At 39.1% G+C, this 138021-nt stretch overlaps 4 long non-coding RNA genes across 7 annotated transcripts in view; 3 read left to right on the plus strand and 1 right to left on the minus strand.

Moving 5' to 3' along the window:
* The window catches only part of LOC147602154 (uncharacterized), an 18047-nt gene extending 2474 nt beyond the window's left edge, over positions 1–15573 (plus strand). The window contains exons 2-4 of the long non-coding RNA XR_015260003.1: positions 32–66; positions 1732–1879; positions 13647–15573. This is a non-coding gene — a long non-coding RNA (uncharacterized LOC147602154). The remainder of the gene's footprint in view (positions 1–31; positions 67–1731; positions 1880–13646) is intronic.
* Positions 15574–19378: 3805 nt separating this feature from the next.
* LOC147602155 (uncharacterized) lies at positions 19379–23090 on the minus strand. Of its 2 annotated transcripts, XR_015260006.1 has the most exons (3): positions 23017–23090; positions 19937–21472; positions 19379–19520 (listed from the first exon to the last, which is right to left on the minus strand). It is a non-coding gene; the product is annotated as an uncharacterized LOC147602155 (long non-coding RNA). The 2 variants fall into 2 exon arrangements; XR_015260005.1 differs by having other exon boundaries at positions 19379–21472.
* On the plus strand, positions 22761–76034 carry LOC147602156 (uncharacterized). Of its 2 annotated transcripts, XR_015260002.1 has the most exons (7): positions 22761–22922; positions 23039–23117; positions 43030–43203; positions 55380–55410; positions 56682–57005; positions 67933–68018; positions 75864–76034. It is a non-coding gene; the product is annotated as an uncharacterized LOC147602156 (long non-coding RNA). The 2 variants fall into 2 exon arrangements; XR_015260001.1 differs by lacking the exons at positions 55380–55410; positions 56682–57005 and having other exon boundaries at positions 75864–76022.
* Positions 76035–104075: 28041 nt separating this feature from the next.
* On the plus strand, positions 104076–121363 carry LOC147602157 (uncharacterized). 2 transcript variants are annotated; one of them, XR_015259985.1, is made up of 4 exons: positions 104076–104150; positions 115692–115812; positions 116267–116473; positions 121253–121363. It is a non-coding gene; the product is annotated as an uncharacterized LOC147602157 (long non-coding RNA). The 2 variants fall into 2 exon arrangements; XR_015259986.1 differs by lacking the exon at positions 121253–121363 and adding an exon at positions 118707–119974.
* The last annotated feature ends 16658 nt before the right edge of the window (positions 121364–138021 follow it).

Consider the following 138021-nt stretch of genomic DNA (forward strand, 5'->3'; position numbering starts at 1 on the left):
GTTGGATTTCTCTTTGCTCCCCTTCTTGCAGAGCACCGTTGTAAATACGAGTGCAAGCAGTCTGGAGTAAGTGTGCTTTTCTGACATAGAATATGTGGATGGGAGGGCTTTGCGGGGTGACTGTTACAGATCACTAAAATACTAATGTGCTAACATTTCCCCCCACTACGTATTTGGATTTAAAAGTCAGTGCAGTCTATCGGAGCACTCCAGTATGGTGAAAGGTACACCTATCACCTAATATTGTGCAGTTTAGAGAAAAAATATTTCTGCATGAATAAACATATCTATTTGCAAATACTATAGGGTTGATATTATTCTGCAAGTTAGTTGTATTTTATTGTATGTGCAAAATACAGCACGTGTACTTTATCTAACCCTGCATTACGCAGGCTTTGAGATTTCAAAATTGTATATTGGAAACCTATTAGGATGTAGAACAATATGAAACTGTGAACACTTCTGCTAATAGTGAAAGTGTATAACTGGTTTGTAAGACTGTTTTTCTGTCGGTATGGAATTGTACATGAATAAATACATAGTAGGTGCTAGGATTACAAAATTATTTTGGATTTGGCATTATTTAACATAATACCTGTAATATATGTTGTAATCCCCTAACACACATGTCTATATAACCTTAACATTTTTATTTTATTATAAATTTGCTCTTTCAGCAAACATATGAGCACGAAGCTGTGGATTCAGGTTACATATTTAGTTCCAAATTTAAATAAACAAGCAGCTTATTTTAATATTAATTTCACAGTCCTAATAGTAGCTGAACAATAATATCTTTCTTTGTACAGTTTGCAAAAAAATGAGCTTAAGTTGCTGAACCTTAAATACTGTATTTTTGCTTTGTTGTTGAATGTTGGAGCTGGTTATTTGAAAATAAGTGAGTGTTTTTTGAGATACTGGAAAAAGTTGGGTTTATTACTTTGTATTCATATCCAATATTCTCTTGTTAAATAGAATATGAAATGTAGTATAATTACAATGTCATTTAAATAATGAATTAAAGCCAGCAGGTGATACAATATGCAAACCAGTGTATCGCAACAAGCAATTTCCATATAGTTCTATGTACTGCCAAATTATGGATAAAATAAATTGTATTAAATCAATAAGAATAAAGACATGTTGGGTGATACTCCCTATGCAGTATCATTATTAACTGTGCTAAAGACACTGTGATCCAAATCATCTGATAGCCTGGGTGAGGTTATGAGTGATACTTCAGCAGGGAGATTTTACTAAAATACTTTTTAAAATTGTTTCTTTATTTTAAATAAAGTCAGAGTTAAACAGATCTGACTGAGTTTCAAATCCATAGCACTCCACGGACTTAAGAGAGAACCTCTGGCACGTCTTTGTAAGGTTGAGTTGTGTTGGCATCTGTTACTGTTACAAAATACATAGGCTTGTCCGAAGATACTCTGAAAAGCCTCCGATTTGTGAATTATTCCAGTACCAGTAGAAAACGTGTTATATTAAATTCTAAAAAGAGATAGAGGGCTTGATTCTGCAGCCAATATAGAACACTTTTTAATAATGTTTCCCGTGATTTGAATAGAGAGCTAAATCAGGCCTACCAAATCTGTTTGAAATGAAACAGAAAATACAAATATATGTGTGCAAATATATTTCTAATCTGCCTAATTAAATCAGCAATGTGGTATCTGGCGTCCATTAAAAATGTGTTTGGTTTTTTTGTTTTTTTTTTCTCAGGGCCTAGCTTAGAAAGTATTTCACGATCAGTGGAAAAATATGAGGAAGAGGAGGGTGTGGCTGCTGCTTAGGGGATCTGCCCTTGCAAATGGGCACTAGATTGTGGAGATGTGGTCCTTCATCATGACAGAATGAAGACTTCTTTTAGGTAAACCAAAAATATTTACTTTTTAATCAGCAATCAAGTAAGCATGTAATCCTATTATTTCTTAATGCATATTTCTGCAGGATGGTCAGTTCTCTTCTCTTGAGTTCTGTGGCTTTACCCACATCTTGTTTTACCCTGGATTTCTCAACTCTTTCACTAATCATGACAAAAACCACAAAAACTAGTTCCAACTTTATAGAGTAATGAGGAAAGTGATTTGATGTTTTGTTTATTCTGAATATCCAACAAGGGACTGCTCCTGTAGACTCTAGAATGTATCTGTACCCACTTCTTAATTTTTATTTCCATGCCATATGCTGCAGCATTAGCCCCTGATCTGGCACATACATACACAGATATTTCTTTATATTATGACAGCAATTACAGGACCACAAAAGGTTGGAAAGAAACTTTAATAATATATTCAGGTAAAAATTCTTGTGGGGTGATATTTTGACAGTATTTCTAGTAAAGCTATATATTATATATAAGTTTAAGACATAGTCCACACTTGTTACAAGGGCTATTTGCTAATATGCTTATTTACAATCTTAATTCTGAATAATTGATGTTAAAGCTGCTTTTTCCTCTGCTGCTGCAAATGTTGCTGCTGCAACTGTGTTTTGAAAATGTGGGACACTTACTGACACCATGAGTGAAGATGGAGCTGAAGAAACTTCTTCAGTAGTATAATCACTCACAGGTGTGGTTACAGAATCTGCTTGCTCATCTCCTGTCTTATATTTGAGCTCATCATCTCTTAATTGCGTATCCTTGTTTTCCTTTGAAGAGCTGCAGTGTGTGGGTTGTGGTGAGGTATTATCACAGTCTGGGTGAATTGTTAGCCACAAGACTGAAGGCTAAGTGTAGCAAACCACCGTACGAGTGGCAATATCCCAGCATCTGACACACGTCTTGGAATCTCTTATAATTATTAAATGGTTTTTGCAAATAATGATGTGTGGATGGGGAAAAAGATAAAAAAATAAACACATTTGTATAGTAAAACAATATCTTGTAATTTAGGTTCTCACTAATTCTTTGCAGGGAGGGGAAGAGCAGGTGGCAAAGTAAGCATACATGTTTTTAAGTATTTTTTTGTGAAGTTTGAGCGATCAGGCACACTCACTAGCCTAGAGAATGAATGATTTTGCTATAGTTAAAGTGAACTTGTCTATTTTTTTGCCATTGCTTTTGGCCGTAGGAAACATTTAAAAGTAGAAATTACTGCATTGGATCAGATCCACAGTCTAATTAAGGCTAAGCCTACCCTGACAGTTCTTACAAAGGGTTGACTGGTAAGAGAACGGAGGGTGAAGACGACCAACATTTGATCCTTTTGGAATACTCTGTCCTTGTCAGAAAGTGGGCCAGCTAGATCCCTTGGCCAATGCCTTTATCATGGCTTTGCGCAAAGGTCTTTATGGTCTTTCCAGCAAACGATCCCATTGAACACTCTATTTTTGTAGGCTGTGAATAGAACCGTATTCTTTCAGAATCCCACTGATGTCCCTTAATGATGGACTGTGGCGCTGATTTTCACATGCTCAGCCTGCACTTTGTAAAATAACGTATTCCCATAGTTTGAATTTACTGCTTATTTAATTTAACTGAATAATCTCCTGTTCAAGACTGGAAGTCAGACTACAATTCCTGTCTTTCAAAGTATCTATCTCTGTTGTGTTCCCTGTTACTCATGTGCTCACTAACATAAATCGTTTAATCACTTTGTCTTTGTATATGGCGGTCTTTTTGTAAGTCAAATCATTTTGGTCACCTGCCCTTGCACTCCTGTTACTTCTCTAGTTTTAATGAGGTAAAGTAAAAAGAACTGTAGATAGCATTCTCCATTGAGGTATTTGCCTGGCAGGTGTGTATTAGAAGGGTAATGTTTTCATTACAGTATTCCGTGCTTTTTTTTGTGCGTATTCTAGAACTTGGCTTATTTGACATTGCTGCATATACGTGAAAGCTTTCGTCATTTTATTATGATGGCGCCCAGGTCTTTTCCCTTTACTGAAAATGTTGCAATATAATTTCCTTAGCAATTATAAAAAAAATACTTACCGTGTTTCACGTTCACTCAACTTTGTTAAACACTTTAGCAACCCAAATACGGTTCCCTCATCAGTTTTGCCACTGTTTTACAGCTGGTCTTTTCTGACCACTAACTGAAGTTAAAAGCTGATGCCAGCATGGCATCTGCATGCAACAACTATTAACTTTTTTCTTTTTAAAATGTGTTTTTATTCCTACGTTTTACTTTTGGCTACTTAGCTCATTTTTAATCATGACTCCAACTTTCAGTCATGATTACTCTGTTTTCTTTATGGTCTTTGAGTCACGTTGTCAAAGCCCTTTTGAAAGGCCAAATAAATAATAATTTCTTCTGCGGATGCACTCCAAATTAAAAAAGACATATTTTTCATTATGTTAGCAGTGTTGTTTTTCCCTCCATTATGTAACCTCTGCTTAGGCATTAAAATTATAATCTTTTAAAGTAGCCTTCCAGACGGCTTACTAAATGCTAGAATTTGTTGGAATGTAATCTGGATCATCATTTGTGGCTATTTTTAAAGAGCGCTACCCTTTCATTCTTGATAGGAGACTGCATATTTTGTTGGAAACCCAGCCTCCAACCTTGAGCTGCTTCAGAATTCCTGCATGTGTATCTAGTCCTCAGAATGGCTTGCCTTTTAATTTATCCAGTTATTTCAGCACTTTCTGGTTTGGTATCTGCTGCTCTTTCACCCTTTACTTACAGAATAACTGATTGATGAGATTTGCTGTCTAGAGGGACCAGAGGAGACAATTTGATCACTTCAGTATCATAGATTCTTCTACCTGCATTAAGCCTGATAACTTCTTTTTAAGCTAAAATGGACCTTTGGGTCTGTCTGTGTTTCTGCGCATCAGGAGATAAAGAGGTGTATCCAGGAGTATGACGTAGGGTCAATATTGCTGCACTCTACAAAAAAAAAAAAAAGACTGTGCAAGAATTTTGTGTCACAAAGTCATGCTTCCTCTGCTTTCCTGTTCAAGAGAAGGGACATCTTATTCTATAACTTTCTTTTTACTTCCCGTTGTGGAGGGAGAGTGCTGTTGGCTTGTGTGAAGGTGAAAGAGAACTGGAAACTGAAAGACTAGGAAGTATAATCTTGATTTTTCTGCTGGAAGAAGTAGTGGGTATACAGCTTTTTTTTTTTTTTTTCTATACCCCAGATCAGGAGTCAAGCTAACAAGAAATGCTAATATGGTCATACAGGGTGAGAAAGGATGAGTTTACTTTTGCATTACTAAATACTTCAAGGTCATAATCAGCCGTTGTTTTTTCTGCAGTGCTTTTCTTCCTCTTTATTCACTCCCTTTGTTTCCCAGTACTATTTTAGACTTGCCAGACAATTGTTTTGCCGTCTTCCTGCTTCTAATGTATGTCAATAAATTGTCCTTATGTCTTTGATTCAGTCCTTATGCTCCTAATCTCCATTTAAACATATTACTTTCTAAGTATATTCTTTGTTCTGTGTTTTTGGAAAAGGAACCTCTTTGCCGCAACCTATTACAAAGCTTTTCTTAGTACTCAGATTGCCCTTGTCCACCTACTTCTGTGTCTAGAGATTTTGTTACCCCCTTTTTTTTTTTTTTCTGATGGATAGGCTATGCTTGCATAATCTTTCATGCATAAAAGCAGAGTGTACCCATTGAAGTCAATGGGAAGATTTGATACACAACATGACGATATGGTACTGTGTTTCCAGGTAGCTTATTTTAAATAGCTACTGTACATTTTTGGTTTTTCCCTAAGTGCTTGTTTTGCTCTGGACAAGTTTTTCTAAACTTGTTGTCTGTGAAGGCTTTCTGACTCCACTGTTCTTTCTTTGACTTCTGGTATACAATAAAAAGCCCAATACTTTTTTTTTTTTTAATATTAGATTTTGGGGAACGGCAATCACTGGAAACAGTATTATTAGATTTGATCCAGGCACAGAAGTGGACAGGTGAGAAAGCATAGAAGAGAGTTTGTACCAGGTGCCAATCTTTCACTCACCTGAGCAGGAATACTGCCCATCATGATGCAAACACATGGTTTGGAAATTTCTTCTTTATGCTTGGCCATGTTGGAATCTGTTGTGAGCCATCTGGGCTTAAACCCTGTGCTCCCCAGTGGGACGTGTATGCCAAGAAGGCTTCCTCCTTTTGGTTTTCCTGATGACACTAAGTTTCCATCTCTTCCCGCTGGGGTGAGGAAAGCTCAGAAACCATAGGAGCAAGGAACAGCAGTGGTGGGTGAAGAAGGAAGTGACTCTTTTTGCAAACAGAACATAATAAGGCAAAGGTAATGTTATTTTTATTGGATTCTTTATTTCTTTCATCTGTTTAGATCCTTTTAAAAACACTTGAAATGCATGGGTTCCTACTATGAAGAAGCCCACAAACAAGGAAAGTGACTTCTCGAATGTCCTGAAGAGAAGTTCAAAGAATCTTCCTTCCTGGTCCTGCCTGATGCTTGGGGATGCAGGGCTAGCAGAAGAGATGGGAAGGGGCAGAGTGTACCAGTGTGCGTGCACGCTGGGTATAATGAGACCTCAGTTTGCCACACTTTATGCATTAATTCATGTTGCTAGAGTCTGGAAAGCTGCATATATTGTTGTGGATTCAAAACCAGCTATTTTGGACAAAGTATCTGAGAATTGAAGGACACCCTCTCATCCTTCATGCCATATAATCCATGCAGCTAACTCCTGTACTGTGCTGCTCTGGGACCTTGGTTTTTGGAGTCTGGCACTCCTAGTCCTCCTGTCAAAGTTGATGGCATGACAGGTGATACAGTGCTGATTTCAACTGCATTTAGCCCCTGTGGGGTTTGTCTGTGGTGCTGAGCTCCCTGTGCCAAAGACTTCGATCAACTTGGACCCCCTGCCTCGCCTTATTCCTATTATTTCCTTCTGGAACCTCTAGCAATGTTCAGCTTCATCAGAAGTGCTTCTGCCTGAGGGTAGAGAGGGGAAAATACTTTAGTCTAGACCACTCCCTTCCACATGCTCTTTTTCTCCCATCCTGGCGAAGTAACTGATGGTAACATCTGCATGCCAGTGAGCCGTCTCCTCACCACAGACAAGGAAACCAAGGCACAAAGCAAAAGTTGGGATCATCCGTCAGGGCAGTGGATTAGAGGCGAGAGTGGAAAGGAGACAATCCAGCATGCTGTCTAATTGGCCATGTTGCCTCCCGTATGTTACCAATGCAGCATTAATTTAGACATTTCAAGAGATGCTTCTGTTAATATATTTCATATTAATAATGGTGTCCTAGGATATAATTAAAAAGTAGATAACAGAAAGCTTAACAGCCAAAATAAGTGCTTATTTAGCCTGACTATGCCTAGCTATCAGCATACGTGAATTCCCCCAGGCAGCATATTCTCACTTATTTCCCTTGGTTTGCAAGTGAACCATCCTGGAGTTAGCCGTTGTCTACGGCAACAGGCAACTTTTCTGCCTATCCACATACTACAGGATATTTTAAGATTCACATTTACAATAGCTACAAAAGATTACACTTTTTAAGAACCATTTTAAGACCCAAGCACTTTTACAAATCAACTCTGAACTCTTCAAAAGGAGATATATAAAAAAAAAAAATGTATTGAGGTGGTAGTTTTCACTTAAAATATTTTTATAACTTTAAAAATAAGTTCGAAACAGCTGGGTAGCTGTGGAGAAATTAACCTGGTTTTGCAAGGAAGACCACATGAAGTTTATACGTACTTTTGCTCTGGAATTAATGCGCCATTGAGCCTTGGCAGCTTAAGGTGTCTCTGTTTTGAAGGGGGGGCAAGGGGGAAGTCAAATGATTTAGTGACTGAAGAGAGTTGCCACTTGCTGAGCTCCATCCCTAGGGATATGACCTTTTTAATCCTCTTTAGTTAATGTATTGGTGATCTTTACTTAGGCAGAGTAAACAGTGCTGTTCGGAACAAAGGGGAGGTCATGCTTCCTGCATTACACTCTGACCCCGGGGTCGCGGCCTTTGTTCACTTCTCAATGGGAATTGCTCTCAGAGGGCCACCACAAAATGGAGAACTAATTTAGGCACGTGCTGGCAGAGAATGGCAGAGTATCAGGTTTGCCTCACCCGAACCTCCGAGCGTGCAGCAGTCATGGCGAGAGGAAAAGTCAAACTATTTCAAAGAGGACGTATTAGCTCTTTACTTACCAGTGGCTGTGGTGCTTAATCCCTTGTTGAACTAAATATATTGCTTGGGTCTTCCCCCCAGTCCTGCCAGTAATTCAGTTTCTCTGTTTCCAGCCTTTAAGCTCTTTTTTTTTTTTTTTTTCCCCTCCCACTAGACTGTTCCAAGTGAAGAAGAAGCATTAGACTAGTGAAAATTAGAGAATTTTTCTCTTAAAAGAAGAGGGAAACCACATGGCAGTTGCGCCATTAAACTTGGGCCTCTGAGGTGTCAAAATAAGCATTGTTTCTCAGCCTGTAAGGAAATGTGGTGCTGTGTCTCAGCAGATTGTATTCATCACCTTTCTCATAACATTTTCTTTGCGTTGCACCAAGTAATACACACCCACACTCGCACATAGAGCCCTGTGAAGCCCAGAATGGTAAGCCTTGGGGTACTAAGCCAAAGTGAACTAGGACTTCCTCGTGTTTATCGCTAATTTATGCAAAAATGCAGATTTTTTTTTTTTTTTTTTTTTTTGCCTCAAAAGTAACTGGTGGCAGAATGTGATGCATCTCATTTTTAGATGCTGTGACCAGGGAGCATATATAAACATGGTAGCTGAGATAAATTGTCTGGGAGACTCGCTTATAGAAAACCATCACCTTTCACTGAAAGATGTTTATTATTTTTCATCTCTATTCATACAATTCTTCTTTGTTCAGTAGTAAAGTCTGAAATGCAACAATAGATTGTAAATTGAACCGTAAACACATATCTTCAGTTAAAATACTGCTTTTCCACATTTCTTCCTTCTATCAAAAAAAAAAAAAGCAAAAAAAAAAAGCCCTTAATTGCTGATGACAGCCAAGTTGTATAAAACACAGCAGGGTTAAAACGGAGCACAAGGGATGTGTGTGTATTCGGGGGAGCTTATGATGTTGCCATCACAAAAATAAGTAATACAAGATAGTAAGCTTCAAGGCTTCGGTGGCTGTCGACATGAATAGGATCAAGGTAAAAATGTGTATGACAGTAAATTTTAGCTCTCGGACTTGGGCAGTTCTGGGTTTACTGTTTTGGTGGTTTTTTTTTTTTTTTTTTTTTTTTTGGCCCCACGTTTTATTCCACTGTAAATCCCTGGAAGGCTCTACCATACTGGCATAATAGAGTGCAGGGTGGGTTCACCTGATGTTGTCGCTGGCTTAGGATAGAATCCTGCAAACACTAGCTGCCGTGCTCTTTACAGTTGTGTTTCGCTTGACGCCTTTTAGGTTGCTCTAGTAATAAGCAGCAAGCCATCCAAGAGATGCTTCTTGGTCTATGTCTTCTGTACAGTTGTGGGCACCTCTTGTGTTCGGTCCACCCTTGTTGAGTGGGAGGCTTAATTGTGCTGGAAGTGGCTCCGTCCTGCTCTGGGGCTGGGAGGAGTGCTTGGGCAGGAGATCCCCAGCCCCTCCACCTTGCCCAGAGCATCCTTCTTCCGTGGCTTTTTCAAGGCGTGGGGCAGGGCTGGACAGAGAGCCTGGGGTAGTGCTGCTGCGTTTGCTACACAGATTTGCCTTCTGTACCAAATTCTTCTCTCTGCAGAAGAGAGCATGCCACTCTTTCTAACTATTGCAGATTTCCAAGCTTTTATTTTTTCCCCTCCTTCAGATTATGTGCTGTAATACAGATTTGCCCAATATAGCTGTAACTTTATTTTGCGTAAGACAGCTAAATTTTCTCTTGGTTTCTCTCTTTTTTCCCCCCTCTTTCCTCATTTTAATTTGTTTTCTTTGCATTCCAGTCATTTAAAGTAAAATGTTACATCTTTCCCTCATTTTTCTTGAAGTTGTATTTTTTAAATAAACACTTCTAATAAACTACTCTTAGATTTAAAAGTGCATTCTGTAATACAGCAAAATAAGCTCTTTAAACAAAAGTGGCCACACAACTTCATGTTTCTATCATGCCTTTTTAATGAAAAGTTGCATTCAATGCTGAGCCAAACGTGAACAGCAGAGAGTTAGTACGTGAGCAGCAAGTGACAGTGACTACAGCGATACTGAAACCAGCCCTCTGTGTCCTTTTTTCGTTATTTGAAATTCCCAAAGTCCACTAGCTTTAGATTTTAATGGAAGCCAGAGGGGAAAGGTATATTTACTATACCCATTATCCAATAAAAATAATATTGTCAGGTTAGCATATATATATATTCCTCACTTGTGTTAATTAGTTGTAATTAATATGTTTACTAATGAAAATACAAGGTCCATCCTTTCACTGTGTGTTCTTCAGTACTAGTATTGCTTTTCTGTTATCTACAGGATTTTAAAAACAACAGAGTGTCAAGCCAATGTGAGTTGCATTTTTCTGTTTGGTTTTTGCCGTAAAGCATGATAGGTTTGTGCTTTGTTTGGAGGTAATGAGCTGTAGGAGAGTTTTAAAACATGGATAGCTGCTTAGAGTTTAAAAAAAAAAAAAAAGTAAGGAAAATGTTCATTCGGTATTCAAATTTTAAAATATCTATTTTTCCTCAAAAATATACTGGAACCTTACAATAACTACAGTAAGTGCCTGCTTGAAAGGACAACTAATTTTTTTTCAATGTGTGTTAAATATTTCAACATGCAATATGATAATCTAAGATATCCTATTTGAAGTACCTCTTCTGAAGGCTTCTTACTGAGTGGAGCCTGTTGCAGATTTTTTTTCTTTGAATGTTCCTGACTTAAAACTCTCAGGATTTTTTTTTTTCTTTTGTTTTACTGTTTAAAAAAAAAAAAAAAAAAAAAAAGCTTTATCCCTGGCAAAGTTTGTATTAATAAAATGGGAGAGAATAGTCTATTTTACTGTGTGAACTTGATTCCTCACCATTACTATTCCTGGCAGTGATTTCTCCAGCCAGTGTACCTGGTAAAGCTCAGTTGTAGTTAAGACTTTTCTCATTTCCTAGACAAAGATGTTACTGAAATTAGAAATATTAACTCCTGTATTATTTTTCTAAACTTCCTTTATCAAAATTGTTTCCAAATGTGACCCCTGCAGCGAAAACTAAGTAAGAACCATTCATATTTAACAGCCTTCTCTGTTAAGCAACTGTTGTACACCTGTCTATTCTGCTTTTAATAAATAAGCCGTTTCTATTACCCTGTTGATTTCCTTGATCCTTTGGGCAATGATTTGCAATGTATCAGTTTATCTAAGGAGAGAAGAAAATTTAAAAATAGTCTTGTAGAACATGAGTTTTGTCAGGCTTCAGATGTATTATGGAAATTACTTGAGTTTATCCTTTCCTTTTTGAAGATAAATATTTTTCTGAAGACCAGACTGCTGGATGTATATTTAGGCCCAGTGTAACTCAGCAAAATTCATTTGAAGTAAATGCTTATTTGCCCTGTTTGTCTTCTAGTAAAATATCTTCTTCTGCCTCTTTCCATTGAATACTTGAATCAAAATACATATATTAAAGTTTCAAAATGCTATATGGATACAGATAGCTGCATATCATACATTTATGTGTGTGTGGGTTTTAAATTAATATTAGGGTGAGCAGAAAATACAGCACTGACTTCAGTTGCACCTGTAAAAATAAAAATGCCACTTCTCTGTGAAACTGCATTGCTATGTTTTTCTGCGGTACAAGGATACCATCCCTGTGTTTTCCACTGGCACTAACCGCTTTGGAAAGAAAAATGCACGACAGCCTCAAAATGGCGTTCTCCGTTAGGGAAAGGCAGAGAGGAAAGCTGGAATAACATAGTAGTTCCGGCACAAAATGGCCTTTTCCGATAGATGTCCAGTAAATTTCTGAGGCTGATTAAGGTTTTGGCGATTCGATGGCCAGTAAAAGCTGAGCAATAATAACAGTAAATCTGATGTTCCTATAAAAATCTTCCCCTATACGTATGGGATAGCCACTTGCTATACGAGCATGTATGCGAGTACGGTATTAAAGCAAAATTGTGTTTTGCAAGTCCCCAGAATGAATCTTCCGTATCTGTTCTACTTGCCCCTCTGTGCTGAAAACTCAGAGCACTGCTAGCTGAGTGCTGGAACATTTTGGTCGGTGAGTGCAGTGCTTTATTGGACGAAATCCCTGCAGTCTCCCTGATGTTTCAGGTCGAGTACAGCAACGAGGTCTGACATTTAGGTAGTCACAGAGCAGTTAGTTAGTTGTACGTGTGCTTTGAATGTAGTGATGAGTTGTTACGATAATGTTGAAGGGAAAAAATTACTGCTGATGTAGTACTGTTATGATCAACTTCTTTTGTGTAGTTTTTACTCTATATTTTAAATATATTAACATTTTTAAATGACGTGTTTATTTCTATAACTACAAAATTTAATCCCGAACCACGTCTTCTATGATTTTCCTGTTATAATTTAAATGTAAACCTTTGTTAGTAATCTTTAGGCTGAATTATTAAAATATTGTGATTTCTGTTGAGCTGTATTATGTAAACTGAATATTAATTTACAGTCTTATTCTAATAGCATTCATACATAACTGGGCTGTTGTAGCATGAGACCACAAATGCATACATACGCATAAATATCTAATGTATAGGTCTGCCATACTGCACACAGCACACACGTACGTGTGTGGGCACACGTATGCAGAAGAGATGAAGTCTCTGATTTTGTTAAAATGATTGTTGGGGGAAGGGGGAATTGTTTAATTTTCTTACAAATAAATGATGGAAGTAATATGGGCTTTAGATGACAACTCTGATTTTGGTATTTGGCTTCAAAAGTTTTTGAAAAGCAGATGTATTTCTAATTGAGTCAGGGAGAGTTCTCTATTTTGAACGAAGTCTCACTGTCCTGTTGCCAGGAGACAAAAAGTCTCTGTCTTTTTTTTTTTTTTTTCTCCCCACAATTTTCTTATTAAGTTACTTGTTTGCACTAGAAAAAAAACACTCTGCAGTTTTCTTGAAATTTTTGGTGGACCAAGAAAAATTAATTGCATTACATTTCTGTTGATAACATTTTCTGGGAATATAAATTTAAGAGTTGACCTTTTAATATTTCAGTGCTTTTATCATCCATCTAAAATCTCCAGGAAAACACACTTATGCCCTAGGAAAAAATGGTTAAATTTGAAACTTGAAATTTCCATGGATTAGTCACTGATATCCCCTGGGAATTTTCAGTATTCTGAAAAGGAAGTGTTTTTAAACAACTGAAAACCATAGTTCACTGAATAAGTCTGGAAGCAGCTTTCCACAATTCTCCCCTTTTTTTTTTTTTAATTTTTTTTGCGTGATGCCAGTGTTACCATTCATACTGTACTTTATTAGTGTAGATAGCATAGTAAAAACTCCATTGAATGTTGTCCTTATAAGAGTATGTGTATTGGCTTTGTCAGGTTGTAATAAACTTTATCAAAATAACCTTTATTAAATTATGGCATACGTTTAATCTGCATGGATGCTGATTCATCTTTTAAAAAGCAAAATGGGAAATGATAAAAAAAAAAAAAGATTTTTTGCCATGAACTTCTGGTTTGCTGGCAACACCGAAATGACCCTCTCTTTTTAAAAACCGTTTTACATGCCATGTAATGTAAGGGTAATATAATGTAAAGGTCTCTCCTTCCTCTATGAACAGAAACAGTTCTTTCAGAGCACGATGCTCCGAGTTGAGGCCTTGCTGCTGCGTCTGCTTTGGAGCCCCAGAGCTGTCACTCCACCACCGCAGCTGCTGGTAGTGGAGCGAGTTTGAACTTCTGCTGATGCACGCTACCTAATGCTGTGTCTCTTTGCGGTCTGTATTGGGAGTGGGGCAGTCGTCCCTTCAAAGCTGCGAACGTCCTTTCTGTGTACTGAGTCGTTTTTGTCAAACGTTGAAATGCGTGTGTGTAGATCATGAAATGCTTACGTGTATCTCTCTGGGAACACATCTTTCTGGACAAAGGAAATACAGAATCACATGCGTGTGACACTTTGTTTACTAAAAGTGAAAAGTAGCAGAATACTGTTAAAGCTGAGTATGTAAATTTAGGCATCCCTTCAGAACGTGATTTAGTAATGCAAGTGTGACAGCTTTAGCCAGAATAGCATGACAGACAGGAAGAAAAAACCCAAATGATTCCCAGGAAGGCACTTCATGGAACACAAATTCTAGGAAGTACTCAGTTGAAGATGGTGTTATTTTTTTCACAGCTATAATTTATACCTGCATCTGATATCAAGAATGTAAAGCCTGTATTATCTGTCCAGATAGATGCATGAATACTTGCAGTAAGTTCATTATTCCTTTGCCGTTACAGTGTATGATAATAACAACAGTGCGTCAATATCGTTCATGTTAGGAATTTGTTTTTTCAAGAAGAGGGACTTAAATTTACCAGTGCAAATATACTCTGTTACAGTGTGAAAATCCAGTAATATTTTAGCTAGACAGATCAATCTCCAATGCACCTTATATACCGTATATTTCAGTTTTAATGGGCTAAACAGAAATACTAACCTGAACTGTAAAACTGAAGTTGGCTATATAAAATAGATGCAATACTAATATTCAGCCCATAAACAGATCATGTCCCTATGAATTCTGTATCTGCAACCATTTTGGATTAAGTATCTCTGTGTGTACTGAATAATTGCAACTGTGCTATGAGTGTGTTGCCATAATGGACATCTCTTTTTATTTCCTTGCAATTTATGTAAATTTTTCATCCCTACTAACATTTCACTACCAAAAAAACCAGTAAGGAATTTCAGTTGTATGTCATTCTTGTTCCCATTACAATTCACTTTATTCAGGGTTGCAGCACTCTATTGTAATTTAAAAATAGAAACTCCTTAATATCACAGAACTTGCTCACTGGACAACTCTTGACGAGTTCAAAAAGCCTTTAAGTAATTTACAGTATGAAGGTGTCTTAATCCCCTTTTAGACCTAAGAAATTTTCAATTTCCATTACAGATTTTATAATGTACATTTGCTTATTGTTTGCAGCTTATTGCAGCTCTAAAAATTAACTTTTTTTTTTTTTTTTACAATGTGTTATTTGCCTTTCTTTTTCTTCTTTTTTTCCTTTTTTTTTTTTTTTTTTTAATTCTCTCACTTTTTCTTTTTATCTCCAGTAGCTATTTCTGCAGGACATCCACTTTTAAGCAGACTTGAACATTTTAAATAAACAGAGGGCCGTGTTTTAAAATCCCATAGCTTGTTTTAACTCCGTGCTCCCGGTGATCCCAGCAGGACAGTATTGCCAGGACGGAGTGTATTTACAGCAGGAGAGCTAGAAACGGCCGGTCGCTGCTGAAGGTAGAGGAACACCGGTGGCTGAAAATCTCCACGCGTGTCAGCTTCGCGTGTGAAGGGCAGCGTTTCCCCGGGCGAGGGCCGCCCCCCTGCCCCAGGCCGAGGGCGAGGTGCTGCCGAGGCGGGGAGCTGCGGCTGTCGCTGGGGTCATTGCCGAACGGCTGTGACCGTCCTGGCCCTTCAGCCAGAGCTGATGGTTGCTGCTGCTGCAGCCAGGGACTGAAAAAGGTGCCGGCTCGAGTAGGGAGGGCTGAGGCCGGCGGGGCAGCCGGTAGGAGCGGGGCCGGGGCTGGGGCCGCGGCCGGGGCGGCGACACCTGTGTCGGGTCGGGCGGCGGGCCGCGCCGGGCCGGGCCGGGCTAGGCCGGGACAGGCCAGGCCAGGAGGGGAGCGGGGTGGGGTGGGGTGGGGTGGCAGGAGAGGGCAAGGGACTGTGATCCCGAGCGTGGAGCTGCATTGCCTGCTCTCAGCACGAAAAAGAAATCCTAGTCTGTCAAGAGCTGACAGTGCCAGGGGAAGCTTGCTGTATTGCAAAGTTTAGTTCCATTTTCAGTAAAATTTTACAGCCGGGGAGCTTGCTGCTTATCTGGCCATAAAACCAAGCAGGGCGATGCCATTGCTTAGGTTCCAGCTTGCACCCCTTTCACAAAGACGTATTTGCAGTTCAGGTGGCCTCCAGGAGCTTTGTCGTGTGTGCGTAATAAATCAGCAGAAGCCAGTAAATAAAATCTTGTCTCAGGCTTTGGTTTGCTGCTGAGGATGTAAGTTTTCATCAGCAAGCATGGTATGTAAGCAAAATATTAATACCATCAGTTTCAAGCTTACAGCTCTGTACACTAATAAAAGAAAAAAAAATAGTTGCAAGATAAACAAAATTGTGTCGGTAACACCCTTAAAAAAACTGCTAATGCAATGCACTGTTTAATACCTCTTTTCTTAAAAAAAAAAAAAAAAAGGAAAACAAAACACTTGTCCTCCTGCCAGGGTTTCATTTGTGTTGATACCACTTTAATGCCAAGTTTGCTATAAAACATTACTGTTAAAATACAGTATACTGAAGGAAGTGTTTTTGCAAAGTGCTTCATTATGTTTTGAAGGGAAGAATGTGGAAAAATATCCTCGTTTAGCTTGCCTTTACAGTTCAGAATCACTTGCTTCAAAATTGTCTGTATTTTGTAGTTAAATGTTTTTCCCCCATAATTTAATACACCGCTGATCCATTGCAATTAATGCAAGTTATTCAACAGTAGAATAGAACTTTCCCAAGTAACCTGTACAATGTGTAATTACTGTCCTTTATATGAAGTGCACACCAGCTGTAATCCCACAGAGCACTTTCAGTCCCTTTAGGGAACAATGGACGAAACTGTTTTGCTTTTATGTATTTTTTTTTATTATTATTATTTTTTAATCCCTGGAGAGTGTCTTTTAAAAGAAAAGCTCTCAAAATATTAAGTAAAGCTATTCTTGGTAATGTTTTTTATAACATGTGCTGGCATTATGTTAATGATACGATTAAAAAGATATAAAAATATGAATTTACACTTTTCTGAATAGCTTAATCCTAAAAAAGGAATATGTTTGTTTGGATTATTTTCTAATTGTGTACCTGATCATTTTTTATTAAACATTTCTGGAGATTGTTAGATTAGAAATCATCTCATATTGAAAATGAGCTATATTATTTAGAAAGAAAAAAAATCACATCTCTGTTTAGAACTGACGTTAGTGGTTATGTCTATATCACATAAAACTGAGAGGACAGAACAAGAGATACCACTCTGAGTTAAAATATAATTTGAATTAGCGTATAGCTGGAGTATCTATAATGAGTTTCCAATAGACAGAACTTGTGATAAGGGGAAAGAGAGAGGTTATAAAATTATGTAATAGTATGAATTGTGGTGTGAAAATACTGGCTTATTACTATTTACACAATTTGAATTTACTCAGGCATGATGAATCTTAAAATAATTCCTCCACTTCCCTTTTGGAATTCCACTTTTAAGTGAAGCTTACAAGTTGGACTTAATTGTTTTCCTCTTTCCTGAATCCTTATTTTTTAGTATTGCGGCAACCTAAAGTTAGGTGGCTTTCAATCTTATTTTACAACTATGGTGACAGATATAATGCATTTATATATCTCCTTGAAGAAGGATAGCTTTCAGTAAATGAGTCTGAGCCATAATTGTGTAAAGGCGATGCACTTTTAACCCTCCAAATGCACCAGAATTATCCCAGTTATGAGACAGGCAGAATCAGAGATGAAACTCAGCTGTTTTCACATTTATACAAAAAGTGAGAAAGGAAGGGACAGGTATGGACAGTAAAGAACAAGGAGATCTATATTTTTATATAGAAAGTACAAAAGTAAATAAGGAGATAAAAATAGTGTCTGAGAAAAAAGGGTGAAAGTCATTCAGAAAACCTATTAAATGCAAGGAAAACACTTATCAGCTCAGCTGTTCATATACTTGAGTCTGATCCTTCCCTAAAAAACAGGTCTGTCTTTTATATTACATTGTCATTAAAAGTTGTTGAATGCACTATCGCATATAATCTCTTTTTTTCCTGTGTAGGGTTAACATTCTCATCGGTGCATGTTCTGTTAAAAGAAACACTATCATGGATGTCATGCCATTATTTTTAAACAAAAATGATAAGGGTTTTAGCTGGACATTATGGCTGGCTGCTGCTAAGTCTGTTATGCAAAAATTTTGCTTGCTTGTGCTTTTTAACCACCCAGTATTTATGCATACGCATCCTCTGCATCCACAGTCCGTATGCAATAGATACCAAAGTTATTAGAAGAGGGCAGAATTACTAGGTGTCATTTTACCGAAATAAAAATTTGTGGGAAAGTTACTGTTTAAATATCTTCTCAGCTATGTCCTGGTAATCTCTAGTATGCTTTTACTATAATTCCCTAAAATTAAATATTAAAAACATTTTGTGGTTTCACACCATTAAAAAAAAAAAACTGGTAAGAGTAAACCATAAAACATATATTTGGCTTACAAAAGAAATGTTTATTCTCCTCAGAATGCCACTGGTTGAGCATTTTCTTGAGATTTGAGGCCGGATAAAAATGCCTAACAGAGGTTCCTTAAATGTGCCAGCGCAGCAGTCGTTCAAGATGTGGCACAGCCAGCCAGTTCCGAGAAACCCACATGTGCCCCCCTATACTTCCTAGACTTGGCTAATATTGGGCATTTTAATAGAGCAAATGGTATTAAAGTCAGGCCTGAAAGCAATAAGATGGGTTTTCATATACCTGGGGATGTATAGGTAGAAAGTATTTTCCATCAGATACAGTATATGCTGTTCTCAGAGGTGCTTGCTTTTACCAGTCTTACCAGTTAGGCAGAGTACGTACAGCTCTTGGAATGGCTGCGTTACAAGCTACAATATATTGTAAATAGCATTAAGTCTTTGCCGCTGTCATTAGTGCAGCTGATCATTTAAATACTGCGTTTTTAAAAATCATGTGAGTTTATGTAAGAGGGAGATGCATGTTGGAAAAAAAAAATCTATGACTGCAAAGACCTCTGCTCTGTTTTGCAGGATAGTGCATTTTTAAGCAGAAGGTTGGAGAGGAGCCTCTTTGGATGGAATCTGAGAGTTGCAAGGGATAGAAACTTAGATCTACTGGTTTTCTTTTTCCATTGCATTTTTTTCTATCACCTCATGATCAATATTTAGAGGGATAAAATATCAATTAATATCTTTTTTTTTTCCTGAGGAATATTTTACTAAGTCTTACAAACACATGGTATTGACTTTTCTGATTAATTAAAACTGCCTAGCTGTTTTAAAAGTACGTCAGGAAAGGAATGATAGCATAAGAAAATTAAATATTAAATGAGAGGGACAACTATGACTTTCCTTAAGTAACCATGTAATCCCTTTTTTCTTGTGGCAACATATTTTCCACACAGAAGACTCTCAAGGTTGAATCCTGTACAGTCTCTTTCTTTTTTTTTTTTTTCCCCTCCTCATGTAGAGCAAATCAAATGCTTGACAACGTTTTTTGTTAGGAGAGCACGTAAAATAAAAATTTGAATATACCAATTACAGAAAAAGTATATATATTTTTATTGCAACAAGGAGATTTCATTGGTTGAGTGAAATGGCGAGATGTGACGCAAAAGGACACTTGGACGGGTAGAAATGCTGATGTATGCCAAAGCAGGCGTACCAAGAAATGCTGTTGCTATGAGAGAAACAGAGGGAGAGAGAGGGAGAGGGAGAGAGAGATCGTGAGAGAGCAAGTTGTGGAGGCCTTATTTTTTCCTTTTTGGCTTACAGCAGAGAGACTGCAACATCTCCCGTTTCTAGCAGGGAGGGTTGAGAAGCTTTGGGTGGGTATTTTCATTTGACTAGCATTTCGAGGAGGCGGGGGGGGGGGGCGGGAGAGATGCAGGTCACCTTAGAGTACAAAAGCAATTGGAAAGTAGGAGGCTGTATATACTAATCCAATGATCTGTGCTATGATAGATATACAAATTAGTACGACAGATGAAGCAGCTTAGCTCATTATCCACCTGATGGTGTTAAGACTTACAGTTCAAAATTACAAAATTAAAACACACACAGACACAGACAGACAGATATTTATAATGGCCCCACCTTTTCAGCTTATGAATTATCCAGCTGGGATAGCGACGTCTCTTGTGTAACATTCTTAAAGAGCTGCAATAAATTCACCTTGTGAGTCCATTAGCCAAAAAAGGGGGAAAATAATTTGCAGGATTTTTTTTTTTTTTTTTGTCTCTCTTCTTCGGCAAGGGGGAAAAAAGTTTGTGCTATGAACTTAGCCTAGCAGCTTCTGGAACGTGAGCCAAAAGGGGCAGGAAGTTGTTTTACAATAGCGTTACAGTGATCCGCCACAAATGGAAAAAGCCAAATGTTGGACTCGGCAAAGAGAAAAAAATATCCTTCTCCCCCTCGTTTCCCTCCTTCTGCCCCTTAAGAGAGAAAAAGAGAAAGGAACGTTGAGCTAGGAGTTCTTTTTCTTTTTTAATTACTTCTTGTAAGTAATGGAAAGATTATCTTACTTGCATATTCCATGGCAAGCACGAGGGAAAGAACTATCAAAGGGACGTTTAAAAAAATGCACTTGGTAACTAGCAACGGGACTTTTGGCACAATTCCTTGAGTTTGCTTGAGGTTATGGAGGGGGGATGGGAAGAAGAAAAGCAAGTCGACGCAGTACGTTTTCTTTTAAAAAGGGGAGGGGAAATGGAGGAGAAACTATATAAAACTTTTTTTTTTTTAAAGGAAATGTGCGTTGCTTCTCTGAAGCTGAATCCTCAGGCATTTGTGGCCCGTCTTTACAGTGCGATATGTTTTTTTGTGAGTGTGTGTAAGCGCTCTCAATCAAACAGCAATCATGGCAGCTGTTTTTCTTCCAGCACAGCAGTTGAGCTGTCTCGCCCAAATGCTTATCAGCTTTTGACTCGGTGCCAAGAGAGTTATAAGGGCCAAGCAGCCCGAGCTTGGCTGTGCAGCTGGTTGAGAAGTAAGGGCATGAGAAAACAAAAATCACCAAGTTTTTCTGTCACATGCAGTATTTACTTTTTCAAACATCCATTTTCAGCTCTTGTGGGTTTGGGGCTCTTTTTTTTCGGGCTGCAGTTTCGTGGTCCTGGCGGAGTGGCTTTGCTACCGAGGGGCGTCTGGGTGTGTGCAAATATAAAGAGCAGCCCTCTTCTCTCCGTTTGTAATCCCGGAAGACATTTCCGTAGGACCTTCCTTCCCCCCCCCAATTAAAAGCCTCATTAGCCGCACTGCACTGTCAAGCCTATTGCCATAGCGGGGGTGCATTTACATTTCAGCCATGCCCCCCCCCCCCCAGTTGCTCTTTTTCTTCCCTGGGTTCCCCCCCCCATCCGAACCCCTGGGGCCTGGCCGGAGGGCGAAGGCGGGGTGGGGTGGGGGGGGACGGGACCGGAGCGTGTTTCGCAGGGCCCGCGGTGCGGTGCGGTGCGGGTGCGGGTGCGTGTCTGTCCGTCCGTGTCTGCGGATGATGAAAACGAGCCCGCTCACGCAGGGCCGTGCCTCTCTTTCATCATCAGCCCTAGCCCTCTGCGTCTCGCTAGCTCACGTCCTCCTCCTCCTCCTCAGCCAGATTGCTCCAGTCGCTCACAAGGGGGAGGCTGGACTCTGAAAGAAAAAAAAAAAAAAAAAAAAAAAGGTTGCTGCCTCTGCTGCTCGCATTCCTGCTGCAAGGGCCTCCCCTTCAGACGGCCTTCGCCAGAGCAGAACTTTTAAAAATGCTGCAAATAGGCTCTTCTTTTTTTTTCCTGCGCTTTGCTCGACCCTCCTCTTCCACCGCTGGACAGCGGGGCTCGTTCGCCGCCTCCCCCGCGCTGCGCCGGGCTGTGCTGTATATCGCAATGTCGGGGTTACGGCTCCAAGTATTTTCCCCTCCGCTGATCCTTTTCTCTCTCCCCCCCTCCTCTCTCTCTTTTTCCTCCGTTAAAGAAATTGATTTCTTTGCCTGAGCAATGAATCGGGCTTGGCGAGTCCGTGTGCTGTGAGAATGAAGGCTTTTTATTTGTGATTTTTCTCCCTCGAGTATCAGTGCGCAGTGCTGCTTACGGAACGAGCCTCTCGCTCTCGCCGCCTTTCTCTTTCACAGAAATATATTTTTAATGGCTTTAGGTGTCTGCGCCATGTGAAATAGGGCGGATGATATCCCTCCAAACCCCTTGTAATCTGACCGTGGCTGAAATGGAAATATTGGGGTGGGGGGAGCAGGGGGGTGGGTGTAGGGTAGGGGGGTGCACAGGCTGTTTCGTCCTCGCAGACCTCCCCCCCCCCTCCCCCCATCTCTGCTGAGGAGGGAAAAGGGGATGTGCAGTAAAATGCCGTCTCTGGGACAGGTGCCAGCTCCTAGACAAAAGAAGTAAAATAGGCGGTAAAGAGGGAGGGAGGAGGGGGGGGAAATTAATAGCCAACAAAAATAGGAATCTAAAAATCTCCGAGAGGCAGCGCTGGCGAAAGTGATGGTGTCTAACTGGCCTTTTGGCCGAATATTTTCTTAGCGATGGGTGGAAAGGAGAAAGTTGCGGCATACTTTTTATTCTCCTCTTCTCTGCAGACGTTTGAAAGCGTGAAGGGAGGGTGGAGGGTGCCTCTTTTTTTTTTTCTTTCCCTTCCACCCCCCCCCCCTTTCCCTCCTTTCTACTGAATTATTCATAGTGTCAGTGGTGAAGCCAGGACTATTAGCATGCATCAGACATGCTGTTTGTCTGTTTGCTAACATTCTTCATTCAAGACTTGTTAACTACCAGACAAGCTTAACACGCTTCTCTTTTTTTTTTTTTTTCCCTCCCCTCCTTCCCCTCCCCTCCTCTCCTCTCTCCCTCCGTTTCTCTCTCTCTCTCTCTTCCCTTTCCCTCCCCTCGCTCCCTCCCTCCCCTCGCTTCTCCCTTCCCTCCTTTCCTCTCCTTTCCTTTCCCTTCCCTTCCCTTCCCTTCCCTTCCTCCCTCCCCTGCCACCCCTCGCGGCCGCCCATTGTTGCCGGCGGGCGCTGGCGGCCGGGGGCAGTTGTGGCAGGGGAGCGGGCGGCGGCGGCGGCGGCGAAGAAGAAGCCGGCGCCGGTTGCTAGGTAAGGGCCCGCCTTCCCTGCCCCTCCGCTCCGCTGCGGGGGCCTGCCTGCGCCTCGCAAAAGGGCCAGAGAAAATGCCAGCCGGCTCCCTCACCGCCTTCTGCCTGCTTTTCCAGGAGACTGCAGAGCCGCAAGGTGAACACCGCCAGCAACCGTCGGCGGCTTCCCCGAGGCCGGCTTCCCGCCCCGCGCTGGGTAAGCTGCTTTCCCACCGCTTCCCCCCCCACCCCAACACCCCCCTCCTTCGACCTGCACCCAGCCTCTCGTGGTTGGGCACCCCTGCGATGGCGAGAGGGGCCAGCCGTCACCCGAGCAGGAAAATTAAAGTTTCAGAAAGTACGTGGGTATGGGCAGATTGGCTCGCCGCTGCCTGTTAATTCATGATGAAGCAGGAGTTGCGTTATCAGCCCGGCGAGGCTGAGGCTCGTTCAGGATGATCGCTCGCTGCTGGCTCTTGGGGATGTGATATACTAATATTTGCTATTGTTGCTGGTTTTAGGTTCCCTTCTCCCTCTCTATCAAGCCTACCCCTCCCTTCGCTAGCCTGTTTAAAACCAGCAAGCTTCATTTTCTTAGCAGACAAAGGTCGATCACAGCTTTTATTTCTGAATGCAAATGTTCTAGGACTTGTGCCAGTCTTGCCTTCATTGATTACAATATAGCTTCTTTCTTGAATGGCGTTCCCCCCTTCCCCTTTTTCTTTTCTTTTTTTTTTAAATAAAAAATAGAAGGAAGCTCAAGAAAATAAACAAGGTTGGGCGGTGCAAGTTTTTATATTTATTTAATATTTCAGTATGCTTGAGACATTATTAAACATCCACGTGCAGCAAGCACAGTTCTAGCGCAGCTGCTAACAAGTACGTAAGGTTTTTATGCCATTTGTGTGCGTATACACGAGGGTACATGTTCGCATTTCTTGACTAATATTTTTTAAGATAACTATGTGATGTTCTTCAGTAATTGTATGTCGTTACAATCATGTTTCCTGATTGTCTTAGCAACGTGAATTTGGACATAAAATATTCTCAGGCGTCGTATTTAAATTTTATCATGTGTGGAATTGTTCAGGATTAGTTCGTAATTACCATTTTTATCATATACTTTTAAAATACTATTTTTCGTGGCCTTTAAAGGTCCATAAGTGCCCTAAGTGTATTTTCTTCTTTATCTTTTACGTACGCACACGGGCACATGCTCACACACGCTCCCACTCTCTTTCTCTTCGGGTGTTAATAAAGGAATTTATTTTAAGTGTAATACTAAAATATTAGAGTAATACCACCTATAGATCAAAGCAGCATGTGGATATAGACATACTGAGTTAGGCACAATTTGGCAGATGGTTTTACACTTAAGATTTATTACTACTATGAAATTGCCAGACCTATTGTAATACTTACTTTGCATTCTTTATATAGACAAGTGCATGTGCAAATTAAAGTTTCTGGAAATAAATGTATTTTAAAGAAACTTTATGAGGAAACTAGTCCTTTCATACATGTTTGTAAAAGAAAATGCTTTCCTCTATACTAAAAAAAGTGACGCTTTTGTGAAATGTTTTAATTTTTTCTCTTTAGTTTTGTTTATGTTCAGGAATTAAAGTAAATAACAAATCCAATCCAAATAAGTTTGGGTTTTTTTCCTCTGCAAAAAAACCCCCACAAAATGATTAGAAAATACCTAGTGACTTGTGCAAAAATAGTTTTAAATTCCGGCCATTGACAGCACTGTGTCAAAACCATCTCCGTATTGGCATTGCATTTGAACTGTTTTATGGCAACATAAACTGAAAAACAACTCATAACTTTAAGTAGTAAAGCAGTATTTATTGGCCAATCAAGCTCAAAGTAAGTAGAGAATGTTTTGGTGAACTGTGTGGATTAAGAAAGGAATTTAGGAACATATGGCTTGGTGATAGCTAAAATTAATTTATTCAAAGTACTTTTTAGAGGCCTGTCGTAGCTGCACAGTACAATGCAGATAAAATATCAGTTGAGGGTTTTGACTTATAGTCGTCATTATAAAATCAGAAACTGCTAAACTCCTCCTTACTGAGAAATTTCAGAGTACTCTATGATATTGCTCCTAATGATGCTGTTTATCTACAGAGGATTTATCTTTTCTTCGGTTGTAATACTTGTTGGGGTTGTTTTGTTGCTGAGGTCTAGCACTTAAAGGAATCTGAATTTGCTGCTGGTGTATTAGTTCATTATTTTGTGGTGGCTTGCTAGTAATGATCGCTGTGAAAGCAAAAGAAGCAGAATTGCCTGATTACTGGCTTATTTCACAGTGAGGATTTCTATAAGCATGCTGAAAATGAACATAGCAGAGCATAAAGATCACATGTATGTTAATTGAGGAAGGATTAAAATCTATTCATTAGATCGGTGAATTCCAGGTTTTAAATTCAAAATTATTTTTAGTCTATAACTTGAAATACAGAAATATTCAGCCCCTCAGATGAATGCCTTCAGGAATTATGCACATGAGCTACAGCATTTACATTTTGAGTGTTTTGTGTTGGACTGCCAAGATTCTCGTACAAAATGTTTAGTGCATGGAGTGAAAAATTAAAAGCATAGACAATACTTTGCATAATTAATTTTTTTTTTTTTTATAGCCGGCTAGGATGAAGTTTGGCATATTTTCAGATAATAATTGAGTGAAATATAGTGAAAATAATCTAAGATGTACTGGTTTTGCTTCAAACTCAGTCTTTCTTCCCCACCTCCATCCTTCAAGTGGGTATTTGTCCTCCAAAAGGATATTTAAGGTGTTGCTGATAAATGAACAGCCTATTCTTAAACTCCCACTTATCTTGACTAAAAATATGGCTTTTACCAAATGATACTAACGCCGAGAAAGCGGGGAACATGAGGGAAAGGTACATCTGTTCTAGGCCTGTGAGTAATACAGAGTGCTCCACAGAGAGCACTGTTACGTGCGAGGCAGGGAGCAGCTTGCAGGGAAACAAGAGGAGCGTAGTCCACAGCATTTAACACAGATAGGTGGGTTACAGTGCAGTGGTTACTTTTGCAGATAATAAATGGGACATGTGGTGTCCTTATTCGGGCTGAACTTTTTGAAATTAATTGGAATTTTGCCTGGATGAATGCTGCCAGGTTTGGATCAGGTTAGGGGAGATTTTATTGTGGGCAAAGGAGAGGGAAAAGGGAGGAGTTGGAGAGAAGAAAGGAAAAGGGAACAGAGCAGGAGTTACCACTTTCAGATGTGGGCGCAGTCCGGAGTCCTCGTCTTCATTGAATATAAAAGATAAGACTGTAAGGCTGGACTGTATTTTGTGTGGCTGTGCTGGTACGGCACTGCCTTGTTCTAGTAGGCGCCGAGTATTCATAAACATTTTGTAGCAGCTAAGGAGAAATAAAAGGAGGAGTGGAAGGAATACCTTGTTTCATACAGTTTTCTTTTGAAATTTTTTTTTTTTTCGGTGGGGGGCTGGAGGCGGGGCAGGTAATTCACATCCACTCAGTGTTTCAGCAGCGGCCTTTGCAGGCAGAATGGTTTCACTGTAGTCGGCCTTCGTCCGTGTGCCACATATCCCCGTGGCGGGGCCTTCTGCCTCATACGGCGGCATTCCAAGTGTCCTGCGCACATGGGTGCTGAGGGCACGGGCAGGCCTGTGATGGTGACACCTTCCCCTCCAGAAAATGAAAATGCGCTCTAATTAGGCATTTTGCCTACTAACTGCATCAGTCGCTCTCAGCTTGAAACAGGTGCAGGTAATCAGCCCTCCCTCCTCCTCCCCCCACAGTGGTGGTTGGCGTGGAGGCCTAATATATGTAACAAGGCAATACTGCCATACAGTTTTGATTTATGGCGCCTGTACCTGTCTGAGAAGAAAAAAAAAATAATTTAGAACCATGATTGCATGTCTTTGTTTCTCAAATAAGACCTACTGTGGGATGTGTTTCCTCATAGCTACATGCGTGTTCATATAGTGTGTGTGCTTGTGCAGTGCGTTTGATTTTTGCAAAGATGGGTATTCATTTATTCCGTATGCATGAAGCTAGCTAAACTTGTGATTGCAGCCAGAAGACAAAAAGTTGAAATCCCTGTAGCCAGCACAATAGGCATTCGTAAGTAGAGTGATGCCAGTAGATATAAAATGGCGGGGTAGATGTTTTCAAGTGCACATGCACTTTTATAAGTCCTGAGTTTATACTACTGTAAACTGTACTGGCTGCGCAAATCTATACTTGTTTATACATTTGACTCCATGCCTGATCCAGAATAGGATGAATTCCGTTGAGTTTGATGAGCTTTGGAGCAATCCCCATGTACCCAGATACTCACTAACGTAGTGTGTGTGCGTGTTTGTGGAATTGCTAGTAAGTCTGGCCTGTGACTTCTCACTAGCGAGCACACCGATCTGTGATTTTTCCGAGAGACGATGCAGAACTTTGTCCACAGCTATTCCTGCACTCACGTAGAGTATTTAAGATGTTCCAGTGTCCCGAGTACTAATAGGCTTTCATTAAAATTTGACTTACGATCTCTAAAACAGAACATAATTCTGTTTAAGATGCCTTGATTTGTAGGTGGATAAGGAGGAATGAAATGCCCAGAATCAGGCCCTTTTGCAGCCTGTCTTTTAAAAATACATACCGTCAAATATAAGAGCTCATCTTTTTGAGTTGCCCTTTGTAAAAACAGTCTTTTTTTTCACACAAGATTAGTGTTACCAGTTGTTTAGTAGTTGTACGCCCTTCCCTCTTGCATACGTTTGAAATTTGCTGTGCCGTACTTCTGGAAACAAAGGATCTGATCCAAAGGCCTCTGAAGGCGATGGGGGTTTTTCCGTCGACTTCAAATGGGATTTGGATTAAGCCTATATACATAATAGTTTGCAGTAATGATCTGACTGCTATAGTGGTTTTGAGGGTCTTCCACAAAACTTTTCAAAACTCTCATAAAAATTGTCCAGGCATGATACTCCCAAATACATGTCTAAGCATTGATCATGTTTTGTTTGAAAAGAAAGAGGATGAGGGGAGGCTCCAAAGAGCTTCATCTCAGGGATGCTCTATGTGAGAGTTTTATGAGCAAAAAAAGAGTGAATGTGGGTTCCGTATTTGGTGTGTAGTCGATGCATTACCCTCTGCATTTTTTACTTAAATTAAGCAGTCTTTTTGGAAGGAATCTGTAGATTTAAGATGGCAATGTACTACTTATTTATTTTTATACACGTAAGTTTAAATTAACCTCAACCATCATATCCTGTTATCTGCCAAGGAAAACATTTAGCTCCTGTCCAATCTCTCTGGAGTTTCAAAGTGATTTGCTCTTTTCCAACTTGCTAAAACACAAATAGAAAAGTAAATTGCTTTGGGTACTGATTGAAGATTTTGCAAAGGGGAAGGAAGAGGAGCTAAGGAAAAATGAATTTATTATTATAATAACCAATATACCTTTATTCAATATTAATGAAGTAATCATTTTCTATAGCCTTTGATTGATTATGTTTGAATTGCTGACTGATATTTTGCAACACTTTAAATCTGAGGTACACTTATCATGTTGCCCATGTATTCGGATACCTGCATACAGATATGTTTACTGTGACATTCATTCAGCTCCTGAAATTCTTTTGTCAGTGTAAGTGGACGTTTCCAGAAGGAGAAGCTTCATTTTTAGTAATAAAAGCTTCATTTTTAGTAATAAAAGAGTTAATGTGCTTTTATAACTACAGACACAAATATTTTTAGAATGACAATTTAGAAAAAAATAGCGTTATTTGAAACTGGTCTTGTTTTCTTTATTTTTCTCTATTTTATTTTTTCTTGTTTTAGGTAATTTCAAAAATAGACAAGTACACTGGAAACTGTTGATCTCGGGAACTAGAAAACAAGAAGCAACACTGTCAAGTTATTTATTTTAATGCTCGGCGGGGTGGGAAGTGGTGGCACTGAGTAGTTTAGAGAAATATGTGATAGCATTTTTGTGTTTTACAGACATGGTAGGCCAAGATAATTCACACCGAAGTTAATTCACCAGAGAAACAGGTCAGCTTGGGGTTTCTTTAAAGGTGATACACTTAATACTGATTTTTCAACACAAGTTATATTGTTCTTTCTAATACATTTCTCACAGTAACTGGTCTTACTGAATCACAATAGGATAGATGATAGAAAAGACTTTGTTCTGGCCAGAATATAGAGCTGTAGAAAAGCTGATTTACATTTTCGTCTGCAAGATGTAACAACCCTAAAGAAGTTACAAATATTTTCAGTTTTTCAGATGGACAGGTGCTTTTTTCAGTTCAGAGATACTGAGTTGGTGAACACAAAGCTTTGACATGGACTTTTAAATGCATTGGCAATCTTTTCAGAATTAGTCTTGCTTCTTACTGGGATTCATTGTGCAAAAGGGTGGGAAAGCTATTTGATTGCATCCAAGAGATTTTGATCACTGTATTTGTTTTGCTACCCATTCACAAAGAGCTCTGGTATATTTACTTCTACATTTGTCTATACAGCAAGTATTATTTTAAAAAGATTTTACTCTTTGATAAATAATTCTCCTTTTTTCCCCTCTTTTTTGATATTTATTTTTCTCTCTGGTTCTAGGTTTTTTTAATTTTTTTTTTTAAAAGAGTTCTCATGATATTTTTGTTACCTTTGGCAGATGAGATGTATTGTCTTATTTGTCTGTAGGAAATAAAATAGTATATCCAGTCCTGAGTCAGTGGAAAGTCTCCCACAGATATCAGAGAGTTTTGTATTATACTCTCAAACCAAAGTAACACTGATTTAAAAACCTGATACAGGAAGCCTGAACTCGTATGACTCTTAAAGTGCATTTAAAGAATGCTACATTCTGTATGACCTTATGGACTTGGGCAGTTAGCTTCTTTACCTTCTTACTTAGTTTAATTTGAACCAAGGAATGTCAGAGTCTTGCTTTCTTGTTTTAGGGGACACAGCATCGCTATTCTTCCTACTCCAGTATGGATTTATGAATTGCAGGGTGCATAGGAAGAAATTGATCATATTATCCCAAAATGGATGGGAACGCTGTTACAGGCCCAAAGGGCATACACATATAAATTTTGCTGCAGGGGTTCATAATGGGGTTTGCTTTTGTTTCTAATGCAGTGTGACATATAGGAGTTTTTTGTTGACTAGTTATTTTGTGAATAAGCCATTTACATCTTTACATCTATTTTTATTAGTAACCATTTTTAAAAATAGTTTTCCAACTCAGTCTGTTACGAGGATAGTTAGTTACCAGTTTTTTTAATGGAAGGTTATGCATTTCTCATTCTATAATTATTATAGAAGGATGAATTAACATGATCACATGGAAATTTTGTTTCTTAAATGGAGATTTACATTGATGGATTGAAGGTTTAAGGTGCAGATTTACATTTAAATTACATATTACATGACATTTACATTTTAAATTATACTAAAACAATTATTTCTACTGTCTCCTTGGTGCCTTCTGAAAGTCTCTATAAAATTATTTCATTTAAAGTATAACCCAATCTACAATATATACGTTTCACATATGAGATCAGAGTATTTTTTGACGGAGGCACTCCTATTTGGTGTAAATAAAAATGAAGCTGAACATGTAATGATCACGTGTACGCATTTAAGGTGCTATTTAGTACTGTATTTAGAGTGGCACTTACTTTCTTCTCTGTAATGTAAAACGCTCTCGGGGGGGTTGTGTTTAACAGGATAAAAATGGTATCCGTCAGGTGCTTGTATTTTTTTTTTTCCCAAAAATGCTTTCAGGAGTCAAAACTTAGAGTGTAGCTTAAGGCAAGTGGGTAAGGAATAGCACTTGGCTGCAGATACAGCCAGCTGGGAACAAAATGGTCTGGAGTTTGTGCAAAAAGAGGACAGATTTGCTGAAAAGCAAACTGAGAGGTGGTTGTGCCTGTTGTAAAGAGAGGGCTGGTGTGGAAGTCGGGAGCGACAGCAGCATAGTTGTAACTTTATGAAGATACTTCCGTGCTTATGGAAGGTACTGTACACGCAGGTATGTTCTTGCTGGTGAATATTTCCTCAGTCTGCAGCACTGCAATCCAGATCTTGCAATCAGTTTTAGCAAGTCGGTGGAACTTAAAAGTATGAGCATAGTTCTCTTCCCAAAATAGGTTTCTTTACACTGTCAGTTGAATATGACGGTTTTGCACCCATATAAGGTTCTTGGTTGGACACAGAAGCACTAAAATTCCATTATTGTAAAAATAATTGCTGCAAGCCTTTTAACTTACGATGCCTGCCGAGCTGAATGTGTGAAAGAGTACACACTCGCCTGGCAGTGGGTTCAAATTTAGGTGGAAAAGGGGGGGTGAGTGAGCCGGTATCAAATCCCTGAATTTTGTAACTTTTCTAGTAGTTCGTGTGTTAGTCGTGAGATACAATCTAACCTAGAATACAGATTAATTGCAGTTTCAGCAGGAGGAGCTAACAAGCTTCTCAATTTGTGAAAAACCAGGCCTACACCTTAACTGTGTATATTAAAGTTGCAAATAGTGGAAGAACAAATAGAAAAGTCTCACAATTCAATTAACATCAAGAGATCAAGCAGAAAAATTACTTTGCCAGTGCACTTGTAGGATTTGTTACAGCTCCATGAGTATTTTTGAAAAAATGAGTATAATGGAAAGGTTTATCCAGATGGTCAGTGGCTGTGTTTCACATCACTATCTAGTGGGTATTACTTCTAATGGCAATTTTTAAAAGTAAAGCCGTTCTTCACAGAATTAATTTCATCTCTTTGCATAGAATTTAAGTCCCACTCAAGCCGCTTCAGATAGCACACAGCTTTTCAATGTCTTTTTATGTACTGTGAACTACAGCTGTAGAAGCCACTGGGAGAAAGAGTGGGTACAAAGAATAATTTTTATTGTTCCATTGAAATCAATGGTGTTAACTCTTTCTGATCAATATAATCTGCAGTCCCAAGAGTTTATCTAGTTACTCTTCTGTCCTCTAATATAATATCCTCTAATTTGTAAGTTATGTATCTTAGGCATGCTATTGTCCAGAAATTAGGCCTTGATGAAGTATTCGTATGTGGGAGTCATGGTGCCCTCATCTGGAAAAATGAGTAAGAAGTTGGGAGATTTCTTTTACACTCAGCCTTGAGCATAGCAGTAGGAGCCTTTTCAAGTTTCCTCTTTCTCTTCCTTGGCACCTCCCCTTGTAAGTTGGAGATAACTCTGACTTTGCCCATGAGATTTCTTCTGTGAGAAACAGTTGATCTCTGAATAAATCACATACATGTGGAGAACACTGAGCTGAGAAGGGAGAAGTTGTGAGCAGTTATGAAATGCAGTGCCTGCAGAACTCGAGGGGTTAAATACTGCTTTGCAGAAGGCGGCATCTCATAGTTTGGATCTGTGTTGCAGCTGCATTTGTAGTCCTTGACTTCCTTTGAATGGAGACTTTCACTCATAGCTTTAGGAGGCGACTTCTCTGCCTCCCAAAATTCAGTAGTATTCTCTACCAAGGTGGAAGGTTATGTGCTCTCTTGCTTGCTTGCCAGGTTTCTTTCATCACCACCATCTTGTAAATTAGTTGCTCTGTTTTTTGCATTCATAAGGAATAGAGATCGCAACACACACAGCATCTGTGTGGATATACCCCCGATCAAAGTCTAAGTCTGATTGGAACAGCTCAATAGAGAGATGCTGTGAAAGTGCCTGGTCTGTTGCCCTTCCAGTTTAGGTTTCTACTTTACAAGTAATTAAAATCCAGTATGTTGGTAGCATCTTAAAATTGTATGGGGAAATTAATTAGATCACTGACTGGAGAAAAAAAAAAAAAAAAAAAAAAAAAAGCAAAACCCCAGACCTTTACAGAATACTAAACAATGACCATGGAAACAAAAACTTACGAATCGTAATATTTTATATGCTCCCTGCAGAATAGAAAACTGGGAGGGAACTTTTTAAAATAAAGACACTGGCATATTTTAAATCTTTTGTTTGCTGACTTTTTTTTTTCCTGATAATTCCATTCTTTTTATCCTACTGCTTGCCTGAATGTAGTTGAGTTTAGGATTTATTTCTTTTTACAGTGACCTATCCTCTGTTTTTACTAAGAATTTAGTTTCTAGAAGGCAGGGAGTTGTGCTTGGTTCGTGCAGCATTGGCATTGTGTAGCAAATTGCAGTCAGCCTAAGTGAGCAGGCTTTCTCAGTCACCCTGTCCAGAGTTTTCATTTTTGTGAAGGGTACAGCTACACTGGAGAGTGCCCCAGACACACACATGATGCACGGAGTTGGGAAGCAAAGGAGGATCTGACTGAGTGGAGGGAGCCACACTGGTTCCACCATGTGGACAGCTTCACGCCAGCTAAAGCTGCGCTGCTTCAGTTGCTGTAGAAGGCCAACTGGAGTTTTTTCCCCTATACTTTTCTAGTAAGTTTGTCTGTGACAATCAAATCCTCCACGTGCTCGTGCATAGGACTTAACTTTTGCACTCACTGGTAGTCCCAGACTGTGTTGCTTCCTTGTCCTCTCCCCCGCTTGCCACTGCTTCCCCTCTCCTCTCGTCTGCAGCTGGTAAGGGCTATGTGAAAAACAGTGTTTTGAAGCAAAGGTGAAAATACAGGAGACCTACAGCCAGAGTTTTCGGAAATGTTTCCTAGTAATCCTCTGGCTGATTGGAGAGCTATATGGCCTGATTATTAACGGTGCCGAAATCTCTGGGTGAGTGCTGCTGGGCCCCAGGTACGTTCTCCTGTGTCTCTGGCTTGCTCCTGGGTGCTTCTGCTAACCTGTCTTCTTATATTCCCATTACTTGCAGTGTGAGAGCACTTCCAGCCCAAGCTGTATGTAGGCATCCTAAGCACCAAGGAGTGTAAGCTAGCCAGGGTAGGCGATTTCCCTCTTCAGGTTACAGTATCATTGTAGTTCAAGTGGGGAGAAATTAGTGTGGTTAACCTGGGGAGGAAAAGAGAAGGGACAAATGCTCTCGTTTGTACTGTTAAGTTGGGCAGGGTTTGTAACTATCTAAAGGGAGTAAGTTCTCTATTTTTTTTCATGCTGCTTGCACAAGATTTCAAAATGTCTGTGTTTGATTTTTGTGTTTTCACCACTTTTCCTTTCTTTACTTTTCAAGTCAATTCACATCCAGCCTTTCCAAAAGTACTGGTAGGCAAGGCTGTGGTTGCAGGAATTATTTTGGCTCGTGCATCTCTTGTGTAGTTGGTACCTGCCTTTGGCTGATGCTCAGATCAGAGAGGAAGACAAAACAAGAAGTTCCCCTTTCCTTCATCTCGGTAAATGTTACGCTTAAAATGATGAACAAGTTTCAGCAAACTGAAGCAAAGACCTGGGAACTCATTGGGTCACAGACAAACTGACCTCGTTTGAAATTTTATTTTTGAGAAACAGAGGTGTTGATTGCTCCAAGAGTTCATTATCAGAGATAATGAGATCTGCAAGTACATTAGAAATCTCCATTAGGAAGGAAATCGATAGTAAACAATATTTGAATCTGTAGTCTTGTTAAGTCATTTGCTTCTAAAAATCTAATTCTTCTCACAGATGAAAATTTTTCTGTTGGTGTTTTATTGCAACATAGTACTTGAATAGTAAGTCAGAGTTGGGAAGATTTTTGTGTTTTTTTTTTTTTAAGAAGCTCTTCCAATAACTCCCAAAATTCTTCACTGCTATTTTGTGTCTGATTTTTTTTTTTAAATGGGAATTTTTACAAGATACATTCTAATTTTACCTTGCAATCAGTAAAAGGCTTCTCTTTAGCATGGAATATTCACATCACAGACTATGTTTAACTGGAAGCTGATTTTTATTTTGAGTATGTATTTTATGAATAAATGACTGTTATTGCTTATTCTTACTGTGGATGTAGTGCTGCAAATAATGCAGTGACTCGTACCTCTGTGGGAGTTTTGCAGATAGTAACACCATGAGGCATTAAACCTATCCCTAAAAATATTTGGGCACTGAAAAACAGCAATGATAGAAAAAAATATTTTTTTTTTAGAAACAGAGGAAAAAAAATCAAGACAGCTGGATGAAACATGTCTTTCTTTTGATTTAAGAGTTCATATTTTATTTTGTCTAGCAATCAAGGAAGTAAAAATGCATCATTTTGACTTCCAATTTAAAAAAACAGAAGCCCTGAGTTTACATATTCCACACGGTTTCATTTTTTGCTAGTTTTTAAATGTTATGTTTGTATGTCATGTTTTAAATTTGAATTTTGATGTTGAAATCAATTGCTCTTGTAAAGTATTATTTAAAAAGGAAAAAAAAAAAAAGATACATTTCAGTTCAGATGCATAAAGTAAATGACATGACTCCATGGCTGCTTCTGGTGAAAGAAAAAGCGCGATACCTTCTGTAATTGCGGCATCAGACCCTGAGTAGTTGTCTCTGTACTAGCATTGCAGTAGTGCAAACATTGCCGGCGCTGTACTTTTTAGCAGGCTTCCGTTGTGTCAAAAGGTGAGAGAGGCTGCTATAAATAACCGTGATTGATTGTATTGTAGCTAGGGATTTTTTTGGAGTTCCTACAGAAGTCGGTATGCTTTGGGGTTTTTTCTTCCATCTTAAATAGCATGCAATGCTATACCATTTAGTATACCTTTATTTAATTTGTCTCATCTGTGACACAGTCTCTTCTAAAGAGCTCAAGCTTTAGATTAAAATGTAGTTCTTGGGCAGAAAGAAACTGCAGTAAAAGTAGTTGTACTACTAGTTCATCCTATGATTAATAGCAAGACTTGCTTAGAAGTTAGTCTTTGATTTCCTCTGTTTAATTGTAGCCCTAAGTGAAATGGGTTTTTGATTTATAGAAAATGCAAAATTGGGTACAGAAAGTTTTAAATTACAGTAACAGTAAAAAATTTCCCACAATAATCATCCCATATTGTTTCCATTCAAAAGAGCTAAGGCTTGATTTGTGTGGGAAAGAACCCATAGCAGCCAAGTTCCACATTTGAAACTGGGGAGAGGGGAGGATCAATTACCATCTTTTGAGGGTATAAAAATACGCCTGAACTTCACTGTGTAATACTTTTATCATATATTCCCTTTCTGGAAGGGTGCATGTTAATTAATTAATTTATAATAGCTACTTTATTATATGTATACCATGTAAAAGGAGAAAAATTGTGTTAGCACATACAAGAACATTGGCAAAAAGAGCAGAAGCTTTAGGAAAAGTAATGGCTTGTAATCACAATTAAAAAGAAATCTCTATTTTTTTAATAGTATCTGCATTATATGGAATGGTTCAGTATACTGTTAAGGCTTTAATAACTGTAGTTTAATAACAGTAGCTTTAATAACAGTAGTTTAATTCCTAAACTGCTTTTTGGAAGTTCTGCATGGCTGATCTCACTTTTGCTTCACTGTGTTTATGTTGACTTTTTCTTTCATTAGACCACAATTGCTATGTATGTTTACAGCACTAATCCTAGATGTTGAAATTCTAGATAGTTAAAATATATTCAGTATCATTGAAGCTATTCTGGGGGAAACGACTTCACTTTAACAGGGCAAGACCAAAGTCTACTCTGTTTACAGAGGTGAATGCTGAAAACCACTATTCTGACCCATGGAGGTTTACATCTGTGTACCTGAGAATATGAGTTTTGGCCTTTCATATTTGCTTTATCTTTTGGTGTACCAAAATACAGTTTAAAATAATTTTGAAAATAATAATGCAGTCATTCTCTTGGTCAGCTTGCTGATTCTTAAAATCCTGCTTTGCAGTCTCTCCTCACATACAGGTTTTATTTTGAATATACTGAGTTTACACTTGAATATAAAATCCTGCTTCTATTCATTTGATTTGGCATGACCAAAATTTAAAATCTAAACATAAAGCGTAGTATTGATCCATTCAAATTTTACTGCGCTTCTTGGATAATTTATTGTAGTAGCATTTAACAGTCAGGTAAGCTCTGCTTTTGTGCTATAGTCTGACAGTTTAATCAAGATACAAATTTAGAAACAAATCAGCACTGTCTTTTATATAGTGCCTCTAAATCCATGGTAATTGGTACCAGACCTTGGTAAAAGGAAAGGATCGCCGTTTCGTGCTACCAGTACCAGTGGGTGTTGCTCCACAGCTGCATCATATAAGAAGAGAAGATGCAAGAAAAATTAAAGGATCCTCACATGCATTTTTCTGTAATATACCTTTTCCAGAGTATGAGGTTGATGGAAAATTCCCTTGAATTCAGTGTGTTAGCCTGCTGTAAATAGTGCCGTATGTTCTGCGTGCTTTAGCTCTTACCTTTTGATAGCACTGGATCATTTTTAAGCCAGCTTTCTTTCCTTTGTAGTTTTGAAACATTTAGAAAAACCTAAAAAGCCTGTACGTAAGAAAATCAGAACAGGGTGGAATAAAAGTGCTGCTGGTGCAAACTGGCTAACCTTGGACTCTCTACTAAGGCCTGTTGTGAGTAGTTTTGTCACCTCAGAAGATACCTCACAATATGAGCTGCAGCGCAGGTTGCGTTCCTGCTCTCTCCGTGTTTCGAGGATTCGCGCTCAGCGAGAGTGTATACGAGCTATAGACTGAGGCTGTACACTCTGGCAGCACAGATGGAGTATTCTGTCATTAGGACTGTTTGTTGCCTGTTGGAACACACAGCATATTTCTGCCGTGGCATCAACAGTTTCTCAGAACTGAGGTCAAAATAAACAGGTTGCAGTTGGATACAGGAACAGTCTGGGAAACAACTTAAAATTCCCTGCTTAGGCGTACGCGTATTCCTCTAGATACGTGGATAAAAAGGCATTTTTGTGGCAGGGGCTTGTCTTAATTTATGCAGGGATATACAGATCAGCATAGATGTGCAGGAGTACACTTAGTGAGTTTTCTGTGGATATTGACATATGTATGCAACATTAACCTTGTTTTACATAAATAAGGAAGTTTAAACACAGTAATTTGCACTATTTCTCACAGTATTTGTGGTACTTTAGCAAAGGGAAAGTGGTGTCATTGCGCACATATAAAAAACCCCATATTTTAATTAGCCTTCGGTCTTGTCTGCAAGTGTGGATGTCACTAATTGCGCTGGTGCACACAGTCCCTTTGAAGTCGGTAGGATTCTTTGCAGGAGTAAAGCTCAAGCGTTGACAGACAAGCTCTGGCAAACCTCCTTGAAGTGGTTTAAGTCGCTACTGCCCCAAACTCCCTGCTCCACCCTTAAACTGGGGATTAGTGCTTCCTCAGCAGAATTTGCAGAAGGGAACGTGTGCCCACACCTTAGCCGCTTCATTGCAAAACCCACAGGTTCAGCTCAAACCCTTCAAAATGCACTGCTTTCTGCTAAGCTGCTGGAGCGTGCCTTAGGTCTGTGTTTGCTGATTCAGCATGGAGAGCCGTAATCTCCAGCAGCTAGGTGGAGCAGACTGCTGGGAAAAGTGACTTAGAGGTGGGACGGCAAGATTCGCCAGAGCTCAAACGTCAGTGGCTCTTCCACCATGGGTAAGTAATTCCAGGATCAGCCCATGTACAGACAGGATTCCAGGTGAAATCCTGGCCCCAGAGAGATGAGCGGAGTTTTAGCCAGGGATATGAGTGAAACAAGGATTTCATTTGTAGTGTTTAAAAAGCTAGCAATTTTTTACATAATAGGAAGAATACTTGTGATTATTTTGGCTTGAATGGAGAGGTAAATAGATTTGCTTCCTGACAGAATCAACAGCAGTCACTTCGAAAGGTTTACTCATATTTACCTAGTCACAGTTCATTTATAGCTAATGTAACTATCTCCTGTTTATTGAACTGCAGACACATAAATGCATAGCAAGCTGCTAGAAGTTAGAAAATGTTCTCATGGGGGTTTTTTGGGTTAAATGTAACTCAAGTTTCAGTGGTTAGAATTAAAAAACAAAGTTATTTTTTTCCTTTTCAGAAATGATACATTATTGAGCTGTGTGACATGCATAATGGTAAATAGGTAATATGGATATGTATAGTGGCAGTGGTGAAAAGAGGCATCAAGAGAATTAAGAAAATTTGTAAGACTAATATGGAAAGATGTGTTTAATTCTTTAAAAGAAAGAGTAAAAAAGAAAGCCAGCCTCCCCACATTTTTCGTTGCTACTAGTTTACTGTCATTGCTATTCTTACTTCCCATGTCACGAGGAGTTCAGCGGTCCTTATTACAACAAGGCTAATAACATCATCATCCCTTCTTACCTTCTGGGTGCTCCTTCCAACACAGTGGCAGGGAGAGAGCTCTCCTAGAAGACTTTTTAATGGACTCATCTTTTTGTCTTCACCATGTTTTCTTTGTTGTTGTTGTTGATCTTCTCCATAGAACCCCTACACACACTAGATACATAACTTTTTTTCCATCCTGTACAGTGACAGGTCTTGTACATCCTTCTTCATCTTAATCCACCATCTCTTTCCTACTCACAAATAGCTTCTGAGCCTCAGGCTCTTCGCTGACTGTGAACGCAGCTGAGAACACCTCTCTCCCCCCGACATTTCTTTTAAGCTGGCTCTTGGAGCCCACCGCAAATGGTCTGTACCTCATACATAATAAAGTTTTTTGGGTTTTTTTGTTTTTTTTTTTTTTTTAATTCTCAGGCAGGTTTCTGTGAATGTAAGAGGCAGACACTCTGGCAAGCTTAGACCTGTGTTTTTGTATTTTTTTCTAAGTGAGCCTTGGGGGACTTGTTTGCCATAGTTTGGAACTCCTTAATAGCCCATGGAGTTCAGTAATATCTTGGTGCCAGAAGTAGGAACCTGCTTTGCCTGCCTGGTCTTTTCTTAGGGAAAATTATATATGTTAGCAAAATTAAGTTGGGGCACAGCTGGACAAGCAGAAGAAATTAAGCAAAAGCACTCCAGGACCTGATGAAAATTGCTTCAGGTTGCTTCAGGAAGGTGGTCTTCTAATAAAACTATAGCAGGTTTGTACTGACTGCATAAAGTACTTTGGGGTGGCCTGTTATAAATGTGTATTTCTTACTACTCCTAGTAAGTTTTTTTTTTTTCCAATGAGTTCACTCTGCACTCTTTTTAGACTTGAGTAACAAACTCTGTATACCAAAATGTACGCAGGACCTCATGTAAGAGCCGGACAAGCATTTTCATGTGTCAAGTGGTTGAAGTTCTAGGTAGCTCAACGCTTGCTTCCCACTTCCTTTGTATATTGCAGTATTTATGTTTTTACGCTCTGTGTTATAGTACTGATAAAAACAGGTAGATGTGTGGAGATCTGTTTCATGGGTTTTGCTGTGCGTGTGCTTTGATTTTCTGTTATGTGTGGAAGCTGCCTGCCTGCACAGGGCTGTTCTTGATCTCATCAGTATGCTTTGGGAGCTGAAAATTCAGAACATATGCAGGAAAAAAACAATGGAAATATATTATACCATAGTTTTAGCAGCTGATTTGGCCCCCATGAGGAAGGATATGTCAAGGTCAGATATGGGGTTGTATTGCTTGAAAAGATAAGGGAAAAGTGTCCTGAATAAGTTGTTTTTTGTTCACAATGAGGAAAATTTTTTACAGATATTTCATCCTTCTCTGTTTTGCATGTTGATACTGTAGGAGGGTTACTCATGAGATAGTAACAATTACAGTTCAGAGTCAACTCATGGATTTCAGAATATTTGCTAGAACACTTTGGGATTCAAGTGCCTGAAAGCATAGTTGTCTCTTGGAGGAAAAAAACCACTAGTGTCATAAAACACAGCCTGAAGGGTGTCAGAGTAAGGGCTCTAAGGAGTGAACAGAGCAAATAAAATCTTCTGAGACTAGCTCCAGAAAACATGCCACTTAGTCAGCCTCTTCCATTGCTTGTCTGACCTTATGGCAGAAAAGTCTTTCATTATTTCCAGCCTGGACCTCTCATATTTCAACTTAGGTCTGTTGTCTCTTGTTCTCCCGTCACAGTCCACCGTGAACAACCTGGTTGTGACTTCTCAATAACCTCCCCTCAGGTATGGAAAGGCTGTTGCCAAGGCTTTCTCTTCTCTGGGCTGAGCAAGCTCAGTTCCCTGAGCCTCTTCTCACACGGCTAATGCTGCAGCCCCCTGACCATCTTGGGGGTCTTCCTCCTTAATCTAATCTACATTGTGGTAACGCTCAGCAAGCTGATGAGTGACACAGGAGGCATTGCTTGGGTTATCACATGCAGGTTCATGTGATGGTTGTAGCCAGGCTAGAGTTGGTGGCTGCACATGAGCCATACTGGTCTCTCCAAGCTCACCTAAGGTATATGGGTAATTTTGCCGACCATCAGCTAGAGGTGCTGCCAGGAACTGATACCGTTGGCTGGCCTGGCCTTGGCCTTCACAACCTGGGTTAATGGTGTGACATTGCTATTTTCAGGCATTTGTTTAGAAAAATATTAGCCTGGATTTGAAAATTGTGACATAGTTTAAATGCTGTAAGATGTTAAAATGCTGTCGAGTTTCTTTTATTTTGCTGGGTGGTGCTGCTAAGATACATGTTTTAAGCATAAAACACGAGGGGTAGAGATATACTTAGTCTTAAAAATTGTGAGATGCCTTGTAATTGCATAACTGCAGGAGCCAAGGCTTTAAGAACAATACTGAATATCATGGAATTTGTGATTTGATTTTAAAATTAAGCAACATGGATAAGATCAAGAGTCTGTTGCTTTTGTAAAGCAGATGTTCGTCTAAGAAAGGTTTTTTCAAACAGTGACCCATGTCTGCTATTATGTGCTCGGCACAGTAATTAAAGTATACATTAATGCTGTAAGACACGCATTTAGAAGCGTGGATTGAAATTAATCACCCTGACATTATATGAATTGCTTGCTGACTACAACAGCACATGTGTTTCTATAGAAAGTTGTATGTTTGTGTATGCTATGTGGGCACAGTTAAATATAATATTTCATATATTTCATTTTATTAAATGTAACTTAAATATTAAAATTAATTCAACTTTATTAAATATATGTAGGAGTTTATTTATGTATTTAACCTGTGCAGGACAACCATTTTTAAAGGTAAATTTTGCACTGCAATAACCACTAAAGATTAAATTGTCAAGAAACTTGAATATTGCTACAAGGATTCTTTGAGTTGTCCACAAGAGTTTGTGTGAGCAGGGCAACAGGAATTCCTGTCTCTGCAAGATTTGAATCACCCAAGATGACTAATTTCCACATAGACACTGCGGATGGGGCCGAGTCTCTCACAGCACACCAGCCTTGTCCCCTCTCTCGCAAACTGCAGCACGGATTCTTGCTGAGAGACAAGCTTTGTGGAGGAGGCCCTTCTCTGATTAAAAAGGATGGTAATTCTTCAGATATCAGTTAGTTTTACCTTAGATTTAAGCTTGTGATTTTGATTCCATCTCTGGCTTCCTGAATGCTGTGCAGCATCGTTAGGAATCTCCGGAGTGAATTTACAGGCCGTACAGTTGCAGAGTGAGGTAATGCCGCTGTCGGTAGCACGGTCAGTCCATTCTAGAAAACCTTTGTAATAAATAATCCGCAAGATGTTTGAGAAATGGTTCTGTTACTCCTGCACTGGGCAATTCATCAGATCAGGTTTACTCTGTTATTTTGCAGACTACGTGACTTGTAAGTCAAAAAGCAGGTGTCTCTCCTTTTCATGGCACTGAAATGCATGCAGCATACAGTTCAAAACAATACTGCTGTCCTGCTTTACAATGCAGATAACTACTTTTCTTTTACAGTTTGTCTCACTGTATAGAGAGCGGTTGGAAATATATGTGCACGCTGCTCGATCTGTTGCTTTTTCCTCATGGTACAGTACAGTCTCCTGACAAAGAGTGTCGTTCTGTGTAGTGCAATCACGAAGCTAATGGATTAAGATAGAGAAGTACCTAGCAGCGTGTTGATAAAAAGGACACAAAAAGAACCTAGTTTTTAAAAATTTATATTTCCGTAAAACTTTGATTTTTAAACTTGCATTTCTGTACATACCTCTTTGTATGTTTGAGATCTAAATGCAGTGTTCAGATGTCCTTTCTTTTAGAACTAATATTGATGATCCTGCCCAAGAGTTACAAAAGCAGAAAAAAGAAAACCCTTACAGACATTTGCTGCTTCAGTTGATACGTATTTACATGTTTCTGCATGGTGAAAGATTTCACCTTTTTTTAAAATTCTTTTTTTAGTGTACCAGCCTGGATGTATCTGCCTGTAAGGGGTGCGAAATTTACAGCAGAAGAATTACGGTTATACACTGAAAGAGCTCTTTCTCTTCTGAACGGTTATTCAAAACGCAGCTGAAGAGAAGTTTTCTATCACATCATCTGCGGGACTCCTAGAAGATTCTTCTGAAACTTGGGGTAAGATTTAAAAAACAAAAAAAATAACTTAATTGTAAAGTGGGAGCTGATACAAAGCATAAAGGTGTAATTCTGGGGCAGAGAAGACACTCTTTGTGGATTGACCTCTATGCTGAAATGCCTGTAGGAGCAAATTTCATGTAAGAAAATTTCTATGCAATAGTTGTTCAAATGATGAAAACAGAAACAACAATAAGTGCAAGTTTATTACCAGGATTAAATATAGATATATGAATAAATTGTTTGCTGTTCAAAAATGAAAGCATGTATTATATTCTGTCTTTATTTTTTTATAATATATGCCAAAGTACAGAAATGTTTAACCATGAAAAATAAGTTTTAGTGTCAGTATGGAAAGTATGAATCGCAAAGTAGTATGATATATTTTGGAGTGCTTAGCTCCTGAGAAATAGTTGAAATATTTGCACTTGATACAGTTAATGTTGTTGCATTGTTCTTAGTATGTCTGTTTTGTATTTAGTACTGGTATCTATTATTTTACATTTGCTGAATTAAATCCTTCCAGTTTGTTTCCTTATTGCTGTAGCAATTCAGTGCAGTTGGTTGGGGTGTCATCAGGATACCTTCTCTGTGAGTGTAGTCGTAGTATCTCGTATACAGAGCATGTTCCAAGGGATAGCGGTACTTTCTTGTATACGTGAATCTTTTTTTCCTGCTTCTGTTTCAGGTGATAAATATAACTAAAATTCATGCCAAAGACCTTGTTGTCTAAATGTGTATTAGGTACAGTTCTTAATATTACAGGTGTTTACATTCATGGCAATATAAAATGCTCCTTACAACAAGTAATGTAATGCTTACTTTATAGCTTCAGGAATTTGGCCAGGGCATACAAACAATTTATTTTTCATTTGTTTATAGTCAGACAAGTTTATAATTAAGACAGTAATGGTCATAAGCATTCTTGCAGCCTTTGCATCTCATCTTTCTTGTTAACATCAAGGAGAAAATTTGTGGTAGAAAACATAGCAGTTGGTAATAAGTGTGGGAGAATCAATAGCATGTGTAATTAAAAAAAAATTTTATTTTTTTTTTAATTTTGTTATCCCTTATCCTCCTATTGTCTGTATATCTGCAATAAAGGAAAAGCATGCATACTTTGTTTTTTTGTTATCATTCCAAATGCTATACATAAAAATGCAAGCTATATGCTGATACCACATTCTGTGCACACCCCAGACCACCAGAGATACTAATGAAAAAATGCAAAGACTTACATAACCATTACATCAGTGTCTTATTTCTAGAACTATCTAGTGTAAATTACCCTTTGCTGATGAATCTGTTGCGCTGATCTGTAGCCTGCGTGGTGCAACTGGATTAAATCAAGAACATGACAAAGCTGAACAGGGATCCTGGCATAGCATGATATTACTTTGTTTTGCGTAGGAAACATAATGTGGTGAATATGTCTGTATTCATGCGTACGTGTCTGTAAGTGTATAAAGTGTTTTGGATTTACTGCGTCTGAGGACAAAGCCCTATATGTGATGGACCTTTTAACTTAAGGGGTTGTGCTTCTTGTGTCACTTCTGAGACAGCTGAGATCAGCTGAAATACCGGTTCTGGAGGGTCACTGGTGTGTAAACGAGTTGCCAGCAGCACGGTTCCTCTAAGGGCCGCTCAAGTCTATGATTTGATTCCTCCCACAGCGTGGTCCGAAATAGCGTGCATTTTTTGGCTACGAAGCCCATTTATCTCTGCAACAACTAGGGACATTTGTTTGGGCCTGTGCATATCGACTGGAAAGGTAGTGGGGAGTTGTGAGTTTCGAGACCTTAAAATAATTGTATGGAGTAATGACTTTCATCGATGAAATGCTACCTGTTTGCTGATTTTTGCTTTGGTTTATGTCTTGAATTATGTACCAGTGCTGTTAAAAAGCTGAGATTTGGGTGTCCACATATTTAACACTGAATTTAAAACTTAAATCTCTCACCTTAAGAATCTTCTTATAAAAAAATAGAGGAAAAATCAATCTCATTAAGAGGTCATTGTTCTTATTAAGAAAATAGTGAGTTATTATTGCTACCTCTGATGTACGTAAGTCTAGTAATAAATACATCTCTTTAGGACTAGACTTCGGAATAAATTGCAAGACCAGAGACTAAATTAAAATCTAAAACTTGATCCTCATGTGTTTTTAAGGAAGTGGTCTATTCCAAGAACTCTAATGCATGAAGTCTTGTTAAGGTTAAAGTCTCTGCAGGTTGAAGTTCCATTTTTTGGGGAAGAAACCCAGCAAGCAACAAAGTCAGGTAATGCCCAATGACATTGTCACAAATAGTTAATTAAAATAAATTTGTAGTTAGAACATCTTCAATGTGTACAGTAAGTACTAGCGTCTCTTTTTATTGCTACGTTTCACAATTGTCTCAGTAATATATTTTACTTCAGAAAAACTAACCTTTGTGTCTTGGCCTAACTAACATTCAATACTCTTCTTACTGTTTTCTCATTCTGTTAGTTCTCACTTATGCATTCATAGGAGGATTTTTTTGGAACATACCTTAGAAGTCTTTAAGGCCCAATAAACCTTCCCTCAAATACACTTGCTCTGGATACTCTCAGAGGGAGGAGAAACTGTTCTCCCTTGCTTCCTGTGTCCTGGGTATGTGCAGTTGACTCTGTCAGCTGATGCTACATTACTCCAGATATAAATAGAAAGAGAAATCAGTGGACCTGTGGCCTTGTCTTACCTATTGCAAAGTGAGAAGTGAGGCATTTTGAAAACATATGCAAACACAGATTCAAAGTAAGTTTGCTTATTCTGATTTCTCAGTTTCTGGCCCAGGGAACACGGTGTTCTCAAATCCTCAAACCAACAGAGGGGAAAAGCTGAGCTGGTGCTTGTTACATTTCTTGAAAGTTAATTTACGTGTGTTCAGATGAAGAAAGAGATTTGGTTGTGTGTTGTTTTCTGGTAGGTTTTGGTTGGTTTGTTTGTTTGTTTTTTGTATTTTTTTTTCTCAGCTGTAGTTTTCTTTGTAATTCCACAAGAGATTGAATAATTTGGACTTTTCCTACCAAAAGCTTTAGACCCACCTGTGAAAAGCAAATTCCCTTGTACACGAGAGATCTTAACTTGGCTGGTGAGAAATGAATACGGAAAATGGAGAGTGCAGTTGCTCCAATATTAAATTGCTGTTGCAAGCCTTTCAAGTCTGGATTTCTTTCCAGTCCACAGGAAATGACTGATAATCCTATTTTTTTTTTTTTGGAGGAGGAGGAATGTACTGGAGTAGAAATACAGTATGTAACAAAGATTAAGACATATCCTCAAGTTAGTTAATTCATTGGAAAGACACTGACTTTCTCCATCCAGCTAAAACGGTAGTAGTAAAGCAGGGAAAATTAGTTGTAGGAGAAGCTGGTTGTCTCATATCTGCATTGCTGTTAGTTCTTAGAATATTGCTAAATTTAAAATATTTGGGGTGAACTTTTAGTGCTAGGCATATTGTTCAGATTTACTGTGATAGGGCAATTTCAGTCAAAACAGCTTTTTGTGAGAAGAGGGCAGTCTTACCTTTGGTGTCTTCCAAATTTTGAGTACTTTATGCTTTAACTGCAACCTTTTTCTGTTCAGTCCTCTAAATATAAATCTTTGTTCATACACTCAGTTGGCTGATTGAATCTCCAGCTGAAAAGTGATTGTGAAATATGTTCCTTATAATTTGAACTTTTCTGATAGGTTCTAAAAAATGTCTACAGTCTTAAATAAATATGAGTCTTTGGTATGTAGGTCTTTTTCTCTATACATAATTCCTGTGCAAGAGGTCCTATAAGAAAAAGTGGCTCAGCTCTAGGTAACATTGAAAAAATAAATTTTATGTTGAAAAGTTAAGGGAGAAAAGGAGCTTCCAAGGAATAGACTAAGAAGGTAATTAGATTCCCTGAGTAACCAGGAGAAAGGTAGAAAGGCAGTAATGCTGTTTCAGAGGGTTTTGGGTAAGTCATAATCTTTCTGTTATTTCGGTGTAAGTCATGTTCTTTATTTTCCATTAATATTATATTTTTACAAACTACCTACCAAGTTACCAAATATTTTCATAGTCTCGTAATATTACTTGAGTACTTCTAATAACTTGCTTATACTTGTAATCAATGAAACTGAATTTTTAGACAAACAATGATTAGCATATATGAATTCTCATCATTGGAAGCTACACACCCAGCTAAAGCAAAATCTGAGACAGAGAGACATCAAATGAGTTGATAGCTCCTACATTTAAAGCACTGGGAGCATAATTTTTGTGTAGGTGATGAAATGAGATGGGTGATTTTTTTCCCACCTACTTAAAAACTGTTCTGGATGGAAGGGTTGTTCCTGTAAGTGCCTGTATCCTCTTCATGGGGTATGGTGAGTGTCTGTTCCTGGGCACCCAGTGTCTAGTAGATTGAAGTCACAGATGATGATCTGCACACCCATATGCATATTGTTTGGGACAGGAACCAGTGCCTGTTAAATTGAGTGGGAAGGGGTACGCTAATTTTAACAGGAGAATTTGAGACACCTCTGTCACATGATAAGTGTCTTCTGTGTTCTTGCTTTGCAAAATGCATCAGGAATTATTCTTTCTAATAAAGAGGTTTCTTCATTTCACTGTCAGAAATAAAAATGGCTTAGTTATTAAAACCTATTAAATATATACAAGCAGAAAATAAAAATTAAACCTTGTCAGTGAGGTTTTACTAAGAATGTTGACATTGAAGGAAATAAAATGAAGTCATCATATACTCCAGGTACATTACTCCGTGCTGAATTTTGAAGAGTCTTGGTGAAGAAGCTTTGTATTTTTATTTACACCAGCAGCTTAGTCGTTACAGTTCAAGAAGAGCACTAGCAACAAGTGGCTATTGCTGACACTGGAGATCAAATTACTTGAGTGACTGCTCATAATGTTTTGTACCTGTGTATGCAATTGATGGCAAAGCATTCTCGACCAGCTAGTGGAAGCAGAGCAGTACTAATCTGAAGCATAGAGCCATTCCTGTGTTTTGAGACCAAAAGCTCTTTCACCATGGACATCTATATTATTTCTAAATTAGGCACATTGATATTTCAGCTTATTCCTGTTGGAGTAGGTCTTGAAATAGCAGGTTGGCGTATTGACTCCTATGGCAATTTTTTTTTACTTTTAAAATTGTCTCTGCTAAAAAAAGATAATTAAAAACTGGAAGTCAGTTGTTTCTTTTTAGGAAGTATTGTAATTTAACATCATTATTTTTCTTTTTCGTGCCTATGTGTTTGTGTATTTATTTGTTTACAGAGAGTGGTCAAAATTGGGGTAGAAAGGGAATGTGAAAAAGGTGCCCATATTCTGATTTGAAATGTTAGTATGGCATTGCAATTCATCAGCTACAGATGAATCTGTTAATACAATTCTGTCTTTTTATTTTGTCAGACATTGTTACTCAGTCTTCGGGCTTCTTTGTGGTTTTGATACTTTCAGGGAAATGGATTTGAGAAGCATGCCTATTTTAGCAAATTAAACGCACCTCGGAGAATCAATAAATGGATCTTGGAGGCGCCTACTGTCTTCTCGCCTAAGAAAAAGCCACAATTTTCCATACAGTCATTCTGAACTTAGCTCTGTGGTGAGGAATTCCTCTGTTAGATATTTGACACACTGTGGTGTATGCTGTCTTGCAGCTCAAAGTGACTTCTACTCTGCCTCGGTGTGCTTGAGATGCAGTATTGCATTAGTGCTAAACTGTCCTCAGGTACATGCAGTCAAACGGATTTCACAACTTTCATTAACGGTTTAGTCCCTCATCTACTGATTCTTGTGGCTCCCAAGGTTTTCTTCCCCCATGCCGCAGTGGTTTGTGGACATGCTCAGTGATATGGCTGGGTGGTGGGATAAGTTGTCTTTTCTCTGAACAAGTAACAAATATGAAACCAGATCCAAACATTGGTGTTAGTGTGCAGAACACAGATCAGGTGAACTATTAAAGCTGATTTAAAACTCATCATTGAATTTTACTGCTTCCTGAAGGTCTCAAATCGTGCTCTGAGATAGTCCTGTAGCACTCAGAGCAGCCCACAGCCTGGTCGGAGTGTGGCTGTAGCATCCAGACTGCCTGTAATGTAGTCGCGGAGATGTTTGATTAGGAACCTTCTCTTTGCTCTCATTTACCAGTTGGTGCCTAGCACTGGCACTTGCTTCAGACAGTATGACCTCTAAGAACTGCTTAGAGGCCAGTCTTTTAATTTTTTCTTTACATTGGACTGTGAATGAAGAGGAGTATCTCTCTTGAGCTGGCCTGAGAGGAGAGGGACATTTTGAATATGTTTTTAAGAAACCAGGTTTAGATGTTGGGTAAAAACCCTACTGGTTTTGAGGTCATTGTCCTACTTGTCTCATGTTTTTGAAGACTTCAAACAGTTCCCAGCCTGATGTGCCTATCAGGGGACTGTAGCAATTCTTGAGATCGGTAGCAGAACAGGAGAAGGTGAGATGGGGAAGATATTGGAGCCCTTTTACAGGTGTATCTGGTGTTCTGTGATTAAATCTAAGCATGTGATATTCAGCATACGATTCTTACGTTTTGTTGGGGTTTTTTTAAATGAGTTTTTTAATGGGAGAGAACTGCTTCTGCTGTATGAAAACTCCAGAGTGCACACTGTTGTTGAAAAGTAAATTTAAGGGCATGCCATTTCTAATGTAAATGTGGAACTGCTGTGGTGTCAGGTGCACAGACTGCTTTAAATTCGTCGATTCATGCAGCACTACTGCTATGACTACAAATACTGATTATAGGATAATAGCATAAAGAAAGTGCAGTGTGTCCTTTTCCCGTTTTCAGATACCCTTTAGCAGTTACACGTGAAATTAATCAATGCCATTTGACCACTCAGCTCTCTGTGGAGGAGCTCCACAAATCACAAGTGAGTCTAGGGCTCCTAAGGTGGTTGACATAATCAGAAGATACACCTATAAAACTGGTTTTGTACAACCTGGGTTCAAGCAATTATCTGGGCTCTCTGCTCTTTTTTTTTTTTTTTTCCATTTCAGTTCTCTTTGAGTATTATTGGACAATTAAATTGTGGGTCCGCAAAATTCAGATTTAGTAAACTGGCCACAATAAACAATTGTTTATTTTTAAAAGCATGAAAGAATAAATAATTTAAAGTGTATATTAGATTTAATTGTAACAGCTGTGCCATATATTATTCTCAGACTCTGTTATAATGCGTTGGAACTGAGATAAGTTACTTTGAGAATTCCCTGGATTAAAACTTCTTGCTGTTTGGATTCTGTCATGAAATGGTTGGCATCCCAGCAGTCATGACAAGTGTTTATGTTGGCAAGGAATTAAAAATGGTGGTGCCTCTGAAGTTTTGCAGGAGGTTTACTGCCTGGGGATGGTAGACAGTTGTAGCTGTTGCTAATGCCATTCTGTTGTCTGTGTTGTAGCTAATTTGTAAAACAAAGCAAGATTGGTTGCACGTTCCACTTTGGTAATAGGAATGCTACATTTGGTTTTCTTTGAGCATTTTCTGACACGGGAGTTTTTATATGCCCTCTTCTTTTTTTGTTGTTGTTGTTTTGATAATAAATTAAATCTGACTACAAGATCTCTCTGCCTTTAAACTGCGGTAAGGGCTGCTTGAAAAAGCATGACCGTCCTAAAATTTATACCCTCAAGAGGAAATATCTGATTTTTCATTTGTCTTTGATCCAGTCTCATCAATGCAATTTTACTTCTTCAAACAATTGAGACTGCACTTCATTATAGTGCAAGACCGGAACCCTTCTATTACCTTATTTTTAGCAACAATTACATTGAGCCTTAAAATGGCATTCATAAAAAGAAAGGCCTACACCAATGCCAAATCTTAGCCCTTAAAATTTGCTGTCACTTAGGCTTCCAAGAGGGTCATCAGAAGATTGAATTCTAGCACCTTTGTTCTTCTGAGAGAAGACCGGTTGGATGTGAGGCGTTTGGTGGTATGGCTTGATGATATTTCTCTGTGGCCAAGTCAAATTAAGCATGCAGTAACCTGGCAGAAGGATTTCAACTCTCACATCTTTGTTTGCAGTATTTTCACTTACTCTCCTGAGGTACACTAAATAATGTTTTCATTTCTTTGAAGTGTAGCATTGTTTGGCTTGTGTACTTGACCTGAGGATGCTGTGTCTGTTTTACTGTGCCAGTCCCTCCGAGGGTGGCTGTGTGTGACCCATTTGGAAGTGCTGGCTGTCATGTGAATGTTAATGGCCCCCTCCACCTACGAACTGAGGGTGGGTGGTCGGAGAGTGCTTTGATGCAGCACCTCAGGCAGGAGCACCGTTGGTGGTGACTCTGGAACTTCTCAACCCCAGGCAGCGAGGTCCTCTGCACCTGTGAAGCAACTCAGCCCAACGGGAGGGACTGGGCGGGAGCTCTCTTCCTACAGGTTGTAGCATCTTCCCAGAGCAGAGCCTCTGACTATTTTTTAGAGCTTATGTGTTTGATTCAAACATAATTTCCCTTCAGCTTATGGAGCTGAAAAGCTCTTAGAGGCATGAATTAATGGGGAGACAGATTCTGTCGGCTACAAAGTCAAGGAGCTGTGCTGCAGAAGAGAAAAATCATTCTGCTAGGTAGTTTGTTAGGTTCAGCAACGTTTCCAGAAATTTTCAAGCAAGAATGTTCATCTGTAGTTGGGACTGACACCATCACTTCATCCTAGGAACATCTCCATTAGAGCTTGATGTAGTTTTCTTAAATATGGTCGTTAGAAGTCTAGGAAAAGAAACATAACACTTACATAGGAGGGAGGTGAGGGACAATACTTCAGAAGATTTGGAGATGTCTGCCAAGCTTGTCAATACAACCTCCTGTCGCAGTGGCTGTGACAACCCAATTGGAGCTTGGAAGGAGGAGCACAGTTTGCCAGTTTGAAAAACGGGATATTTTATTCTCATTGCACCTGACTGAAATATCCACATATTACATGTAGTAGAGCTCTCTGAATACCCATGTTAAAGTTGGCTGCACGGAGCCCTCATGTTATTTACCTAGCATCCTATGCATGCAAGCATGGTTAGCATCAGGCAGGCTGAGAGACCCACAGAGAGAAAAAAAAAAACTGATTAACAGCACTTAGAAATGGGCAAATTAATCCACTACAAGGAACCAGACCACTAGGAATGAAAAACTTCCAGGCCAAGAAGATTTCGTGTGTGTGTGTGTGGAAAAATTGTGTCTGTATATGAACCTGACAAAGGGAATAAAAATGATAAATTGCTAAGATATAGCTTTTTTACATTTTCACAGGACAAAATGAAAGAGTGAAATAAAATTGCCAGGAATGAATACACAGACTCTGGAACAGCTGAGCAAAATGCTTGAGGAAAATACATACAAGGTATCAGAGGGATACTTTTCTCTAAATCCCAAAAGCAAGAAGCAGGGAAGAGAATAGATGCTTGCACCATGTTGCTGAGAATTCTGGCATGCACATGTACTTCAGAGACATAAAAGATCTCCTAATTAGAGACAGGATCATTTGGGGGACATGTGATTCCAGTTTGTAGGAGGAATTGCTGAGAAAAAGGCATCTAACCCTAAAGGAATGAATCAAAGAACAGGAGCAGCTGAACTGTCCAGGGAAAGGAGCGAAACGACAGCCGCTCTTGCAATACACAGGCCACGCTTAAAATGAATCCAGGAAGCAGGGCAGAGACAGGCTCATGAAGAATGCCTCTCTGCTAGTGTGCTGGTATGCTCCTCTGAACACATACTAGAAGGAGCGTGGAGATCATCGTTACTGAGGCCTCAGTGCCGCATGCAGCCTCTCTTGGAAAAAAAGCAGCTCTACTTAAAGTTACGGAGAAATTTCCAAGGTACAGGAGGAAATCTACAGCGAGATTTAAGGAAATTCAACATCTTGTAGCACGTGTCCGCTGCAGAAGGTGGTCACCACATACGTTTTCAGCTGCTGATTGCAGCAGCTGTACTTGCACTACACTCGTGGATCAGCAGCCACTCAGATGGCGGTGGGGATGTGGAGCCAGCCAGCGGCACTGCTGCGGCGAGGGACTGCAAGGCACCGCTGGGAAGCAGACGGCAGGACGAGTGCGGCTGGTTTGTGGGGAGGCAGCCATCCAGGAGAAGTGGTGAAATGCAGACTGAGCAATGCACGAAAGCAAAGTAACATTAGGGGCTGGTAGAAACAGCGTCACAAGAGTATAATTTAGTAGTGAGCAGCGGGACTGTGCAGTGAGTGTCTGCCTGATGCCTCGTGGGCTCTCCCGTCCTTGGCCAGAGAAAGAGGAGGCAGAAGGAAACCAACAGGCAGTGTAACAGGGCTTCAGCAAGGTGAAAGCAAGTTCTGTTTCAGCAGAGCAGGAAACGAGGCTGTTCTGGAGGCCAGCGTGTGTGAAGGAGTATGAAATCCAACTGGTCCAAGTGGGCTGGCGGTGATCAACCTCTAGTTAGTCATTAAATGTTTGCATGAAAAGCACAGCAACAGCTGTCAAAAGGAAAGTTGTCGTGACCCATCTGTGGTTCAGAGAGAGGAGGACAAGTAGGAAGATAACGTTTGAAAGAGGCACCAGGATGTTAATCTGAGTATGACCTGAACATTACTCCCATTTTTTGTGCTTCTGCACACCATTCTCTAAAGAAAAGCCAATTATATTTTAGAAGAATAGGGGCCTCTCATGTTGTTATTCATCATGTGGTAGATGAAACACTAACACTAACTCAGAAATTGTGACTTAACTTTGTCCTTTCATCACATATGATCATCTCATCACTAGACTGCTGACTGCTCAAAGCTGCCTGAGAATGGTTGGGCCCCAGACAGCTAAACTTTTATACATCAGTACAAAAGCAGCAAAGAAGATGAGAAGGAAAACTGACTGTCCCGAGGGACACAGCATAGTGGTTTGGGTAGTTCTGCTTAGAAAGTCACTTGTGGCTTTTTTAATGAGGAACTTAAGGTTTGAATTTTCAGACTTATTAGCTGTGCATTTGTTTGTTTTTTATTAACTTAATATACTATGTGCCACGTTTCCTTTGGGGTATTGAGTCAAGTGATGGATTCATCCAGTTTAGCTCTAAATGCATGGGCTTTCTTTTCATAAAACTTTGAAGAGATTTGGGTCTCATATTTCCTGAATTATTTTCTTTTATGCCTGTATATTTTTGGTGCAGTAGCTAATATTTTCTGTCCGGTTTCCTTTCTAAGAATGTGTGCTTCTGGCTAAAGTAGAAATGTGATGTCGTTTTTGTTTTGTTCTCTTTCTTGACCCTTGCAAATTAGAATTGTCTTCTTAAATGAGCGGACACAATTAAACCACTTCAGTCTACAGAAGAATCACCAGAATTTTCCAATCCCCTAGCTTTCCACTCCAATCAAAAAGAAAAGCAAGTTTTAAAAAGTCTGAGAAAGATGTAGTTATTAAGCTAGTACAGTATACTTCATCTAGCTCCTGAAAATCTTGACTGTTAACAGTGATTAAGTACAATTGCATCACTAAAAGTGGTGTAAAAAACCCACCTCCAGCCTTTCATTAGAATATTTAAGAAACCCTGCTTCCTTGAGTTAAAAAGCTATGTGTAGCATTGCTGTTTTGTTTTGGGTAGTGCTTTGAAGGTTTCTTGAACCCAGGAATATGTAGAAAGAATAAATAAACCGTAGCAGAACAAATACACAGTTCTGAAGTATTCTGCTAGATTTTGTTATATATCTGCAGTACATGTGGTCTATTAAAAAATAAGATTGCACATAAAACTGAAAATGTAATGGAAAAATATTCAACCATCTTAAAGATCTAACCAAATAATAAAGATATTTGCAAGAAAAAAAAAAGAAAACCAAATTAACAAACCACCAGCTATGTGCCAGATGAAATTTTCATTGAATGGAATGGAAGGACTCCCAGTAATTTCAGTTAAAGCTATTGAATTAATTCTCTCTCTTCTCTTTCTCTTCTCTTTCTCTTCTCTTTCTCTTCTCTTTCTCTTCTCTTTCTCTTCTCTTTCTCTTCTCTTTCTCTTCTCTTTCTCTTCTCTTTCTCTTCTCTTTCTCTTCTCTTTCTCTTCTCTTTCTCTTCTCTTTCTCTTCTCTTTCTCTTCTCTTTCTCTTCTCTTTCTCTTCTCTTTCTCTTCTCTTTCTCTTTTCTTTCTCTTCTCTTTCAACTCTTCAATTTGGAAAGGAATCTGTTCATTATTTTAAGAGCTGAAAAGGTTGGTAAGCTTTTCCTCTTCTTTTCATATATTTAAAATCTGAGCTATGTAATGTCCTTAACACAGTCTTTATAGAGGTTGTAAAATGTCTCCAGGTGATATAATCTGAAAAAAGTTCTTCCTAGACAGCAAGATGTTAACAAATTAAGCAGTTTTGGTATAATGCAGAATACCACATGCTGTGCTGTATCCTTGGAGCTGAACTGGATATTTGCAGATTTGGTTTTATTCTGTAGATTATGAGAAATGATGTAAACTGAAAGAGGACTGTAAAACATCCTTCTGCAAAATACTGAAAATTACCAATTAACCTCATTCTTACAGAGCTTTGTCACTACCACTGTTAAATATTATTGTAAGTATTTATTGCAAGAGCCTCAGTTTCTACTAAGACAAAAGTATAACATTAAGCTCATGTTTGCTCAGAGAAATCATATACTCCAAATGTGTTCCACAGGAATAATCATATATTTTTGTGGGTATTCAAGAGAAGTGATAATTCTGAACAAGAGAATGCTATTGATAATGTTTCCGCTGGGAAACACAGTAAGAATGTATTTAGCCATTCCCCTAAACCAGCAGATTTTAAGTCCAGATTTTGAAGTGGCCTGTGATGAGGCAGAGGACTAAACTGAATTCTGATGTATTTTCTCCCCATATAGGCACTTTCTGCTTTTGATTTATTTAAGATATTAAACCCATGAAAATGTGTTGATATTTAGGGCATTTAATGAAATCTTCAAGGAGTGTAAGTGTGTAGATACAAGATGGATGTGCAGTATACAAAACAAAGATAGTGTGGATTATGAAAAATGAGTTCCTTATGAATTTGTTATTCCTGTTCTGCTTAACTATTTGCCTTTTATTTTGAGAATCCCAATGTGGAAAAATATTTTTATAATCTGTACTTGGCATTTTTGGCCCTCATGCACTTTTGATTCATGAGTCAAAATCCAGTTTCCATGGAAATCAGCCGAATTGTTGATCAGCTTTGAATTTCTCCCACAAATTAAGGCAACTGGGGGACATCATCTAGGCTGATTCTCTCAGTAATGTTGGCCGTAGTGTTTTCCTTTTTATCCCATATGAATGGAAGCTGTATTTCAGTCATGAATTAAGTCAAGATTCCCAAATGTAATGTGCTCAAAAAAAACCCCAGCTGCGGTCATCATAATGATGACCTTTTAAGTTTCTACTACGGATCCACCTCATTTTTAGTGAGGTTGAGTTGCAGCTGTATTGCCTTCATTCATGACCTGTTTCTCTTCCAGTTACTTCTAGGGAATTTGACAGACGTGTTTGAGTTGAAAGGAACCGAGTATCATCCACATAAATGCCCGCTGGACATAAACCCTCCCTCGTTACCTTCTGAACATGTTGAGCAGGAGAAGCAACATGTGACCAAGACTTGTTGAGGAGAACAGCAGGGTTTTTTTTCCAGATCTTTAGAAGAGAAAAAGCAAGTCAGCAACTGTAAGATTTGTAGAGGACAAGTCAGTGTCTGCAGTGTCTCGTGATGACCTGTGTTAAAAGCTCCTAGATGTGCTGCAGTCACACAATACGTGACCATCACAAGTTCTCAGGAGGATACAAGGGTAATAGCAGAGCGCTGTGATCTCTCCATGTCTGTCCTTTGATCAACTTGGGCAAAGAGAGCTACTCTATTCAGATGGCTTGAACCTGACAGCGTTCTCAGTAATTTTGTCCAAAAGTGGAATTTCAGTCAGTGGGCAGTTATTGTCCAGTTGTCGGCATCGAGTGACTTCTTGTGCGACAGCTGTCAACAACTTCCTCAGCAGGAGCCAGCAGATCTTCCCCTGCTCCTTACTGTCACCACTAATAATGGGTGTAGTTTTTTCTCTGATGACTTTGAGAACAGCTGAAATAAAAATAAATACTTTATTTTTTAGAAGGTCAAAAAAAAAAAAGAAATCAGTAAATCAGTGCTTGATACATAGCTTGGGAAGAGGGCTGTATGCCAAGCTTATTTTAATTACAATAGTAAGGAGATTTTAAACTCAAAATGCCAGCTCTGTTGTTTCCTTAGCTCTATCCCGTAACTCAAAGAAATGGAAGCGGTAGGAATTGGCTCCTGTGGGGAGGGTGGGTGATTGCTGCTTTCAGAGTGTTTCTTCATCAGGCATTCGGGTGGGAGGGTGTTAGTGAAAACAGACCCTTCCCCACACTGGAAACGCCAGGTGCTGTACTTCAGCAATAGTCAGATTCTGAGTGTATTTCTGGCTTTCCTAATCTTTGATCCTGCCATTGAATCCGCGGGGGTGCAAAAATCCACCCACACAGATCCGATTTTGAAATCCTGGCCTTAATTATTTATGGTTTGGTTTGGACAAATTACTGTTCTCTGTGCAACAACCACAGTTATTACCAGAAATACAGAACTATCTGAAACATACATATATATATATTATGTACGTACATATTTTTAAAGATGTTGCCTTTATTCATGTGTTTTGAGCCTTAACTGAAATTCTCATTACTGAGTCTTGCCCTGTGCTGCTTTTCACCTGACCATACTGGCCTGGATCCATAGCAATTAATTTTCAGAAAAAAAACCAGCTCATAATGTTTATAACCTGAAAGCAGTCCTAGAACTGAAAGAAGAACATCGAGCTTTATACAACTTGCAACAAGATCCTATTGTTTTGTTAAACTGCAAGCAGACTGTACTAGTTTTTTTTCACAAAACAGACCCCTGTTTTTTTAATGTCTCTGGGCCCTATCATGAGACTAACCCATCTCAAGTTAGATCATTTTCATCTGCATATAAATAGAAGATGAATCCCTTATGGAAAAGCCCTTTTAACCAAGGACAATAAATTTAATGAAAGAAAAATAAAATAAGAATTTTACAGCAAAATCAGACGTGCCAGTGCTGTGACAGACCCTGGAAATGCTAGCCAGGACGGTTCTTTAATTAGAGTAAGGCAGGCTTGGTGACGTTTATGTGTTTCCTGGTGTCTTTTTTTTTTTTTTTCCTTCTTTTTGCCTTACTGTTTCCTGACCTTTTAATCATAAATGAATGCTGATATGTTTGCTGTCAAAATGCTTACAAATAGACTCCCAGCCCTTGAGTGCCGCTTTGAAATTGCGTTCTTGTCTTCATTTTTGTTCACTAATAGATCCAGGTCATTGAAACATACTCTCTTCAAATATGGCAAGCTAGGGATTTTCAGTTATCACATGTTCTCAGTTAGAAGTCAACTGATCATTCCCTGGGGGTGTTCAAAGAATGTGTAGATGTGGCACTTCAGGACATGGTTTAGTAGGCATTTAGTAGGTGTTAGGTTGGCAGTTGGACTTGATGATTTTGGAGATCTTCTCCAAACTTAAAGATTCTATGATTCTATGATTATGAGAAGCTTTTGGGTAATTCCTATGCCTGCTTAGAATTGTGTAAAACTGAGTTTTATTTGAAGTTTGAAAATGTACCCCAGTTTTCAATGAGGTGCTATCCAGGTACTCTGAGACACACTCCTAATTCTCAACTGACTTGTCAAGTTTTAGAATGGCAACCAAACCTGGTAACTGCTGGATGTGTTTTTCTCTTCGTAGGATTTCAAACAGTTGTCGTCCTAAAAGGTGGAGTAGAAGACTTCTCTGTCACACCTCCTTACTTGATTCTCCAACCAGGGAAACTGACTTCATACTTAAAGGAGAGGGCTTGGGCTGGGGCAGTGAGGGCTCTGCCCTCAGCTGTGCCATAGCCTTCCTGCGTGGCCTCTGTATACCTTCTCTCTATACCTTCCTTTCCCCATCCCATTATACACTGCTACTCTTTTTTTCATTTGTTGAGCATGGAGATGTTTCAGGTGGAAGATGATAGAAATACAAAATACCATTCCTAAATGTTCTCTGCTGGATTCTGTGCTGCATTGAGAAATTGTGTGCAAGAAGGTCGTTTGCATTTATCTGATGAGATAGTAGCACTAGTTCTCATTTTCATCAAGTTAACGTATGCTTTAGGATCTGAGATTTTAGTCCAATGTGTTATGAATGTGGATTGCAATCCCAGTCTCAGTGCCCCAGAGTCATAAGCAATATTTGTTTGGCACATCTTATTATTGAGGAAAACTAAATGGCAATAAAAGTAATCTAGAATGGTAAAAAACCTTCTAGTAAAAGTCATGTTTATACAAGCGACCTATCTGAAAATTATAGAATCTCACAAAGCAATGTATATTTGTCTCATGGGAAATAGCATACCTGCCTTTCAGTAAATAGTATTTATAATTTAAAAAAATAAAATACAACATTAGCATTTTGGCAGGTTATTAAATAATGGAAAATACTTTTTTTAGTTCCGTGCACTTAGTTTGTATTTCCATGTCATGGTTGTGTTTAGTACTTCTTAAAAAAAATTCTGAAGTTTTCAGAATTGCCTGTTCCAGAGCTTTGGTACTCTTTTGCAGCCTGTGTTGGAACTAACTGTTTTCCAAGCCTGAAATAAACCTCTTGAAGCGGTCCTCAGTCTTCTCCTGATGGAAAATAACAGTAAGCTAAAACAGAGGGTCTATTTAAGGCCTTTAAAGCCACTTAGACAATGGGGAAGAATTGTACCCTTAATATATGTGTACAATATTTCTTCTCCCTGCAGAATTACCAGATTCTGTCATGGATTATATGGGTATTGCGAAACTTTTTTTTTTTTTAAAGGTTGTGGGACAAGGTTTAAAAATTACTAGTAATTCTGGAAATGTCAGTGTTGGAGAACCAAACCTGAGAGCTTGCCGATACCTCTTCCAAAGGTTTCAAAGCAGTCAACCCTGCACAGGAGATCCACCTATAACATGTCTCCAGTTGGGATTCAGAAGTCCAAACTTGTCACCTTTCAGCCTTTGGCGTACTTTATTTTTATAGGAAAATGCCGTAAGTATATACTTGCCCATTAATACAAAGTGACTTCTATGTTTAATAGTTTCCCACAGTAAAAAATTGTCTGCATATATTTCTACATGGGAAATACGGAGAATGAAACACATTTTTTGTTTGTGTAACATCTTTCAAGCTACAAGTAGATTGTGACTTTTCAAAATCTGCAGATTTTCTCTGTAAATTAATGTTCCACTATCTTTTGTTGGTGTCTTTCAAATTGTATTGGCTTCCAGCTAGAAAGCTAATGGTGCTGCATCAGAATTGCACCCTTTAAAAGAACAAAAGCAGGGTACACATCTGTATTAATAGTGTAATGACACCAAATCCGTGCATGTGTGGTTTAGTATTATTTACCTAAATGCTCATTCATTGGCATGTAGACAATTTCTTCAATACTTTGTCTTCATATTATGTTTTGCAACACCAGTCTGGCATCATTAGACATCCACCCGCGAGCGTTTTAAAGATTTTTCCACACAGCCGTAAAATTGCACCTTCCTCATTGAATGTAAAATCAAGTACACCTGTAATAACAAAGCAGTGGAATAGTCTGCATCTCTTCCTGGATGTTTGACTGCATTGCAGTAGAGCTGTGGTGGTTTGCCTTCACAGACTCAGAAAAATTAAAGGTCGTGTCCTAATGTTACGTCTTCCTGTTTAAAAGGAATAGCTTGTAAATGTTTATCTCAACTAGAAGTGAGAATGTGGTCTACGTTTGTGCTCTCCAGTTCCCATTTTGAGAAACAGTGCAGCAAAAACAGCTGCATATCCTTTCATGTCCTTCTTTTGCTGTTAAACATTTACATCTTTGATTTCAGTTCTTTGCCAGGTTTCCCCCTCCTTACGTTTGGATTTCTGGTTGAAGCTTGCCGTAGTGCCGTCTAGATTTATAGTGAGTTACATTGTTTTCTGCAGAAAAGAGCAAGAAAAAGAAATAAATCCAGCGCAGAAGTACTGAGAGAACTCATGTACAGCGTCATGCTGTATGTAGTTTCTTTGTATTCTGCCAATATGTATTTCAGTTTAAAATGTCTTGAGGCGGGTTGGGACTATTTCTATAGAGAGAGGACCAAAGTATACAGTATATTGGCTTCCATTTTGCTGTTTTTGGACAGTCAGGGCTGCTTTCCATTTCCTACAATGTTCCAATATAACTAAATCACATATACTCTGTAATGGAGGCTTCTGAGACCTCGGGCTTCTGTAAAATGTAAAAGAGCAAAGTAGTATTTATACAGTATAATATTTTGATTTGCTAATGAGCTGTGAGGTGGGTGTTATCATGAACTACTGTGCAGCAAGAAAGGTTCCTAAAACATGCATCAACTTACTCCATCTCTGAATCGTTGCAGATAACACAGTGTTTAGTTTCTAATTAGAATTGTGTTGTGCTAATTCTCATGAGCAGTGTGTGATTGACGTTCTGCATTTTAGTGGCAGGTACTAGAGCCGCTGACTTCAGGTCCGTGGTGAAGCCAGCATACAGCTGCTGAGGAAAGGAAGCCGTCTAGGCAAACTGATTTGCAAGATTAACACACACTGATTGGTATGGCCTTGTTCTGAGGGGGAAGGAAGAAATAAGGCACATAGTCTTGAACTAGACTAATGATATTCTAGTCCTGAAAGGATTAGGAGAGAAATTATATACGGGAAAAAAAAATAATCCTATGCATAACAGTTCAGAAATTAATTATTTACTTTGGATAGTCTTTTGCAGTGTTTTTTAGGAGAAGATGAACATTCTTCATCTTCCATGCTTCAGTCCCCTGTATTTAAAATACAGGCAGTTCGTCCTACGTCCTGTTTGCTGTACATGTGAGCAGTAAGTGTAACCTTCAAGGCAAAATCTTGTGAACTGTTTCTTGATGGAACGTGCCAGAGCAGCATATGCATTTTACTTTTTACAATTATTTCTGAGTAATTTTTTGCTAGCATGTTTTCTTTGTGGCCGTCTCAAGCCAGTGTTTTTGGTAGTGCGGTTCCCTTGTGGAAATAAAAATAACAGTATGGATTTGATATAGGCCGTCTCATTGAACTAGATTAGGTTATTGTAAGATACATCTGCTAACTTAAACTCTCCAGTCCAGTCCAAATCCCTTCGGTCAGATTCTAAATGTTAAGTTTTGCTTTTTCAAATCATCATCAGAATTGCATTCAGCACTAATAAAGACTCTGCCTGTGGCTCTTGGATGTTATTCATGTAGCATTTGAGTTTTTCACAGCCTTACTAATTTCAACCATTGAAAGTACCCAGTGAGGTAGAGCAGTACTGTTATTCTGTTTTATGGACTGGAGACAAATGGCCATGGTTAGGTCCCTTGTATGTGTTGTATTACCAGCCAGGGGCTGGCGAAGAAGTGGCATTTTCTCAGGATGATCAAGCTGTGACTTGCTGCAAATCCCATCTGCCCTCTCTGCGTGCAGTGTTAGAGGCCCTTCCTGGAGCAAGTTCCTCGGGTGATTTATCTGCATGAGGCTGCGGTACAGGATCACTGGAAAGGCAGATGGGACACATGATAGCAGGCTTGGACTAGTTGCATTTGGCAGAGAACAGATCTACAGAGTATGATAGTCACTTTATGGGTCAGAATTTCTGTTTAAATAGTGTTCCTTGTGGATTTCGTCACCCAGTCTAGTGTAAATATCAGTCGTATTGTGCAGCTGTTGGATTTTCAGAATTGCTAGGTGTGCACTAGAGGCTGCAAAGGGTGTGTTTGTACGAATCATGAAACAAATAGAGGTATTTGCTTTTGTCTGTGTTCTTCGGCCTGCCAGTAATATATTTTTGCAGGCAGTGTAAATAAAGGTCTAATTTTGCTTCATCAGTTGACATTAGGATGATTTAAGCTAGACTTGAAAGCCTCATCAATATCCTGGGTAACAAAAATTAATCATGAAGTAAGAATAGTAAAATTTGTCCTCTGCTTGAAAAAGGAAGATGTAGGGTAACCCAAACCTCCCATTTACTTTCCCTCTGACCCCGTTTCTTTTTTGTCTCTCTCAGCAAAAACAAAAAGAAGGCTCTGGACCCTGTGAGAGCATTAGGAAACCTGAAAAAAAAATTATATGGCATAACCACTTACTTGACCCAACTGTGGTCAATATGGTTCAACTGTATGAAATTGCAAACTGCTCATGCTTTGTTATACTGAGTGAAGATCTGCTGCTGCGTCCTTTGAAGATGAAACTTGTCTTGGACTTCACTGGCAATGGAATCAGGCTTGCTGCAGATCCATGGTGTAGATTAGGTCATTTGCTTATATTTCAGTTACGATGTTTTTTCCAGTTTCTCTCCCACCGCTGTTCTGTTAAAGTAGTGCAGCTGGCTGGAGGGCTGTAGGCATTGAAAGGGCTGGGGCATTAAAAATAGAAGCTTTGGGTCCTTTTTCATAGTCAAACAAATTTTTATATCCCAAGTGCAGTATTTTATGCTGCCCAAGGAAAAGGATATTGTTTGCTGCACTTTAAAATAACACAAAAGCCATTCCAGTTCTCCTTGACGCCGGTGGCAAAATTCCACTTGCTTTCAATGGGAGTTTGCAAAAGACCCATGACTCTCTCAGAGTAGAAGCAAGCTGCGAGTACATAGTACCGTGTAAATGTAAAATGCATACATTCACTTCTGGTTTTAGTATAACTAATTCTTTGTTTATTTTCTTCAGAGAATATGGACGTGGTTGGTCACAGAAAATAGCTGTAACAGGGATCGCTCGGAGATCCCTGTTCCTGCAGACAGTTGAAGGGATGGCCCGCAAAACAAGAATTTGCTGTTTGTAGAAAAATAGCCTTATGGCTGCATAGGACGTTGCAGTCAGGACTCACTGTTAAAGCATTTGCCCTGCTTGTTCAGCAGAACATGAATGCAAAAGGGGAGCAATCGTGAACATTAGGAAGAAGCAGTCACATAATGTCTATTCTAGTTACCACCATGTCTTAAAATAGAAGGACGATGAAACTTTACAGATAGTGATATATGATTGCTATCAACTTGATGCCATATTATTTGCATGTTTCAGAGACAAACTGCTCTGATTTTGGAGGAAGAGTCCCATAAACCTGTTACTCAAGCACTTCAGTGTCATCCCGAGAAAGACAAGTGTGTGACTGCATTCCTACCTGCTAGTGTTTTGTTTGAGTTTGTATTAGAACATAGGGAAGAAAGAATCACCTTATTTTCCTGGATATTTCCTTCAATTTGAAAGGTGAAGTGTCAGCTACTGTTTGAATGTGTGATAATCAACAATAAATCTCTAAATATTTGAATTAATAAACTGAAGTATTCTGAATAAGTCTTGTGCAAAGCAGAAACTGAAATGTAAGAACTTCAAGGAAGATGTCTCTTAAAAGTGAGTTTTCCCTTGAGCTTCCTTGCCACAAGGTAGCAGAAGTTTGGCCGCACCAGAGGCTGTTCTTTGTGCACCTACTGCTCACTGTGCCTGAGCAGTCGTGTACAGGGGAACCCAGCAGTGAACCTTCAGCATCACTGGGGCTTGTATGAAGTGAAAAGCAGGTAGATAAATGTGCCTTCTGGATACCCACATCAGCAGTGTAGCAGGAAAAAGAAATTTCTCATGTTCTCTCCATGTGAGATCGTCCTTAAAATTCCCCAGAACAATGAGGCTTCTCTGCAGCCGCGAAGAGCCCTAGGGCCTTGTCAGGCATTCTTGCGCTTCTCAGCTTATTCTGCTGCACCTTGATAGAGATAAGGCTAATTATTAGATCCTCAGCTTTAGAATCCCTGCAGTTACTCAGTGCATAGAGTCTTCTTTATCTATCCTTTTCCACTCCAGCCTTACAGTTTACTTTAGTGAGATTATGTACTTGCTGCTAATGGCAGAATTTGGCTACTGGGAAAGGACATGGTTTTGAACATCGTGGGATGTTACTGATGGCACTTCGGCCACAACAACCCCAGGCAGCGCTACAGGCTTGGGGCGGAGTGGCTGGAGGACTGTGTGGAGGAAACGGACCTGGGGGTACTGATTGATGCTCGGCTGAGCATGAGCCGACAGTGTGCCCGGGTGGCCAAGAAGGCCAACGGCATCCTGGCTTGCGTCAAAAACAGTGTTACTAGCAGGAACAGGGAGGTAATTGTCCCCCTGTACTCGGCACTGGTGAGGCCGCACCTCTAGTACTGTGTTCAGTTTTGGGCCCCTCACTGCAAGAAAGACATTGAGGCCCTGGAACGCGTTCAGAGGAGGGCTACGAAGCTGGTGAGGGGTCTGGAGCACAAGTCTTATGAGGAGCGGCTGAGGGAGCTGGGATTGTTCAGTCTGGAGAAGAGGAGGCTCAGGGGAGACCTTATAGCTCTCTATAACTTCCTGAAGGGAGGTTGTAGTGAGCTAGGGGTCGGCCTTTTCTCTCGTGTAGACAGTGACAGAACTAGAGGCAATGGTTTCAAGCTGCGCCAGGGGAGATTCAGGCTGGACATTAGGAAATATTACTTCTCGGAAAGGGTAGTCAGGCACTGGAATGCACTGCCCAGGAAGGTGGTGAAGTCACCGACCATGGGGGTGTTCAAGAAACGTTTGGATGTTGTGTTGAGGGATATGATTTAGCTGAGAAGTATTGGTGATGGTTGGACTCGATGATCTTTTAGGTCTTTTCCAATCTTGATAATAATTCTGTGATTCTGTAATTCTGTGATGTGTAAATCTTCTAATCTCTTCCAAATAGTGGCCACTCCATTACTTCCCACAATATACCTTGCCTTAAGAGTAGAAGATAATTAGTAGGTTTTGGTAGTCAGCTTCAGGAATCTTCAAAGGGACCCAAAATCTTCAGAAATTACTGTTAGGGAAGATTGTGTCTTCTAAAATCACATTGTCCCAAGTTTTGAAAATTTCAGGCTTGTATCAATATTCATGAGATATTCAAGCTCAGCGATATTTAATGAAAGAATACCTTTATGGAAAGTACTTTACATGCACAGTAGATGCATTTCAGAACTCATATGAAATGTTTGCATAGATTCTGCTGTTACAAGAGAGGCAAGGCTTTGCGAACAGCAGCATTTGAAACTGGGAACTAACGTGTCAGTCTTCTGCTACTGGAACTGGATTTGAATTAGACCTGTATGCTGCTGTGTGGCCTTTGACTGCGTAACACATCAGTCTGCTGTGTGCTGTAATCGATACCGAATGATAAGGAGAGGTAGAGACCTGAAGAGTAAGGGGGTAGCGGAGCCTGGGACTTGGGCCTATTGTGGTAGTGTCTGGTTGGTAGAGCTGCTTATCTTCAATGACCACTAACTTTCATCCAGATGTTTTTTGAAAGTAGGAGATACTCAGTATTTAGAAGTAATTACAATGCAATCACTTGCAGTAGATATGAGAGTAAGGAGTGTTAAAACTCAGATCATATGCATTGTTATTTTTTAAGATAAATGTGAACCTTAAATAGAGACAGCACATTAACAATAACAACTGATGTAGGTAAATTGACACAAGCAGGCTAGAAACAATTATCATACGCACGTGATGACGGGACTAGCCAGGTAACCTCCAGCGAGAGAGTGTTTCAGTCCTACACCAGATATGTCTGCTGTGCACTCCGTAGCACAGGCTAGCAGGATTTGGAAGAGGCAGTGAGAAGGAGAATGCATCTTATCTGATGTTTAGAATTTTATTTTGAGGAGGCGTATCCAAGTTTCTTCAGCCGGAGAAAGGCTCTCAGTGGCCCGAGGTCTAAGGGTATTAGAGGGGAAGGCATGTTTTTGTTTGGGTTTTTGAAATATAAGACGAGTCAAAGAAAATACAGAAGAAGAACTGAGGTATACTTTGGACATTCTGTAACATTTTCATTCTCATCCAGATCTATGTGAAGTTGCAATATTTGTGCATGTGTGTTGATTTATCTTAATGATAATGTCAGTGAATTGACTCTTTCACAAAAACAGAACAAACGTTTTCTTTCTTCACTGACCTGCAGTGAAAAAGCTTTTCTGGTGTTTATTCTGATGAATTTAAAAGTATTTCACAGAGATTTTTACATGTGCAACAACCAAATATTCTGCTTGTATGAACTGGCACAGCATCACTCTACTTGATGCAATTTATAAACTTATGCCAGTTTATATGGCAGATGATTTGACCTCAGTGTGCAACAAATTATTTGTTTCTCATTCGCTCGGTTCCTGAGTAACCGATAGAGGAAAAGTTTTCATTAGGTTTTGAGTGTAGTTTTGCTGTATACTCTGGGTGAGTAGTCCCAAGCCAGTGAGGTGTCAGTGTATCATAACAGAGTTGTTGCACTCAGACTAATATGCTTTTCTGATCCAACTGAAGAAGGGGAGAAGGAGAGGGATTGACAAAGAAGCCACTAAATCCAGCAAAGTGTCAAGTACTGCCAATAGTCTTGAGCGCAGCTCAGTTCAAAAAGTTCAAAACCACTGCTTAAAGGAACAGCGCAAATATTTTCCGTCCTTTTCTGTGAAATGACGTGGTTTGTTTACTGTTTCTTGTTTATCTGCTCTGCATGATATGTCACATTAATCAGTAAAACAGACTGTAGAGAGTAACAGTACTTAAATGTTTGTTTTACGATGCTTTGGCTTTTGCTGTGTTTATTCTGCATTTTCAGACTAAATTCATACTCAGATAGCTTTTTTTTTTTTTTCTTCTGTTACAGTGTATCTGTCTCAGACTGCCCCTAAAAAGATGAAGTAGTCATCTGGCAAAATGAAGACATTCAAGACTAATCTTCAAGCTGTTCAGGTATTTGTGTTTTTGTTATATATACCAGTAACTGCTGCACGGTGTGGTGGGTATTCTGCAGTTTACGTGCTTGAAGGAAGATGATCTTGTTAGCTCTTGTAAGATTGTGATAAAAAGACATAAAATAAATGCAAAAGTCACAAGAAGGATTAAAGCTGTTTAGTCAAAATGCCACCACGCAACTTAAAGATGAAGCTAGGGTTGAAGAGGTAGTGTGTCCGAATTGCAGTTCAAAGTTCAACACACATTAATGCTTCTGGATGTTCCATCCCAGCTGTTAGCTAAGTCAGATTTTACCATCTGTTACTACTCAGAGCATTGATGGCCATCTGAGGAATGGTGGAGAAAACAGATTCTCTGGAACCACTGGAGCAAAGTGAACGGCCTGTCCTCCACTAATGGGCTAAGGCACACTATGAAACGCCCACTGACCTCAGGGATTAGATCCTGGGAACTATGTAAGCCCTAGGTTATGCTTACAGTGAGGATGAAACTCATTTTGATTCCTAGAGATGACAGAAGGTCCTGTGTACTTCTTGCCAGCCCTCAAGGATTTCAGTGAGATTTAAATAGTGTATATGTCCTGTATACAGTTGAAAGGAAATAAGGCATTTGCAGTTCTTCCCAGTGCAGAAATGGGACTTTCTAGTCGGATGGCAAGGGCAATCTAGAAGGTTGTAAATTTCTAGATTACAGGAAAATACATTTTTGTTTTACGAGTACATACAGGGAAAAGTAGTACAAGTCTGGTGTAGTCCATGTTATGCATGTCTGAAGCAAGGAGAACAATTGTGTGATTACTTTTCAGAGCACTTTATGAGCAGGTGATGACAGACATGCTATAGATATGCAAACTAATAAGTTAATAGCAACAAGTAATTACATACATTTTTGTATTTGATAATAGTGTGGAGATATTGACTGTACCCAGCTAGGTCCCTTTCCAGCTGATTAATTCACTGAGGCAAATGGGATTGCTAACAGGCGTAAAGGTAAGAGTTGTGTTTGCAGAAGTCATCAATACAAAGTGTATTCAGAGAAAACATTTTACTTGTATAGTCATTACAATCTTACATTATCTCATTACAGTCACTAAATTATTATAATTAATGTTGCAAACTGTTGTTTATAATTACATATTTTAAACAAAACCACAAAAGCAGAGATACTTCCTAAGGGTATATATTTAACAGTTATGTCACTAATATGTAAAAAATCACTCTTGTTAAGTGTTATACCATATGTGACAGTCTGAAAAGCAAATATCAGTAAACAGCAAAGTCACTCAATGGTTTTTTAATTCCTGAACTACACACTGTATAATCTTCCAGGTATTTATTCAAGTTCGTGTTTTATTATGTGTGCATTCCCGTGGTTTTGGCAGTGTGTTCATAGGCAGCATTGATGCACTTTTTTTGAATTTTGCTACCAAACTGCTTCTTTGGCTTCATGCAGTTTGCTTAATCTGAGTGAGCCTCAGATAACTCATATGCAAAATTGATATTAAATCACAGAGGACCAGGTTTTGCCACACGTAATACAGATGTAACACATGGGACCAGTGGGTGATGATGTAGCATTAGTAGTACTTCTCATTTCACTGTTTTGTCTTCACTGGCTGTTTTTTTGTGACATTGATCCTCCAATGCAAGTAGTTGCTAGCAGCAGCATGGCAAAATGTAATGTCAGTGCTGAAAACTCTTGTTTTCTTAAAGGTGTTTTTGAACACTGAGTGAGAGGATTGGCTTTCAGAAACATCCTCAGTCTCTCTTTGGAGCTACAGATTTCTCTGTAGGAACAGGAAATTGCCATCAGAGCCTCCCAATGTAGATTTAGGAAGGGTTTCTCTTCAACTTTGAAGAGTGATACTATTTTCCTGTAATAAGATTAATTGTATCTAAATAATTTTAACTTCTAAACCTTTTGAAAATAAGTACACTTGAGATTTAAAAGTGTTTATCTACTCAGTTATGCAGTTCCTTCAGAAGAGTTAACACTCTAAGACAGAAAAAATGAGCCTTACACAAATTTCATGGACAATAGATAGGAAGAATAGTGCCTGAGAACATTATGTAACCTGAAATTAAGCCCTAATTCTGTACCCAAAGATGGTGGTCAAATCAAACATCTAGTAATTTAGATGTGAATTACCGACCTTACTTAATGTTTTAAAAACTCTTAGTTATGGGGAAAATAGGCTTAACTTCAAATTTTGGCCTGTGATCATCCCAGTGCTTCTAATTCCCTCAAAATAAGAAAAATCTAAAAGTCAGATTTCCCTCTCAGAAATTTGCAACTATATATGATTTGAATAACTGTAAGTAATGAGCTACTTCAGAAAGGAAGATTTTTTTTTTCCTTCTTTGGGGAAAAAAATTACACTTAATACTCGTTACAAACCTTTCATGTTTCTAAGACTACCTCGATACACTATTTTCTAAATAAATTGCAATTATAACAAAGCTACTTACAAGTGTTGCTGTATTCAAGATATGTAGATTTTAATTCATTTTGGTTTTCACAGAAAGAGTACTTCTATTTCACAAATTTTCTGTAATTTTGGGACCTGAAAAACTTAAAATCAGTATATTATCACAGTATTTCTAGAAGACGATGACATTTTAAAAGGAACTTTTCCATATTGGAAAACTTTGCAAAACTCTCAAATCCCTAGTCCTTCCCATTCCAAAACACTCTGCATTGAGGACAGGAAGAATTAGTATCAAAATACTAATGGAGAATGTGATATGGGATTATTCTAGTTAATTGTGTTAACCACTTCTTTCATTCCTGTTTGCTGCATCTTGTAACCAAGGCAGTGGTTTCAGAAAGTGCAGGAGCATTGGTTACTTTTTTTGAACATTGATTCTGTGTTGCATGGTGACAGTGATGCCTGGCTGCTGTTAAGTTGATGGTGATGTTTGGATGCCTTTGTTTCAAAATGACAGCTTTACATCTATTATACAGCCCAGGCATGAGCAGTTCCTACTGCAAAATGACTAGGTAGCAGTGGTTAGTTTAATGTCAGCTGTAAAATCTACATGCAATGGAGACACTGGGGAGGAAGAAAATAAAAAAATTAAGAAATTATGATGATTTAGTTGACAGCCTTCGTGTTGGAAGTTCCTGAACTTGTGACCTGAAAGTTTGTTTTCCTTGATAATGTTCAAAAACAGGAATTGATTTTTTTTTTTTCTTCCTTTTTCCGTTTTTTTTTTTTTTTTTTTTTTTTTTTTCCCCTGGAGGCACAGCATTCATTGGACCTAAGTAACAGATATTGAACAGTAATGTGGGGAGGGAAGAAGGTTTCAGATATGAATTAAGCCTGAGTTACAGTGACTCATAACTGACAACAAAACACCCAAGAAGAGACCTGAGACAGGATGAGATGAAATGAGACAAGCCATGAAAGAAGGGGCAGATTTATGAGTTATCGGCCTACAGATGGAATGTGAAGATACATGAGTGGAGAATGAGATCATCACGAAGAAGCATGCTAAGGGAGAAGGAAGGAGTTCATAGGAGAGATCCCAGTAGCCTCTTGCAGATAGTGGGAGGGTTCATTTAAGCCACAGGAAAGTTAGTATTGAAAATGATATACAGATGGGTTAGATCCCAAAGCTCAGAGGGGCTTGATTTTTCTCTCACTACACTTGAGAAACCAAAGAAACCATGGTTAGGATGACCCTGTGCCTCCAACAGTATGTGGGGACCATGCACCTTGATGGTAATCCCATCTAGCTAAAACTGCATAAACATGCTTTCAATTTTGATAATGCAAGGCAATTTTCAGCATTTTAAGGAAGCTGCTGCTTTGCTTAGAATAAAGACAGGAGGCAAAATTCTAGCCTTCAATCTAAACAATACAGTGGTTTTCTTAAAACGTTAAAATTTGCCTTTCATTCCTGAAACTGAAAGCATGTTTCCAAGTAACTACGTCCTTTGTGCTACACTGGAGCCAGAGCATTTCTTATGGATTATAAGTGGTGGAATTGATTGCCAAGTCTATTTGAATGAAATTTCAGTTGGCACAATTATAATCCATTTCAAGATTCAGCATCTTAAAATTTCCACCTAAAAGATGAAAATAAATACTTGGCTGCTCACGCAGTATTAAATGGCAGATACAGATCTTTGAAGTTTCTATATTACTTTAGTCCCGTCCCCCGCCCCTTATCTAATTTTGTTCTTGTATCCTGTGAGGAGTGATTAGGAGAATCTGTTCAGAGAAGTGCACAGAAGTCTGTTATTTAGCTGAAGCTACAGAATCAGTTGGCAGTCTCATGAGAAAAGCTTTTCTGATGGAATTTCTTCTTACATCTGATTCTGATAGGAATAGGTGGGAACTGGGAAGAGGCAAGAGTTTTTTTCTCACAGATTCAATCGTTTTTGCTCTGTTTCTTAGATAAGAATACTAGGGGACATCTGTGCTGCTGGTCAAATTGAATGAAAAGTCATTAAACTTAGTAACTGATGGGTAGAACTTGAGGTAATCAATAAAGCAATTTTGATTTTGTTGAATGTCATTAACTTTTTGTTTGAAATTTAGTTTTGAATGTAAAAATTAATTACATTAAAAACCATGAAACATCTATTATTCTAAAACTATATCTGGAGCTATTTAGTTTTGGATGGAACTGAAAAAAAATGGATAGGTTTTTTCCTTAAAACAGGAAAACTGAAAAATACTGAAACACTTTTGCTCAATGTGAGCCAGTAGGCTGAAACAGGATTTTGTTAAGCCTCAGTCTGTAATACTTTGCATTTTGTTTTAACTGTTGCTGATCATTCACTCGACAGCAGTGTTCAAGGGGTAGGAGTTCCCTTTAGGAAGGCCTGGAACATCTGAGCCTAAGAATGAGCATGTGAGCTGGGTCCCAGGACTCATCCAGCAGCGGGTGGATTGTCCAGCCGCTCGGACTGTCACCTGTCCTCAGCACTGGCCAAAACCAAATGCCTAAGGAAGTCTGTAAGAACAAGGAAATTGTATATCAGATTTCTACTAAGTAATCCCTTGGTGTTCAGCCATCTCAGAGATGTATGCAGCCAGACATAGTTTCTTTCTATTTCATAACCACAGTGGATTTCTGTTCTGTAAACTCGCACGATCTCCCTCTGAGCCCTGCAACCTCCGGGCATCCATGTTACTCTGTTGCAAGGAGTCCCACAGCTTAACACGTGTATTATGAAGAGCCCCTTCCTTTTTGTTTGTTTTGAAACTACCTCCTGCTAGTTCAAGATGGAAGGATGCTTTATGGAATCTGACAGCAAAGCCAGTAAAGGATTATTGAGATTATATTTTTGAAATGTGTTTTATTTTTAGGAGTTAGATAAGTGTGGTAGTTAAGTAACCCAGGACAGGGTAGCCTTGTAAATGAAATAACTACTAACCTAAAAAGTCTGTACTTCAAGACAAATTATGTCCTAGCAGCTGTATCAATTATAAGCATGGGAATATTTGGTAACAGCAAAAAAACTCATGATAGGTTCCAGTTAAAGAAAACATTTGAGCACATGTTTGACTCCACTGCCATGTTTCAGACTAAGTATATGCTCGGGTACTTTGCTGAGTCTGGAAGTTATTCCTGAGGTGCCTCTCTGTTTCTAAAATCTAATACTTCTGGAACAGGTTGGGTATTTTGAAAAATATTTGCTTGATAAATACCATGTGCTTTTGACTTTGCTATCATTTGATTTGTGTTGGATAGCCTTCATTTTGTGTAGAGCACTGATCATAATTGGGATCTCACTGAGCTAAACGTGTTCGGCCATTTTCAGCTTTCCAGTGATAATGGCAGAGAAAAGCAGGAAGAAGAGAGGAAAAGTGGTGAGCAACCCTGGCAATTAAAGAAGATAGGAAAAACAGAAATCATCAATCTGTTAAATATTGAGACACCAGATCTCCTTAGAATGGGATAATAAATGCTTAAATACTACTTAAATAGACAAATACACAGTCACCCTTTTGTAGCATCTTCTGTTAAATAAAAAGAACTCTTTCCGGCGTTTGTAAAACACATTAAGAGCTTCAAATGGAAAGCAATGGAAAGAGCAAAGTATGAAAATTACAATTTAATCACCCAATTTTGCAGACTGCTAAGATTACTCCTGCAAAACCAAACGACCAGCCGAAAAAACATACAAAATCATGATACTGAGAGACTGATTTTAACTAAATCACCATAGTGTCTTGCTGCCTGTAGGAGTTTTTCTTTACTAGATTTCATTTTGAGAAGATTTCTTAATTCAAACAGACTTTGCACATTTTAGTCCACTGAAACTCAGCTGTCTTAAATGTCAAATCTTCTTTTTCACAAATTATTGTAGTAAATATAATGTATGATATTACATAACATAACAGTGGTATTCTTAAATGAGTCTTACAGTAGAGTTCCAGGTTAAAATTCAAGACAAGCTGTGTATAGTACAGTATTTGATCATGTATATCCTGAATGCCTTTTATGCAAAGATAAAGCTTGGGAGAAGACAAATACCTTTTTTTTTTTTTTTTTTTCCCTTTTCACTTCACATATTGGGGCACCGAAAGATGAGGGCCAGAATGTCAGAAATTGTGAAGTCCTGTTTTGACAGCAGAACAAAAGGCTGGGCTTCCAAAAATGCTGACCTCTATTGGCCCTGAGCTATTCCAATATCTGACCATAAGAGCTGGAGGAGGAACTAGATGGTGCTGAGCTTGCTTGAAAATCTGACATTAGTGGTGGGCTTTTAGCACTGGAAAATAGAGAAGGAAATAAACCTGAATGCTCAAGCTTAATCCAGTGTTTTAAACAAAACAAGTTTCTGGGTTTTGGTAAGTTTTTTTTTTAAGAGGCCAACAGTAAAGGGGAAAGAAACAGAAGGTATAAAAAGCCATCATAATGTTGGAGAGGAAGAGAGACAACAGGAGAGGAGGTGTAAGAAAATGCCATGGACAGTACATTGCTGGCAGAGAAAGATGGAACCCATCAAAAGAAATGTCAAAAGTAGCTTGAGATGCCAAAAGAGGTAAAAAATGGGAATCATTATTCCCACGATGTGTTCCTGTCGTGCAGAAGCCAGAAAGAAACTGTGAGGATCAATACATTCAGGAAATGATACTGCCCATCAAGACATCGTAAAAGGACACCATAAAACCCACCATTATGAGATAGTTGTGGGCTGGCAATGACCAGCTTTGCCGCATTAGGAAGATCACCAATAGCTGTATTTTTCAGATAAGGTAGGAGATCAGTTTATTTCTACATTGAATTGGCTGAATACTGTATATTCAAAATAAATGCATCCTAAGCACAAAATCTCAAATATAAACTTCTAAAATCAGTGACTTTATGCGTCTTCCAGAGAGCATATGTCTTGTGTATGCTCAAGGTTTGTACTGATACAGTAGAAGTATCTTAATGCAGAATACTTAAGTAATTTTGTCTGTTCATTTTCTTTCTTGAAGCTGTTTGCTGCATTTCAGACAGGTTAAAATGGAGTGTTTTTCTGACTCTTGGGACCGACATTCAGCTTTCCTATTATGTCTTATTAAAGGCCCTGTCAAATTTGAAAATCAGTAATGTTAAAATAAAAACAGTGTCTAGAGAGAGAGGCACAATATGCTGTAGTTTTTCAGGCTGTTAATAAGTGGAGTGGGAGGGAAGACAGGGTTCACTACAGGACTGAAGACTACTTTAGTCCCTTCTTTAACTGAAAAAAGGGAAAAAGGTGTTTATTTTTTAGAGAACAGCCTGTATTTGTGTGTACTCAAAACACTGATTGATTTGCTGACATTATTGACAGACATGGCATGCATTTCAAGTCCTTGAACAACAATTTGCAGTAATTCTGTTTTCCTTTGTGCAGATAATTAAGCCACACAACAGCTGTCTGGCAAACATCAGTGCTCTACTACCTGGTCCCAGGAGGGCAGAGGCAAGGCGGGAGTGATTTGACCAAGCAACTGCAGTTACTGGCAGAACTGGGGTGAGAATCAAATCTTACCAACGTCTTTATGATTAAGTGATGTATGTTAGAGCTGAGGAGGATGGACTCGTAGTGGTTATACTTAAACGACTCATACAGTGTGCTGTGCAAATGCAGAAGACAAAGCAATTTTATCTGTAGAGAAAAAAGATATAGCTGTGCTAAACACTCTACAAACACAGAATAAGAGGAATTGTCATCTTGGCACTGCTCAGTCTATCTAAAAGAGATGGAAGTTTCCTGTAAATTTCTTTTAAACCACAAAACAAGGTAAGGTCTGTCCCAGCTGAGCAAGATTTAAGCACGTCTCAATTTTCTTCTTGAATCAAGACCACATACTAGTTAAAGAGGAAGCCTTTCAGTGATAGGTGTACTTTAATGCCATTTCTCAAAATATGATGTACATTGCGTTATTTCACAGAATCCTTTAAGTTGAAGTACAAGCTTCCTAAAACCTCAGATGGTTTGTACAGTATCCTCCTTCTCTATAAATAAATAATATATGACCTTTGTAGTCTAGAAGCCTAGTAAAGACCCTGGCAGGACATCACACAACCTCTTAATATAACTTCCCAGCTATTTGTGGGACTCTGCCTCCGTGTCACTGAGAAAGAGTTGGAGGCTGACAGTTCGGATTTTGCATCCTCCTTCCGGAGGCCATTTCAGTCATACAGCCACTTATGTGTCTTACTGTGCATTTATAGCTTAAGGAGTCATTTGCAGTTGTAAATGGTCCTGGGCACGGTGGAGATGGACATAGAGTGCAGGCAAAGGTACAGCTCTGTTATTGCTTTAAGGTACTGAAATGAGATGTATGTTTACTAGGTTTCTGTTTCAGTAAAAACTATTAAAGTAATAAATGTGATTATGTGCAATTCAGTAAAGGTGCAATTTAGAATGTTAAAATATTTATATGAACTCTCAAATATTATCCTACGTAGGTGTTATATTAAAATTGCATACTAAAACAAAATAGAAATTTCACTTCCCTACTTAATGTCAGTTAGTTCATTTTGATTACTGAAAATATTTATAGTTTATTTCACAGTTTTCTGATTTCTCTCTGCTTAGATAAATAAACTTAAAAGTTCAATGAGTTTAAACTTAAAACCTTCGATACTTAAACTTCTTTCTGCTTTAGTAATTGAAAAAAAATGTTCATCCATGTTGCACTGTTCTGCATTAACATATTAATATTGGAAGAAAATGTGCATCTAAGTGTAGGAAGGCTTTTTTTTTTTTTTTGTTGAGTGTCAGGGCTCAAGATAAGATGTTTAGCCTGACAGTAAGAAGTGAGCAAACCTGAGCATCTTACCACATGTGCTCATTGATTAGCTTTTGTGTAAAGGAGTGATTTTCAGGCTTTACAGGACTGCTAAACAAATTCCAAAAGAAAGGTGGATATTTAGATCCTTTTGGGTCTTTAGAAAGATCGTGTTTCTGTCCAGTGTGTATGAACGTGCTTTCTGAGCCACTCGCCGTAGAGTTCATGTTTGTGTCCTTCTTGGGCCACCCAGCACCGGTTGTGAGCTGTAGGTCTCACGCCTCCCAGCTTTTTAAGCTGAGTGCTGGTAATCTGCAGCCTCTGAGAGAGGCAGAAGCAAAGAGGATGTGGTTTTCTAGGCTCTTACATACAGACCAGCATGTAGGCCACCATAGCTGGCTTTTCTTGCTGATGGAAGTGGAAACTGGATTTGAGCGACAGGTACACTCATTGCAAGAGTGTTTGTTTTCCTCTTAACTAGGCTTCGGTGGTGTTTTGTTGACTGGTCAGCGTAGGCTTCTCTCAGATGTGGAGAACCCCTCACATGTGTGATTTTAGTCATATGCCTAACCTTCTCAGGTCATTCATGTGTTGTGTTACTGGTGAAAAGTGCAAAGAGCATTGAATTTTGTCACATGCATTCTTCTTGTTCAGGGCAGGAGTACAATTCAGAAGCAGAGATGAGAACACAAGTTCTATGTGCATTGCACTACTCCAGTGACACTTGCTGACATAATATTCGTTAGAGTTTTTGTGGTAAAGCATCCATTTAGTTCAGTGTAGGATTCTGGAAAATCCAGCAATATTTCAGGGGAAAGCAGTGTATACCACTAGCTAGTAAAAACCAAATACGGTGATCTTGTTGTAAACTGAGTTTTTCTAGATTTTAGGCAGAATTTGTGTTTTTTAAGGTTATGCTTGCGTTAGTGGTACACATCCGGTGGTGCATCATTTAGTTTACATATTTCATCTACATCCTTGGAGCTAAATACAGGTCTTTTAGTATCTATTAAGTGTCTACTTCAAGGATATTTTTATCAATGATTAAACAAAGAAAATGGAAATTAAAGTCTTCCTTTTAGACTTTGCAGTTCTTCCATTGTTTTGCTGTTGAATTAATGAATGCTCAGTGCAAAACTGCAGCTGAAAAATTAGATACCAACGAAAGGGAAACTTAAATACGTTTTATAGATAGATAGTTTTTCTTGCTTCCTTGTGATTACCCAAACACTATATTTTTGAGAGAGTGAGAGAAAGTTCTAAGGGCAAGTGTGTGAACCAGGACAGAGGCTTGGGTTAGTCACCGGTCTTCACACAAATTGACTTCTCTTGCCTTTCCTCCTTCCCCGCTGCTGGAGCTAAAAATGGTTTGCAGCATTTTAGAGTCCCAGAGCTTGTGGCCTCAGTTAGGTGGGTATATTCTGTGAGAATTAATTGTTCTGGTGGAATTCAGAGTTGATAAATGCTACTATTATTTTACAATTATATATTAAATGTTACCTGTATTACCCTCTCAGGACAACACACTGCACTTCCAGGGAAGAAACATTTAACATGACATGAAGAAAATGAGAACATATTTAAATGTAATGTCTCCAGGATAGTCTAGGGAGAGATTAAACTGGAATTCAGCTGAAGTCTTTTGTAGGCACATGCAGTAGTGAAGAATTAACAAAATGGGAGAGCTAAAGGGATATGCTTAGCTTGCCATTTTTCCTCCAGCTGGTAAAATTTGGTATATCATTTCTAATATAACATCGTTTGAGTATTGTGCCCTGTTTTGGTCTGCTTTTAGTTTCTTTGACAAAGCAATTCCAAGGCTTCTTTTATTTTCCTGCTGTTGTTGGACAAGGTTTTTTTGAGCAATGTCTAACTGGTTGACTTATGATAGGAAAAAGTGCTGTGAAATACAGTATATAACTAAACAAAACCAGAAAGTCTTTTTATGTGTTTGTTCCCTGCTAACTTCTTTCTGTGGTGATAATCTCAGTGATTATTTATAACTGTATGAAAACAGTGTCTATCTGCATGAATACCGAGAAGACACACCTGATTTTATTGTGCATATAAAGAAAGGGAACTACATGAAATATTTTTCATTCCTCTTGTTAATTCTTTATTGAAATCCATTGAGCATTGTTATGCTTTTGCTGGTAATGCACAGACAAAAGAGTAGACTGTCAGCTAAAGACAATTCCTTAATTCATATTTCAGAGGATAAAAACGTAGAGCATACTACTTTATGGATGTATATGTGCACAGATAAATGTACATTGGTTATAATGGATAGTAACACAGTAAAACTCTGGATAGAGTGAAGCAGAAAGAAATCCCTGGTGGCATTGCAATATGGAGATTGTGGTTACCGTTAGAGAAAACCTGTTTAATCTGTTAAATTAGCACTTGTTTGTAGGCAGACAAAATACGATATAAATGCTGGTGCTGCCTTTTCTCAGGGAGGCAAGAAGTTCTGGTACTTAATGTGCTGTAGGACACACATGGCATGTGAAGGAGATAACCAGAACATTGCTGGCTTTGAGAGTTTGGAGCAAAGGCCAAGCATTTTATGTGCAAAGAATCAGGCTCATATTGGATTCTCAGTACTGGCAGCATAAAACTGTAATTTCCTTACAGAAGCAGAGCAGTTTGAAGTGATCGGTTTGATGGTGAAAGCCGAGTATTGATTTTATTTTTAATTTATAATTTAGAAAGTTGTCACTATTTTTTTTATATTTTATAAATATTATTTATTATTTAAAATAATAGAATAATGTTTGCAGTACAGATTTACACAAATACATCTATGTACGTTGTAGGAAAAAATTATGAAGAAAAGAAAATATATTGTATTTTGATCTGTTCAATTTGACGCTGTATATGTAAGAAAGCAGTCTATTCTTGGGAGCCTAATTTGTACTGATGATCATAAAAATAATTTTGGGGAGGGAAAGAATGTATCCAAAGTGGTTTCTGGAAAATGTCATTAGCAAGTCTAAATACTACTCCTCCCTTGAAAATAAAATCACAGTAAAGCACCCTGCAGAGAGTTTTGCTCTTTGTAGCCAGACCGTAACTGTTCATAGGGAACTGTCAAGAGTCCAGGCGAGGAATATACTAATCTCTCTCTGCATGGGGGCAAGCCTAGTTAGACATACACACATAACTTTGTATGATTCTTTAATTCATATGTGCATTTTTAGTGCAGTGCTTTGAGGAATAACAAATGTTGTGCCTATTCACTACCTACAGCAGCAGGTGCTTAATGAAAACTGTATCATGAATTATGCCAGAGAACTCAGCTTCCTGGTTTACTCCCTTTGACTTGAAGGACACAACCAGGCTAATTGTATATGGTTTTAATACATTTTAAGCTGTAGAAGAACATTTTTTTTCCTTGTATTTTGGTGAATAATTACAGCAGCTGCTATTAAGAGTATTTATTAATACTACTTTATGTCTTTAGAAATGCAGAAATACAAGAGAAGTTCTGTTTTCTTGCTGTAGTGTTATTTAACCTTCTTCAAGATAACAAGCATCATCAAAACTTCTTAATGAGCTATAACTTGGAAAAGGTGAAAAAATATGTGAATAATACAGCAACTGCTGCTGGCTGATGATATGTTAAAAAGCTGATACTTCCTTACCAAAATGGTAGGCACATCACTACTTGAAATTAGTAAGTTGTGAAGTTTTAAAAGCAGTAAAACGTAAATCAGATTTCATCATGGGTGTGCTTTCCTTCTTAATTAAAAGATATTTTGGCAATGACATTTACAGGCTGTTTCACTGTTGGATATGCTGCTGCTTGTGTCAGCAGTAGATTATTTGTACTGCTGTCATGCAGGAAGAATGAGAAAATGTATTTCTGCATAACAGTCTGAAGAGGCATATATACAGAAGATGGTTAAAATTTCCGAGTGTAGATTTTGGTACCAGGTCTTCCTCAAAGCAAGATTTGTGGAAGACAACAGAAAAGACCGTAATTATAATGTGTCCTATTTAACAGGAGTGGTCCTAGTTTCCTGAAGTTAAAACTACCTTCTCAACAATTTTCTAACATAGGAAGATGGTGTATTTTTGGTTTTGGTACCAAGATGCTTGGAGTAATTACAAACATAGCAAACATTATTATCTCCATGATTGGATTTTGCAACTCAGTGATGTAATGATAAATGCACTGAACAGTTCTGGTAGAACCCTTGAACAGTCCTGAGGGGCAATTTGGGATTATTTCTAGATAACAAAGCATAGTGTAAAAGGTAGATGATTTTTTCCCACCCATTAGTTTCTCACATTCAGTGCAACAGGATTTCTTTGTTTCACATACTTTTATTGGATCTTAGGACAACTAAGAAAACAGTTGATGATGAAAACCAGAAGGTAAGTTACATAATTGTTGCAGAGATCATCACAATACTGTATTATCTCCATACAGGCTTGACGTTGCTGTGCAGTGGCAGAGACTCATTATTCTATTTTAAACTCATGTGGATTTTTTCTTGATTTTGGTAAAAATAATGATCAGGTTATTAATGTATAAAATTAAGGCCACAGAGCTTAATTATATTGATACTTTGGGTTGCTGCATTACATGCTCACCAGATTCAGCTGCAAAAACCTAAAGCTTTTAGCTTTTATTGAAGTATTCCAATCAATATGAAAGTGCATGAGACATGTTGTTCATAAATGCAAATGTGGCATTCTTTCATAAGGGAGAGTTTTTGAAATAGTCACAATGAAAATCTGAGAGTCAGAAATAGAAAATTTTCCAGTTTGTTTAAACAATGGTCATATTTTGAACAACATGCCACTGAAAACAGACCTAAAAAGAAAAAATTAAGTGAGCTTCATAGTTATTCCTGGATATCAGCTGAATTGTAAGTGTTATGAGGAAGAAGCTTTTGTAAATGAGACCTTATTTTAAAATCACCTTCACTTACATCCATCTTGTATGGAATCATTTGGCACTGGCTTCTGATGTGTTGGGATGTTGTCTTTGACAGCTCAGTGGGATTTTCAGATGTGTCAGTAGGGAAGTTGGACTTGTGTTCCTTGAGGCATGGAGAATAAAAGTAATTCTGAACAAAATTATTTTCTTTATTTCAGATTCACTGATAACATGCAAACCAGAGTCTGCTTACCATTGTCTATTCCAGATACGATGTCAAAGCAAACAAGGAAGACTTAGAAGTAGTCTTAACTCAAAAAAAAAGAAGTATTTTGGTAAGTCACCTAATGTGCATTAAGAAGTTGAGAAAGTGATCTTTCACTTGAACAGATTTTTTTTTTTCCTGCTCCTTTGTACTTAAAGCATACTTTTAAGAAACATTTCTAAAAACACAGTACGCTGATCACATTTTTTAAAGTGTTTATTCTTTCAGAAGGCTAGCAAATCAAAAATAGTACCTTCCTGCAAGGTATGCTTAGTTAGAATATCCTGCCACAGCCTAAATTTCTGGAAAACTTTGTAGTCCCTCAGCATTGCATTCTGGTTTTGGTCGAGTGTAACACAGTGCCCTTCCTCTCTGTGCAGCTTCCACATTCTTTCAGGGTTAATTATTTGCATGTTTCAGTTAGAACATCCTTCTTGATAAGCCTACATTCCCCCAGCACATCAGGAGGAATATTCTCATGTTCAGACTCCATTGAATAACATAATCTGATTGAGGAGTTTCTCATTGCCTTCCAAAATATGTATTGATTACAGCAGAATTTAAATAAAACAAGTCCCAAAACACACACCTAGTTCTTGTATGTTCAGTATCTAAATATACTTTACAGGCTTTTAATCTCCTTCCTGAACTCTTAAAAGCTTGGTTTTTAATGTGGTAACCATATGGCTTTAATACTATTAGCTCTTAAATTTACTGATGCTCTCATTCTAGCATGCACAGTTCTCTTATACCTCAAGGACTGCTTAGTTGTGCTAATATAGCTAACAGTATTGCTTGATTTTATTAAAGCCTACTAATGTGTTTAAATGAGATTGAGATGTCACACAGTTTTCCCTCACACCAGTAGCAGTCGGTTCTGATCTGTAGTTTTGCATACTTACATTAATGTATATTACAGAATATCTATGCAGATGATTGAAAGAAAAAGCTATGTAGCTCTTTCGTGTCACTGGAAAGTAGGGTGTGGGTATGGACCCTACTCAGGTCAGGCTGCACGGGAACACATAGATATCGTCTAAAGATAAAATGTGTGTATATCTACAAGACAATTTCTGAAGAGAAAATGATTTTGTATTGTCATGGGCTGTTGTCTCAATTTTATTAATGCCCCGAATTTGAGAATCCTGACTGAAACAAAAGATGGTTTCTTACTAGAGTGCCTGAGCATGAGATCGAGTGCACCCTTTCTGAAGCAAAATAACAGTAAGAATAGTTTGGATAAATTCTTCCATATTTTTCCACTCTGTAGAGCTTTTGTATCTACCCCCCCACCCTACACCCTCAGCTAAAAGGAGGGATTCCCAAAATCTTGGTGTATTTCTCATGGTACGCACATCAGGAAAAAGACATCTGAATCCAAATGCATTTCTCTTCTGCAAATCCAGAGCCTGGGACAGAATTGGAAACAGCTGTAACCTCTGCCTCGGTGAGGTATAATACAGCTATATTTCTGTAGGGATGCTATCCTAGCAAATAATCTGGGCAACTTCTGATCTAAGGTATTAGTATTTTATTATCATTATATTCTTCTGACGCCCACACATGAGCATTTACATTACCAGTGCATCAAAAAAGGTCATGATTGCTTAAATAAATAGCATTGGTATTTTGCAAATGAGCAATTAAGTTCTGAAAGAAGCCTCTTTTCATATAGCTACTGGCTTTGATCCTTCTTTGCATTATTTAACACCTAAGACTCTGGAGTGAATTCCTTTTGTCAGATGTGGAGTATAGCTTTGCTGTGGTAACATCTCGCGTGATCTCCTCGAGCAGGGACAGAGCAGACTGCAGGCTGATGGGTGTAGGTGCTGCGCTTCCCTATGATGGAATTGCCGTGGATGTCTTCACAGCCTCTCTGTTCGCATGCTCCCATCCTTTCCTGCCCCATTCCTTCACTGGTTTCCTTTGGTTCCTGGCACAGAAGTCTGTGATCTCAGTGCAATACGTGCCCTCTGCAGTAGCTGATTTCTGGCTTTTCCAAGGCTCTCAAAACATTTGCTACCTTCCCCACACCTCCTCATTCGTGTCTCCAAGTCAGAACACTGCCTGCACAAAACATGTGGCTTCACGTAGGTCCCATGCCGTAAGTCACCACAGTCAGGAGAGCGGTAATCCTAACCTCTGAAGCTGTAAAAGCCGATTGACAAGTGGTAATGTCCCTTTATATTGCAGTTTATCAGAAGGGATTCCAGGAGGCAAAAAGTTAAAAAAGCATTCCTGTGAAATTCAGAATTACATTCATTTTTTAAAAAAACATGAGTTAATGTTTTCTGTAAAGTTCATTTGTGACTACAGACTGAACAAGGAAGGAAACAAAACATTTGAGTTCTCTCTGTAAGGCAGCTACTTTCTCTGTGCCTTTTTCTTTCCTCTGTTTAATTCCCAATACCCTAGAGACACAGTTTCCTCCCTTAGCAGGGACTGTGACCTTAAAAATAGACAGCTCCAAAATAAACACAAAAAAAACCCCACTTCAATTGTTTCAAATACGTGGTTAGTAACCAAAACTGTGTCCATGCTAAAGCTGAAATTCATAGTTGTTTGGAGCTACGTCTCAGACTTTTGTTTCTCTGACAGTTAGCATGCAGTATTTTGTGTTCACACTGCATGCCTGCCCCTCTCTTCAAAGAAATTTGTTAAAACTTAGGATGCCATTTGAAAGTAATTTGTCACTACTTTTACCGCTCTTGCAAAATTTTTGGAGGGGACACTTTCACTTTGAACGAGGGTTAGGTGGGGCACCAAACCCCTAAGGAAGTGGTGATCCCAGACTGTTTTCGTGGCATTCTCCTGATGTGCTGGCAGACATCACAGCTGCCTGGGGCCAGCTGCAAGAGTTGATGATTGTCGAACAGAAGGCTTGTTCTGTCACTTCTGCATCTAGTTTTAAGTCTCCATTCTCTGATTCAACTGCATGAAGTGCGATGTGACCCAGCCTGGACCTCGCCTCTGCATTGTGGCCGTGGTATAACCCCATCTGTAGGCTGTCTCATTGCCACTGCTGCCACTCCTGGCTTCACTTCCATCCACAACTGGACCAGAGTTCACAGTTTATACAAAAGCTGTTTCCAGGAAAAGGACTTACCATCAAACAGATTTAATGTGGGGGGGGAGCCAAGCCCCAACCTGTTACATTAACAAAAGGCTTGCCTCTGTATGTTAAAGTGGTTGTTAACAGCTGTACTCGCATTTCATTGTGGAGTCTTTGGTTGTATATAACCAGTAAGGACAGAAGGACAGGTGAAAGGACATTCAAGTCTGCAAATTAAATCTCCTCTGACAAGGAAGTATTGCAGAGGAATATTTTCAGAATTTGGCCGGTGCCCTTACATGGAAATGTCTTCTGACTTTGCTTAGAAAGGTTTAAAACTGGTACAGACTCAAGAGTAACAGTCTGTTGGGTCTTCAGACGCATTTCAAACCCTTCTCCCACAAACAGACACCAAGTAGTGCCTGTGCAGACTGTCACAAAACACAAGTATGCCCCCTGCTTTTCAAGGGCTGAGTTCATCTTGCAGAAGGGAATTTTCTACCTCTTTCCTGCATGAATATGCCAGCTATATCTGTGTGGTGTAGGAAATATTTAGGCATTTGAGTATCTTCTTTTGAATATAGTCTAAAATTGTTCATTTATTAAAAAAAAAAAAGTGTTATAGTGTTCTGAAGTCTCAGAGTAGAACTATGAAACTTCATTGATTAGTGCAGGCAGCTCGGTCTTCAGGTGTACAGGAAAGAGGAACACCCAGAAAATGAGCAAGGGAAATAGCAAAAGAACATTTTGTGTACTTTTCCATCTAAGATGTTGCAGGGTTTGAGAAGGTTTTTTTAATCTATCATGTTAGCCTAATCCACAGGGAACTCATTTTGAAATTAAATATACCCAAGCATTTATGATTTACGAAGAGGGAAAAAATAAAAACCTTTAAAAATATATTGGTTTTGATCTATTTGTCGCTATGAAAATATTGACAAAAGGCAAAAGAATGGCCTTCATTTAGCTTATTATTGTAGACTTGCTTTAATGCTTTCTTATTAAGGGCAAACTCACTTATTAAGATGTGAGATTAACTCTTTCACAGTTGCAAAGGAGTGAAAGATGGAAACTTTGAACATAAAACTCCTGTAACAACTATTCTAAACTAGGTAATCTGTATGTGATTCCTGCTCAGGAATATGTAATGTGTCTGGGATGCTTTTAAATGTAAAAAAACATATATGAAATAGTTTGTGCAGAATTTATGCTTCAAAATATCTTGAAAAAGCAGCCTTCCATGTAAAATCAGGAACATGGTGTCAATTACACAGTTCTAAAAGTACTTCAGAAAATAAATACTTTATGGGGGAAAGAAAAGAACATAAAAATCTTATAAACTCTGAGTGTATGTGTGTCAAATAAGAATCTGTCTTCACTGACGTGTTAACTGTAAGCCCAACACAAGCGTTACTGGCACCTTAACTTCATTCACCCACAAAAACCTCTACTTTTGTGGAGTGGTGCTTTTCACTTGAGTCAGCTAGTCCTTTGGGAGCCTGTTTTGAAGAACAAGTGCTACTGATGTTTAAATTGGTAATGCAATAGAGAAGTGGCGAGAGACTTCAAACTTGAGTTAACACAGTGCATCAGCTGCTAATCCAGTCATGCTGTGCCGCTAATCAAATCATCCTGGTAGTCCAAGCGCTGTTTTTCAGTGTAGTCACTGTCGCACAAGTGAAAACTAGGCTGAAGCCATGCCAGAACTGCATCTTAGCAGGACGTACCCAAACTAGCTGCTGGCTGGCTGGTCTGGGTCCCAGGCGCTGTCTGGATGTGGCAGCACAAAAGATCAGCTTCTGAGGCAAATAAACCAGTCCTTTGCGAACACCCTGCTGCAGTGGCTGCGCTGCTGCTAATACTACCTGTACTCGTTAGTTTGAAGCCCCCTTAGGTAACTGAAAACTCATTAGGGTTGGCAGGAGAATGATTACCTAGCTCTGGGTTAGTAATGTGATGCCTAGTGTTGCAGAGGAGGCAAACCTGAAGTTTAAGCTGTCTGTTGTCACTTTACAGAGAGACAGATCTTACTTTTGCCAGGCCAGAATTCCTAAAAGAAATTGCTAATTTGAACTATTTATTCCGTTAAATTCCCACTGAATTAACATTAATAGTGAAACTAATTGTATTGTTATCACTGTTGTGTCTGAGGAAACCGGTTGGCCAGAATGTCATATGAACAGGAATGTCTGTTGGGATATTTAATTTCACCTCCCTTGACAATGTGTGATTGTTCTCTTTTGTACATTTTCTGTTAACTGTTAGTGGTCTGGATAACTTTGTGGAATAGGTAGAAGTTACTCCAGGCCAGCAGAAGGTATTCTGAAGAATGCCAACATGCAGAAGGAATTTAGAGAGTTAGCATTTCACTCCAGTGAATCAAGATGTTCACATTTTCCTTCCCAGAATTTCGCACCAGGCTCTAGGTCAATACGCTTCCATGTCTCTGTAATGACGAGTAAACTTTAGGATTGCTACTTACACTGCAAGGGCCTGATCCTGCAGAGACATACCTCCTTTGGGCCATCTGTGTAGTCTTGTTTGAAGACTGCTTGCTCAGATGTACAGGATCTGCTCTCCCTTGGCATTTCATGAGCCTTTCATCACTACCTCACATGAGATTTTAACTGATGCCATGGTCTCAGTAGGTATAGAGCTCTCAGCATTTAAGACTACATGTTCACAATGCATTGCTTTGTGCATTATGTTCTGCTTATTTTATATGAGTCCAATTAAGAGACACAGCTTTTGATCGGTTTGCCATGGGGACGCAGAAGGAAGTTATGGATGTAGGAGGTATTGGTAATAAAGCTTATAATAAGCAGTAAGCTTGTGCTTGGAGTTGTGGACCAGAAATACCACTTCCATGCAAAATTCATTCAGTCTGCAGGATTCTTCTTATTTTTTCCTTAGCTTCTTTTTGTATTATATTATTTTGTATCTTTGGAGTTGTGGGGTGGCTTTCTTTGTCTCAGGAACATGCAGTATTTAAAATATAGGGTGACATTGCTTTATTAAAACAGTTCATTTAGTTGTCACGGCAACTGGTCTTACATAAATGATGAAGAGAAGAGGAATATACCTAGAGAGATACATTAGGTCATAATGGTAAATCCAGTACTTTTTAAACTAGCAAGAAAGCTGTAGTTCGTTTGTTTATTGTTCCTGTGGTTCATTTTGTTTCAGGTGATTTTTACAACTTCGGTATTATCCAGGTTCACAATCAAAAAATAGAGCACTTAAATGCTCACAGCTGTATCAGTTTGACTCTTTTTTGTCTATATAGCTATTATGGGTCCTCCATTAGGAAATAGATTTGTCAAAAATGGGCACAGAACTGTATAATAAAAAGCCAGATGGGATGCTTTGTGATTGCCTGCAAAATATTTTTCTGCCCTTCTTTTCCAAAACGTCACTTAGTCAGGCAGAAACTACAACATTGAGGAGAATGCTGCAGTGACCCTGAGGTGATCTGATTAACCATTTAAAACAAATGGTTAATTTTCTTACAGTTTTGCTGTGTTAAAGTATATTAGAGACTTGGGGAGGGGATATTAGTCTAGGATCAACATATATAATTTCCAGCATTTACAAGTGGTTAAGGGATAGTTAGCCAAAGAAGTGGAACTCCAAAGACTAAAACTGTGCTGACAAAAGTTAGGATTTTTTTCTCTTTCTCTAGTGATTTAATGGTAGAATCAAAATTAAACAATACTAATATTTCTTTACTGCTCAATAAGTTTACTACACTTAAGAAAAAGTGTGTCAAAAAAACCGTGCCATAATTAACACGCATTGTCTTTTTATCCCCATTATCTGATTTTCAGTATGATTTATAAACCTTTCTCCCAATTTTTGCTGGTTGTTTTTTAATCTTTGTTCTCATCTGTCTGTAATCATCTTGCTTTTCCTTTCCCATTTACCTTTCTCTTTTTTCCCCGCTTACAGTTCTTTACTCTTCTTTTGTTTCCTGCATCCCTAAGTTAATTTTCACTTTTTCACTTACAACTGTATGCAGTGCGTAGAGATTATCCTGCTTTCAGTGCTATTAAGAAAAGCCCTTTCAAAATATAAAATATTATAAATGCCCTACAGGATGTGACTATTCCTGTTCTTGCATACAGCAAACCAAAGCTGGTAAGTTATATGGCTGTAGATCACTGGTTCTACACTGGTTTCCCTCTGTTGCTTACAAGTTGCTCTTTATTGTGACCAGAAGACTGAGGCTGCTCAAACTATTCTGCATCAGCTAGCTAACAAGTCCCAAATAGCAGAGTGATACACATTGTCATGAACTCATATAATACGCCTCATGGAAATCACTCTAAGCCATTTGTTTCATCAGCCTTGAAAGTTTGCAGTTGTAGAGGAGATGACTGAAAAGTGTTAGTTGAAGAAAAATACTGCTTCAAACATTAAACCCATGTGATTGTTTTGTCTTTTAAATTCCAGTTCTCCAAATTTAAGGGCTAGAACCAACTTCTCTTTCATTCCTTCCTGATTGTTGATAGTAAGCCTTGGTAGCTTTGGTGGTTCTAGAACAGGGGCTCTGATACAGCCTGTGGAGATGACACCGCATAACTTCTAGAAATCAATGCGAGTACTTGCAGGAAAAGCAGTGGGCAGCAATGTTAACAGGGACTCTGCAGTCTACCCACAGGTACCTCACTGAGGTGAGTGGAAAGTGTAATGCAACTGTGCCTCCCCAATGTTTTTATTTAAATTGAAGTTGAACAGTAGGGTGTTTAGACTTCTGCTTTTTCATATGTCAGCAGGTGGAACTCTGTATATTCTTCCCAGGAGCTCATGCAAACATTTATTTCTTAATCTTTGTCTTGCTGTGTTCAAGTTTGCAGCTACTGGATTCTACTTTGAGTTTCAAGTTCAAAGGCACTCAGACACTCTTTGTGAAATATCACAGAAACCGCAGAACTTCACCTGACTTTGCAAGGAAATCTTGTCAAACCACGAGTTTCCCACACTTGCAGTGTGAAACCTTGTGTTAACTCAGAGCTTTTTTCTCCCAGCTCAGGTTGGAGTTAGCTTAACTCTGAAGGATCATGCCCCATAGGGAACTTCTTCATGAATTTTGGTCTGTTTTTGAGTTTGTAAAAAAAAACTCAGAATTCTTTCCATGATTTTGGGCTTTTGTAACAAAAGTGTAGGACAACTGTAATCAGTGTTAATTTTAAATTGGTGGTTTTAGAGATGGGTCATAACCTTTGAATGTAGCGTCTGTGTAGTAAGCTTGGCAGGCATCTGTATTTTGGCAGGTTTGTTCAAGTTTTGAAAGAGCTATCCCACCTGTTGTCACAGCAGTGTGGCAGATTGCTAGCTCCACCGCAAAGATACGGGACGCTGCAAAATATGTCTCGGAGAAATAACATCTCCCATGAAACACAGAGGGCTATATTGTGTTGTAAGAGACAGCCTTCACGTGAGCACTGGAGGGGGTCGTTTGGCAGCTGGGCTCTTCAGCCACGTCTCTCTGAGGGCTTGCTGTAGCACAGTCTGGAGTGAGACCTCCACCATATGTTAACAGCATCGCATATGTGCCTGTCCCGGGCAGCTCTGGCTCTGCCGAGGGTACAGCCTGTGGTAATAATTCTCCTCCTGTCCTTTTGTATATACTACAGGTCTAGGTGGCCCAAACAAATCACCTTGCACTTGCTGTATCTCTTACTGGCTTGTAAGGGAAGGGGCAGTGTGTAGCTTGGAAATTTCTCACATCTAAAGGCACAGAGAGAAGACTGTTACTGGCAAATGTGCCACAATTGTATGTAAGCTATAAGCAAATTTCTTCCCTTTTTAAAGAACATTTTACCCTGCTCTCTCTGGGGGCTCAGAGTAGTTTTCTTTCAACGCAGTCAGGTACACCAGCTTTCTTCCATTTACCACCAAGAGATAAAGTTTCAAAATAAGCTTCTCCAGACGGTTTTTCCACATAGCTGGTTCACTCTGCCACCTGCACTCCAGGAAAGGATACCTACCTTTGACTTTTGAGTGCCAGCCATTTCTTCCCATTCAGTTGCCTGTTTCATGACCTGGTTCGTTCACTATCAAGTAGCAGCATCACACTGCAGTGTGAGTCTCTGTGAAAAAAAAAGAGAAGTGGGAACAGACATGCATTGCTTCAGCCTAATGTCTTCTGATGTCAATGTGTCTGTGTAATGCCTGTGTTTTCAGCATGCCTATGTAATTATTCCTTACCTATTTTGTTGGTTTAAGTTCTCTATTACAAGTCCCTCAAAATCAGAGATGCATTAAAATTAATAATGATTTTTTTCATTATATTATTCCAGGGTATTTTTTTTAAGATTATATCTCCCTTTTCAAATATAACTTTAGCCCAGCCTCTTTGGTCATTTTGTATCATTAAAAAATGTAAGCAAAATACCTTCAGTCATTTTTTATTTATAGGAAGGTGACAAAAACGTAGTTTTTTCTGTGTTAAAAGTTGTTGTAGGTTTGGGGTTTGGATTTTTGTTTTAGGGTTTTTTTTTTTTTCCTCAGGGAACATTGTAAAAATGTCTGAATCTTTAAACTTGAAATTTGGCAGGTACCTAAATCTGTAATGATTAGCATATGCTTTGCAGTTTTTTCTAAAGATTTGCATATTTGCTTCTTAGGATACATCAGCTGATAATACTTCTAGAAGCAGTCTGGTGGGCACGCAAAAAAAAAGGAACATGCTTTTAATTCTTGGGGCTGTTTGCTTTTATCAGCCATGGTATTATTTTGTTCTGCTTTTGCTCTCCCTAGCTTATTACACATTAGTTAAAATTGAATGAAAAGTTACCTGCAGAGGTGGAGGAAGGTTTCATTCTGTGGATGTTCATTTGCTGATTTTGCTGTAAGTGCTTTAAAAGCTGTGCTGAAGACTGTAAAGTTCCTGGAGCTGTAATAGAAAACAGTAGTGTCTGGACGTTCAAGGGAAGAATGTGGTTAAGATTATAGCAACTGAGTCACTGTCAATGGGTGGTCTTGAGTCCATATGGCACACAGCGCAGGAGGGCACAGAAGAGCCTTTGCTCAGATAGGTGACGAGCTGCGCTTGCCAAAGTGAAAGTGTTTGCAAAGGGCCGCCCTCGACGATACTTTGCCTGCATGGGGGTAAAATACAATCAGGTTTCTTCTCAGTGCGGCTTTGTTTTAACTTTGCTACAAAATAAGATAAAGGATTTGCTTAAAAGCTCTGTCGTCGCAATGCTACATGCTCCTTTTGGCTCCTCGGATTGTTTCTTTTCATTCGGCGCATTTTCATTGTTCTGTTAGGCTTTTAATGAGACAGTTACAAAATGTCTGCCTCACTCTGACCGCCATTTTGTAGCCTGATTGTTGGATAATGAAGACTGTGAGAAACAGAAAATAAACAGCATGGCATGGAGGAGATTTCAAAAGGAGTACAAAATCTACATGTTTTATTTAGACGCTTAATTGTTGCCGACTGGCTGCATTTAAACAAGCGACTTTACAGTGTCTGGAAGAAAACCAGCTCCCGAATTTGAGGAGCTGACCTTGGGTAGATGCCATCAACTGTTCTTTTCTATTGGCACGAACGTGCTGCTGGCAGGGTCTCCCTGTAACTGCAGTCGCTCACCCAGCTCTGAATCAGAACCTGCTTACACTGTACTGGGCCACCAAATTACGCCATTTATTCCGAATATTATTTGCAGCCCCTTCGATAAACGAGATTTGATCTAGAATATATAGGATATTTAAAAATAGGAACCTTCAAAATACCTATGATTAAGCTTCTCCCATAGAACAACACGTAATGTTGTTCAGAAACAGAAAAAGCGGGGGAGGATACAAGTTTGCTGAAAGCAAACTAAAAATGCATGATGGGAACTGAAAGGACACTATGGAGTTGTTACTGTGGTCCTATGGATACAGTACTCACAGTGTGAGGAGTGAAGTTAGTGGTGTTTACTTGCTTCCTTTATGAAAAACTCTGTTTTGTGTGTATAACATGGGCAAGGGGGGATGGGGAAGGACGCTTTACATTCACAGTAGGGTGCAGCTTCAAAGCTGTTTAAAATTCTGCCATATCTTAATGATAATAGTTAATCCCAGTATCAGAACAGTACTTCTATTTTTAAAATGCAATCAATCAATCATTTTAATACATTGCACCCTTAGTGCCAAACACCTCAGAAAACGGTGTGTATGGTAGTAAAAATAAAGCATCTGGCTCCTTCTGTAGAGTTGTTCTTCCTTTCTTTTTCACCCATACATGTACAGCAAAATCTCAAAGCTGCAAGAAAAATGTGGAATTACATAACAGGGAGTAAGTCCTCCAAACAAGACCTATTGCCAGGTGGGGGTTGCTGTTATGGACTGAGCAAGGAGGGACAGAGAAATTGCCACACCTGACTAAAGTTCTCTCTAGAAATACAGCATGTGCTGTTTTGTTCTTGGGTTTTGTTGAGTTTTGGATTTGACTTTTGAGGTGGGAGTTGTGTACAGATGCTAGGCTTTCTTTTAAGAGGATTACACTGAAAATTACTTCTTCCTTTTTTCTCAGGACAGCTTCCCATGTCTGCCATGCTCTTTCGCAAAGCTGTTCATATAGATGTAATAGAGGTTGTAGGGAATTCAAGTTCCATTTCTGCCTCTGCTGCGGTGATTCACACAAAAGCACAGAAGTGTCCTGTACATATGTTCTTCACCTGCAAAATAAGGATTAATACTCGCTTATCGTTAGTGCTTATAAATTACTTTGAGGTTCCTCCAATATGTTGCAAATGTTCCTATCAGTGCTGTTAGTGATAAAAATGTGAACTACATGACTCAGTCATGTTAACAGTGTCTTAACTGGGAGGATTTTTAACACAACTTGAATATAAAAGTATCAGCACCATATTCCAGCAAATAACCAATTGCAATGAGAGCATACCTCTATAAGTGTATTACCTGTATTTTCACTTCCACGTGGATTTTCTCATGAGTGAGCTTTTTCTTGAGTCACTCATTTTCCGAGACTGACCCTCACACATTATGTTGATCAAAGACTTTGCTTTTTTTAAAGGATCAGCAGGAAACGGTGATGTTTTCAGTTATCAAACTAGTAGGACCATTGCATTGGACCAAAAATGCCCCAAATAATCTCATGTGAATCATGAATTAATTTCAAACCTCCTTGTTGCCCCAACAGTAAATAAAGGGGAAGTTCTGAAAGAGATTTTCAGTTTCAGTTGAACAGTAGCCACTACAAATAGGTTTTTATGTAACAAAAAATAACTCAATGCAAAGGAAGTTTCATTGAGGTGAAATTGGAGACAAAGGCGCAAACGATCTGGACTTAGATCATAGGTTACAGAGATAAGACATCTGGATTTCAAGTCAGTTCTCTGAAGGTGTAACTAGGAGTTAATAAGGTTTGCTTTCCTCCTACAGAGGAGCATTTTTTTACTCAGTGTCTGAAATCTAGGCTCCTTGGGGGTTTAATAAGTGTTTTTCCATTAATTCAAAATAACCACCTTGGAACTACAGGGCAGCTTATGACAGTACTTCTTAGCCTTATGCATTCATAACTGTAATAGTGTATTTTTGTGATTCTTATGTATAAATACATCCTTCCTATGGACAGCTGCCTCAACAAGCTTCTTTAAATTGTTTACTGCTTTGATAAGCCATATCTTGGGCATTATCTGAAAGGATTTTTTTAAAAGTAGCAATAACAAGGGCTTATATTTTGTGTTTGGTTTGCCAGGTCCCTTCCCATTACATGTTTCATTTTAACAGGCAGCAAGCATGTTCCACTGCTTCCTTGAGATGTGTCTGCATTGCTGACATCTGGAAAGCTGCCATACGGGGTTCCACACATAGTTTTTGGAAACACCATTTGCTGGTGGAACAATCCAGAGCAGACACCTCTTTTGGCAGAACTGTATTGCCATCTATTTTTAGTTGATCTCTTGTACATCAGATTACTGTGTGTGAGCCACCAGAGTGTGGCTTGTAGACAGATGCTCCAAGAAGAAGGGAAGACTACTCTGTGCGGTGTTAAAAGTGCTTGGGGGTGAGTTATCTGCACGTACCTTCCATGACCTGCCTCTGTCTCATTAGTATAATGTCATAAACCGTGTTCAGAGTTGACAAAAAAATCTGGAAGGAAAGTGGGACTCGCGCTGTCTTTTCTATTATCCTCATGGCACATGGGAGCATGTAATGAACTTCGGAGGACAATGCTGGCCAGAATACTCCAGTCCTAAAATAGCAGACATGATGTACTCCACCAGCAGAGCACACATACGAACAATGCGTCCCTCAGCTAGATAGATTAATAACTCTCTGAGGTCTGCAGCTTTCCAGTAATTCTAAGAAGGACTGTTGATTGTTGTTCTGCCTAAAGCTGGGGAAAGGCCTAGAGTTACCCTAAATGCTAGGGCATTGGAGAGGATGAAAAACTTACAGATTCCCTGCAAAGTTTTGTGGTCTCTGTTTCTGTACGAATCCGCCTTTCTCAGAGGTTTGTGGAAGCAGCTTGTTTTTAGAGATGTTGATACTCATGCTTTTGTAATTTATTGCACATTTATACGAGCTAAACCCATATATACTTATACATTTATAAGTATATATGGGTTTAGCTCATCATATTTAAATACCTATGGCATAAATGAAAGACTTAATAGGCCTCTTGGTAGGATATGTTGTTAATCTATGTTTTGGAATTCATCCTTCAGTTCCATGCGTTGTTTGCATGGTAGAGGACAGACTATCACAGTGAAGTATATCAAACGTGATTTTTTTCTGAACAGGAGATGTTGCATATAGGAAGGGCATTGCGCTCAAAAACTTAAGTTGTATTTGAATATTTGAAGTGCTATTTGTGCAGAATGTATCATATATTTACCACACAATTGTTGTAGGCTCCAAAACACACAGAGAACTTCCATGAAAAATCTGATTTTATTTAATGAAGATGCTTGGGGCTTATTTTGTAATTGATTTTTAAAAATTATTTTTAGGTAAGACCTTTCTCCTCTGAATGTAGATTACAAGTTTTTGCAAGCAATTAATTTGCGCAGTGTTTGGGCACTAAAAAGGACTTTACAGATCAGCAGTGGCTACGAATGTAAGCTAGTGCCAGGTGAATGACCAGCTTTTATTCGTTTCCTGTACTTAATGTCAAAGGGTAGAAATGATCAGATCAGTTTTTTAAACAAAACTGTAAAAATTGCAGTCCCCACGTTTCCAGAAGCAAATAGGCTTGCTAACACTCAGCATCAGCTGTGTTAGGCTTCTTGTGGTGATGACTCTTTACTTGGGTGTTTTTTGTATGGTCATTGCTTCTTGACATTGCTTTACCAGAGTCATTAATTTAAAAGATCTCAGGGGGGAGACCTCAAACAAATGCCAGTGTTTAAAGGTCATTACTATTGTTTCCCTTTGATATTGGACACTTGTTAGAGACACATGTAGCAAGAAGCTTTTGTTGCTTCTACTGTATCAGGTCCCAGTTATGATAACATGTGCAGCTTGAGTAGATACACTTAAGATCTAGTCTGGTATCCAGAAACAGCTATAAACCTTTTAAAATAATGTTGCATGCGATACCAATCTTCCTATCTATATTGATAATTTTTGGATAACAGACCATTCTGAAATGAAAGCACTTGTGTTATTAGAGAATATAGAAATGAACTATTTGTGTGTTCTCATATGCCTTATTAAAGTAGTTCTATGTATTATGTTGCCATCTTACTCTAGATATTGCAAAATACTTTGTTTACTTTATAATTTATCATGCAGTGTGGATGGTTGAAGTCATTACAATCCTATTAATCCTTTCTACTTTAATACTCTGTAGTAGGTTATGTTTATGTTAGAGAGATCACCGTTTTTCTTAAATGAATTAACGAGTAGGTGAGTGTTATAAGTGTTATTCAGAGCTTAGATGATTCATTATTGACAGAAAGTAGTGTTCCTTTTTTAAATGAATGGGCTGTTTATTTGGAACGTTCAGTGTTACAGTTGTCTTTCCAATGACAATGATTTGGAGTTTGGTTTCTTTTTCAGCAACTAAGGATCATTCTAGCAAAAAAAAATATTGATAATCCACCACCAAACTTTGCAGGTTCCCCATTTTCTAGCAGCCCAAGCTTTTGTATAGACAATGTGGCTACCTTTGGAGGAGGCAGATTAGCATGCTGCAGAAGGCAGAGGAGTGAAATGTCATTAAAGAATTCAGCAAGCCTGAGAGACTTTCGTGCTGAATCTTTCCATTTGCAAATTCTCATTCATGTGAAAATTTCCTGTGAAAGTTTGTTTATAATTGTAATTAAAGTATTGTACATTCAAAATGTCTCCTACTGGACAGGCTCAGTCTGCCTTCCCTGAAATAAATCAGCCACACAGTCCAACTGACAACGGTGCACTTTTGGTATCCAGCAACTCCATTAGAGTGTGTTCTGGGATCGTAGTACCCCAGTGCATTGATGCCGATGTTCTTGGAAGAAAAATTATTCTTGTAGACTTGTTATGTCCTAGTTTATCATCTACATTTTATTTAAGAGTGTGAGGCTTTTTTGTTTGTTTTTGTAAAGGTGCTTTCTATGCAATGCTGATGCTGCAAGACATGGAAATTAGGAAAGTTGTATATTAACATTTCCACAGCACCATAAAAGATTGTGGAAAATGTGCATTTGCCAACATAACTAGCATCCAAAAATGATGTATGTACAATATATAGACAAGGAAATATTTAAATGTTAGTAGGGAAAGTTAAGCTTTTAGATTAGGTGTTGTATGTTTAAATATTTGACTTTGATGTTGTATAAATTCTGTAATTTTTTTTTGTTTGTTTTTTTTTCTCCTTGCTTGCTTATGTATTTTACAGGCTCTGATTTTCTGTCCACAATAGAGCAGACAGAATTACTTGATGTTGAGAACCTTGTTAATTTTATGGCCCATTTTCACATGGAGATCAGCTTTTATTTCCCCTCTCACTCTTTATTCTTGATCCAATTGTTAGTAAGCTTTACTGAGCAAAAACACTGGATGTATTATGGGAAGAAATCTAATCAATGCAGCACCGAGGGACAGTCCTTCAGAGTCCTCCCTGGTGGCTGTGAGCCAGACTAGAGGTTACTACGAGGTTACTCTGTCTGACTTTAACCAAAATACCCAGCTACTTCTGAAAAGGCTGCCGGCAGCCTTGTGCATGTGTAACAGAAGCCTCATTAATATAAGCTCCCAATATATATACACCTGTTATACTAGCCCCCAGCACAGAGCCTGTGTTTCCTATTTTAAACACTTTGCGTGTCTGTCTACATTCCCTGCTGTCTGCAGTTGCTCTCGTGTGGTACTGCGGAGCAACTCGTATGCAGTACCTCCAGGGAATGTGGAAGGCTAAATAAAGTTGTGGCAGATGTCAGTCGACTTTGCCAAATGCTATTTTTCAAGTTAGGTGGTTTGAAAGATTCATTGGCTAATCCAGACCCTGTGATACAGAAGTAACCTCCTTAGTAGCCTCTTTAAGCGTGCATTTCTTTAATACCTGCTCCTTTTTCAGGTATTGATGCAGAGAATTGCATTGACATGTGTGTGGAAAATCTTTATTTGATTGGCGAAACTCTGTTCCTCACCTTCCTCTCAACCCTCCTGTTCATGTATACAGTTTAACTCCTTCTAGAGTTGAATTATTTGAAAGATATAGCACTTCCTTAGGGCTTTTACCTGGCTTGGCTCTGAGTTCTAATAAATCATTTGACAGCAAAATGACTCTACGCTAAACTTCTCCCGTTTTATGAAATATTCATTCAGCACATTCCAGAATATGGGTTTACCTCAAAAGTTACATATCTTTTTTGTTAAAGACCAAAAAAAAGTATCAAAGCAGTATCAGGTACAACTGCTGATTCAGCACAGGAACAAAACCTTAGCATACCCACTGAGCCGTGTACTTTCTGGCTACCTAGCTTGGTTTTCCTGACCAATGTGTTGGGAATCATGTGTGTCAGTACTTCTTCTAGGCCCTTGCCGTATTTTGCATAAAAAAGCAGCAAGTTTGCTTCCCATAACTCTCAAGGAAAGTATGTTGTTCACCCAAGCAGGTCCAAAGATGCTGCAAAGCAGTAATGTTCTGAGGCTCTCACCCAGAAGCCGGCCGTGAGCTCTTAGCTGCACACAGGTCAGTCCCAGGGGACACCCTGCTGGTAGTTGTGTGGCTCCTGTTACATCATGAGTGGAGCAAAATTTCTGTAAGCAGGCACATCTGCTGTTGCATTCACAGTTTTTGTAATTGTTTTCACAATGCACGGTTGATAATATCTGTGTTTTATTTTTGTTTCCAAAGCTTTTTCCATGGAAATTTTCAATAAAGTATCAGTCCTAGCACTAGATATTGGTGGCTAACAGTAGCCAGCAGTTCTTCTATGAAATGTGCTGCAATGAATCAGAGAGACACTGGAGGAACCAAATTAGCTGTACTTCAGTTTCAGCACTTCGCCATCTGCAATGATGTTGCGGCGTTTGATTGTGAATTATTATATCCTGAGAAGTATGTGGCAAGTTCAATACACATGTGTATTAAACAAAACTTTGAGAAACAGTCTCCTCAGTTAAAAATCCTAAGAAATTAAAAATTAACAGTCTGGAGCAGACCAAGAGTCTGTCTGGCCTGCTGTCTTGTTTCCAGCAGTCATTAGTAGACTGTTATTGTGGAAAAAATACAAGTGGCATGTGTATGGAATAAATAAGCAGAGCTGCTCTGGTTATGCAGGTTAGTGACGCTGCATGTGGATAATCACCCTGGACTCCAGTTGCCATAGGCCAGAGCATTCTTATGCTAAAACCTGCAAGTTGTATGATAGGATTCACCATAAGATATTTTAGCATGTGGGCCTGCACAGTGCATATTGTCAAACACCAGACAAGTCTAGGATTAAGTCAGCCGTTTGCAAATGACCTCATTGTATGAGCATTCATCTTAAATGACAGTAAATACAAGATTGTTCAAATGTAATCAATAACTAACTTACTCTTAATTATTTTTTCTAACCTGCTTCTTTACATAGCGGTTTTGATTAATCTGGTGGCATACACAGGGATTTTTTAATATTGGAGAGGAAAAATGTTAAAACTCCTCAAGAAAGATTAGTCAGTAGTCTGACTGTTACAGGGAGGAGGAGGAGGGAAGGAGAACCTGTAAAAGTTGTGAAAATTAGCACAATAGTCTAGTTAAGGCTCATTGTACATTACAGCTCACTAATATTTTGCTGCATGGAGGAAATAATTTATGTGGAAGTGGGACAATGGAGTTCCACTTTCTGGAAGTCAGCTAAGGTAATGTAAATTCAAACCTACAGCTTTTGGTGGCAAGTCCTCAAAAAAATACTTGTGTGCCGTTGTTCAAGTGGTCAAAAAAACCACAGCAGTGGGGTTCTAGTCAGTCATGTTGGTTTAGGGGATTTTAATCAATTAGAAGGATGATTTCTCTTTTCTTTCCATGAAGTGAACAACTTGCATTGCTATACAGTGAACTGTGACTTTTCAGTTTTAGTGGACATTATGCGTCAGTTACGCAACGTTTGGCGTTTTGCATTGCACTGCTGTCATTATTTGTAAGAATTACATTTAAAAGATCATGAGTTAAAGCAGTATTCCTGTTGTGTTGAAACCTGCCATGGTAAAAGGGTGGCTTGTTCCACTGGCCTTCAAAAATATGCACTCGGGTTAAGCTAGAAAAAGTACATTTATATCCATTGTCAGCCACTAATCCTTCAGGTTTTCTTTAGCACCCTGTTTGGTGTGTTGGATTAGTGAGGATCCACCAGCTCTGTGACTTTGGCTAAAACTGTATGTAGACTTGCTTAACTATCTCAGCCTGTAGATATTAAGTACAAAGGACAATTTCACTCTCTGTTCTAGAGACACATTATCATTAGTTCTCTGGTTCTCAGGCTGTATCACTTTGCTGTCTCAAATACTGTGGTTAACAGACTCCTGCTGTTTGCATTCTCTTTTTGCTTTCACTCACAAAGTTAAAATCATGAGTAAAATACACAGTTCTTGCTAAAGGTGGTTGTATTTGTTGCTTGGGGAACAATATATCTGATGTTCAGTAATGTCACAATTTAGCACAATACGTAAACACATCTTTGATTTGAATCCCATATTTAAGTAACTCCTTGAAGCATGAGCATAGTGCATTTCAGAAAACGGATGCAAGTTTAATATGGTGTTTTTTGTTGTGCATTCTCATGTTTCAGCAAAAATGTATCTGGCAACTGCTGCTCTTCTATGATAAATCTAAGTGAGGATTTTCTTACTAACTCTCTGGAGAAGGAATTTAAGACCCAGTCATGAAAACACTGACAAGACTGAGTAAAGTTCTTCATGTCTAAACATCTGCAGGATTGTAGCCTACACTAATAATGGAATAATCTGAAAACCATGTCTATAAAGTCTCGATATGGCACTGTATCCACACATACTCCTTTTACAGATTTAAGGCAGTCAAGTTTGAAGAGTTTCTTTATCTGTAGCATTTTTGTCCCATCTTGTGTCTGGACCTTTTTCTGCCTGTGGGTTCCCACTGGACACGTGTCTGACTGAAGCTAAAGATTATTTTCGTGTACATTTTTGTACAGTACCTGTATTCTGTTTTAAGGAAAAATATACACATGCATTTTTCTTCTTTATTAATAAACTGAGTGACAATTTAAAATAAATTCTTTCAGCTGTTCAGAATGGTACACAGATGTACTGGCACATTTCAGACTAAGTTAAATAGAGAGCAAACTGTTATGTCACCGAGGGAGAGGAAGAGGAGCTGGTCTCTGACCAGTAAAGCAAAATAAAGCAGTGTTAAGATGGTGGCTTTAAGAAAAATAAGACAGACTATTCTAGTACTTAGGTGACCTATGGAAGCAGCAACAAAAGAGAGAAAGATCTTGCCAAAGGAAAAAAAAGTGGGGGAAGTATAAAGGTACACTGTGGAGTGAAAGAGCTACGCTGAAACAAGTCGGGGAAAAATAGAAAATCAGTTTGGGACATAAAGCAAAAAAGATGAGGGGCGGGGGGTGAAGCTTATAAAAGCCATAACATTAACATGATTGATATCTTCACAGAAAGAGAGGGTTGGAATGAGGAGAGAATAGGCATTGGCATAACGACCTGTCTGATATCCGAGCACGGGAATACTAGTCTGAAGTCTTTAGCTTTCCTTGTAGATTGTGTGGGGAACTCGCCTGCTTTACTGTATTTCATTCCAACGCCAGGTATCTCACAGTGGGTAACCCAAACCTAATTTTTAGGATGTTTAAATCTTTATAGGACTTGCAGTGAAGAGAATATTCACTTGCATTTAGATTTAATTTAGGTGCATATATAGGTAATTGTTGTTCCTAAGGTGCTGCTATGGAGAGAGAAAAAAAGAGAGGCTCCTAAGGGGTTGGTTCAGGGTACGTGTGATATGTGCTACAGATTTCTCTCGAAGGACCTTGCATCTACTGACACTATATATGATTCTGTCATCTTAATTTAGACAGTTAAAGCAAGCTGTATCCTCTCTCTGTCTCTTTATCTTCCTATTCCATAACTGAAGGCAATAGTTTTTTGGTTTTTTTCTACTGTGAGGTTAGCATTCAGCAGGAGTTGTGAAGCACTTGCATATTATGGTGGTCACAGATTGAGAAATGCCAAAATGGGAGATGTCTTTTGTTGGAGGAAAACAGTATTCCAGGGAGATTTGATGGCGTGTTCTATATATACAAATTTTAAGGATGTTCTGGAGAAAAGTAGCCTTTCTTCAAAAGACAGCAGTAGAATTAGCTGAAGAAAACTAGAAGCAATAAGAAGTTAATAGATTTAGCATGCAGTCTGATGAACAGGCAAAGAAGAGTCATAGCATCACTTCTTTGGGATGACCCAGCTTTGGGATGACCCAGAATAATTTATCTAGAGTGTTGTTTCACATTCCCCATAGTTTCATCACTATCACAATACAAGAAAACAAATATTGTTATTTCACCATACTGTGTATATTTTTATACGTGGTTTCTATATTTAACTGTGATTACAAAGCATATGCAAAAATATTAGTGACACAAACACATTATTAAAAAATATTAGTGTCACTGGCTACTGCAACTAAACTGCTGAATACTACATTTTATGAGTATTTTATGCCTGATGCATTGATGTCCATGCTTGGTTGATTAGTCAGAGCACAGTTAATCTTTCTACTACCAATCAGTATAGTAGTTTTAAAGGACTGAGAACAAGACTGATATTCAGGAGTAAAGGTTGAAATATTTTTATCTGGAACGTTTCTTTAAAATGGCTTGTGTGTGAAAGTAAAGGAGACTTCTGTACTTGAAGTTTTCAAAGTTTGTCACAGCTAAATTGAGTAGTCTCAGAAATCTTAAGTCATAGTGCTTCCCTGAGGGTAAAGTCATCCCTCTACAAAGTACCATTCATGCCCCACTTACCCTCCATTAAAGCTTTCAAAGTAAGTTTGAAGTGGGACACTGGCCTTCTACTGAAGCACATTCCTCACCTGGAGAAAAGACTTTGGAAGGCTTCTGTTTAATATCTGTATGTCTGTTTTTCAGTTTTTTTCCTCAGAATGGTAAGATAATTTTTTTTTTCCTTCGTTCTTTTTTGAAACAGAATTACTTACTGGGGAACCAAATTAGAAGACGAAAGAAGTGAAGACTGGTCATCTATGCAGAGGAAATGACAAGGTATGCATAGCAATCACGCTGGAGATTCATTTCTTGATGGTGCTTAGGTCTTCATGGTAGATTACTTCTGGCAATAAAGTTAAAAATAGTCCTCAGAAACCTTGAAAAAGATGTTTTGGAAATAACTTTTTTCTTCTGTTTTATAGCCAGAGTAAGCAAAGTATTTATATCTTTATAAATATCTTTAAGACACACCTTTAAACTCCTTACTATGCTGAAATGTAGCTATATTTCTACAGGTAAATGGCAGTCACATTCATGAATTGTTTTATTTGGCAGAGGCCAGTAAAAACAACCTTTCTCCCAACACTAAACTGAAATCCCTTCAGACACTACCAGTGGTCATTCCTGAGGCTTTCAAGTAATCATTTCACAGATTCATTTAAATTACTGTATACTCAGTTTAGGAGTTGCACCATTTTCTCTTTTCTTTGTCATCTATAATCACTACAAGGAGATGTGCTAGTACTTGTTTTGCACTGCTTTTAAAGAATATGTTATTTTACATTTGTCATCCTGTAAATTGGTAAATGCAAAATCTGCACTACTAACAAGTCATGTCACTGAAATACACTCAGTAATATGAATGTATAATGTTTGTAAAATGACTGCTAAGAGACTGGCACAAGGCTATATGCCACTTAAGTTCTGAGGTTAAATGTTACTTCAGTGATGCATAAAATTCGTATTGACCATCTGCCCTGCATTGAATGGAACCCATTAATGAATAAGCCTCACGGTATCACTGTGAGATAGGGAATTATGATCTCCATTTAACAAGTTATAAAACTGAGCCCCAAAGGGGTCATGTAATCATTTCAAGTCATACAGGAAGTCTATAATAGAGCCAGCAATGAAAGCCAGCTCACCTGACCTGCCATCTTTCCTATTTGGACATCCCTGAATTTGGTATCCTTTTCGCTATGTTCTGTCGTGTGTGGAATTTGTATATCAACAGCTGTGCATTCTTTATGCACAGTTTTAACCATGAAGTTCTCTTGCAAAGTAACTTAAAACACACAGTTAATGTGAACCGTGAATCATGCTCGTCCATAAAGAACAACATGAGACACAATACAAAAAGGCCAGCATAAGCAGCACCAGATGGCCTTCCTAAATTGAGCAAGTTAGCAAAAAAAATGCCAAAAGGGAGATCTGGTATTGTGACCTCTCTTACTATTTTTTTGCATAATGTTTAGAGGAAGACTATGCAAGTCTTTCCGTAGTACAGGGAGGAACTGCTGGTATAGGACGACTGATGCTTTTGCTTTTGTCATCTTGCTGAACGTCTCTTTGATATCCTTTAGTAAATGTCAGGTTACATGTTGGCTGCTTGCATTCTAAAACTGAAGTATAAATCATCTTCTCAAGTGACAGAAATCTTCATTTTGCCTTGCAAAATATTTTTCTAACTGTATCTTATGTAACTGTTACAGTTGTTGACATTTTCTTTAAAAGCCCTGTTCATTTGACACTCAAGATTCAGTATGAAGCTATAGACTAGAATAGAGAGTTCTTTGCCGTTGCTTGTACCTGCTTCCTTTACCATGAGTTGAAGAAAGGAATATTATGCATTTCTGAGTCATGCTGTAGAAAGGTATTTTATTTTTAATATCATTAGAATTTTAAAAGAAGGAGAAGGATAAAACTTAGCATAGGTGAAACCAAGAGTTAATACGCTTCAGTTATAGAAAGTGGCTATTAAATTTTGATGGGATGCCATCATTGATAATTCGAATAAAATGTTGATGTGGTGATGTAGGGAGTGTGGATAATGAGTTGAATGCTAGAGAAAGGCTGTTGATTTTTATGGAAAATGTATATAAAAGTGATCTTCCACCAAAGACGTTCATATGGATGTATCCATAGGAGCAAATCAGAGTGTAGACTTCTTATGTCTGTCTTGGGTTTTGTCTCCAGGAGCAAAGCCCTATATAACTGTGTCTTGGCATAGATAAAGACTGAAAATACTTGCCCACACCTTGTGTTTTATTGTGCTTGATTCCTGCCCAGCTTAAGGGTCATATTCTGTCATTAATAATCTGCTATCCCTCTACTCTTACATGTCTACAGGTATTTCAGGTCATTACCTGTGCCAATATCACCCTAATGAGCAGTGAATTAAAGTGTTTCCGTCTTGTTCTGGAAACAGAAGTTCAAGAAACACTGTTTTCCTTCTGAGGGAATGCTACAAGGGTGATGTGGAATGGCAGGAGTTTGGTCTTGAGAGTGTGTCAATCCTAACGCATCGAAGTCCAAATGTTAAATTTTAAGCAAGCTAGAGACCTTTATGGTAGATGCAGGATATATTAAGACACCTCTTTAGGAGTTTGAAGATAGATTAAGATGTCCACATTGGCATAGTCATAATTTCTCAAAATGGGGATCTGAATTGTTTTGTTAAGTATCCTTTTGCTGCCAAAGAACATTGCTGAGTTTAGGAAAGGAAGTCAGATCTTGATCTAAATATCTCTGCTTTATAATGAGATACTGTATATATAACCCGCACAGCAAACAGTTGAACTCAACACAGTCACATGTTAGAGGGGGCACTTGTCTTGGTTAAATAAAGGAGTTAAAAGTGCACTCTTCATTCCCGTGACTGGCCTGAAGGCCAGACTTTAGAGCCAGTGTTTAGAGTAACCTACCGTGGCATCTCTGTCATCTCATGATCATGGTTTTGGGGTTTGTAGAATCACGATTGCCTTATTTTCAAAGTTAGAAGGAGGAGATGGGTCCCCGGGAAATAGATTCCCTGTATCAATCTACATACTTGCATGATGTTATCACTGAAGATTCTCAGTGCTGGTTCAGGAACATTACAGATTTGTTCTCCTCAGCTTGTAGAGGTAGCAACGTAATATTTTACAGGTGTGGAAGTGAAGCACAGATGTGAATACTTTAAGATGTATAGCCTCAGCTGTTGAGGCCAGGTAGTTAAAAGCATTCAGCATGGGTCAGCTCATCTTGTAATGTTTTCAGGGATACCACCAGCCAGGTTGCAGTTTGCCTTTGAAAGTCTGGCTAGTTATTTTAGCATCTAAAGAAGCCAGGAGAATTGAACTTTTTTTTTTTTAAAACCTGACATAAATATTTTCCCAAGATCATGAAGGAAATATGTGGTACAGTTGTGAAATGAACCCAGCTCTGTCAAACTTCTGCATACCCAAAGGACCTTCCTCTCTCCCACTTTAGTCTCTAGTCTCTGTCTTATGCTGAGTTTTTGGAAGACAATGCAGCTCTTCTGTAAACTGTTCTTATTAAATCAGTCTTTCTTTTGCTACAAGCTGTAATAGAAGGAGACTCCCAACAGTACTCTCAGAAAGTCCTGTAGTGCATGTTAGACAATACTGGGTCCTGAACCCTACAGTCTCCAAAGGCTTACTGGATGATCTCCTTTTAAGACCGCTGTTGGTACCAGTTATCTCAAATTACAAACTGTTGGCCGGTCTCAGAAATCTGCAAGAGTAGGTCTCCCCAGTTGTTATATATCCCAGGAGACCTGCAAAAAGAAGGAGGATGATTAAAGTTTATGGCCTGAGCGAGAAGAAGTCAGAGGGAACATTTCCCAGTGTTCTTTTTATGAGGTTTTTTTAAAGGAAAAATATTTTTCACTGACAGGGCTTTCTAATGATTGAATACACTGTGAGTTCTGTATTTGCAAGAAGGCCTAGAGAAACACGCTTTTATTTTCTGCTGGAAGACTGCAGTCTTTAGCACTCTCAATATTAATATCATTGGAGCCAGGGTTCCCTGCTGATGTTACTAAAATGAACTTTAATCAATCTTGAAAAAAGACTTTAATAACCTGACTTATGGCCCCCACTGCTAGATCTTTGATAGGAGACCAAGTCTAGCAGTATTGATTTTCTCATGCTCAGCAGTTCTGATATTTTTGCCATTTGTTAGCAATGTGTATTTTAATAAAACCCCCATTTATTAAGTGCCTTTTCCCAGCAATCTTTCTGTGTTTAAGTGGAACATTTTTACATCATTCACATACATTTGTACTCATTTAGAATCAAATACATTTTTTTGAGGAAGATTCTGGATTCCAAAACTAATCTAAAAATGGAAACTTCCTTCCCTCTTTGGTTATGACACAGCTCTCGTCAGTCCCACCACATGGGGAAGATGAGCCAGAAAGTAGCATGGATAGTCAACCAATTCTATTATTTCATTTTCCCTTTTTCTGTGAGGAGGCAAATGTTGGTTTTTTTTTTTTTACTCAATATGGCATTTTAAGTTCTGGCTTGTATGTTTAGAACAAGTCAGAGTTGATTTTAATAAAACAACGTGGAGAGGCTGAGAGGATTCAGAGCCTTCCTGAGAGAACTGTAAATATCTGAAAGGACCTGGAAATCCAATGGGAAGTCCACAGGAGCACTGTTCATATGTGAAGAAAGATGAGGGGTGAGGGGAGCTGAAACTAATAATGTTGCTAATATTTCTCTAGCTTTGTGTTCTAACAATGTAAATCACAGAAAAGTCCACAGGTGTCATTTTGTATATGGCCTGCAGCCTTCTGACCTCCTTCTGAAAGGTGACCTTGTGGTTTGATAGGCTGGCTCTCCATGAGTAAGTTGTTATTGAGCAGACCACTAATGCTTCTCCACAGCACTATTGCTGTACCTTTATAGGGACTGCTAAATGATGTGGTATGTACCACAGAGACCACTGTCCAGAGGAAAGTGCTGTCAAAGAGTGAGAGGGGGTTAACCACAAAATATTTACCATTTTAGTGTGCACTGAAAAAAAAAAACCATAGCTGAAAACAGGATTTTCCTTTAGCGCTTTTTGTGCATTGTGGTTTTACATTGGCTACAGAAAAGATTCTGTACAGTGTTGATTCTCCAAAGCAGATGGAAAACAGTGATTAACTAGTTCCTTCCAGCTGCTCAGTAATGAGCAGAAACCAAGTTGAACTAGTTATTCATATTGAATTAAGCTTAAAAAAAAAATCATGTAGTTACGGGCATAAATGTTCTTATCTAAATCTAAACTTTCCCAGAATAGTGCAATTGGGCTGGATGTCTTTCTTCAAGCTTATTTCTAGTGGCAGAGGATATGAAAAATAAACGATAGTAGAATATGATTATAGTTCTTAATGTAATTTAAAATTACTCCGTTGTAAGTGAACTACTGATGCACAAGGGCAAGACCTCTGAACCACATGCATTTACAAGCCTGTCCTACGCAAAAGTAAGTCTTGTATGCTGCTGTTGAGACTTAATATCTTGTCTAAAGCTTCTTTAAGATGTGAGTGGAAGCACTGCTTTAGCAGTAGTATCAAGGATTTTATATTTATGGCATTAAGAGCTAATGTGAAGCACATTTGCTGTACGTTCACATTCCTAAGCTGTTTTACTCATGGCACTTAAAGGCCAAGTGAGGCCTAGGATAGATGAGCTTTCAAATTAAAAAAAAAAAATAAAAGTTTTTAACATTAAAATTTGAGAAGTGGTGTATATACTGCCATCAGTGAAAGCACAATGAAACAGGCTAGAGGCCAACTGTGTAGAAAGCAACTCTGGAGAAAAGGATCTGGGGGTCCTGGTGCACAAGTTGACATCAGCCAGCCATGTGCCCTTCCAGCAAAGAGCCAACTGCATCCAGGGCTGCATTAGCCAAATTATAACCAGCAGCTCTAGAGAAGTGATGCTCCGTTTTATTGCACTTGTGAGACTGTTTAGAGTGTTGTGTTCAGTTTGGGGCACCCTAGTACAAGAAGGATACTGGCAGGAGCCCAGTGGAGGGCTAGCCAGGGCTAAAGCACATAGTAAGCATGGAGAAGTGGAGAGAAAAGAAAGGCAAAGGGGAGACTTTATTGCTGTCTGCAACTACCTGATCACAGAGTAAGGAGAAGATGGAGCCCAACTCTTCTCAGAGGTGCACAGCATAGAACAAGGGCCAACCGCTCCAAGTTGGAACATGAGAAATGCCAGTCAGATACAAGGAACATCTTTTTACCAAAGAGTGGTCAAACATTGAGGCAGGTGCCCAGAGGGCTTGTGAGTTCTCAGTCCTTGGACGTGTCCAAGATTCAATTGGATATGTGCCTGAGCAACTTGATCTAATTAGACCTGCATTGAGCAGGAGGTTGGGCTAGATGCTTCCAGAGCTCCCTTCCAACCTGAATTGTTCTGTGGTTCTTTGATTCTATCAAAACAAGGACTGAAACAAGAACAATATTGCAAACTTGGAAGATAAAAAAAAGGAATAACTTGTTGAAAATCAGAGTGGAATTAATGATATTGTGCATCTGATTAATTGACCTTCTGACATCAAAAGAGGCAGGGGTTTATGTAGCGAGTAGTTACCTCAGCATTTCTTCTGTGTAGTTCTGCCTGAAGTGAAATCACAGCTTCATCAAAGTCAGATAACACAATTTTCCTTGACTTCACGAGACTCTGAATTGTGTCAGGTTAAATGGAGATAATAGGAGGGTTCTTTAAAGTCAAATAATAATTTTAATGTGGGGAGAACTTTCGAGAATATTTTTCAGTTTTTCTGAAACTGTATTTCACAGCTACCAGATTCTTTTAGCATATACAGATAAAATTACACTAGTGTTGAAAGCAAAAAAAAAGAGTATTTCTCTCTCAGCTTCGTACCTGTGTTCCTGTAAGCACAAGTATTTAATTGACTTGCTCTAAAGAAGGGGGGAAAATTGGAGGGAAGAAAAGCATCCTTCCCATAATCCCCAAATTAGAAAATGTTTCAGAGCTTTGAAAACTGTTGGCCAGTTCTAACATTTACAAAGTACATCTTAAAGACTACGTAAAAAGTCCAGACCCTATCGTGAGCTTAATTACACCCTGTCAGTGCTTGCTTTTTACAACCAACCATGATAAAACATACAAAATGCAGCCCTAACATACAGTGCAGTATTAGGGCATATGTTAATCCATGGCATTTCTGAAGAGGAGGAAGAGTTTTTAACATTGCTTAGGCTGGCTTTAGGAAATGGCACTTGTCAGCAGAGTGTGTATATATGTTTATAAGATAAAAAATGTCAGGGGTATATTTCCTCCTCTTATCTTACCAGCCTATTCTACTTTATAATTTTACATATACTATTGATTACAGTATTTTTAATTGTGTGGATTACATATGAGTACAGATTATAAAAAATTCATACTGAGTCTACTTGGCCCGTAAAAAATTTATGCAACTCTGAGGAAGAGTTACTGTTATTAAAGGACCATTTTGGAAACCAGAATGCCTGTTTCAACAGCACAACCTTTATCCTTTAATGCAGTCAGGGGTTTTGGATGAGTGCAGGTGTACACATAATTATGAATTTAGAGTGGCCCAGGAATATTTAAGAACAAAAATACTTCCAATGTAGAGATTATTTTCTCATTAATGGCTACAAAACGATTTGGTAATTTTTTACACTAATCTTCATAATAATATGAAGACCCCGTCTGGGTCTGAGGAGCATCTACTATGGTCTATGAGCATGTTACTGCCAATTCCAATGTTTGGCATTTGTTGCGATTTCATACTAATATTAATAACATATTTTTGTTTCTTTTCCTCATACATTTTAGCCCCCAGAACTTGGGATTTTTGCAGTGTTTTCCCTGTATTCATGAGGGATTTTTACATATTTGTAGAGAATCTAACGTAATACATTTGTCCAGTAGCTGGAGCATTGAAAAGCAACTTAAGACTTGCAATTCTGAGAATGGAATACTGCTTTTATGATTTAGGAAGAATTTTTTTTAATGCAACATTTATATACTTATATTTTAATCCATTACATGACATACACCGTGGTTAGCAACAGCTTTTGTGTATCATGGCTCAGGTTCCCATACACTCCTGACAGTATGTATATTCATAAGATTCATGACATTTTCCTGCATCTGCTCTTATAACGGATTTCATTTCAAAGCAGCACTTCATTGATGTAGCACACTGACGCATTTTACGTGTAATTGCTTTTCATCTGGTTGTATGATTATTTTGTGACACCTAGTGGATAAATTGATAGTAGTGCCGATTTGAATTTCTTCAGGGTTTTTTTTTTCAGTTCTCTTGATGGCCATTCTGGCCTGGAAACTCAATTCACATTACAAACACAAAGACTCTCTTGCTTTCTTAATTTCTCTCTTGCTTCTTTTTTTTTTTTCTCTTTAATTTTGCTCATAGAATAACTTGCTCAGAGCCAGGTTAGCAAATACCCAACAGCAGTCTTGAGGAAATTCCAAGAGTCCCAAAATAATACAAGGTAGTAAACGTTTGAGAATTTCATGATATTTTTTAGTCAGGATCCCTATGTGTGTAGCGTGTGACCTTCACACATCAACTTTTTCTACCATATCAACTTTTCTGTGGTGTGCTTCAAACATGCAATTCCCTTAGGGATTGAGCATACACTACATAAAGCTATAAAAGGTTACAAAGAAGTATTTACACTTATTACCCTATGAAGACTCTTAGAAATACCCATTCCTTTACTGTTCTTAGAGAATGAAATCTGATAAATAATTAAAATATTATTCTATACACACAAGAATGTTTTCAGAATATTTACATAAAGAAACAGTCTAGAAATGCCTTAAATGCATGACCTACTTTCACAACTAAGATAAATCTTGCGAAGTATATCTTAATTTACGTGTCATGGATTCTGTGCCTGAAGCTTATTTCAAAGTCATTTCTCCTACAGGAGGATGTTAAAATACTGTCCAGTGTGCTTGCTATAAATGTTGTGAGGTAGAAAAGTAGAAAAGTAGGTATTTTCATATTTACTCTTTTTTTTTTATGTTGTTAAGGGGAGGGGAATTAATTATTTCAGTTGCCCCAAGTCTGCTCACTGTATTGCTGGGTTGATACTGTTAGTGTGCGTGTTTCTGTCCTCAGAGAAGGTATAAAATACTCCTTGCCTGATAGATTTTAAATTCTGAAATCTTAGAGCGTCCCACAGCAGGGTCAGAACAGTAGTTTACACGATAGCTAAGATAAGATTTTAGTAGTTTTTAAATAGTAGCTAAAAGGAACAGTAAGGCACATGAATTTGGAGATAAGAGGTTATGTATTTTTCATATGTGGGGAATTGGAGTGGAGTTGTGCAGAGGACATGAAGAAATTTATTTTAAAGACCGTCTTCAAGATCTTAGGTTTCAACTTGTCATTCTTCAGAGAAAATGCATTGCATATTTCCACTCCCAAGAGGCTTCAAAATCAGAAAATGTAGTACTAAACTGCGTCTTTAATACCGACTGATGAGGCGTTCTATTCCTGTGCTCTTCCTAGTTGCTCATCCTAACAGTTCTCTTGTGACTTTCATTTACGTAAAATTAGGGCCTGTAGCAACAGCATCATGAATAATGGACACAAAGAGTCTAACACACTGTTGAGCTCTGGCACAGATCTGCTCACTCTCTACCACCTGAAGCTCTGGTTTAAGTCTTAATGAATGTTTAACCAGTGAAAGCTTTAGTCTCAGGTAAGAAGACTTACACTAGAGTAAGTCTCTGGAGAGTTTTGGTCACCTGAGAAAACAAAAGGTTGTACAGAGGGAGCTGAAACAGGCAGCACTGTGTGTCTGGCCACCCGAGCTCCTCGCCTCTAATTCATGAGGAGAGCTTGTCTTGCCAGCGAGCGCCGTATCGCTGTCACTGCCCTGGTCACCCCCGGCACTCCAAAGCCTTTGCCTCTCGCTGCAAGTGGTCAGATCAGGCCCTCGCGGTGAAAATGGCGATTTTCAGTGGTTCCTTCTCCTGCTTTTTAAAGACTTGTGTCATGTAAACCTGGTGTGGGTCTCAGACTGGGTTTCGCATTGGATGGGTAACGAGCCTGGTAATCTCATCAGCTCGTGCAGTGAGTATATATATAAGCCTTCTTTTCGGTGTCTTTGTTGCACCCACAGCGTGGAATACTCCAAATGGAAAATAACTGATCAGAGCGGAGGCAAAGTAATCATGACAAAAGCACACATGTATATTTTTTTTAATCATAACACAACTTGAGACGATATCAAAGAGTGGTAACAAAGCTGTTACTGTGCACAAAGATCATCTGCTGGTAACCAAAGAAAAACAATAACTCAAAGGAAAAAGGGATCTCAATAATTAGCAGTGTTGTTGGTGGCAAATTCACAGAGATCCCTGGAAGGTGCAGGCGTGCAAGAGGCCTTCACTGCAGGATGTCCCTTGGCTGGTGGAGGCCTCTCACTGTCAGCTGGTTGCCGTGGCCTGGTAAGGCCAAGGGGACATGAAAGTGTCTAACGGGGTCAATGAAAATACTTGCTCTTGCAAAAGGGCTTTTTTTGGAGTATGTCTATAGCCTCCCCCCCCACGCCCTCTCAAAAGAAAGGAACCAGAACCAGAAATAAACTGCCTGCTGCAGTTTTGGTTTGCAAGGCCTATTCAAGTGTTTTCCATGTGTTAATGTATGTGGATTTCCAGGCTTCTGCTTCTTGACTGTCAGGTTTAACCAAGCCCGGTGGCTTGAGCCAAAATACAGCCCAGACATCAGAACATCACTCTAAAATGGAAATTAATTTTAAGCTTTTAACAATATTTTAAAACAAACATCCTACATAGATTGGTGATTTTATGCCAGCTTTTCATATAATGCTATGAACAATTTTGAATGCTAACGCTCTAAAGTGATCATGACAAATATAACAGTTTGTAAAGAATTAATTTTGCTTGCCTGCCATAATACGAAGCTTCTTCTTTGTTAGCACTCAAGTAACTTTATCCTGTTTGTGGTGATGGCAAACGTAAGCGTGCATTGATGTAAATACAGAATTTTAGGCTAAATGCATGTAATGCTGGGTTATTCAGACCCTTGATCTAATCCTGGGTCCCAGACTGCTGATTTCCTCACTCCTACTTGTCAGCTGCTTGGTCTCTCTCAAGGCTAAAATTTAAAATTAAAGCCTTATGGGGCAAATGGCAGAAGACGTTTTTCTACCAACTAGAATTATTGGCACAGCTGCATTTCTCCAAAACGAATTTTAGTTTCTTGTTGAGGCTTAGAATATACCCTGACAGACATTCCTTCTTGGTCCTTAATTAAGTTAGGACTTGCACATACTGGTTTAGTGCGTATCTTTTTAAAAGGAAAACAATTTCCAAGGATTTAAATCCATTTCAGAGTGAAAATTCAGTTTTCCAAAAAAAAAAAAGGAATTTCTGGGTTGAGATTGGAGGTGGCGGTTTTTAAAAAGACGTCAGATGAATATTGTTTTCACAGTCTTGTGACTCCGGTTAATGTTATTTTCCTAGTTTACATAAGGAACTGAAATAAGTTCTGGTACTGCAGATACCACTTCCTATAAGTGGTATCACGTAGGTTAGGTATGACGCTATATGAATTGCATGTATTAAAAAGCCAAATCTCATTGGCTTCAATGGCTTGTTTAAGATTCTTTGCGTAGTAAGGGGTTTTTCTATTCAAAAATTCTTAAAAACATTACTCAAATAATTGCTTGTAGGATGACTGGATATTTAGCTAGAGACAATAGAAGAGTGTGATCTTGACTGTTCAGTGAGTGTAACGAGTTTTTTGTTTTCACAGGGCTTGAGGAGAAGCGGGATAGACACAGTTTTGAAGAGCTGGAAATCACATATCCAGTCAAAGATAAGGGTGCTCAATTTGAGTGTCCAGTTTTGCATTCAAAGATGTTAAGCAAATCCAGGTAATGTCAGCTGAGTTAGGTGAGTTCAGCTCTTCTAAAAATAAGGTCCAGTGTTCAACATCCTAAAATAAGCAGATGTTTGGGATGATATGTGTCATTAATATTTCATTTTTGTGTCATCTGCATGAATACAATTTGCGTTAAAGCATGGAGATAAATTATGAATGTTTAGGAAATGCTTACTGTAAGAAAAGTGTTATGTGCCCCTTTATTCTTAGTTATCTCTGACAAGAGAAAATAAAACTGTCGTGTTTTCATAGCTCTTTTCTTAACAAGAAACAATCCCTAATTTGTCACAGTTTTGTCTGCTCTTACTGCAGACACTCATCTCCCAAATAATCCAGCCCTTGATTTTTTGCTTTTAGGCATGGTAAGATAGGAAGAGTACCTGTAACATTTATTTTTCCTAAGATGTACCTCACTTGCTCCCGGTGGATTTGCCATCTCCACACAGGTTTCATCTCCCCTGGACACCGGCCTCACCCTGATTTCTGGGCATTAGAATCTGGTAATCGTCATCTCTGCCATGGAGAGTTCAGAAACGCAGCCCAGCGTGAGTTCCTGCTGCTGCTGCTCTCGCTGCCGTCCGTGTTGCACCTGGCAGCCATCTTAGGCCTGGGCAGAGAGCCCATCGGGGCGAGCACAACAACTTGGCTGGGGAGTAAGTAGATGGAAAGATTATGCTAGGAAAACATGGAAGATAAATATTTAAGTCCTACAAAACAAATAGCTCCTAATACACTGAACAGTTCTGCGTTCCTTTTGGAGTTTATTTTTTAGGAATTTATCTCCTTAAATATTTATTTGCTTAAGAATACAAGTGCAACGTACAGAGCAGACAGTGATTAGCCCTCATTCAATTTGTCTTTTTGTGGAAGCTTTGAGAGATTCTGAGTGTTTTCATCCTTCTCTTAAATATGAGCTTTTATGGCTTTTTAGTATGCAGAGTATTACATAAGCAAAACTGAGAAAGAAATGAAATAGAAAAATAAAAATTTTGTCAGTGTAGGTACTGCAGTTTGCATAAGCAGAAGACGTGATCCCACATCTAAGAAAAATTAGGTGTTGTTTTGATGGAAAACTGTCTTTTTCCTGATGCATTCTGTTTTGAAGCATCTGTTTAACATTCAAGGCATTTTACAGCAGTAAGACTATGAAATACCTAACATATATGTATAGAACATGTGTGTGAAGGTGCAGAATGCCTTTGATGTATACTCAGCCCTGGCTCCTTGTCTTTACTATTAGTCAGATCTCTATACACCCATTCAGTAGGTTAAAGCAGCTATCATTAAGCAGGTCTCATTTTTTTATACCATTGTAAACCTTTTCTGAAACACGCTACATGAGCAGTCGTTTCTATGGAGGAATTTCCTTGACTTTTGCATGGATCCACGTGAGAGTAAGGATGCTCCTGTGCAGGTCTGGGCTGGTAGTCAGGCTACAGTATGTGAGATGGAATTATTTAGGCTAATGTATTTGTATGTTTTTCTGTTCTGTTGCCTTTTTTCCCCCTCACATATAAAATGCTCAAGATTTTAGGAACATATGTAAACTACTGCAGAGCTCAAAGACATTTAGCCACAGAGTTCTGACTCATTTTACAGCTGTTCCTTTTTCCCAAATATTTACAAACAGATAAAGACAATGGTTTCAGTGAATATGTAAAATCATTTATTAGACCCATGGTACAGTAGCTATGACGTAATTAAAAAGTAGACAAAGGTGAAAAAATTATCTAACTTATTTTAATAGAAGTAATGCTCAATGCAATTAGTCATTGGCTCCTAAATTATTTTCTGATGTTTAAAATTTCTAAGGATCCAGAATTGTTGACTTTAAGTTCTGTGCCCCGTCATTTGTGCTGTATTGGATCATCAGGACTTTCTTCAAAGCCACTGAGGCCAAGTGAAGGCGTACCATTGATTTCAGTAGCATGTGAGTTGCTTCCCTGGTGACTTTGAGGGAAATGTTTCCACACAAATCTGTGAATAGGGTTTGTAGAAACCAGAACAGCACACCTCAGTGTTGTAGCACCAGGTAATCTCATTGATGTGAGCAAACATCATAACCAAAGTTGATTACCTGTTTGGACGTTTTCACAAAGGTAGAGAATGATAAATTTGATCTCCTAGTTACAGTCTGGCTATACTAATGCCTAATTAAAGATATTGTAAAGCTAGTGTACACAGGCTAGTGTTCTTCTGTAGCCAGCTGAGAGAGGCAAACATTTGTACGTGAAAAGTCTAGAGCAGGAGTGTAACTGAATTGAATTTTAGAAAAACCTGTGCCTGTCCACTGAATGTAGGAGGCAGCTGTGGAGGCTTGGTCCGGTGAGTATTTCCCATTGTGCCTGCCTGAAGTTCTTGCAGAATCTGTCCTGTATTACTAAATTACAGTGAAGTTTCACAAATGGGTAAAGAGCTGTCGTTTGCCATTATAGAAGCAGCTGTATTTCAGTAGGGGGTAAGATGACGATATACGTTGTACTTCACAGGAGTCACAGAATTTGTGTTTTACTTCTTGAAGGATGCAAGCTATATGAAGGCAGTGTGTAGTTTTTGTTATATTTATTTAAAAATATATTTGAAAATACTATGCATCAAGTATGTAGGTCACAGGAAACTGAGTCCTTCCCTCCACCAAATAATTTCTCTCTGAAATCTCCAGAAAAGTTACCTGCCGTGATACTACTCAGTTACAACCCTATCCTTGAAGGATGACATAGCAATTCAAATTCCTGCCCAGGGCCTGATCCAGGGCCTGTTGAATTCAGTCGGAAAGCTTCCCTTGGCCTCAGCATCCACTGTAGCAGAACCTCAGCCATTTACCCAACCACCGCTCTTGCCAGCAAATGTTTATGACATTTTTAATAGCGAATAAATAGTCTGTAGGAGCAGAGCAGTGACTGTACACCACTTTGGAAGAAGGAAGATAATCATTATATGGAGACACGGTGGAAACCGCTGATCTGGCCAGCGTCCAGACCCTCAACCTTCCTGGGGAATACCCTTGCCTTGTCACTAACCTCTGAGCCACTTCTTTCCTCGGTGTCATCACAGTGCACCACATCACACCTCCACCTGGGGCATTTGCCATCCTCCTGGGAACCCAGTGTGGTTTTGCCGTTGTAAATAATTCTGAGGTTTTGGGTAGAAGGTGTTCTGAAATCACAAAGTGCTTGGTCTGTGTTATCCCAGAATCTGCTAATTAGTAAGGCTTTTAATTATATAACAACTACTTTAAAACTGTCCTCTTTCCTATTACATCATAGAAATAGCAGACTTAGCCCTGTGCTTTTTTAAAACTGTCTACTGAGGTATTTGTTAACATCAGTTCCAATACATTTTCAGTGAGCAGTGAGAGATGGGATATGGAAATGTCATATTTCCTAGTATTAAATAGTTGTTAAAACAGAAACATAACTCTTGCCAGATAGTTATTTTGTATGCATGTCTTCTTCACAGAAGGAAAATGAACATGCATTTTTCTTTCTTTTAAGTGTTTTAAAGTTCATCCTTGTTTGGTGTTCTAGTCAATTAAAATAAGTTGATGAGCAGCTTGTGAGAGCAGAAGACTAATTAATTTTAGATGTTGGATAAAGCACATTATTTTCCTTTTTTTTTGTCTGCTAATGAGTACTATTAATACCTATAATAACAGATCTTATAGAAAATAGTATTACACAAAGTTTATGATACTTTACAAATAATTACCTCACTGTCTTTGTGAATTAACAAACTGCTCCTATTTTTGTGGGAAAATATACATGAAGGCAATATTATATCAGAACTGCATGTAGAGAAAAGAATCTTTAACATTGTTATCATCATAGAAAATAAGATAATCCTTTTGAAATGGTTAATAAAAGCTCTCAATTTTTTCAACCACAGTGAACATTTTCCAGTCTTCCACCTAGCATTGCACGTAAAAGTGAAAAGGAAGTCAAGATACATTAAAGATAGGCAGGCAATGTAAATCCCTACAACCTATTCAGAGTTTCCAAAATATTGCCATTGTTTGGATCTGCATTTCACTTCTGTCTTTTAGAAAGCCACTGGAATCAGCCGCAAGTGTAGGATCTTCATCCGAAATTCCCAGTCGATGGAGATGTTTGGGTCTGTGCGGTATTTTGGGCTTTTCACTACTGTGGACACATCCTTTTAATGCTAGATTGGTCCATTCAACTCTTCACTGGACCATCCAGCATGAAAGGTTACTTTTTTTTTTTTATTATTCCACTATAAAGCAAATGCTTATACAAAAGTCTTACTTTGAAGTAAGTCACAAAATACACAACTTTTCTCCAATTATGTTATGAACGCTGTTATGGATAGGGTTTATTTCATGCTGAAAGCACTTCCAGTGAGGTGACTGTGCAATACACAGGTACTTACCCAGCACTGCTAAAATTCACTGACCTCTGCACAGAATTTTAGCCAAAGATCCAATACAAATTCTTGGCTCTTAGGAAAAACGCTGAGATCTCTGACCGCATGCATAAAGAAGATGTTTGTTTTAAAATATTTTAGCTAAAAAAGAGTTAAGGGTAGGATTTTCTTCAGCGAATTATTAGGAGAGTAATTGACCTTGTCAAAAAGCTGGCACTCGGAAAATGCAGACATTTTAAACTCTTAAGTACGTAGAGAAAACTATCATGCATTCTGCTGCAGAGCTTTCCAAATGCGTTTCTTAGCGGTTAGGGAGCAACTTCTGCTACCAATTTTTACCATTTACATTAATGAGATGTTGAAATCTCTCATGCTACTCTTTATGTATAGTATACAGAGAATATTTTATATCCTTTCTGGCCTACAAGGGAATTGATGTTACAAGATGTGAAATCTGGGGTTGTACAGCATTTCCTCCAATACAGTGGTCTCAGAATGGACAGAGTTGCACCGTTCCTGTTTTGTGCAACAAATATGCACCGTGTACAGCTCACCATAACCAGTAACCGTTTTCTACGTGTGGTCTGAGTCCACTACAGTGAAATGATCTTTCAAGTCGATGGTGTAACATTACTTTTTATAAATTAACGCATTGCCATCTAATTTCGTTAGACATCTATGTTCTCCTTCTTCTCTACTTGATTTAACAGTGTATTTGTTCCTTGAAGGTGAAATAGCTGATACCTCTCTCTTCCTGTCTCTGCACTGCTCTTACCATTTAAGTCAATCTAAAAAAAAAATAACTTTTTTTTTCATTACACTTTGTCTCTAGCCTGTCTTTTAAATTAGGGGTCCCCATGGGCCATGGTGTAATTGTGGTGGTAACAACTGAATGACAAAGCTGGTGCTGTGCATGGTTCCTCTTGAGAAAACGCACAGAGAAGCTGCTCCCTGCTTTTGCACACGCTCTCATTCACCTTATAATTGTTTCAGTATGCAGTGAAATGAAATTGATACATATGTGTTTTCTCTTGCTCCTCTCTTTTTAGGTCCCCATATCATTATGCTGAAAGCAGTGGCGGATCACTTCAGTTACCCTGAATGTGACCTGTGGCCTGTGGGATGAGATCTGCTTTATAATGAAACATCACTTTAGTTTATCTCTGTGTGGCTGATGTATGTGTCCTTTATTGTTTTCTTTAGTTAACTGCTAACAAAAAGCTGATTAAGTTAGGGTATTTGCTTTAAAATTTGGTTATTTGTTAAAGCAGTATTTATATTACATTATGGACTGGTATCTCAGTCATTTCCACTTCTTTAGGTCTGCCCTGAATGGGAAGTGTTGTGGTCCATCAAACCAGGTTGTGGGGAATAACAGCCCCCTCAAACTCTGACGTAAATGCGAGGTTAGAATAGATTATACTACAGGGGCAATTTTGCTGATGGTATGAACCAAAGTCTGTAGAGTACAGTAGAGCCATTGATGTAATTTGGCCATTGATTCAGAGCTGGGTTACTCTGAAGTTCATTGAGGAGAAGCATATTGTTTAAGTAGGCCGTAACATTACCTCAGTCTTGACAAATTCTTTGTTCAGTCTTACAGATTTACCCATGCAGAACTTGAGAAGTTCAGTCAGAGAAACTCAATTCTTCCCCGTTAGGATAATAGAGGAATATCTAGAAGCACGTTAAACAATCCCTGTAAGTCAGCATCCACTCTCTAAGTCTTAGCGGTGCCTTTCTTGAAGTGACAGAACTGGTTTGATAAGACGCAGTCGTGTCAGAGCTGGAAGTACAAAAGTGCATTTATTAAAAATGAATGCTGTATCCGCTTTCCCCTCATGTGTCTTGTCACTGACATGACTTCACAAGTTGCAAATCTATTAAACGTTTCCAACATGAAACCAGAGCTCATTAAGCAAAATGTCAACTGGTATATAGGAAACTGTTTCAGTCTCAAGACTGTTAATATTTGTCTCCAGAGTTTTTTGTCTTTTAGGTTGTCACCAAGCAATCCAGCTGTCTGGGAATACAGCTTATGTTTCATCTGATCAGAGTCTGACTGTCCTTTGGGGTGAGGTAGTAGGTTGTATAGTTTTAGGGTTATGCCCTGCCTGTCAGATAACTATACAATCTACTGTCTTTCCTGAAGTGGCTGTGATACCATCGCTGGATATGTCTTCAAAAGACAAAGCAAATATTTTTCAACTGTTAACACTCTCTGGCTCTATCTACATGTTGGATTTGGTTCTTGTAGCAGAGTTATGAAAGAACACAAATGTCCTTATAGGGTTTAGATTCCTATATTTGTCATTCAAGTTCAAAAGCAATTTATTTTTGTCATTTTCTCAGAGAAGGTGGGGTGTAAGTGACAGGGCACAGAGGTGTGACCCAGTCTGCAGTGGGCTTGCTGATGCTTAGCTTTCTCGGACTGCCGTGAGAGTGGTCATTTGGAAACAGCTGACCCATTTCTCCATTACTTTGTGGTATTTGTGTTTATATTCAACAGAAAATGCCACTTTAAATTGAGCAGCTATTTAAAGCCACTTTGCATAGGCTGTTTGAGAAACTATGAAATGTTGAGTTGGACAGAAAACAAGCGGAACGTCTTCCAGTTGCTCGTGTTCTGCCCTGGAACTGGTAAATGCTTGAGCCCTAAGTAAAGAGGTTTCTTTAATCAGTTTTTGTACGCTGATTTAGCTTGCTTTTTTTTATTGCATAATGCTAACTTGGGAGGGACAGTGCTTGCCGCTGCGGTTCTTATGTCTCTCGAGTCCCCCACCAATTCTGACTGACTTCCAGGAACAACTGTGAGGAACGGCCAACAGGAGATAATTACAGTCTTTTTAAGCCCACTAAGAAATGTGTGGGCTACAAAGTGTTATGAGAATCTTACTTGCAAATGGTGAAATGTTAGTTTTCTTCAGAAGATGCTCTTGATGCTCTAACAGGATGAGGTAGTAGGTTGTGTGGTTTCAGGGTAGTGATTTTGCCCCAATCAGGAGATAACTATACAACCTACTGCCTTCCCTGATAAGCAGCATAACAACATCAGTGTCTTAATTCACAAAAAATCAAGAGCTAGAATATACTTCTGTGACCAGCAAAGTAAGTCTGCATACAGTTGTTACCTTGTCCTTAATAGCTCTAAATTTAGTGTCTTGCATTATTTTTAATAACTTCCTAGAAAATAATTATATTTTTAAAGTCTTTATCTTGAGAAATTGAATTAAAGAAGTTTTGCTTATTTCAAAGTTTGTCTGCTCTTGATGTGTTTCATTTCAGTGGAACAAAGTTACCATGGGAAATTATTCCAAAAATGCTGTGAACTTGCATTCGAGATGTTCGTATTTCCTTGGCATCTAAGTTGGAGTGCAACAGATTTTACTGTCAATGCACTGGTTTTGTTCAACCTCACCTCCCCCTCAGGAATCTTCCAGTGTTTTACAAATAATACCAGATTAAGTCACAGAACATTCTTCAGCAGGTTAACTTTATATTACAAATAAAAAGCTGTAACAATGAAAATCAAGGACCAGATTAAAAAAAAAAAAGAGAGAGAGAAAAACCGACACTGATTTTGTATCCCAGGTTTCTCATAAGCATGCTCATTTCATGATATTTAAATGCCCCCAAAAGAGACTTCTCTGCTATCTAAAAGGCACAAATTGCACCTGGAAAACGATGGACAGAAAATGTTAAGTCCATTAAAGGCATTTTGAGAATACAAACTATGGAATCTTAAACAAAAAAACTGTGGAAAAAATGGAATATAACAACAAGGTGCTGGTTTTTTTTACGTACATAGAAATAATTCTCTCACATGCAAAATGTACCAGGAAACAGGATCCATGTAAAACTTAAGGTTACCTTAAGGTCAGGAGTACCGAACTGGTTATGTGTAGCCATTTGATGATACAGCATCTCATTACTGTAGATTGAGGTGAATATTTAAGTTAGTCATAATCCTCTATTCCTGTGTCACATGCTGTACAAAAGACAAGCCCTCTTGTCTGTAGCTAGGCAAGCTGCGTCGTCCACGGTGAGAGCAATGAAAAAACTGATGTTACATTCGACAGCAAAACTGGGTATTTTATTGCTTCTCTGGTCCAAAAATATCACGTGTATCTGGGCTCAGAATGTATTTGAGGTCATTGAACACCTCAAAACAGGGCCTTTTGTTAATACCTTTAATGAAAGGTTAGGAATGTTATTTGACTCGTGTTCATAGAGAGGGATAAAGGCCATTGGCAGAGAGGAAAAATTGCTGTGTGTCTGAAAAACGTAGGAGAATAGGCAATACTGTGGCTGGTTTTAATCTTCTCTTTTCTTCTTGCTGTTTAAAGAGGATCTCTTAATTTAAAACTGCTGTGAGGATACTTACCATGCTGGCCATGTTCAAGGGCTCCGGGACATGCATTGCAGATTCTGAACTCTTTCTTCTGCTGAAAATGCGGACTCACAGCTGCAGTGAGTCTTACATCTTAGATGAGTGTGAGTAGCAATTGCATTGTGTGTAGCTTAAAACACTCTGCTTCTCTCCAGGATACAAAATTGGCTGGAAATTTCTAGCTTACTCTTACGTTCAGTAAATACATAGCAAATGTTCTGTATGGGAGACAGGGGTGAAAAGAGGGAAAATGCTCTCCGCATTCTCCAAGCCTGTTAGAGCTTGTCTCTGAAGTTGTTTTAAAATCTTTTGGCTCTGCCTGGGTCAGCATTTTGTTCTTGGTAATGAGCTGTGAATTTTCAGATTCTAGTCATTCTGGCAATCCCATTAAAACAAAGGGCCAAAAAAATCCACAGTGTTCTCTTCACTGAGATCTACAGTAAATGCAAAAACATGTGCCTATATTTAGCAGTGTGCAAGCCTGCAGTTAATCAGGTCTGTCCTTAGCAGTAGGTGTCATTACAGCTAATGGGAACTCCAGTAGAAACTGTAAAGCACAACTCTGTGGTCCCAAATATTTTCCAGAACTGTATGCTGAAAATGTTTGTATCAAAATGTAAGCAGTAGCTTGGGCTGCTGGAATCATGATGAAAAACAAGCTGTTTCTTTAAAACTCAAGTCAGCATTACTTCTTAAAGTCATGCACAGTTGTGTTGCACATGTTAGGTGTGAGGAAAAAGCGTACTCATGAGTACACGTAACATATGATAAGTGTTTGTCGTAACATACACTTTTATAATCTGTGTCTCCTTCAACATCTTTTTTTTTTAGTGTAACATCAGCATTAGTCTATGAGCAGAAGCTTAATACGTCTTGCTGGAACAAAGCCTGTACGTTTGCGTGTAACAGACCAGGTGAAAATCAGTGGATGTGGGATTCTCTGTGAGTTCAGGATTTCGGTTGTTAGTTCCCCATCTGCACCCTGGAGAAAGTACGTGGTGTTCTGAGACCACAGAGTGATCATGGGTACAACAATGACATCAAGCAGATCTCTGACATTAAAGCCACTGTTGCTAAATTTTAGATCTCTGCTTCATGGATGTGTGGAGCATTATACCTCTTCATACATGATCCCATTCAAGCCCGTTATCTTCTTATTTTGGGGGTTTTTTATTATGAGCAAACCACCATATTCTCCAAAACCAAATGCCCAGCATGAAAATTTTGACTCCGTTTGGCAAAGCACTAAAGCAAAGGTAAATGTTTTTAGAAAATCTGCATAACCCTATTAAGAGACCGTGCTACCAGCCCTGCTTGTGAAAATCCAGCAATGTGACTGTGTAGGTACCACAAAGTGCCAGCTGCTGGGGCTCTTCCTCCGTGGCTACTCTTGAGAGGGCAAAGACCTTGAACACAGAAGTAACTCCTGGGCACACCACTGAAAGGGCAAGTTACAAAGCGAGATTTTTACTGGGAGAGAATCCAAAAATGCAGTAAGACCGTAGCTGGCGTGCCAGTCCGTGCTGATACAGATTCAACATGACACACCGCATATTGCTAAATGAGTGGCACTTGGGGTTGTAGAGAGAGAGATGGTTCTCATCAGGAAGGAAAAAGTGCCTGCCTTCCCTTGTGCTTGGAGAGGGTTCCCTCACAGGCCTGGTCCCAGGGTTGCGCGCATACTGGGAGACAAATATTACATAAGAAGAAAATGAAATGTTAGCAGAAGTCATCTATGGTAAAACAAGATGTGCTATTCGGAGAATGTGAGGTCTGAGCATATTGCTAATCACCGTGACCGTGATTGTGCAGAGCAGTTAGCTAGGGGTGGCGTAGCTAAAGCCTGGGCTTGGAGGCTTTTTTGTAACTAGCGCTCTGCAGTTCTCACAAGGGGAATGCATACCAGTTATGGGAATGACTGTTATCAGGATTACTGATGAAATAAAGCCTTTTCTGTCATGAAATACGACAGCAAATTGAAGGTGGGAAGGGAGGGAGCATACAGAATTGAATTACAACTGCAAAAGGGACTGGTAAAAGCAGGGTGATGATTATACAAACTGGAATTTGACCAGGACTCCACGGTTAAACTACATATGCTTAGGGAAAAAAAAAAAAAAAAACGGGAATACCAACAAACGATGGTCCAAGCAGGAAGATTCCACCTCTTGAACTGAATTGACTTTTCCAGCAGGCAGGCAGACGGGAAGAAGTCCAGCTGTGAGTTCACAAAGTGCTTTTTGCATGGTGGGAGTGCAGGAGGCTGCTTCCCGCGAGTGCTGCGACACTGCACGCGAAGCGGAGCGATGTTAAAGCACTGCAAGAGTCACCAGCAGCAATAAGTGTTTGTATCTTCAAACCTGTCTCTATGTGAGAGGTGTTTGCTCTGCTGGGCGTTTCCCCTGTAGCTCTGTCGTTGGTCTGAATTACTACATTAATTCATACACTTGATGGAAGCGCGAGAGCTGAAGGCCACCTGGGTGTGTACAGGGGCCAGTCAATAACAGGATGCATCAAACTGTGCGCCTCTCACTGGTAACGTTTGGAAGGTTTTGAAGCAAAAAAAAAAATGGCATCAACTTTACAAAAATTTACTAGGAAAAAATCTAAGCAATTTGCTCTTGAGATTCAGGAACTGCACAAGGATATTAGCTCTAAGAAGCCGACAGTCTGTCTGGCTGCACCCAGGAAATCCTGCTGATGCAGGATCTGATTTTACACAGATGCAACTGAGGGTGGGATGTAGCCCACACTGAAAAAGGCTGTTTAACTATGTGCAAGATTGGCTTAAGGAGTGTGTCTGCTCAGATCCCCTCTCTTAGAGCCCCCAGCCAAGCCAGGCCTTTGGTACGGTTGCACTGACATCAAGGTGGGCATGCCTCTTCTTGGCAGAGAGGGATTTCCCCTAGGACCACCCAGGATATCGAATCAGAATAGTTTGGGTTGGAAGGAACCTTTAAAGGTCTATGCTACAGGGCCTTCAAGCACAGCCTCTACCCCTACTTAAATACAACCTCAGCTGTCTTCCATGGTGCTTGAACCCAAAGTTGTGTTCAGGTTTGGGCTGTAGTACAGCCCAGCTCCTTTCTTCCAGGCTCATTGATACAGTTGCTTGCAGTGACGCTGAAGCGCACAGTCCTGTCTGCCTGGCTTATTCTCCTTGTGTGCGGCTGAAGTTTCACCAAGGCAACATGAAGGAAGCAAATCTGGGCTCCCACTAAAAAGCCCCCAGCACTATGGGTTTTGCAGAACTGGGAGAGCTGCAAGCAGCTGAGCTGCAGACATCTTTGTTGCTGCAATGCAGATGCAAGAAGTGGAATCAGAGGGAGAAAAGTAAAACTTAGCCCAGTCGTAGGAGCAGCACACAATACTTGAATGACAGGAGTATTAAGGCAACATTTTAAAGGTATATTGGCGTGGCTGTGATCCAGGTGGCTCAAAACCATCCATGAAGGTACCCAGGTATTAACTTCCATTACAAAAACTACGAGAGATGGGAGCCTTTGAAGATGTCTGTGAGGATTTGAGATTCGGTGACTCGGATGTCCAGATTGTACCAAAAAATCTGCGCCAGCACTGCTTAAAAGAGCAAGACAAAGACATTAAGACATTTAAAATCCTAGGCCAAAAATACCCATTGATTCTCAGATAGATTTGTGTTCCTAAGTCACTTTGGCACTTCTAATTGTTCTACAATTAACAGTAATGATTACCAGTCATGTTAAGCATTTGATGGTATAAAGGCTTTTGTCTGCTTGTGGAATACAGTTCATGCCGAGTCTCCAACACAAATCAAAACCATGTGAGTCACCAGGTTAAGAGACAACCGAGTTGCAGCCGAGTTCCCTGATGTGGCTTGTGTTTGTATTCCAGCCAGCGCCTGAGGCTCTTACTCGAGATTTTCCCTGTCCGGCTTGCATATGCAAATGTAAACAATAATATTTCCATCCTTGAGGAGCCCACACTTTGTAACGCAAACAAAGGCATTACTGTGTGAAAAAGGCCTCTCAACCAGCTGAAAGTGTGCAGCAGTTCACATATTAGTGTGTGGTTTTAATTGACGCTTGGAAGACAGCGAGAAACACTTGATGCACTTAGAACTAACACAAATAGAAGTACCCGTCTTACATGTTTCTCTATGTAAACATCTAAACAGAAAATAAAATAATTCCTGATAAGGTAAATTGGCATTTTCCTTTTGTGAAAAATGGCAGCTTAATCCTTCCTTTACACAGCAAGACAGGTCTTTCAAACATCTCGCTTTCAGTGATGAAAACATCTCACTTTTTGTGGAACAGTTCAGAGTAAAATACAGTGCGCGGTGATGCAAGGTCTGGGAGGTTTCAACCTAATCTTGGTCTGTCCAGTCCCTCCTGAGCAGATTATCCCCATGTGGACACATAACATGCTCTTCTCTCTGGATTTAACCTGAACTTGGTACTGTCTGTCTTACATCTGGTAGAAAGCTACCCCGCGAGCTTGACAAATGAGTTTGCAGCAGTGACTGTTTGAAAATCCGATGGAGAATCCCACAGGTCCTATTTTTAGGCTTGGCTTGCTGGCTCGTTCCAGTGACCTCCGCTGAGGTTAGGCATATGATACGCATGGTTACAATATAAAAACTTCTTTTCTTCTAAAATTTCAACGTGTCCAAAACATTGGGTATATTTTCTTTTTCTCTCCCCTTTTTTGCTATTTACCATGGGTAAAATAAAATGATTGATGGCCCACGATCTAATGATTTACCTTTTATTCCCCCATCTTATAAAACTGAGACTCTGAGTTTGGAAGTTCAAAAGGACAAATTAGTTTCCATTTTTTTCCCTTTTGCAGTTCAGCAGCTTTTCAAAAGCTTAAGAAGTTTTCAAATCTTAACTGTAGCAAAAGGAAACCTTATAAATACATTACATTTCATACATTCATCATATTGTACTAGCTGATGGGGAAAAAAAAAGTTATAATCCCCAAATTTTATTAACATTTAAGCAAAGTGAGAATTAAGAAAATCTCCCTCAGAAAGTTTCCACACTTGAAAGAAGATTTCTCACACTACAGCAGAGATTGTATTATCCAGTATATGGTATTAAATCCATAGCTCAAGCTGTTCCCAAATTTCTAACGGAGGAGCTACATCTGCATTAGCTTGGGTGAGCACGCGAACACACAGTACAAAGTGGTCGTTGCTCACATAAAGCTAAAACAGCTACAGAAGGAAACCTCCCTCAGCCCATGATGCCGTATTCCTGCCTACAGCTACTTGAACCACGCTCAGTGCCTGCAGCTGGGAGACAAGGTGTAGTTTGACCATATGTGAGCCAAAACACACGGTGACTTCGTTTTTACAGATGATGCCAAGTGGAGGTAAACACCTCAGTGCACAGGACGCCAGCAGCGTCTGGGGTTTGCTTCAACCTGCCGATACACAAACCTGCAGCTGTACGCTGCATCCAGCAGGTTACTTCCCCCAGGGGTAGTAAGGGCAGGAGGTGCACATTTTCCCCAAAAATATTTAAAGCATTTTTATCACTGTCTAAGCCTGGAGAAACCTAGGAACTCTTTTTTTTTTTGTGTGTGTGTGTGTATATTCTGGGTTAGTTGCAGACCATGCTTTTAATCATCAGAAAAACAGAGGATGTGTTTCTCATTAGGTACAATTGCTACCTTAATTTAGGCAGCCTGATGGCTGTGGGATGGAGAGGATGGGGAGCCCAGGAGGGGCTGGGGCAGCCTATGGGGATACCTGCTGGCAAACGGAGCACGTATCCCTTGGGCACAGCTTTCCACTAACAGGGAATAGGGCAGGGGCGAGCTCTCCCTTGCAGCATGGGAGGGAAAGGCTGTTTCCCCCCTCCCCAGTAAGGAAACACCGAGGCAGGTGGGCTCCTCACCTCAGCCCAAGGGAGCCTGGGGTCCCGTGGCTGCCATGCGGAGGGCAGGAGCCAGACTGCTGCTGCCTTCCCAGCCTCGGCCCCTGCTTCTCCTGGCTAAAGCTTCACCGTGCTGATTTACGACTCCCTCCGAGTGCCTGGGATGGAGTTATAGCCCCTTGTATTACACGGTGCCTTCTCTGTTATTCTTACTGCACACCACAGATTTATGACGGCTTTTAAGCCAGGCAGCACGTAAAGAAATATGATCTTAACAAAATATAGAAGGGACCGAAGGAGGTCAAAGTGTGGGAGCTGAACACTGTACGGTGATCCAGGATTTCCTTTTATTTACTGCTCACACCTTTTCAATCTCAAGTGGATTTCGGCTGTCTCAGGCGGCCCTACCCAATAGCTGGGGAGGAATCTGTAATCCACTGAGCCGAGACGCTTCGCCATCAGCGGATGTCTTTTATTATGATTTAGCACACGTAGGAAATCCCAAAATATCATTGGTGAATTGAATGAATTTTTGGATACAGAGTGCCAGAAAGACACATGGCGTCGGTGTAGGTAGGAATCCCACGTTCATCTGAACAGGCTTTCCATTTTGCGCTGTCTCTTACTGTGGCACCAACTTGTCCTTTTCTAGGTTAATGATGTCCTGCGGAGTTCCTCTGCTTTTGGTGCTGAAGGAGAATAATTGGTGATAGTCTTTCATAGAGAAGTGGAGCAAAAGCTATGCCTGATTTCATCGATGTGACGGTGTGATGAGGAAAGTAACGCTGAAAGTAGAATCACAAAACAGTTTGGGTTGGTAGGGACCTTTAAAGGTCATCTCATCCAACCCCCAAAGTACTTCTACCTCAGCTTTATTTACATATATTCATAAATTATTCCAAAACTGGAACGCATAGGAAAAATACAGGCGCTGCCCTTACTCTGCAGCTGGATAACGTGAGACCTTGCAGCACAGGCAGGGATGGCACCAGCACAAGGGCAGAGCTGAACCGAGCCACCTGCGGGACCGCGGCCTGCATTAAACACTCTACATCAAGACGCAAAGCGAAACAGCTGGCGAGAGGGAGGAAAGCTGTAATTATAGCCAACAAATGACTCCTGAGCCAACATCTACTGCTGAGGCCTTGGTCTTGAAACAGAAGCCAGGAATGGGAGCTTTTTCCCCCCTAAGTGAGTGCTGTAATCATTCCCTTCATTAATAAGACAAGCTCTGGTGTGCTCCCTGTCACTCAGATTTATTATCATTATTTCTCTATCTGAGGAAAGAAATTTGTCTCCCTTCTGATTACAGCCTAGGGCTACAGCAAGGCTCCAAGCTGTTTTCTGGTGGGGTTTTGTTTGTTTGTTTGTTTTGAAAGGCCCCCAACAGTCCACTTGGTCTTCTAAGAGAGCCACATACTCTCCAGTTCTCCAGCTGTTTAATGCTGGTCGCACTGTAAGCCCTTTCTAAAGCAAGGAAAGTTAAAACAGGTTGTGCCTTGGATTACTCTTTGGTAATTTCACTGGCCTCTAGTCCATATCTGAAGCACCTTTTCTTTGGAAGTCTGGACTTTCATGAGATGTAAGATAGATATCGGAGCTGATGGGTAACACAAAACCACCTCTCTGGGGTGTTCTACAGACAGATTTGTTTACCAGAGTCCAGAGGTGACTCAAGTTTATAGAGCTAGCAGCACCTCTTTAGTTTTCAACACAGAATATCTTTAAAGACAAGCAAACCAGTTATCAGAAATAATTTGCATGAGGTTTGTTACGCTGCTCGGTTACCCACCACCGCTGCCATTTCTTCCCCAGGTGTAGTGCCTCAAAGCCTGTGGCTTTGCCCTAGAAGATCGCAGCTGTGGATCTTCTCCTGAGATACATGGTCTCCTCCAAAACAGCATCCAAAGAAGGGTGAGTGATGTAACTTTGCTGGAAGGGGAGATGTGTGCCTTCTCACTAGCCTTGAGATCCTCGTGTTCCCCAGCTCTCTGTTTTCCAACTGATTAATGAACTTCTCATGCGTATTTCCTTACAGTATGCACTATATATGATGAAATGAAAAGCAATCTCTTTTTGGAACATTACGTTACCTGTTTAAGTGTAATGTCTAAATCAGTCCTTGTGTATTTGGAATATGCTACATCACTAATGACATGTGGCAAGACCTCGTACAATACAAACATGCTACCTCCTTTTTTTTTCAGTGTTGTTTTGATGACTTACCTCATCAGAAGATCCTATGTATTTGCTAAGTTGTTGATCCTAGCTTTGTCTTTTGATTGTTATATTGTGGAGGAGGTGAGCAGGGAACAACTGTGTCCTGCCTCATGCAGTAAGAAACCTGGAGAAGGGCAGATTCAAAATTATAGAAAAAAAAGATGCTTTTCCCAAGCTGTTGTGGTTAAACAGTGGAGATCTTTTCTGCTGAGTGTACCATGGTGCCCTTGCAGCTCAAAGAGCAGTAAGAGGCCTATCTGCATGACCATAGCAGATGTAGCACTCTTGTCTCAGCTAAGGATGGATCCTTGGAAGGACAGAGTCTAACTTTATGAAGGGACTTTCTCATCTAAGTTTGGAAGTTGTGAAAGGCTTTTCTTATGGCAGGAGCCTTAGCTCAAAAGAGTTTTGGCAAGAAGCTGCCACACTACTAAACTTGCTTTCATTGAGGTGTTTTTTTCTATGATACGCTTGCTTTGCAGTAGTGACTTGCCTTGAAAAAACCAGGGTGAAGATAAATCTCAAAGCTGCTGTATTTGTGTGTGTCCCCACTTTGGCCAGGGGTAGACTTCCACCAGAAGGCAGTCTTGAGTTGATAGCAGACTTTGCTTGCATTATGTTCACCACCTTTGTCATACAATGTACTTGGCCTATGCAACAGTCGTGAAGATGTTCCTCAGATTCTGTTCTTCCTGTCAGGAGCCTCCTTGCCCTTGCACTTGATTTGTGCACTCAATTATAACCGTTCCAGTGGGACACATGACTCAGATTTTACAATGAAATGAAATGAAAGTATGAAGTCATAGCTTAAACCGTATTGCACTTCTTGCTGGGCTGAGTTATGCATATTTAAATAAAGAGAGGTCAAAATACTGCACCGCCATAGAAAGGGGCACATGGTGTCTTCATCTGTAGAACAGGGATAATACTGTATGCTTATATACCAAGACTTACCAAATTTAAGAGCACAAAACCTGAGGTTTTTATTTAGCATGGCTAGGATATGTTGTAACAACTGACAGCTGCTGGTCAACTGTCAAACAGTAGCTGAGGGGACTGAACCTTTTACACTTGCTGTTGCTTTACAGTGAACAATTTCAGGTGAACACATCCTTTTGTTTCCTGCGCAACAAAAGACTCAAATACAGACCATACCGCTGTTAAAGTAACAACAGAAATTACTGATCAGTTCCAAAATTTGAAACTGTTCATTCTTCTTTTGGTGGCAAATCTAGATCCAGCTTCTGTATGTGGAAAAATCAAAAACTCCTAAATGTAGCTTTAGATTTCTACTTCATAGCTACAAGAAGAAAATACCCATGAATCAGTAACGGAGGCCTGTAAACACTCTTTTGGCTCTATAGCATACTTAATCTCAAGCAGGGGCTGCAGTAAACCACAATTCTCTAGCCACAATAAATGCTGCAGACTTCAGAGCCAAGCAAAAAGCTTAATTAAAAGCAAACTGATATATATAAATCTGCTGACGCAATCTCTCACTCTTGCATCTGAAACATATATAGGCATCTTCCTGGAGACATTGGATGATTTAGACTTCAATTTCACTTAAGAAGGCTCTCAGCTAATACTATCCAGCGAGTGTCTGTGCACGCACTACATGAAGACTTTCTGTTAACTAAATGCATTATCTCCTGCTGCTTTACATGCCGAGTGTATCAGCTGTTGAGCGATTTGCCTAATTCAAGCGACTCAGCAACATTTTCCTGTGCTCTGAGTAGCCAGGCGTCCCTCAACTTTTAGGAGGAGCTACATTTGGCAGTTAATGGGTATGACAGCACTAGTGCAATAGATTTTATTTTGTCTTTAAGTAAGCTTGGCAACTTTGAGGAAATGTCTTGCTGATGCTTGCACACCAGACAAGCTCTGCTCATGTTAGCAATGTTTGACAAGCTGTTCTATAAATATTTAATGAAACGCAGTTTCTTGTTGATTTCTGTCCTCAGTCTATCCTAGCACTACACACTTCAGCCTGAACTCGCCCTCTTTCCCTCCGTACTCCTGTGCACTGTAGCTGTTTGTTGGACATGATGCTGTAAGCCCTGCAGTTGATTCACAACAAAGTCTGGGTTAGATGGTACCTCTGAAGATCATCTGGTCCAAAGCACTGTTGAAAGCAGCACCTTAGTTTAGGTTATCCAGGGCATTGTCAAGCAAATTCTCACATATTTCCATCAAGAAAGTTCCTACCACTTCTCTGGGAAGCCTATTGCCATGTTCAATTGTTCTCCAGCTAAAGAATTAATTTTTCCTTATATCCAGAATTAATTTCCCCTAAAGCAACGTGTCCTGCCACTGGGAATCCTGTTGAAGAAAGTATCTGCATCTTCTCTACAACTACCTTCCCTGGGTGTTAGAGACACTCACTAGATCTATCCTGCGCTTTTTCTTCTCTAGGCTGAACTGATCTTCCTTTAGCCTTTAGCCTTTCTTCATAATGCCAGGTTCTCCAACCTTCTAATCATCTTAGTGGCCCTCCAATGGACCCTCTCCAGTTTTTCAATGTCTTGAATGTCTTTCAATGTCTTGAGCTGGGGGGCCAAAAGTGGACATCAATTTCCAGGTGTAGCCTAACAAGTCCTGAGCAGAGTTACATCTGCGTTGGCTGGCCTAATTAATATGTTCATGCAGACACTGGCAGTTTGTATGAGTTTGGACCAACAATATTTTGATGCTGATTTTTCTGAACCTGGAAAAAGAGGAGGATGACAACTGTTACGGGACTTGGGAATAATACAAGGCTTAGTTGTTTTGCTTTCTCGGAAAATAAAACCACTTTTTCTTCAGAAAATAAAAATATGTAAGAAGTATATGTGACACTAGTGAGTTCTGGCATAAAATATATTAAAGCAATATTCAAGAGGCAAAATAGCTTCTGACATAATATGAAATAAACAGCTCTAACTAGCTCTAAAAAATTAGAGGTTGTGTCTGCTGGGGCCAAATGACAATACCTTATATCTTTGAGCAAAAATTAATCTGTTTATCTCCTTTTATTTATAATGGCCTTTGTTGATTTACATCCATAGAGTGTTTTGGCTTTTACACATTCTATTGATGCATTGCTAAACGAGAGTGAACTACAGAGTCTTCATAGCCAAAACTCTTCCTGCATTCTTGAGGAAACACAGTGATTTATCTGTTGCCAGTGTATACCTGGCTAGATCAATGAAGATAAATCTGGCATTCATAGATGTATTAGGAAACCTCCTGAAGATTATTGAATTAGGGATATCCTAATCAGCTATTTTTAAACCAAAAGAGACAACTGCATTTTGTTGGGGGAGGCTTTTACAACAAAATTAAAAAAAAAACCAAACCACCACAAAACACAACCACTAGAATATCCATTCAGTAGCTGAAGCTCTGTTTACTGCAGTAGTGATCACGTAAATCAAAGCAACTGAAGATACAGTCTACAGTTAAAAGATTTATCTTTCTGTGCTTCAAGTTTGGTTTTATATGTAATAGTAAAATTACAAATGTGTGAAATAAAATAATAAAAGATTTAATCTTAAAACATCTAAAACTCAGCTTGGAAATACAGAATTAATGTCTTTCTGTACCAAAACAAGTTCAGAACCATAGATTAACTCACTCCTGTTGCAAGATAGCAATATAAAGATGAGACCCAAAAAAAACCAAACAACTAAAGCAAAATAAAAATTCTGAATAACAGTTATTTCATCAAAACATAGGCCTGAAAGCAAATTTGTCCTTTTTCATCTTACTTATTTTGCCTATTTCAAATTCTTTATGGCAGTTGTCCTGCCATGAGCAGGGTTACATGGAGAGTAATGCAGGGGGAATTGAGTTCAAATCATATAATAAGAAATCTCAATATTCAAACCATAGTAATATGCTGTAAAAATACAAAGTTTAACGGAAATTTTGGGGAGAAAATTCTACCTGTCTCTTCTTCAATTCCTTCTGATTGAACAATAGAGTCAATGTACTAAAATCTTTTATGTAGTTAGTTATTTCAAAGTGTCCATTACCTAACATAGGCTAACTACATAGTAGTAGTTCCTGAAAAGCAGCATAAGGTCTGGATATGCACTGATAGGTTTGTGTTTGTAATTAATGCCCTGAAATGTGTCCAGCCTGATGCCAAACAGGCTAAAAGTACTGCAAGCCAAGATAAGGTTGAAAGCCCATATGATGATACTTGTCCCCTTTCTCCTAAAGGAGGAAGGAATTCTGAAAATGGAAAATGAGAAGCACGAGGAAGGGATGACGTAGGGAGTGACTCACCAGGTGACAAAAATGCAACTGAGATTGCATATGTGCAATGTTGACGCGGAAGTAACGGACACTGCTGACGACCAATATGATCAAGCAAATGCCGATTTATTGTTGATACATCCCGGTTAATATAGCCCTTCTAATTCCGTATCATGCGCAAGCTCTCTACTAATTGGTTAACTATATCATGCACGCGCTCCTAGCTAAAGTATGATTCGTTAAGTCTCTATGTTCACGTGCACGGCTCTCTCCACCTGCACCCTGTATCAGTTCAACCCCCAGTCACGTATGCCAGCCGTTTTCCTTCTTCTCAAGGTTGCTTCGTTTACTTTCTCACAGGAAGCTTCATTACTTTCTCACAGGCGGCCTCATTATTTTCTCACAGGTAGCTTCAGTATTTTTCTTACAGGCAGCTTCAGTACTTTCTCACAAGCGGCTTCAGTGATGTCCTTGAGGCCTGCTGCTCACAAACATAACAATTCCATTCGGTCTGGATTGTTCACTAAGTGCCCCTGGTACTCCAGGTATCCAACAGTGCAACATGATCAGGTTGGAAAAATAACTGGTTGAACTGGGAGGATGGCAAAATGAACATGTAGTGGAAGAAGTTCTCTTAGTCAGGAGACAGAAATCTGATGCTGGAGAGAGTCTGAAGCTGAGCCTGACCAATCCAATTTGAGTTTTTCAAAACGCAAATTCCTCCTGCTCAACAGGACATCATCTACTGAACGGAACATACATTAGCTTAAAAAAAACCCCTCCATTTGAATTGGTCATCGAACTGAGAGTTTGTCTCAAACAATATCTGAACTCTCGAGTGTGCGAGATCCTGCAAGCCAAGTGCGAGCCAGAAGGATCTCCTGCAATTCAATATTCAGCAGCTGTTTAAGCTTTTAAGTTCCTACTGTGCAAGAGGGAGTCATGGAAAACAGAGTGAGGGGAAAAGAGATTTTAAAAGCACTGCTACTGACTTGCAGGTGTAAATGTCCACTGAAGACTGAAGTAGGTACAGAAGGACTGGCAGAGAGGACTTGGAGAGAAACATGGGAGCTGCTGAGAAAGAGAACGTTTCAACAGT

Source organism: Chlamydotis macqueenii, chromosome 1 (assembly GCF_036417535.1).
Source record: "Chlamydotis macqueenii isolate bChlMac1 chromosome 1, bChlMac1.mat, whole genome shotgun sequence".
NCBI lineage: Eukaryota > Metazoa > Chordata > Aves > Otidiformes > Otididae > Chlamydotis > Chlamydotis macqueenii.